Source organism: Mesoplodon bidens (assembly GCF_964165515.1).
Source record: "Mesoplodon bidens genome assembly, chromosome: X".
Lineage (NCBI taxonomy): Eukaryota > Metazoa > Chordata > Mammalia > Artiodactyla > Ziphiidae > Mesoplodon > Mesoplodon bidens.
In genome coordinates this window covers 98,206,115-98,350,293 of record NC_138163.1, presented here as the reverse complement: position 1 = coordinate 98,350,293, position 144,179 = coordinate 98,206,115, and the positions used below count along the sequence as shown (strand labels likewise).

The 144,179-nt window shown below is 45.5% G+C and overlaps 5 protein-coding genes across 12 annotated transcripts in view; 2 read left to right on the top strand and 3 right to left on the bottom strand.

Moving 5' to 3' along the window:
- The first annotated feature begins 73,034 nt into the window (after window positions 1-73,034).
- On the top strand, window positions 73,035-83,392 carry ARAF (A-Raf proto-oncogene, serine/threonine kinase). 6 transcript variants are annotated; one of them, XM_081222339.1, is made up of 16 exons: window positions 73,035-73,125; window positions 74,462-74,616; window positions 74,756-74,859; window positions 75,621-75,723; window positions 75,814-75,968; window positions 76,082-76,180; window positions 77,607-77,763; window positions 77,868-77,895; window positions 77,980-78,125; window positions 78,220-78,422; window positions 80,146-80,322; window positions 80,426-80,472; window positions 81,003-81,121; window positions 81,360-81,491; window positions 82,482-82,616; window positions 82,822-83,392. In XM_081222339.1, the coding sequence occupies exons 2-16, from the start codon at window positions 74,521-74,523 to the stop codon at window positions 82,954-82,956; spliced, it is 1,836 nt and encodes a 611-aa protein (XP_081078465.1). In that variant the 5' UTR covers window positions 73,035-73,125; window positions 74,462-74,520; the 3' UTR covers window positions 82,957-83,392. The 6 variants fall into 6 exon arrangements, with proteins under 6 accessions (XP_081078465.1, XP_081078464.1, XP_081078463.1 ...); XM_081222338.1 differs by having other exon boundaries at window positions 75,811-75,968; XM_081222337.1 differs by lacking the exon at window positions 73,035-73,125 and adding an exon at window positions 73,132-73,269 and having other exon boundaries at window positions 77,622-77,763.
- A 78-nt stretch (window positions 83,393-83,470) lies between these two features.
- Window positions 83,471-127,286, bottom strand: SYN1 (synapsin I). Of its 2 annotated transcripts, none has more exons than XM_081222342.1 (13): window positions 126,804-127,286; window positions 115,771-115,828; window positions 115,576-115,667; window positions 113,798-113,954; window positions 113,536-113,625; window positions 89,965-90,027; window positions 88,502-88,644; window positions 88,330-88,404; window positions 88,000-88,102; window positions 86,546-86,692; window positions 86,104-86,191; window positions 85,414-86,005; window positions 83,471-84,454 (listed from the first exon to the last, which is right to left on the bottom strand). In XM_081222342.1, exons 1-13 carry the CDS (start codon window positions 127,178-127,180, stop codon window positions 84,319-84,321), a joined length of 2,121 nt encoding a protein of 706 aa, XP_081078468.1. In that variant the 5' UTR covers window positions 127,181-127,286; the 3' UTR covers window positions 83,471-84,318. The 2 variants fall into 2 exon arrangements, with proteins under 2 accessions (XP_081078468.1, XP_081078469.1); XM_081222343.1 differs by having other exon boundaries at window positions 83,471-84,416.
- TIMP1 (TIMP metallopeptidase inhibitor 1) lies at window positions 94,351-97,976 on the top strand (the record flags this gene model as incomplete). Its single annotated transcript, XM_081222341.1, is given in 7 exon segments — window positions 94,351-94,390; window positions 94,393-94,492; window positions 95,346-95,482; window positions 96,246-96,325; window positions 96,509-96,635; window positions 96,886-97,010; window positions 97,706-97,976. Coding segments are annotated over 7 exon segments (780 nt in total). The 3' UTR covers window positions 97,877-97,976.
- Window positions 127,287-131,604: 4,318 nt separating the features above from the next.
- CFP (complement factor properdin) lies at window positions 131,605-136,273 on the bottom strand. Its single transcript, XM_081222511.1, has 9 exons — window positions 136,180-136,273; window positions 135,946-136,096; window positions 134,588-134,763; window positions 133,945-134,115; window positions 133,616-133,807; window positions 133,252-133,425; window positions 132,807-132,998; window positions 132,536-132,647; window positions 131,605-131,837 (listed from the first exon to the last, which is right to left on the bottom strand). The coding sequence occupies exons 1-9, from the start codon at window positions 136,253-136,255 to the stop codon at window positions 131,687-131,689; spliced, it is 1,395 nt and encodes a 464-aa protein (XP_081078637.1). The 5' UTR covers window positions 136,256-136,273; the 3' UTR covers window positions 131,605-131,686.
- A 4,705-nt stretch (window positions 136,274-140,978) lies between these two features.
- The window catches only part of ELK1 (ETS transcription factor ELK1), a 14,179-nt gene continuing 10,978 nt past the window's right edge, over window positions 140,979-144,179 (bottom strand). For both annotated transcript variants that reach the window (XM_081221938.1, XM_081221939.1), the window contains 3 exons: window positions 143,258-143,725; window positions 142,468-142,569; window positions 140,979-142,382 (listed from right to left, as the gene is read on the bottom strand). In XM_081221938.1, the coding sequence (XP_081078064.1) occupies window positions 142,284-142,382; window positions 142,468-142,569; window positions 143,258-143,725 (669 nt within the window). In that variant the 3' untranslated portion in view covers window positions 140,979-142,283. The remainder of the gene's footprint in view (window positions 142,383-142,467; window positions 142,570-143,257; window positions 143,726-144,179) is intronic.

Below are 144,179 nucleotides of genomic sequence, written 5' to 3'. Positions count from 1 at the left end.
CCAAGGCGTTGGCAGGGTCATGCTCCCTCTGGAAGCTTTAAGGGAGAATCCATTCCTTGCCTCTTCAAGCTTCTGGTGGCTGCTGGCATTCCTTGGCTTATGGCCCCATCACTCCAATCTCTGACTCCATGGTCATATTTCCTTCTTTTCAAATTGTGTGATCTCCCTTTGCCTCCCTTATAAGATACTTGTCATAGGGCCCACCTGGAGAATACAGGATAATTTCATCTCAAAATCCTGAATCACATCTGCAAAGTCCTTTTTTTTGCCATATGGTAACATTCACAGGTTTCAGGGATTAGGACATGGATTTCTTTTAGGGAGCCATTATTCGGTCTACCTCAATAAGGAAAAAGAATGTCCAGGTAAAAGTAGGGGAATAGAGTCAAGAAATCTCAGAAACAAGTTGCCATAATATTTAGCACTATGCAAAAACAACAGAAGAGGGAGCTCTGACATTTGAGAAGCTACCCTGAACCCCACCTCCTTCCAAAAGTTCAGGAAAACTAATTTCTTATAAAGAAGAGCAACAAAAATGTACAGAAGGCAAATCCCATACAATGTTGCTATAAGGATAAAAGAATAAGCGGTAGAATATCAACCTTAAAGACAATGAAAGCATGATTGAAACTCATGCTTACAGAACACATCAAAGCTATAGCCAGCTTTTTTTTTTTTTTTGCCTCACCTCTTGTGAGCCCCAACCAGGGATTGAACCCAGGCCCTCGGCAGTGAGAGTGCTGAGCCTAAACCACTGGACTGCCAGGGAATTCCTGAGCCAGCTATTTTTTTTTAAATTTTATTTATTTTTGGCTGCATTGGGTCTTTGTTGCTGCGCGCGGGCTTTCTCTAGTTGAGGCGAGCAGGGGTTACTCTTTGTTGCAGTATGTGGGCTTCTCACTGTGGTGGCTTCTCTTGTTGCTGAGCACAGGTTCTAGGCATGTGGGCTCGGTAGTTGCAGCACGCGGGCTCTAGAGTGCAGGCTCCGTAGTTGTGGTGCACAGGCTTAGTTGCTCCGCAGCATGTGGGATCTTCCCAGACCAGGGATTGAACCCGTGTCCCCTGCATTGGCAGCCATATTCTTAACCACTGCACCATGAGGGAAGCCCAAGCCAGCTATTTTTTTTTCTTTGCGGTACGCGGGCCTCTCACCGCTGTGGCCTCTCCCATTGCGGAGCACAGGCTCCGGAAGCGCAGGCCCAGCGGCCATGGCTCACGGGCCCAGCTGCTCCGCGGCATGCGGGATCCTCCCAGACCAGGGCACGAACCCGCGTCCCCTGCATCGGCAGGCGGACCCTCAACCACTGCGCCACCAGGGAAGCCCCAAGCCAGCTATTTTGAACAAGCTAAATGACATTAAGAAAATGGTGCAAGGCAATAAAAGAATAGCATAAATAAATACTAGAAAAATTCAGAAATAACATGATGGATCTCAGGAAATATTTGGAGAAAAAAGAAAAAGTCATTTCAGAATAGAAGATTAAACTATAAGGAACATGAAGCAAATAAACATAACACATGATGGCTTAAGGGAAATAGAAGGCAAAAAGGAGGAAAATATTTCTTTAAAAAAGAAAGAAAGAAAGAAAGAAGAAAGAAGGAAAGAAAAAGATTTGAGAACAAGTGACAAACATTGAAGGTAGAAATAGAAGATCCAATTCATATACCATAGAAGTCCCTGAAAAAGAAAACCAGACCAAGGGAACAAAACAAATACTAAAAACTATAGTTCTGGAAAACATCCTAGAATAATTTTTAAAAAGTAAAAACTGCATATTAAGAGAGAACACCAGACTTCCTTCTGCTTCTGGCCAAGATGGAGTAATAGGGACCAGATTTACCATCCCATCTGAAACAACTAAAATAATGAGAAAAAGTGTATGAAACAATGGTCTTCAAGACATTGGACATCTGGCAATGAAGAACAGTGATCCTTGAGAAAGGGGAAACAAGTGAAGCGAGCTCTACAAATGCCTCAGCCTGGATAGAGTTTCCAGTCATAACACTGACAGGGGGAATTCAGGCAGAGCCCAGTACTCTCCCTGAATTAGGGAGATAGACCTGGGAGTTCAAGGAGACCAAGGAAGCTAGAGTTCACAAGTCAGCTCGCTGGAGAGAAGAGAGCTACATAGAGATGAAAAGAGCTCCAGAGATCTGCAGAGGGTCCCGCTTGAGTTTTCGACTAAGTACTCCTCAGCTCATGGATATGAGGAAATTACACAAGGCTGGGTAAAGAACCACCAGAAGGGATTAGCGAGAATAATCCTTGGAGTTCACAGAGGACTGGGAATAGCTCCTGATCTCACCAGATAGAGTGGAAATCCTCATAATTCACAGGGAATCAAGTAGAGTACTTAGAAGGTCAGTAGTGGGGAAAAAGTTTGCCCTAGACTAGATGTTGCTCTGACCCTGCCTAATAAAGTTTAAAAGCAAGACCTGAAAAAAATCCAACTATTCCCAGATAAATTAACTGTGTCCCAGAATAACCTTAATGATATTTATAAGAATACAAAAATATCCAGCCCCAAGCAAGGTAAAATTCACAATGTCTTTCATCCAGTAAAAAATAACCAGGCATGAGGAATTCCCTGGTGGTCCAGTGGTTAGGGCTCCACACTCCCACTGCAAGGGGCACAGGTTCGATCCCTGGTTTGGGAGCTAAGATCCCACATGCCACATGGCCAAAAGTAAATAAATAAATAAATAAATACAAATTATTTTTAAAAATAACGAGGCATGCAGTGAACCAGGCAAACAGAGGACACATGATTTGGAGAAAAATAAATCAAATTGACACAGAAATGACACAGATTACGAATCAGTAGTGAAGAACATCAAAACAGTCATTATAACTCTATTCCACTGTTCAAAATCCTAGATTATGCATATTAAGTAGAGACATGGAAGTTTTTTTTTCTTTTTTTAATCATGGTCTGGTGGGATTTATTCTAAGAATGCAAGGTCAGTTACACATCCAAAGTCCAATTAATATAATATAATTCACCATATTAACAGAATAAAGAATGAAAACCATGGTCATATCAAAAGATATATTAAAAAAGACTTTACAAAATCACACATTTATGATGCAAAAACACCCAGTAAACTAAAAATGATGAAAGCTCACTCAACTTGCTAATGGGCATCCACAGAAAAATCTATCCATAATGTGATACTAAATGGTGAATGCTTTCCTCCTCAAGCTGGTAAAGAGGCAGGAATGCTCATTCTTACTGATTTTATGGAAGTTTTTTTTTTTTTTTTTTTTCTGTGGTACGCAGGCCTCTCACTGTTGTGGCCTCTCCCGCTGCGGAGCACAGGCTCCGGACGTGCAGGCTCAGTGGCCATGGCTCACAGGCCTAGCCACTCCGCGGCATGTGGGATCCTCCCGGACCAGGGCACGAACCCGCGTCCCCTGCATTGGCAGGCAGATTCCCAACCACTGCGCCACCAGGGAAGCCCTGGAAGGTTTTTTTTTTTAAGGTCCAAATAACACTTCTGGAGATGAAAAACTACAGTATCTGAAATGAAAAATGAATGCCTAGAAGTAACATCAGATTAGACATTGCAGAAGAAAAGATTAGTGAATCTGAAGGCATAGTGATAGAAACTATCCAAACTGAAATGTAGAAGGAAAAAAGACTGAGAAATGAACAGAGTATCAGCTGTGGGATAAAATCAAGCTGCCTAATATATACGTAGTTGGTGCCTCTGGGGGGTGGGAGGTACAGAAAAAATTATTTGAAAGAGTATACCGTGTACCTGAGAATATCCACCCAGAATGACCACCACTAAGTCATATTCTCATAAATTATTTGACTTTAAAGATAAAGATCTTTGGAGCATCTAGACAAAAAGAGCAAGTGACTTATGAGGGAAAGAAAATTAAATAGTCATCAGACTTTGATAGCAACCCTTTCTGCCAGAATAAAGTGGAGTAACATTTAAGATAGAACAAGGAAAGAAAATGTGAGCCAAGGGGCTTCCCTGGTGGCACAGTGGTTAAGAATCTGCCTGCCAATGCAGGGGGGACACGGTTCAAGCCCTAGTCCAGGAGGATCCCACATGCAGTGGAGCAACTCAGCTCGTGCGCCACAACTACCGAGCCTGTGCTCTAGAACCCGCGAGCCACAACTACTGAGCCTGTGAGTCACAACTACTGAGCCCGCGTGCCACAACTACTGAAGCTCGCGCGCCTAGAGCTCATGCTCTGCAACAAGAGAAGCCACCGCAATGTGAAACCTGCACACCGCAACAAAGAGTAGCCCCGGCTTGCCACAACTAGAGAAAGCCTGCATGCAGCAATGAACACCCAATGCAGCCAAAAATAAATAAATTAAATTAATTAATTTAAAAAAAAGAAAATGTGAGCCAAGAATTTTGACCAAGAAAAACCGTCTTTCAACCATAAAGGACATGGACAAAATGTTATCAACATGCGAGAACTCAAGGAATATTGTCCTCATATGTTCTTCCCAAGAAATCTATTAAAGAACAAACTTCAGAAAACCAAAATGATTAGTCTTTGACGTAAGGACAGGCGGTAAACACTGAACTAAGAATTAAGACCAAATAAGGGACCTCCCTGGTGGTCCAGTGGTAAAGAATCTGCCTTGCAGTACTGGGGATTGGGAAACTAAGATCCCATATGCCACGGGGCAACTAAGCCCGCATGCCACAACTACTGAGCTCAAGTGCCTCAACAAGAGAGCCCGTGTGCCGAAAACTACTGAGCCCGTGTGCCCTGGAGCCCACGTGCCATGCACCACAACTAGAGAGAGAAAAAACCCGCATGCCACAACTAGAGAGAAGCCTGCATGCTGCAAGAGCCCGGGCACCGCAAGGAAAGATCCCACGTCCACAACGAAGACAAACACAGCTAAATAAATAAATATTTTTAAAAAAGAATTAAGACCAAGTAACAGTTCAAAGGGAGAGTTTAGAATGCAATGGCTGGACTTCCCTCGTGGTGCAGTGGTTGGGAATCCACCTGCCAATGCAGGGGACACGGGTTCAATCTCTGGTCCAGGAAGATCCCACATGCTGCAGAGCAACTAAGCCCATGCGCCACAGCTACTGAGCCTGCACTCTGGATCCCACGAGCCACAACTACTGAGCCCACACGCCACAACTACTGAAGCTGGTGCACCTAGAGCCCATGCTGTGCAACAAGAGAAGCCACTGCAATGAGAAGCCTGCGCACCGCAATGAAGAGTAGCCCCCGCTCGCCACAACTAGAGAAAGCCCGGGTGCAGCAACAAAACCCAATTCAGACAAAAATTAATTAATTAATTAAAAAATGTAATGGCTCAGGTAATGTAGATATAGTACATCCATGAACAAATTGGGAGAGAATAGTGAGAATATATTCATATTTTTAAACTATCCTGGGGGGGTAAAGGGGGTGGGATGAATGGGGAGATTGGGATTGGCATGTACACTACGTATGAAATAGGTAACTAATGAGAACCTACTGTATAGCACAGGAAACTCTACTCAATGCTCTGTGGTGACCTAAATGGAAGGAAATCCAAAAAAGAAGGGATATGTGTATATGTATAGCTGATTCACTTTGCTGTACAGTAGAAACTAACACAACATTGTAAAGCAACTATACTCCAATAAAATTTTTTTAAATTAAATAAACTGTTCTTGGTAATTATATCAGTGGTGGTGGTATTAGTCTTGTTATTCTGAGACTGAATAACGCCTGTGTGCCCAGAGAGGGGTTAACATCACAGACTTGAGACTGCTCTCCCTCGAAAGACTTGCTCACAAGGTTTTCCCTTAGCTGGAGTCTGGGAACTTGGATTTCAGGAAAGTTTCCACTATTCCCTAACTGAAAAGTGTGGCTCACTATGCCTAGACCGTTTGTACAGTGTGGTTTATGTCAAACGTCTGCTTTCCTTCTGCGGATCTGGAATTTTGGTAAATACTCAGCTGAGGGTGCCTGGTGACTAAGTCCCAGTAAAGATCTTGGGCGGTGAGTCTCTAGTTGGCTTCTCTGGGCGGAACCATCACGCATGCACGTATAGCTTGTTTTTGTTGCTGAGGGAAGAGCAAGATCTGCGTGACCCCTTGTGGGAGAGAGAGAGCATAAGGAAACCTGTGCATGGCATCTTCCTGTGTCTTTTTCCTTTGCTGATTCTACCACATATCTATTTGCTGTTGTAAACCTTAGCTGCAAATACGACTATATCCCCTGTCCTATGAGTTCTTGCAACGAATCATCGGATGTGGTGGCCGTAGTGGGACTCAATTAGAACAACACTGACTCACTGAAATATGGCTACAGCATTACTTAGGAAGAAGAAAGAAAAAGGGATGGGGGGAGGTGACAAAATCCTGGTGACTAGATGGCTATGGGGTTACCTGCAGCAACTGAGCTGCCATCTCTTGTGAGAGGCAAATTCCCTCTGGAATTTGAAGAATGATAAATCCAGCCATAGGAGTTGGCTTGCTCCATCCCCTGGCTGTTCTTGGCTACGCTGGTTAAAAGGAGGAAAAAGAGCAGCTCAGCTGATGGCTTTGGTTTTTGTTCTCTCCTCCGAGTGGGAGGAGAAAGGGCCCTAATATTCTCCCCAAATGAGCTTTGTATGAGCTAAAGACAATAAAAATCAGTTTGTAGTTGCTGTCTCCTTCAGGTAGGAGGGGAAGTGTCCCCAAATTCCTGAAGGCGGGCCTTGGGAGTACCAAAAATGTTAAAAGTTTATGTTGCTCTCTCCTCCAAGTGGAAGGAAAATAGCTAAATCAGGTCCCAGGGCTGAAGCAAGGCTTTAGATAAACCAGGAGAAAAAAAAATAACCGAGTGAAATAAACAATAAAAAGCTACTCTCGTTTTTTCTTCAGCTTAGCAGCTGCCTCAGCTCCACTGCAGCCCCCCCTTAAGTTGCAGCCTGGCCCCCTAGGCAGCTGTAATGTTAACCCCATAAATGCTGATTTTACAGTTTGAAGGAAAAAGGGGATTTTTGTGTGTGTGTGGTCTGATCATTTCCTTTTCCCACTTTTTAAAAAATTGAGGTATAGTTGACTTACAGTATTATATTAGTTTCAGGGGTACAACATAGTGATTCAAAATTTTTATAGATTATTCTCCATTTAAAGTTATTATAAGATATTGGCTATATTTCCCGTGCTGTACAATATATCCTTGTAGCTTATTTATTTTATACATAGTAATTTGTGCCTCTTAATCCCCTACCCCTATCTTGCCCCTCCTTCTCCCCACTGGTAATCATAAGTTTCTTCTTCATATCTGTGCGTCTGCTTCTTTTTTGTTCTATTCACGTTTGTTTTATTCTTTAGATTCCACATATAAGTGATAATATATAGCATTTGTCTTTTTTTGCCTGACTTATTTCACTAAGCATAATACGTTCCAGGTCCAAGAGGGGAATTTTTAAAAGACTTTGTATTTATGGCTATCGCATCCAGGCATATGATAAAAGTTAATATAAAATGTTATATGCTTCAGTTCATCAGTGCTAGACAGATCATCCTGACAGGGAAAGCTGCAAAGGAAAAACAAAAAGTGTTAGTGGATCATAGTTCCCTTGCTTTTTGCGATTGCAATTTAAACTACTTGACTATTGAAAAGAGAACAAGACCCCGTAATGAATGATTTTTACCTATTGGAGCCCCTGGGAAAAGGGAGACAACATGAAAATAGATGCAATCTCCAGATAGGAATGTACTTTTGGAGATTTGAAATCCAGCTTTTAGTTTGCTAGTGTACTCTTGTGGAAATGAACTGTCTGGCCTGTAGAGGCCGCTGGTTTTCCAGCCCAGTATACATATTTTTGAGTGAGTCTGTTTGGACTCTAAAACTGACAAGATAAAAAGGGCTTTTAGAAATAATAGGAATGAATCTATATATAAAACAGAAACAGACTCACAGACATAGAAAACAAACTTATGGTTACCAAAGGGGAAAAGGGGTGGGGGAGGGATAAATTAGGAGTTTGGGATTAATAGGTACATACTACTGTATAGAAAGTAGATAAACAACAAAGATTTACTGTATAGCACAGGGAACTATATTCAATAAATTGTAATAACCTATAATGGAAAATAATCTGAGAAATATGTATATATACTGAATCACTTTGCTGTACACCTGAAACTAACACAATATTGTAAATCAACTATGCTTCAAGTTTTACAAAGGGCTTTTAAGACTCACAAATATAGAGAACAAATTAATGGTTACCAGTGGGGAGAGGGAAGGGGGGAGGGGCAGTACAGAGGTAGGGGAATAAGAGATAAAAACTATTAGGTATAAATAAGCTACAAGGATATACTGTACAACACAGGGAATATAGCCAATATTTTATAATAACTATAAATGGAGTATAACTTTTAAAAATTGTCAATTGCTATACTGTACAACTGTAACATATAATACTGTACATCTACTATACTTCAATTTAAAATTTTTTTAAAACATAATGATGTTCATCCTAACCACTTCTACTAAAAAAAAGGTGTGTGTGTGTGGGGGGGCTGTTTAAGAAAGACTTGCTTGTCACTTAGATTGAGAACAGTTGTCTGGCCCTTCCTCGTCTGGGCTTTGCTGCTACTGAGGAAAAGCCGCTGGCTTCTAAAAAGTCCTGGATTCACAGATCCTAATTCCCTGGGCCTGACTCTAAGCTGAAACCTGAAACTGTCTTCTGCAGCTGTTTCAGCCTCACTGTGAGCTGTGCTGAACTGAAAGCGCATCTCGAAGAACAGAACTCAGATTCTGGAATGATTGTCTATTTCAGACAGCCTCCGTGGGTGTCTACTAAAATATCCTGGATGCTGAGTGAATATGATATTTGATCATCATACAAATGCCGACGGGAAAGGGCTTGTGCTCTGAAACTGAGCTGCCCATATGGGCTCCATATCTCTGGTACAGAGAATAATTGTGGGGCTAACTTGTGGTTACTGTTGAAAGCTGCAAGGACAGCACAGGGAGTGTGACCCCTCCCCCCAACTCCCCACAGATGGGACTCGCGCCCCGGCTTGGCGATGTCTCACTGCTGTTGAGTTGCTGTATTCCACTTTCCAAAAGATTTGCAGTTTGTACCAATGAACCGATAGCCTGACTCTACTTCCTTCATGTCTCTCTTGCTACACACACTTTAGAAGGCATTTGATTATTAAATGCAGCTGTTCCCAACAAGGGATTGCTTTTGATCTAGGTTACCCGCTGGGGAAATGTTCAAGGTTAAAGGAGTGGGAGGTTACCTGAACCCATTTTGAAAAACAATGGAAAGTTAAGGATTCTTCCTGAGGGATTCCTGAAAGTGATGTGTCTTTCTGGTTAAATTGTATAAAAATGTTTCCCTGGGAAAATGGGTTTTCTTCTTGCATAGAACCCCTCCAGACAAAAGGTCTGGAGGAGAGTGATTGGGAAATGTCAGATTATGATTACTGAATGAGACACACTGATGTCGCAACCGTGGAGAAATATAGAAAAAGCCTGGGAGTAGAGAGGGCGTTAATGAGCTTTGTTTTTCTGAACTGCTCCTGGAAGCTTTCCCTTCTTCCTAAAGAAAGATGCCCCATGGTGTTTCCTTTCCAAGCTGCTGTGAGCACTTTCAATGCAAACTGTCTGCTGAGTCTCCTCTTCACACCTGACAGAGCTCAGACTATGGGACCGCAGGGGTGGTCCCAGCCCCTGCACTTTACCTACAGGGCACCTCCAGCTGTAGTCCACAAGAGGGATGAACAGGATAGGCCAAATGATGGAAACCGGCTGCCTTCAGGCAGTCCCTCTAACCAAGGACTAAACTGGATTATCTGGATTGGACTGGGCGGGAGACTCCAAGTTGGGAGTCCACACTGGGGACCCTGTTAGCTCGTTCTGTCTTACTAATGTCTGTCCTGAGACCAAGACCTCAAACGAATTATTCAAATTGGACAGGGAGTTCTAGATGGAAGGTCCCTGGGTGGGAGGCCCCACTGGGACCCTGGGGAGCTGCACTGCCTGCCTGATGTATATCCTGTTCGGAGTGACCTAACAATTGTGAGCTCTTTGTTTCCAGGGGTGCAACGTGTGCCCTCTGGGACTGCAGTTCCTGCGCGAGAGCCCTGAATATCCCTACACAACCTCAGCCTGGAAAACTTTCAGGTCAGCTTCAGCTTATTAAGCACAGGGTGCTGTGCCACGAGCCAGGCCAGAAAATCATTGCCACGAGCCAGGCCAGAAAAAGTTCATATAGAAATTTAAGGACTTCCCTGGTGGCGCAGTGGTTAAGAATCTGCCTGCCAATGCAGGGGACACGGGTTTGATCCCTGGTCTGGGAAGATCCCACATGCCGCAGAGCAACTAATCCCCATGCGCCACAACTACTGAGCCTGTGCTCTAGAGCCAAGAGCCACAACTACTAAGCCCGTGCGCCACAACGACTGAAGCCCGCACGCTCTAGGGCCCACATGCTGCAACTACTGAAGCTCACACGCCTAGAGCCCTTGCTCTCCAACAAGAGAAGCCACTTCACTGAGAAGCCCACGCACTGCAACGAAGAGTAGCCCTTGCTCTCCAACAAGAGAAGCCACTTCACTGAGAAGCCCACGCACTGCAACGAAGAGTAGCCCCTGCTCACCACAACTAGAGAAAGCCCACACACAGCAATGAAGACTCAATGCAGCCAAAAAAAAAAAAAAAAAAAAGGAGAGAGAGAGATTTAAGGAAGCCACTTGGCTTTCTAAGATAGATCTTTTTGGTTAATGGGATTTATTTTAACTGGTGAAATCTAAGACCTCTAGAAGGTATAACTGAGGCTATACCACAGGTTGATCTTATCCTGCTGCCTGCTGTCCTACTGATAATTTTGCTGTGAAGTTGTCTTGGTCAAGGGCCAAAGGGTGCACTAGCCAGAAAGGGGTTAACACAGCAGGCCTGAGACTGCTATCCTTTGAAATGCCTGCTTGCAAAGTTGGCCCTAGGTTGGGAACTTGCATTTGGGGAACATTCCCACAGTTCCTGAACTGATAAGGATGGCTCACTTGCCCAGTCTGTTATGCAAATAGCATGGTTTACATCATCTGCTTTCCTTCTAACAGTCTGGCATTTTGATACATGCTAGGCAGAGAGTGCCTAGCGACAGCCCCCAGTAAAAACCTTGGGCACTGAGTCTCTAATGGCCTCCTGGGCAGAAACATCACACATGTGTTGCTGTGTTTTTGTTGCTAGGGAACAGCGAGCTCTATACGACCCACAGAGGGAAGGAGACAGCATAAGGAAGCCTGTGCATGGCATCCTTCAGACTCTGTCTGTCTTTTCCCCTTGCCCATTTATTCTGTCACATATCCTTTTGCTGTAATAAAACTTAACTGTGAATACAATTATATGCTCAACCCTGTCAGTCCTTCTAGCAAGTCATCAAATGTGAGGTGATCCTGGGAACACAGTGGGATAGAGTACATGAATAACTATGAGATATTCTAATTCTATCATCCTCTTTATCTTTGAGAACTTATATATAGAGGCCCGCGTACCGCAAAAAAAAAAAAAAAATATATATATATATATATATATATTTTTTTTTTTTTTTTGCGGTACGCGGGCCTCTCACTGTTGTGGCCTCTCCCGTTGCGGAGCACAGGCTCTGGACGCGCAGGCTCAGCGGCCATGGCGCACGGGCCCAGCCACTCTGCGACATGTGGGAACTTCCCGGACCGGGGCACGAACCCGCGTCCCCTGAATCGGCAGGCGGACTCTCAACCACTGCGCCACCAGGAAAGCCCGAGAACCTATATTTTTGGTGTGGAAGAAAGGAGAGACAGATACAATAGAAGAGGTTAAGTAAAAACAATCAAAAAGCCAAGAAACCAACCTGTATTCCTGAATTTGAATTGCAAATATCAGTATGATGTCACAAGATGGTTTATTTCAAAAAAAATGTGTGTGTGTGTGTGTACGTGTGTTTGCCCTTTCTAGCATCTGTCTGCTGAAGAGGCCTAGAAACAGTGACCAACTCAGTAGTAATGAGCAACCCTGGCACCCAGATTGTGGCCTTGAAACATTTCTCATGAAAAGAAACCAGCATTTCTTGGAAAAACAGCTGGGACTGGAAATGTGCAAGATGGCCCTGAAATCTTGTCATCATAACAGATGGAGAGGAAGTGTTCAAGGCCTACTATGGTCATGGTCAAAGGACTCGGGAGCCAGCTTCAGGAGTCTCCCACTGGCCACAGAGGAGACAATTTGAGCTTCGAGAAGATAATAATTTCAACTTGACTGAAACCCATCTAATCTGTTTAAATTAGTGAATTCAGAATGATCTTTTTTTTTCCTTCACATCTTTATTGGAGTATAAATGCTTTACAATGTTGTGTTAGTTTCTGCTGTATAACAAAGTGAATTAACTGTATGTATGCATACATCCCCATATCCCCTCCCTCTGCGTCTCCCTCCCTCCCTCCCTATCCCACCCCTCTAGGTGGTCACAAAGCACCGAGCTGATCTCCCTGTGCTATGCGACTGCTTCCCACTAGCTATCTATTTTACATTTGGTAGTGTATATATGTCCATGTCACTCTCTCACTTCGTCCCAGCTTCCCCTTCACCCTCCCCATATCCTCAAGTCCATTCTCTAGGTCTGTGTCTTTATTCCTGCCCTGCCACTAGGTTCATCAGTACCACTTTTTAAAATTTCATATATATGCGTTAGCATACGGTATTTGTTTTTCTCTTTCTGACTTATTTCACTCTGTATGACAGATTCTAGGTCCATCCACCTCACTACAAATAACTTAATTTCATTCCCTTTTATGGCTGAGTAATATTCCATTGTATACATGTGCCACATCTTTTTTAAAAATTTAATTTTATTGTTATACATCAGGTTCTTATTCGTTATCTATTTTATACATATTAGTGTATATATGTCAATCCCAATCTCCCAATTCATCACACCACTACCCCTACCCCGCCACTTTCCTCCCTTGGTGTCAATATGTTTGTTCTCTACATCTGTGTCTCTATTTCTGCCTTGCAAACCGGTTCATCTGTACCATTTTTCTAGATTCCACAAATATGCATTAATATACGATATTTGTTTTTCTCTTTCTGACTTACTTCACTCTGTATGACAGTCTCTAGGTCCATCCATGTCTCCACAAATGACCCAATTTCATTCCTTTTTATGGCTGAGTAATATTCCATTGTATATATGTGCCACATCTTCTTTATCCATTCCTCTGTTGATGGACATTTAGGTTGCTTCCTTGTCCTGGCTATTGTAAATAGTGCTGCAATGAACATTGGGGTGCATGTGTCTTTTTGAATTATGGTTTTCTCAGGGTATATGCCCAGCAGTGGGATTGCTAGGTCATATGGTAGTTTTATTTTTAGATTTTTAAGGAACCTCCATACTGTTCTCCATAGTGGCTGTATCAATTTACATTCCCACCAACAGTGCAAGAGGGTTCCCTTTTCTCCACACCCTCTCCAGCATTTATTGTTTGTAGATTTTTTGTTGATGGCCATTCTGACTCAAGTGAGGTGAAACCTCATTGTAGTTTTGATTTGCATTTCTCTAATGATTAGTGATGTTGAGCATTCTTTCATGTGTTTGTTGCCCATCTGTATGTCTTCTTTTGAGAAATGTCTATTTACGTTTTCTGCCCATTTTTGGATTGGGTTGTTTGTTTTTGTGATATTGAGCTGCATGAGCTGCTTGTATATTTTGGAGATTAATTCTTTGTCCCACCTCCTAGAATAAGGGAAATAAAAACAAAAATAAACAAATGGGACAGAATGATCTTTAATAAAGCAGTAACCTTTTGAGGATGATAGGAAACCAAGTCATTTTCTTGAAAACTGGTAAATAAAAGGAAAAGAATAAGGCATTTGTCCTGCCTTTCCTATATGAACTGTAGCATCAGTAACCAAATGACAGGTGAGTGAAAGCAACTCTATAAAATGTATTGCAACTAATAAATGAAAAAGAATTGTTATAATTTGAATATCACCATTTTGCAACCACCATTGAATGGATCTAGGCTTTGAGCATCTCAGCTGCTAACATCACAAAAAGAATGATAACCAGACATTATGTGCCCCTGATGAGAGGACACGCCGCTACCTGAAGTCTTGCTAAACAGATCAAACTCGAACCAGACTGGCCTCTGCATTCAGCTGTCAGTTTGCAGGTAACAGAATACAGAGAAATATGCTGAACTACATGTGAAATAACAGAAAAAAATATATATTGGTCTCTGTCCCCAGTTCCTGGCACAGAGTTCCAAAAACCCTTGTAATTTCCTATGTGATAAGAGGACTAGGAGCATCTTATGTTCTATTATTTACTCTTTCACCCTGGTTCCTGACACAGGGCTCCTAAATCCTTTGGAATTTCCTCGGTGACAGCTGTATCTTTTGTTCTAATAAGGTGACTCTAAGGAGGCTCCCGGATGGGAGCTGGTCACCAGAAAGACCAAGTCATGATTAGAAGCTTGGAATTTTCAGCCCTACCCTGCATTCCCCAGAGAGGGGAAAGGGACTGGAAATGGAGTTAATGATTACTCATGCCTATGTTATGAAGCCTCCATAAAAATCCCAGAAGTATGGGGTTCAGAGAGCTTCCAGGCTGGTGAACATGTGTAGGTGCTGGGAGAGGGTAGGGAAGCACCCCTTGACACATACTTTGCCCTACACATCTCTTCCATCTGGCTGTTCATCTGTATCTTTTATCATATCCTTTTAAAATAAACTGCTAAGCAGTGAGTAAACTGGTTTCCTGTGAGCTGCTCTAGCAAATTAATTGAATCCGAGGAGGGGGTCACGGGAACTTCCAATCCATAGCTGGTTGGTCAGAAGCACAGCAGCTTGGACATGCGACTGACATCTGAAGTCTCCTGGGACTGAGCCCTTAACCTGTGGGATCTGACACTATCTCCAGGTAGATAGTGTCAGAATTGAGTTAAATTGTGGGACATCTGGCTGGTGTTGCAGAGAATAGCTTGGTGTGGGAAAAACCCCCACATATCTGGGGTCAGAAGTGTGAGTGTGGCAGTAGTGTGAGAGTACAGGAGACATATGTAGGAGGAGTAATGTAGGTTTTCTATACACTGCACCACATGTGTGCAACTACTCAAATCTAGACTGTGGAAAATCCAGACTTGAGTGAGAAACTTGAGAGTAAAAGATTTCAAAAACCTAACAATTTGGGACTTCCCTGGTGGTCCAGTGGGTCTGACTCCATGCTCCCAATGCAGGGGGTCTGGTTTGATCTCTGGTCCGGGAACTAGATCCCACATGCATGCCACAACTAAGAAGCCCACATGCCGCAACTAAGACCCGGCGCGGCCAAAATAAATAAATATTTTTAAAAACCTAACAATTTTTTTAACGGGCAAGACTCAACTACAATGTTTAGGATGTGCACTTGTGTGATATAATGATAAAGAAATGCAAGAAAGTAATTGTTATAAAGTCAGGGTAATGGTTGGTGGGTTGAAATTGGTTGGGGCTTCTAGGATGAGTGACAAAGTTCTTGAATTCAGTAGCAGTTACAAGGGTGTTTGCCTTGTAACCCATTAAGCTATACTTTTGTGTCATATGGCCTTTTGTATCTATATTTTATTTTACTTAAAAAAATATGCAAGCCCTGGGCTATTATTGGTTTTTCTCTTATAGTAGAGAATATTTACCCTGAATGCCCAGTCATCTTCCATTTTATGCTTATGTTGCAAAAGTCATTGCTTGATACTGTTTTCCTCCTATTTTGAGATTTCTATTCTAAGGTTAGAGAACTTTGTTGAATATTTTCCTCAAGTCCAGAACATTGATGGTAAATTCTCTGTACTCTTTGTCTAAAAATATCTTTGATTTACCGAGAAGAATTTTCATACTTATCTTTAAGGTAAGGTAAGTGAAAATGAAATAACTTCTTTCTATTCTCACACATAAAAAGAGGAAGAACTGGAATTGAAATTTATTAATTTTACTCAGAATTTCATGGTATTTCCAGGATTGCATACTGACTAAAATGTAGAATCGATATTCACTGAGTTTTGCATATTTTATCTAGAGTAAAATTAATAAATTTCAATTCTAGGCCTAGATCAAGTGCCCCCACAATATAGTTGCCCAGTAAATCAAAAAAAAATTTTAATTTAATTGTGGTAAAATACACACAACATTTACCATCTTAACCATTTGTAAATGTACAGTTCAGTAGTGTTAAGTATTTTCACATCATTGTGCATCCAATCTCCAGGACATTTTCCATCTTGCAAAACTAACACTCTGTACCCATTAAACACCAATGCCTCAACTCCACCCCCTCCCAACCCCTGGCAACCACCTTGCTACTGTCTGTTTCTAAGAATTTGACTACTCTAGGTATCTCATATAAGTGGAATCACACAGTATTTTTCTTTTTGACTGGGTTATTTCACTTAGCATAATGTCCTCAAGTTTCATCCCAGTAAAATTTTGTAAAATCCTGGTAATTTGGAAAGTATCAAACATATACAAAATAAGAGAGAATGGCATATGAGCACCTATGGACTGTTACACAACTCTAACAATTATCATCAATTTGCCATTTTTGTTTCATATATTCTGTGAACTCTTTTTTGTTTTTGTTTTTTTGTTTTTTGTTTTCTGTACGTGGGCCTCTCACTGTTGTGGCCTCTCCCGTTGCGGGGCACAGGCTCCGGACGCGCAGGCCCAGCGGCCATGGCTCACGGGCCCAGCCGCTCCGCGGCATGTGGGATCCTCCCGGACCAGGGCACGAACCCGTGTCCCCTGCATCGGCAGGCAGACTCTCAACCACTGCGCCACCAGGGAAGCCCTGAGCTCTTTTTTGTTAGAGTTTTTCCCCCAATATTTTATTATGAAAAATTTCAAACATCCAGAAAAGTTCAAAGAAGTGTACAATGAATACCCATGTACCTATTGTCTAGATTCTACAATTAACATTTTGTTATATTTACTTTTCAATAGCTTGCTTTATCTGTATAACATTTTGTTATATTAGTTAACATCTCTCCATCCCTCTATCCACCAATCCATCTTTTTCTTTTGAGAGTGGATGGGAATTTAATACTTGTAAACATTACAAATTGTAAATGTAAGCTGTAAAAGACGCCATGTCATTGGGAATGGGAGAAGAGACCCGAGTCAGATGTCTCAGCAGACAGCAGCAGCAGCAAACACACACTGAAGGCACACCCGGGAATGCCAAGTGCTATGGGGGTTGGCTCATTTCATCCTCGGGGCAGCCCCAGTAGGTAGGTGTGTGATGTCATCTTACACATGGGGAAATAGACCCAGAGACATCAGCACAGCGAGGAGCTCACACAGTGGCCAAGTGGCAGAGCCAGGATTCGAACCCAAGCCCTGCTGTGTGCACTGATCCCCTGGGCCCAGCTCTATTCTGCTCACAGGGTCCTGTGAGGGTGAGGCTCACAGTCGCTGCCCTGGGTTGAGTACCAGAACCACCTGGAGAGCCTGGTAACAGACCCCACCCTCTGCTCAGGATGGAGGCACCCCAAGCACTGAGAGGACAACAGGAAGGTGGCAGGAAGAGCAGGTGGAAGGAGCCAAGAAGCCAGATCATGGGGTCTCCAAGCCACAAGTCCTGAACTTCGCATTCCCACGCCCAGGTGTGGCCTTCAGACCCACACCTGCCAGCATCAGACATCCCCAGATGGCAGGTTTTGATGGTGACATGGGAGAGCGCCTGTGCACCCCCAGGCACAGCCTCACTGAGCCACCCTTCCTGAGCCTGCCCAGTGGCGGGTGGGCTGCTCCTGTTAGGGTCCTTGGTGGGGTGAGTGGAGGCGAAGGCCTGCCCCGCAGACCCCAGCTCCTTGCTCCCTCTTCTCCAGGAGCCTCCCATCCCCGGTCCATTCTTTTTTATTGCTGAGTAGCAATACTCGGCATAGTTTGTATATTCCCTTGTATGAGTGTATCACAGTTTGTTTATACATTCACTCATTGAAGGACATTTGGGCTGTTTCCAGTTTGGGGCAATTATGAATAGAGCTGCTATAAACATTCGTGGACAGACAGGTTTTGCTGTGCACATAAGTTTTCCTTCCTCTATGGCAGAGGCCAGCAAACTACAGCCCATGATCCAAAACCCACCAACTGCCTGTTTTTGTAAATAAAGTTTTATTCAAACCAGCCACACTCGTTTGTTCATGCTCTGGTTGCTTTCCTGCTATAATGGCAGAGTTGGGTAGTTGCGACAGAGACTGTGTGGTATACAAAGTCTAGAATATTTACTGCCTGGCTCTTTCCAGGAAAAGTTTACTGACCCCTGGAGTTCATAAATTATTTTGGGGGGTCGCTTTACCCAGTTCTTTCCTCTAGGGAGGGAGGGAGGCCCCACCCACCTGGGACCACAGCCCCACCTACTGGAGAGAAAGGTTCCCCTCCCTCAGTTTTGGCTCTTCAGAGGTCTTTGGCCACCGCTGATGCCACCGTGAAATTGCTTAGGGGCCTGGACACAGGAGACCAGAGAAAATAAAATGAAAATAAAAATAGTGGGGGATTTCCACACTCTCTGAGCATTAGGCTCAAGCCAAAACTAAGGGACTTCTCCTGCATCTCTCTCTGCTGTGCAGTGCTCACTTCCGGTTTCAACCTGCATTTAATTCAGGCTGGAGAATACTGGAAGAAGAAAAATGGTAAACTCACCACCGTTTCAGCGGTACCTCAGATTCTGGTCTTCTCCCCAGTCCTCCTGCCTCTCTTTTCAGAGCCCTCAAATAGCTGGTCCATGTATTTTGTCCACTTTCTATAGCTGAGCTAAATCTGTAAAGTCTGTCTTCCCCGCAGTTGTGCAGCCACGGATGTCTCTGCTCAGCTTTTTTTTTTTTTAATATAATTAAGACTGGTTTTCTAGGGATCACCCCCTCATGTCTGTACAGCTCAGTATTCAGCAAAAGATTGATCAGAGGTTGTGCAAAAACATGTCAAACCATGTTTGACTTGCTTTGCTGCCAGAGCGTACATTCAAACATCAGGCCTTTTACTAGTCTGCCCTGGCTTTTATTTCTCTCTGGGCTTGCTCGTGTCTCCTCTGTGCATACACAGGCTCAGTAACCTAGAGATAAGTGGATAGGGTTTGGGTCTTTTCTGATCTCTGCTGCACATGTGCAAAGGCTCCAGTCTGCCTAAGACAGTTTTGTCAAGCCCCCTGTAGATGTCTCATCAACCAGATCTTGTTAAATTCCCAGCAGACCAGTCCATTACTTGCCCCAGACAGGCTGTCAGGTCCTACTAATGGCTCTGCTGGCCCCCTAGCTTTGCTTGCTGCTGAGATAGCCACTTAAACTGACCATGCTCCAAATCCTGTTAGCCATCTCCAGCAGCTGCAATGAAGCTTGCTGTTTTCCTGGGCTGCCCTGCCCTGGTTGAACTACTGCACCAACAGTGCCAGAGGAGGGAGCCACAAGGGAAAAAACCACCCAAACTGCACTGTGTTGAGCAGTTTTGATGCATAAAACAATTTACAGCATTGATAGAATTCTAGAGTACTGAAATGGTTGTTTTGACCATTTTTTTCCCCCAGCTTTTAGAGTTGCTTTTGGGGGAGAAGATTTGTCAACCTCCTTACTCCATCCTGCCAGAAGCAAATGTCTGCCTTAAGTTTTGGTTTTTTTTGTTTGTTTGTTTTTTGTGGTACGCGGGCCTCTCACTGTTGTGGCCTCTCCCATTGCGGAGCACAGGTTCCGGATGCGCAGGCTCAGAGGCCATGGCTCACGGGCCCAGCCGCTCCGCGGCATGTGGGATCCTCCCGGACCGGGGCACGAACCTATGTCCCCTGCATCGGCAGGCGGACTCTCAACAACTGCGCCACCAGGGAAGCCCCTGCCTTAAGTTTTATATAAGCAAAAATAATAGAAGAAAGCAGGCTACCTGCCACCAGCCCAAAACCTCCCTGGGGCAGGGATGCTTGTCTCTTCACAGACATCCTCAGAACATCTGCTAAAAGACTCCACTCTTTCCCATCAACCACACATTCATTCTGAATCAACTATGCCCCACAGTTAGCTTCCTCTGTAGTTCAGAACTGAATTCCCATGACCTTTAACCTCTAGAAATCCAGTCACCTCCCCAAATTGGGATGTGCAGGGCAACAGTGAACTGTATAACCAGACCCAGTGTGCTTACAAAACAAACAAACAAACAACCTTCTTGCATTTTTTCTTTTTTTAGAAATTTATTTATTTATTTATTTTAGGCTGTTTTGGGTCTTCATTGCTGCACGCGAGCTTTCTCCAATCGCGGCGAGTGTGGGCTACTCTTCCTTGTGGTGTGCGGGCTTCTCATTGCGGTGGCTTCTCTTGTTGTGGAGCACGGGCTCTAGGCGTGCGGGCTTCAGTAGTTCTGGCACGTGGGCTCAGTAGTAGTGGCTCGTAGGTTCTAGAGCGCAGGCTCAGAAGTTGTGGCGCACGGGCCCAGTTGCTCCGTGGCACGTGGGATCTTCCTGGACCAGGGCTCGAACCCGTGTCCCCTGCATTGGCAGGCGGATTCTTAACCAGCGCGCCACCAAGGAAGTCCCCCATTTTTGTATTTTCAAGCTCTCCATTTCATATTAAGTGTCTCCGCTCTAAATTGGACATAGCTGTATTTTGTTCGTCTATCCAATCTGAGATTCTCTATCGTTATTAGGTGAGTTTAATCATTTATATGCAGTGCCATTCTTTGGCCTTATTTCTAGACCAGTGACTCTCAACAGGGGCAATTTTGCTTCCCCCAACACTACCAAGGGCCATTCGGCAAATGTCTGGAAATACTTTTTGGTTTTTACAATGAGAGAGTGATGGCGCTATTGGCATCTAATGGGTGAGGAGGTCAGGGATTCTGCTAAACACCTACAGTGCACAGTATGGTCCCCCACAGCAGAGAAGTTGTTCTAGATGTTTGGGGGTGTTGGGGAGGGGGAAATTCTCCCCCTATCCCTCTTGAGTTTTTGTGATTGGAGTAATAATAAAATGGACATAAGACAGATTAACAGGAGAAAAAGAAACAACTTTTAATTCACGTACTCAGAGGTCTTATAGAAATAGGACCTAAGAAGTGGCTGAAATAGGCAGCTTTTACACTTTTTGACAAATAAACAAATTTCTCTGAGGAATTTCTGGGATGAATTGACAAGACAAAGAAACTTAGGTTTGGGGTGCTTAATTAGTAAGGAATCTAAATAGAGTCTGGTCTTGTGGTAGTAAACTAAAGAAGTAACGAGGTTTGTTTGTATAGATTTCTTGGCCCAAATTCCCTGTCTCTGGCGATAAGGGGGTTCTTCTACCTCCAGATGCAGGGAGTGTACCTTTCACATGGGAGATTTATTTCCTGCTTTCAGGGAAACAAAAAGGAGGGTCAGAGTATCCCTCTTGCATCAGCCATTTCTCAAGTAACTTTAATTCAGAGTAATCAGCGTGCCATTGAGGCATATCTTGGGGCAGCCTGCCCTGGGCCCTAACAGGGGTTACACATTCTATTTCTCAGTAACTAAATCCTAGGGATGTAATCACTGGCATTGTTGGGCTGTGAATCACTGACTCACTATACACCCAATAAATAACCACCAAAAATGTTCCATCTGCTGATTTCCAAAGGCTCCTGATCACTGCATCACATGCTTAACAATACCAGAAACTGCTGTTGATTAACAAATACTGATCCAGAATTGCCTCCATCTATGTCCCCCAGGAAACCCACTTGCTTGACCCTCAAACCCCTTAATTACCGACAATGAATCACTAAGAGGCGTGAATTTCATAAGACTAAGGCCCCACACAGATCATAGACAGCATAAGTGACCTTGCAGTCACTAAGCATATAGGCCCTAACCATTGACCCCCAGAGCATCCACATCCCAGGCACCACCCCCTAATCCCTACCTTGCAGACAACCACAATCACTGACTTCCGTAGGCCTCCCAATCACTCACCTACACATTTCCCTCAATCAACAACTCTTACAGGCCCTCAGTTGCTTTAAGGGAACTCCATTTTCCTACCCCTTACAGACCCCCCAACCCCTGACATCAACAGATCCCAAATCATTGACCCAGTAGGCACCTAAAACCTGATATCCAAGGACTCCTACCTCTGACCCAACAGACAGCAAATAGCTGCATAGATTCTTGCACAGTGAAGTCTAAAGTCCACTGATCACTGACACCCCCCCAACATATTCCCATCACTGATTCCTCCACAGAACATTAATCACCAAAGGAGATATACAGATGGCAAATACACATATGAAAAAATGCTCAACATCATAGGGAATTACAAATTAAAGCAATAGTGGGATACCATTACATACCAATCAGAAAGGCTAACATCCAAAATATTGACAATACCAAATGCTGGTGAGGATATGGAGCAACAGGAACTCTCATTTGCTGGTGGGAATGCAAAATGGTACAGCCACATTGGAAGAATTTGGCAGTTTCTTGCAAACCTAAATATAATGCTACCATATGGCCCAGGAATTGTGCTCCTAGGTATTAATATTAATCCAAATGAGCTGAAAACTTATGTCCACACTGAAACTTAGACAGGGATGTTTACAATAACTTTATTCATAATTGCTGAAAACTGGAAGCAACCAAGATGTCCTTCCAAAGGTGAATGGATAAATAAACTATGGTACATCCACACAATAGAATATTATTCAGCAATAAAAGGAAACGAGCTATCAAGCCATGAAAATACACGGAGGAACCTTAAATGCATATTGCTTAGTGGGAGAAGCCAGTCTGAAAAGGCTACATACTGTGTGATTACAACTATATGACATTCTGGAAAAGGCAAAACAATAAAAACATGTACACCCGTGTTCAGAGCAGCACTATTCACAACAGCTAAGCAGTAGAAGCAATCCACATGTCCACTGATGGATGAATGGATCAACAAAATGTGCAAAGACAAATACTGCCCGATTCCATTTTTATGAGGTATCTTAACTAGTCAAATTCATAGAAACAGAAAGTAGAAATGTGGTTAACCAGAGGCTGGGGGAGGGGGAAATAGGAAGTTGCTGTTTAATGGGTACAGAGTTTCAAATCTGCAAGATGAAAAAGTTCTTGAGATCTGTTGTACAACCATGTGAATGTACTTGACGCTACTGAGCTGTACACTTAAAATGGTTAAGATGGTAAATTTTATGGGTTTTTATCACAATAGAAAATGTTAAAAATTATAGAGATAGTAAAAAGATCAATGGTTGCCAGAGTTTCATGTGGTGGCGGGAGGCTGAATAGGTGGAGCACAGGGGATTTTTAGGGCTGTAATGCTGGATACGTTATTATACATTTGTCCAAATCCATAGAACTTCACAAAATAAATAAGGAGTGCCAGATGGCACTCAAAGGGCTGCTGCCACCCACTGGGCATGGAGTTCCTCTGTCCTCTCTCATTCATGCCAATACTTGGCATTGACCTAGCTCTCCAGTGTATGATAATCTCGTGGGTATAAATAATATATCAGAGTTGTTTTAACTTGTATTTCTGTAAATATTAATAAGTTCAAATATCTCTTCATATGTTTCTTAGCATCTCGCTTGTGAACTGCCTATCATGTTCCTTGCCTATTTTGCTATTGGAGTTCCCTTATTGAATTTTCCCCCTCTTTACCATTTCAAAGGTTTGCACTAAATATCCTTGGGAATATATCTTAATTTACTTCTTTTGATATTTCTAATGATAAAAATTAATATCCAATCTTTGCAAACAATTAAAATACAGGAAAGACCATTTATATAGAGCTCTATCACAGACTCTATCACTGTTGATGTTATTTGCACATATCTTCCCAGACTACAGTTTTGCCAAAACACCCAATATTTTCCAAAAATATCTAGTATTATGCATTATTTTTTTTGTCTTTATTGGAGTATAATTGCTTTACAATGTTGTGTTAGCTTCTGCTGTACAACAAAGTGAATCAGCTATTATGCATTATCTTCAAACCTACTTTTAAACATGTTTATTATTTTATTAATAAATAAATAAATATTTTTATTATAGAGATTTTCAATCCAATATAAAAGAAAAATACTAGTAAAATGGCCATCATGTTTCTATCACCCAGCTTCAACAATTATCAACATACAACTAAATTTGTTTTGTCTGTAATTCAACTCCCCCAATGGAATATTCAAAAGTAAGTCCCAGACACCGTATCATTTTATAGATAGATACTATATTATGTGTCTTTAAAGCATAAAAACTCTCTTTTAATAACATAACCACAATACCATTATTGTGGTTAAATATTTTAAAATTTACCAAAATCTCTTAATATTATCAATGTTCAAATTTCTATGATTGCCTCATAAGTCTCTTATTTGCAACTGGATTATTCAAATGAGAATCTAACATAGTCCTCATAGCATTTGGTTGATATGACTCTTAAGTATCTTTTCATCAATATCACTTCCCCTCCCTCTTTTTTATTCTTATATTTTACTTTTCAAAGCATCCTTGTCACTTGTCCTAGAATTTCACATTATGGATTTAGCTCACTGTATCTCCATTGTGTCCTACAATATATACCTCTATCCTCTGAATTTCCCGTAAACAGGTATTAGAGGCTTGATCAGATTCCAGTGTGATATTTTGATAAGAATATTTTATCGGAGATGCTGTGCATTTTTAACTGCATCTATTCATACACACATGATATTGCATTGTGTCTCTTTTTGTGATGCTAATATTGGCCAGTGGCCTTGGGTATTGGAACTTTTTTGTTTTGTTTTCCTTATCAATATATTGTACATACCTTTCAATGTCAGAATCTACCAGCTTATCTACTCAGTCTGTAAGGAAGACATACTGGAGTTCTCTTCTGGGTACTCATACAGTACAAACTGCCAGTACAGTTGCAGTTTGTAACAAGAGGCTGCACATTTTTGCAATTGTTCCCTGCCACCCATAAGTTTCACAGTTATATTAATGAACTTTCTCTAATCTCTAAGGTGCAAGTTATCTATATGTTCAAGAATGAACTGTCTGAAATTTATTTTGGAAAGGTCTTATTATGCCTTTTAGACATCTAAGAATAAATATTCAACTGCAATGTTTTTTTGTTTTGTTTTGTTTTGTTTTTTTCGGTACGCAGGCCTCTCACTGTTGTAGCCTCTCCCGTTGCGGAGCACAGGCTCCGGACGCGCAGGCTCAGCGGCCATGGCTCACGGGCCCAGCCGCTCCGCGGCATGTGGGATCTTCCTGGACCGGGGCACGAACCTGTGTCTCCTGCATCGGCAGGCGGACTCTCAACCACTGCGCCACCAGGGAAGCCCAACTGCAATGTTTTGTCTTTAGTTTATTGTTTGGTTCCAAAGTAGTTGGACATTTACTCTGACATCCCAAATGCTTGACAAGCCAGCCTTCTTCTAGGAAAAAAGACAAAGAAAAGGAAGCAAAGAAGATTTCATGCTGATCATATTCATGAGAATATTTTTAAAACATATTTTAAAAATCACTTGTGTTTTAGTCTAGCATTGCTATGATGTTTTTAAAGTTCTTATTGGAGAACAATTTGACAGTACTTATCATTTACCATACCAATGTTCATAGCCTTTAGCATGTTAGCTCCATGTCTCAGAATTTTTCTTTTAAGAATTACTCAATATCAGGACTTCCCTGGTGGTGCAGTGGTTAAGCATCCACCTGCTAATGCAGGGTTCTATCCCTGGTCCAGGAAGATCCCACATGCTGCGGAGCAACTAAGCCCGTGTGCCACAACTACTGAGCCCATGTGCCTACAGCCCGTGCTCCACAACAAGAGAAGCTACCACAATGGCACTGCAACGAAGAGAGCCCCCACTCGCTGCAACTAGAGAAAGCCTGTGTGCAGCAATGAAGACCCAATGTAGCCAAAAAAAAAAAGAATTACTCAATATCACTAAAAACTATAGGCATAAAATTTAATGAAAATATTATTCGCAATAGACCCCTAAGTATAGAAAACTCTGTATATAGAGTTTTGTTTAAGTAATTATGTTATAGCAACATACTCTAATACTGTTTAGCTAAAAGGAACAATATATTTATTTTTTCAAAATTCCTCAAATTTTTATTGAGTGACTACCATAAGTGTTGACTGTACAGGAGTAAAACAACAAACAGACAAAACAAAGACCCTGCCCTCTGGGCCTTACATCCTAGTAGCTAGATGAGGTTAATGTTGCTGTAAAAGCAGCAAAATATTTAAATAACAATATCAAGGAGACTGAAGCTGAGAAAAAAAAGGAATGGGCTGAAAATATAAATCTTGTGATGGCTGGTACAGAGATGCCAATTAAAACATGGAAGCCGATGACGTCACCTCATTTTCATGCTGAAATTCTCAAAGCTAGTCTGAACACAAGAGACCATAATCTTTTTTTTTTTTGGCCATGCCACGTGACATGTGAGATCTTAGTTCCCCAGCCAGGCATTAAATCGGCACCCCCTGGACCACCAGGGAATTCCCAAGAGACCATAATCTTGTGGTTCTCCTATGAGATGTCCTGATACACTGTCTTAAGATGTCAGAGTAGAAGGATGTGAGCTCACCCCTTCCTACGAAAACACCAAAATCACATCTAACTGCTGAACAACCATCGACAAAAAAATGCTGGGACCTACCAAAAAAGATACCTGACATCCGTAGACAAAGAAGAAGCCACAACGAGACAGTAGGAGGGTACAATCAAATCCCATACCCACCGGGTGGGCTACCCAAAAACTGGAAAATAATTATACCACAGGAGTTCTCCCACAGAAGTGAAAGTCCTGAGCCCCACATCAGGCTTCCCAGCCTGGGGGTCCACCAACCGGAAGAGGAGCCCCCAGAGAATCTGGCTTTGAAGGCCAGCGGGGTTTGATTGCAGGAACTCCACAGGACTGGGGGAAACAGAAACTCCTATGAGATGTCCCAGCAAAAGGCCCTCTACTCATGCCAGCTGCTCTCACATGCAGGACTTGGGTACTTCCTCCAAGGCTGAGGCCATGAGGATGGTACTCTCCAGAGCACCTTGGGACAGTACACATCATTGACACAGGGCACACTTTCAGGACACATATGTTAAATAGTGCAGTAGAAAATGTAGAACCTGAAAAAAGAGTTGCATCATGACAACACAATATACTAAAATAGATATGCACGTGCAAAGGGAATGTGAATAAGAAAAACACTTTTACGATATTTCTATCCTGCCAGTCAGGGTCCTGGCAGAACACAGATGGCACCCTCAAACTGGGTACTTCAAGGACTAGCCAATAGCTTATAGTGGGGAGGGGAGAGAGACAGACTGAACCAAGGGCTTCCTGCCAGGAACTTGGAATGTGAACGCATGAAACACAGGTCCCTTCACAGGGACCTGATGTCCCCAGACAGCAAGTGCATGTGGGGATCTCAGGTGCCACTTGCTCCCCAGCCAGACCCAGACTAGCCCAGTCCCTCCCAATGGCCTCTGCAGTGCATCTTCCAGCCTTGCCCCCTCTTCCCATGGGCTGCCCACCCCAGGCTCACCCCATAGCTCTGAGCATCCCCTGCCACTTAATCGAACTCCAAACCTGGTCAAGTCAGAGAAGGGCCGACCACGACACACAGGAAGGCAGTTTCCAGAATCCTCTGGTCTAGATATTTAAATATCTACACACACACAAAAAATCTCTTCAGTTCCATCCCTATATGTACCCTCTCTCTTGGTCTATTTCTCTGTTGTCAGTCTACAAAGTCTGGTGATTTTTATCAGGGTAATGAGAATACAGATGCCTTTTTTTTTGTTTTTGTTTTTGTTTTTTTTTTTTTTGCGGTACGCGGGCCTCTCACTGCTGTGGCCTCTCCCGTTGCGGAGCACAGGCTCCGGACACGCAGGCTCAGCGGCCATGGCTCGTGGGCCCAGCTGCTCCACGGCATGTGGGATCTTCCCGGGCTGGGGCATGAACCCGTGTCCCCTGCATCGGCAGGTGGACTCTCAACCACTGCGCAACCAGGGAAGCCCCAGATGCCTTTTAAAGATGCTTTATGCTGTTCTGTTTACTCTATTTATAATCAATCGACATCAATTTATGAATGAACAGAAAAAGTTATACAGCCATTCACATTTTTAAAAAAATGTTTCAAAAGTCCTGCCAATAAAAATTACTTAAAATTGTTCTATTTAATTTCTGGAGTCATTTGGTCACCAAAGGTTCTGCAATTACGTATTTATCTTCAGTTTTTATATTAAAACCTTGTAAGAAGCCTCTATTGAATGGATCCCAAATGATACGTAACTAATTCCTTAGTTATGTAGCTCATGAGGAGAATTGAGATGAGGGTGTAACATGGGAGTTAAAACCCTGGATTCTGGGTCAGGGTAACAGAGGTTTTAAAACCAATTGCATTGTCTAACATCCTCTATAACCTTGGAAAACCTACCTAATCCTAGTTTCCTCACCTCTCAGATAGAATAATACCTACCTGACGTGGTTGTCATGAGGGCTGAGTAGGATAGTAATAGTAGCAGGTGAACATGTATTGAAGGGCTGCCTGAGTGAGGCAATGGGGTGAGGGCTTGATAAGGATTACCTCATTTAATCCTCACAACGACCATGCAGTGGGCATTATTATTGTCCCCATATTACAAGTGAGAAAACGGAATTAGAGTGGTCTATGTCCTTATTCAAAGTTACACAAGTCAATGATCGAATCGAAATTAATCCACAGTGACAGATGAATAAAGAAGATGTGGCACATATATACAATGGAATATTACTCAGCCATAAAAAAGAATGAAATAATGCTATTTGTATCAACATGGAATTATGGATTATCATACTAAGTGAACTAAGTCAGACAGAGAAAGACAAATATCACATGATATAGCTTATATGTGGAATCTGAAAAAAAAGATACAAATGAACTTATTTACAAAACAGAAACAGACCCACAGACATAGAGAACAAGCTAATGGTTACCAAAGGGGAAAGGGGGGGAGGGATAAATTAGGAGTTTGGGATTAACACACAAACACTACTATATATAAAATAGAAAATCTACAAGGATCTACTGTATAGCACAGGGAAGTATACTCAGTATTTTGTAATAACCTATAAGGGAAAAGAATCTGAAAAAGAATATATATATATATATATATATATATATATATATATATAAAACTGAATCACTTTGCTGTACACTCGAAACTAACACGACATTGTAAATCAACTACACTTCAATAAAAAAAAATTAATCCACAGGCAGTCTGTCTCCAGAGCCACATGTTCTTAACAATGTGCTTCCAGAAGGCCCATAAAACACACATAAGCTGGCATGAGGTGAATGCTTAATAAGCGGTCATTGTTATTAAGATGAGTAATAGGACAATTAGATATAGTCGACATAGTTCATATACAGCAGCTATTCTTTTTGTTTCAAAACACTCTATGAAAGAAAAATTGCGACTATTTTGACTCTATGACTAGACAGGCTTATTCTCCAAGATGACGCAATTGAAAATGATATGCCAGTGCTTCATCTTCCTGTTACATTAATGCAAAATTCCTCACCCTGCCTACGAAAGAATGGGGAATTCATAGACTTGCACGGTCTTATACAGTAGCCACTAGTCACAGGAATTGAGAAGTGTAAAATACACGTGGGATTTCAATGATTTTAGTATGAAGAAAGAATGTACAATATCTCATTAATAACCTCAAATTGTTTATGGGTTGAAATGATATAATTTAGGATATATTGGGTTAAATGAAATGTATTCTTAAAATTAATTTCACTTGTTTCTTTTTACTTTTTATAAAGTGGCTACAGGAAAATTTATTTATGTGGCTTGCAAAATCTTTCTACTGAAGAGTGCTGGTCCTGGCAGAGCCTGGCAATGAGGCCTGAAGCAGGTTAGACATAGTCATGGTTTATAAAATTCTAAATCCAGTTATAAAACCAAATGTCAAAATAAGATTATTATATAAATTTATTATATAGTATATTGATAACTGTATGAACCATAAACCCTACATTATATTAAAAATGATAAGAAACAGAGATGGGAAAAGACATAACAATGATCAGATGTATGTTAGATTCCTTCTCTTAAACAGATGGGCCTCAAAAGTGCCATTTCAATCTTAACTTTAACAATTAGAGAAATGCCATGTGTTCTAGGCTGAGATACATGTTTCACATCCTAATAATATTCTGGATCAGAATTTGGCATGCAGTGGATAGGGTGGGGACAGAGGTCCTGGTGGGGCTGGGACATTGGAACTGAGTGTCAGGTCAGCCTGGGACAGAGGGCAAAAATATCAGCCAAAGAAAGCTGGGGGGAGGAGAAAAAAATGACCGATGCTGATTCTTGACCACTCGGTCTCCTCCTCCCAGCCACCTGTCTAGCAGTTGAAGTCAGGGGTCGAATTTGTAACAGGAAGTGTTAGCGCCAGAGACCCAGCCCCTCCCTTCCAGCTCCTCCGGCACTGCCAGGTCCTGACTCATCCCTCCATTTATGCCAGTCACAGTGACAAGTTAGAAGAGAAGGACGTGTCAGGTGCAGAGAACACAGGAGGAGAGGATCTGACTAGGGAGAAGGGGAGTGAGGGCAATCAAATAGGAATGGCTTCTGTTTCTCACCGCCACTCCCCCAGTTCATTTTGCGGCTGTTTCTGCCCCATCCCCCAGGAAGTGCAGGACCAGGAGGCAAGTGTGCTTTGGGGAAAAAGGCGACTCTTCCAGAAGCTCAGTCAGGAGCTCTGGCTCAGCTTCATTGCAGCCAGAGCTGTAGGTCCTGGGCACAGCAGGAGACCCCTCTTTGCCTGACCCAGTGGTTTAGAAGGGTGAAGACTGAGCACCCCTTCATATTTGGACAGGAGATGCTAAGTTTGTCTTCCTGCACCGGCATGGGGAGCACTGGGTCCGGACTGAATTTGAATTCCTCACCTGCCATCCTAGGCCTGATATACTCAAATGGAATTTACTTTTAGGGGCTATAGCCTGGGCAGTGCCAGAAAATGACTATAATGTGTATTGTACACTTTGAAAATTCGATGTGTATTTTAAAACCTTGCTTGTCAGTTTGCTGATATTTTAACATACTGGTGGCCATTTAATGTGTACTGTGTCGTATTCCACAAAATGTATAGTTGGCTGTCCGTATCTGTGGGTTCTCCCAAACATTGAAAATACTCAAGGGATTTCCCTGGCGGTCCAGTGGTTAGGACTCTGTGCTTCCACTGCAGAAGGCACGGGTTTGATCCCTGGTCAGGGAACGAACATCCTGCATGCTGTGGGGTGTGGCTATATATATATATATATATATATATATATATGTTTGGCAAAATATTCCAGAAAGTTCCAAAAAGCAAAACTTGAATTTGCTACTCTAGCAACTATTTACCTAGCATTTACATCGTATTAGGTGTTACAAGTAATACCTAGACATGATTTAAAGTATGCAGGAGAATATGTGTAGGTTAAATGCAAACATTAAGCAATTTTATACAAGGGACTTGAGCATCTGAGGATTTTGGTATCCATGGAGGTCCTGGAACCAATCCCCTGAAGTTATCCAAGGATGACTGTATTAAACCCCCATGTGTACTCGGCACATTACTGGTGTGTCTTTTTACTTCAATCCCATCTATTACAGAAAGGCCCATCAGGGCTCAGGGCCCAGGGCCCAGGGGCATGGATTGCTGAGCACCATCAACAAGGCGAGGAGGAATTGGGCAATGGAAAGCTGCCCCCTTTGATACATATACAGATGGGGAAGCAGTTAATGGGAAACCCTAAGTCAGGGCCAAAATGTGAGTGCTTCCAAAGCCAGGCATGGATAAATTTCTTCAATTCATTAGATTAATTGAGAAATTCTTAAATATTTTGAGCACAGAAATGTTAACAGGAGACTATTTCAAGAAGCCTGCAAAGTAAGATTTGGGGTTTGGGGTGTGTAGGACCTGGTGGGGATCTTAAGGTAGGGCTACCTGGGCACAGGGGAAGGGGAGCAGAACACGGCGGTTGCAGAGACGGGTAGTGGTAGATCCAAGGACCTGGGGGACCGCTGACAAGGCGTCACTGAGGAGCCCTCTGCCCAACTCAAGCCCTGCCCAGGCTCCCTCTCCTGCCCAGCCACAGAGCCGGATGCAGCTTGCTTCCTTTATTTGTACAAAGAGAAGGCTTCCTTTTCTTTTTGTATGAATTTATACATACTCTACAAATGTGAAAGATCTGGAAAAGCATTACCGTACCTGTAGAAAACCATTATTCATATTTGGGGGGTGGGGAGTTTTGGTTGTCATCCCCTTTCTGTGTATAGTTAACATTTTAACATGGTGATTCATGTGCATCTTGCATTTTTCACTTTACTATTATATGAAAATCATTTTTCCATGATGTTACGTGGTCCTGATAAACAACAGTTTTAAAGGTTTCATAATATTTTTAAAAGAGACTGTCCACCCTTGGTTTCCTTAATTTATTATTCCCCAACTGTGATTTCAAATGTTTCCCTTTTTACAAATAACGCTTGGATAAATATCTACACACACACACACACCTCTATCTATTTATCTATAAATGCATCATCTATATAACAAAAGAAGATAAACATAGAGAAGATGGAAGAGAAGATGGATGGGGTGTGGTGCGGGGGGAGGGGAAGAGGAAGAGAGGAAGGTTATTCCTTCACGTTAAGAACCCTGGTCCGGGGGAGCGGAGGCCGCTCCGTGACTGCGCACGACAGTCACCAGGGCAGCGGCTGCGGATAGGGGCGGAGAGGCCAGGAACTTGAAAGAGGAGGCCAGCCCCCCATACTGCAGAGAACAAGGCGGGCGCTTTGCCGCAGTAGCACTTGGAGAACAAGGCGGGCGCTTTGCCGCAGTAGCACTTGGCCTTGGCCTTGGGCGGTCTCTGGCGCCCCCTGCCGTTCGCGTTGTGAGCCTGCAAAGGGCTGCTGCTCTTGGTTCTCTTGCCCTTCGCCGCTGCCTCCTCCATTTTGCTTCTGCACAGCTTCTCTTTCATCCATCCCTCCCCTGTCCGTCTCCAGTCTTTCGCTTTTTAAGGATCCCGACCCGAAGAGCCCCTTGCGGAACAAGCTGTTGCCTTTAGACCCAAGGGGATGAGCAGGCCGACATGGGGCCCCGGCGGGCTGAGACCGCTGGCGACGGGGCCCAGGCCCCTCCCAGCGCGGGAGAGGATTAATCTTGAGCGGTGGCTGCTTGCCCCAAGGGCTCGGGGCCCTTCCTTGCGGTTCCTGGTCTCTCGCTCTCCGTGGTCCCAGGAGGAAGTGCTGTCAAGGACCGAACCGGGTTGCAGTGGGGACTGCACAGCCCTGGCCTCCACAGTCCCCTCCTGCGGGGGAGGAAGTGGGACACAAGGGTCCGGGGCCTGGGGTCTCTGGGGTGGAGACCTGCCATTGTCAAAGACAGAGCAGAGCTGGACAGTAGTTAAAGTGGTAAAAACAGATTTTATTCAGGACTATTGCAAGAGGAGAAAAGAGACCTCACTATAGAGCCAGGTTGAATTCTGAGTACAGAATGGGCAAGTGAGAAGTTATGGCCAGGAGCAGTGGGGCGGGAGGGGGCGGGGCGGAGTGGAAAATTACTAAGAGGAAATGTCAGGGGTAAGGGGGAATTCTAGCTAAATCCATCCAACAGGATTCTTGCTGAGGGCAGCGAGTGATCAGACATCACCTGGGGAATGGTGGAGGATGAGGAACCGGATCAGCTATCCAGGGTGACCAGATATGGAGAATGGGGAATTCTGGCTAAATTGACTTAGCAGGATTCTTGCTAAAATTGGACAGTGCAGAGAGGAACACAGAAGCCCAGAACTCGAGGGCTAGTTGAAAAGTTCAGGGGCGCCTGAACAGAGTTTGGTCAAGGGGAGAATCTTTGTCACAACTCTGTAGCCCAGAACCCTGGAGATGCCCAATGGTGGCACTTTAAGACAGCAGGACAGCTGTTCAGGAGCCAGTGGAGGGGCTTGTGGAGGACAGAGGCAGCCACCCCCACACACCCTTTGCAGGTCTCTACAGCTCGAGCTGCCAGGAATCAACACTCTCCTTCTTTATGATTCAGAATAACCGCAAATCCGAACCGGGCCCCTGGCCTGAGGGCCTTCTCTTGATCCAGCCCCTAGGCTGAGTCAATCCACGTGGGGCCAGGAGGGACCTCAGCGACCCTCCACAAACCCAGTCTCTAGTTGCCCCAAGTGGGATTCAATGAGCATCCCATCTCACCCAGAATCCCCACTTACATGCCTCTGTGTGCCTCTTGTGCTTGGACCAGGCTATCGCTCCTGCACCTCCAGACCAAGGACCAGATGGTCTGACCCAAGCCAGCTAGGAATGGTCTCCAAGCCGGGGATGACTCCCAGAGACCAGACATGAAGGTTGATTCCAGAACCCACCCAGCTGCTACCCCCAGGGACCCCACAGACCTCCCAAGCAGAGCCAGTTCAACAGGAGGAAGAGGTGGGGAGGAGAGCTGCAAATACTAGAGGCCAGTGATTCCAGTCTGGATACTGATTCATTCACACAGCTTAGATAGCAGAGTTTAGACACGTGACCAGACCTCACAAAGCACACGTTTTCCCATTTATCCTTCTAGCCACACATTCACCAAGTATATGGAGAGCTCCCAGGCAGTTGGGATACAAAGGGGAATAAGAAGGAGGTCAGAGCACGAAGGAGGAAGATGACATTACAGCCAAGTGCAGTCAGAAAGCATGAACAGGGGAAACTGGGAAGAACTGGTCAGGAGGAGGCCAGAAAACATTACTCCCCGGAAGTCACATTAGAACCAAGCTGTGAATGGTGAGCAGGGATTTGCCAAGTTAGACAAAGAGGGGCGGGGTTCTCTTGGTAAAGGAAGCAGGTGTGTAGTGGCCCTAGGTGCCAGGTCACACAGCCCAAATCTGTGTGTCAGGCTTGTGTTGGGGCAGTGTGGAAGGGGCATCTTGGGGGAGCAAGGTTGGAAGCGAGCATTTGGGACTGGTGTTGGGACCTGAACTGAGAAACAGACATAGATGATCTTTCTGCCTTTATTTATTATTTTATTTTTATTTTTTGGCCACGTCGCGCGGCTTGTGGGGATCTTAGTTCCCCAACCAGGGATTGAACCCGCTCCCTTGGCAGTGAAAACGTGGAGTCCTAACCACTGGACCGCCTGGGAATTCCCTCTTTCTGCCTTTAGAGGACAGGTTTTCACCAAGTTTCTCCCCCTCACTGCAACCCAATGACAATTTGTAAATATTTCAATGCTCCGGGAATCTGAGGATGGATGAGTCATTGGTTAGGATTTCTGCAAGGGTATTTGACCCCAGCCATGTGTGAAGCAAGTTGCTCTTCTTTCTTGAATGACTTTTTCCCGCAGAAGAAGCTGGTAACCACCCAGAGTTCCATCTGTTGGTTTGGGCGTCTCATCTGGTCATTGACCCACAGTCTCTCCAGCTTCCCAGTACTGCCAGGTGGAGAGTGTCTTCCTGGCTTTTCCTCTGTCCCAAGACCCAGCCAGGACCTGGGTAACCGTGGTATGTGGATGGAGCAGGCCAAGGGCAGGGAGCAGTTTGTCCTCTCTAATTTCTGCTTTTCTTCAGAGCCTGAAGGTCTTCTTGGTAATGAGGTGGAGCCCAGCCTTCTTGAAGGTGATTTTGTTTCTTGCCTGTGTTTAACCGATGTCAAAAGTGACAGCAAGGTGCAGGGGGAGGAAGGGGCAGGGACTGACAGGCTTTCTTGAGCTCCCTCCCGCCCTTTGACCACAACATTAGCAACCGTGCCTGTCACTTGTTGGTGCTCTTTGTCACCACTGGTGTGTTTGAATAAAGTTTGAAATGCTGTAACTTTATCTATAAAGACAAATAAAACAGAACAAAAGTCTGGAAGCAAAGAGAACAGTTTAGGAAGTAAAAACCGTAATCCAGGTGAGAGGGGATGAAGACTTAAGGCAAGAGGTGTGGGGAGGCATGTACATGCATCCCCTGTAAGCTTCTTGTGAATTTGAAATTAGGCTAGAGAAAAGCAGCCAGCATGGTGCCCAGCATACAGTAGGTGTCAAATAAGTGCTGGGTTGCCACCTTTTCCCTCCCTGGGGTACTCTGTTGGAAAGCAGGCCCATGGGTGCTCTCTGTGGGTGTAGGCCAGGAGGAAGGCCTTGTCCTGGCTCCTGATACTACAGCAGGTTTCCAGAGGGATGCCATGCCCTTTTCAGCTATGGAGAGGGCTTCTGGAGGCAAGGGAGCATGGGAGGTGACCAAGTTAGCCAGACTGACACACCCTTCTGCCATTCAAGGGCTCCCTCCAAGGGTGAGGGTTGCTGTGGGAGCCTCTGCCTGTTCTCTGAGAGGTTCTCAAGACCCTCACCCTCCTGCCCCAGTGGTCCCTCACCCTACCTTGGCAGCCTCCCAACTACCTCCTCTTCCCAGAAAAAGTCTCACTCTGGCATGAGGTTTTACAACACAGGGAGTGAAGTGGATGTTGGGAAACAGGAGGCAGAGACTGCCATATCTCCCAGCTCAAGCTTTGTCCTCCCAACCTGACCGTGCTCTTTCACACAACAACGCAAACTTGAGCTATCCAGCAGGCCTAAGGAGTGCTCATCCCTTCACTTAGGCCAGAAGGAGGGAAGGAAGGAGGATGGATGCATGGATGGGAGGAATGAAGGGATAGAGAAGGAGAAAGAATGGGGTCTAGAGACAAAGGAATGGAGGAGGGGGAGGGAGAGAGAAGAGGGTAAAGAAGAAGGAGGAGGGGACTTCCCTGGTGGTCCAGTGGCTAGGACTCTGCGCTCCCAATGCAGGGGGCCCGGGTTCAATCCCTTGTCAGGGAACTAGATCCCACTTGCCGCAACTAAGTGTTCGCATGCCGCAGCTAAAGATCCCGCACACGGCAACAAAGATCCCGCATGCCGCAACTAAGACCCAACACAGCCAAATAAATAAATGAATAAATAAATAAATAGAAACTGCCACCCAGACCCCTGTCTCTAAAAAAGAAAAAAAAAAAAAGGAGGAGGAGGAGGAGAGAAAAGAGGGAGGGAGGAAAGGAGAGATGCAGAAGGTGAAAGAATAAATGAGGTCTAGAGACAAAGTACAGAAGGAACAAAGAAAGAGGAGAGAGAGAGAGAAGGAGGGGGAGAGAGAGGGAAAGAGAAAGACAGAGGGAGAGGAGGAACCAGAGAAGGAGGAGGGAGGCAGAGAGAGGGGAGATCTTTCCGAAGGTAGTCAGAGGAGATGGAGGCTGACGGGGGTTCTTAGGTCTCTGGCCCAGCTCTTCCTCTGGATTCACCCACGATGCCTCAGTAACCTCAGCATCTCTCTTTTTAAAAATTGTTTATTTTTTATTGAAGTATAGTTGATGTACAATATTATATAAGTTACAGGTGTACAATATAGTGATTCATAATTTTATACTCCACTTACAGTTATTATAAGATAGTGGCCACATTCCCCATGTTGTACAATACACTCTTGTAGTTTATTTTATACCTAATGGTTTGTACCGCTTAATCCTCTACCCCTATCTTGTCCTTCCCCTCGTCCTTCTCCCCCCTGATAATCACTAGCTTGTTCTCTATATCTGTGACTTCTTCTAGAAGCACACTCCAGGAAAAAGAGCAGCTCTCTCCTCGAGGACCTGGAGGTCCAGTAGATCTGTCCTCCTGCTGACAGTCTGAAGGAGTAAGCATCTTGTGCCGAAGACAACCATGGCCCCATCTGGGGAGAACATGGATGAGAAGTGCATGGGAAGAGGCAGGTCTTGTCTGGGGAATTAAGGCCCCCAAGTCAGCACCCGCCCACTCCGAGAGCCCACTCCCAGAAGCCAGGTGTCTCTGCCAGGAGGAGGAATGTGCCCATAAGTTGGTTGCTTCCTTCTCCTATGGTCCAGCAGGTTGTACCAGGTTGATAGGGGAGGAAATCCTGCCTAACTGGAAGCTTCTGACGCTGCTATACCCAGGGTTCAGAGCCCAGTGTGGCTTGGAGAAGATCCAGGTCGGACAACTCCCCCCCCCTTCCAGGAGGGCATAAATTGTAACTGGCTCTGGACCTTCCTGACCCCCTTGTGAGCGACCACGGCCCCCACAGCCCGAGGCCAGGCTGGTACTTGGGACCCCTCCCCAGCTCTCACTAGGGAAGCGGGTTCAGTGTAGCAACATGAGCTGCTGCATCCTGGGCCTCTCTCCTTGGTTCTTCCTTACTCAGCCCCCCACAATCAAAAAGAAAGGTCCTGGGCTTCCCTGGTGGCACAGTGGTTAAGAATCCGCCTGCCAATGCAGGGGACACGGGTTCGAGCCCTGGTCCGGGAAGATCCCACATGCCGTGGAGCAACTAAGCCCGTGCACCACAACTACTGAGACTGCGCTCTAGAGCCCACGAGCCACAACTCCTGAGCCCACGTGCCACAACTAGTGAAGCCCGCACACCTAGAGCCCGTGCTCCGCCAACAAGAGAAGCCACCACAGTGAGAAGCCCACGCACCGCAATGAAGAACAGTCCCCACTCACCACAACTAGAGAAAGCCCGCGGGCAGCAACGAAGACCCAACGCAGCCAAAAATAAATAAATAAGTTCATTAATTTAAATAAATAAATAAATAAATAAAAAGAAAGGTCCCCCTTTCCTACTGTACAGCCCAGGGAACTATAATCAATATCCTGTGATAAACCATAATGGAAAAGAATGTGGAAAAGAAAATATGTATATGTGTATGTATAACTGAGTCATTTTGCTCTACAGTAGAAATTAATACAGCGTTGTAAATCAACTATACTTAAATAAAAATTTTTTAAAAAGAAAACAAAAGAAAGTACCCCCCACACACACACACTCCACATATATTCCCTGACCCACTGGCCAACAGAGAAGGCTGAGTGTCACATTGGTCTAATTATCATTCTAGGTGTTCTCTTCATGGCCTAGCCCAGGGCCAGACTCGGACGTGAACACTGATGAGGCAGTAAAGAGCAGGAGCTAATCACTTTCATCTGGAAAGATTTTCCTGTTTTTTCCATTTTTTCCCTTTAGCTCTATAACCATAGAAGAGGGATTACTAGGCCCAAGGGCATAATCCTCCTTAAGGTTTCTTATTCACCTGTCAAGCAAGTGTTCATTTCTTTCCAAGTGAGTTGTTTTCTACTTCCAACCTGCATTCTACTCCATCTTCAGTGCTGAGTATCATTATTTCTCATTAATGCTACTTCGATATTTGAAAATGATTTTTTCTGATTGTGTTCATTTTAGTTTCTTTGTTCCCAAGTAAGGTGAACATTTTCCCATAGCTTTGAAAAATTAATTAATTAAGTTACTTATTTATTTTTGGCTGCACTGGGTCTTTGTTGCTGCGCGCAGGCTTTATCTAGTTGCGGTGCGCGGGCTTCTCATTGTGGTGGCTTCCCTTGTGGCAGGGCACGGACTCTAGGCACAGGGGCTTCAGTAGTTGTAGCTTGTGGGCTTTAGAGTGCAGGCTCAGTAGTTGTGGTGCACCACAGCATGTGGGATCTTCCTGGACCAGGGCTCGAACTCGAGTCCCCTGCATTGGCAGGCGAATACTTAACCACTGCTCCAACCGGGAAGCCCTTCCCATAGCTTTAAGTCACCTTAATACTTGTTTGTTCAGGCCCTTTGCCACTTTATCTTTGGAGTATCTACTGGGTTTTTTTTTAAGCTCTGTTCAGTTAAGTTTTAATGAGTTTCTACTTGGTATCATGCAGGAATTGTGTGGGGTCCCAACAGTACGGAGATGAAGCTAACACATGCCTTACCCTTCAGATGACACTCTTCATGGGAAAGCAGGGCTCCTAACGAGATCATTTCAATACTATAGTGAGACAGCGGTTTGCATCAGGCACAGGGAAGGGGAGCATTTTCCCCTGAAAGGAAATACCAAGTACTGAAGGAATAAGAATGAACCAACAGAAGGAAACACTGAGGAATTTACAGGCAGAAAGAACCACAGGGATAAAGGCCCAGGGGCAGGAACCAATAGTAGGTGGTGAAGAACCCGAAAAGCAGATGCTTAAGGCTGAGGTGGGGGAGCAAGAGGGCTTGAAAGATGGGGCAGTTGGGGCTAGGAGGGGTCAGAGTATGAATAGCCTTGAACTCCACTTGAAAAAGTTTGGACCACTTTTTGGAGATGAGGAAGAGCTAGTGAATGGCTTTTAGCGGGAGAATGACATGGGAATATTTGTCTCCAGATTTGATTCCTCCCGGCTGCAGTGTTTACAGTGAATAGGACAGAGATCCAAAAGAGAAGGATGTATGAGTTTGCTAGGGCTGCTGTAACAAAGTAACACAAACTTGGTGGCTTGTCAACAGAAATTTTTTGTCTCAGAGGCTAGAAGTCTAAGAGCAAAGTATCAGCAGGGTTGGTTCCTTCTGAGGGCTGTGAGGGAGAATCTGTTCCATGCCTCTTGCCCAGCTTCTGGTAGTTTGCTGGCAATCTTTGGCGTTCCTTAGTTTGTAGAAGCATGACCCTGATCTCTGGCTTTATCTTCACATGGTGTTCTCCCTGTGTACATGTCTCTGTGTTCAAATCTCCCCTTCTTATAAGGACACCTTTTTATAAGAACATGATATTGGATTAGAGCCCACCTTAATGACCTCATTTAAACTTGATTACCTCTGTAAAGACCCTACCTCCAAATAAGATCACATCCTGAGGTACTGGGGCTTAGGACTTCAACATACAAATTTTGCAAGGACACAATTTAGCCCGTAACAAAAGGGGAGAATAGATTAGGAGCCTAGGACTTGAACTGTGGAAGGACAGACAAAATAGAGGGGCTAGGACAGAATTCATTTGTCGATGTAAAATCCACAAGTCTTGCTGTTTCATGAAATGTAGGGGAAGGAGAGTTCAACTTCCAGGTTTGGAGTACTTCCATTTCAGGGTTATTTGGGTATTAGTACCAGAGGAGGAGGATGGGGAAGGGGAGTAGAGGAGATTGGACTGTAAGGTGACAAGATCATGCTAGATACATTAAGCTTGAAAGATCTGTGGGACATTCCCATCAGTCAGGCAGAAGAGAGATCAGAGCTGGAGACGTACATTTGGTAGTGAGAAGCAGGTAGGTGGAAGTTTAAAGTAATGAGCAAGGAAGTGATTGCCCAAGGAAAGCAGAGGAAAGATAGAGGGTCAAGAACAGAAGGCTAGGGAACACCATGTATAAGGGTATAAGGACGGTGCTTAGTATGAGGAGTTCATTAAAAAATTCCAAGGAGATGGGCTTCCCTGGTGGCACATTGGTTGGGAGTCCACCTGCCAATGCAGGGGACACGGGTTTGCACCCAGGTCTGGGAAGATCCCACATGCCGCGGAGCGGCTGGGCCCGTGAGCCATGGCCGCTGAGCCTGCGCATCCAGAGCCGGTGCTCCACAATGGGAGAGGCCACAGCAGTGAGAGGCCTGCGTACCGCAAAAAAACAAAAACAAAAAACCAACACACCAAATAATCCAGTTTTTAAATGGGCAAAGGACTTTAATAGATATTTCTCCAAAGAAGACACACAAATGGCCACCAGACATATATATATATATATATATATATATATATATACATATATATACATATATATGTATATATATATATAAAGTACCTGAAAAGGTGCTCAACATCCCTAATCATCAGGGAAATGCAAATCAAAACCACACTGAGATATCACCTCACACCTGTCAGGATGACTATTATCAAACAAAACAAAAGAAAACAAGTACTAGCAAGGATGTGGAGAAATTGAAACCCTTGTACACTGTTGATGGGAATGTAGAATGGTGCATCCACTAGGGAAAACAGTATGGAGGTTACTCAAAATATTAAAAATAGAACTACCATACTATCCAGCAATCCCACTTCTGGGTATATATCCAAAAGAATGGAAATCAGGATCTCAAAGAGATATCTGCACTCCCATATTCACTGCTGCATTATTCACAATCCTGAAGACACGGAAACAACCCAAACACTCAAGACAGATGAATGGATAAAGAGAATGTGGCATATGCATATAGTGGAATATTATTTAGCCTTAAAAAAGAAGGAAATCCTGCCATTTGCAAGAACATGGATGAACCTAGAGGAATTTATGCTAAGTGAAATAAGCCAGTTGCAGAAGGATAAACACTGCATGGCTCCACTTATATGAGGTATGTAAAGTAGTCAAACTCATAGAAGCAGAGAATAGAATGGTGGTTGCTGGGGGCTGAGAGGAGAGGAAAATGGGGAATTGTTGCTCAGTGGATATAAAGTTTCAGTTATGGAAGATGAATAAATTCTAGAGATCTGTACAACACAGTACCAATATATAGTTAACCATATACACCGTATGTAATTAACAATAAGGCACTGTACACTTTAAACTATACTGAGTCTAGATCTCATATTAAATGTTCCTATCACCAAAAGGAAAAAAAAAAAAAAACACAAAAGAACACAAGGAAACTTTTAGAGGTGATAGGTATGTTTAGTACCTTGCTTGTGGTGATGGCATCACTGGTGTATGCATATATCCAAACTCATCAAGATGTGTACCTTAAATATGTGCATTTTGTATATCAATTATCCTTTAATAAAGCTTAAAAAAAAGAAAAGAAAATGCGGGTAATTACATGAGACTTCATGAGGTATTAAAGGAGCGGACTTGTATCCGCTGCCTACATGGTGGCCGGCACTTAGTAAGCCCTCAGTACTCTCCCGTTTATTAACTAGAGGTTAAGGACTAGCTCAATGTCCCCGCAGCTCCCTGAGGTCCCACAAACCCCGCCCCTGTTGCCGAGGGAACAAGTGCAGAGAAGGCGCCTCCTGGGCTGCGCAGCCAGGCGCGTCCCAGCCTGTCTCTGCGGTTCAAGCAACGCCAATGAGAGGCGCCCGTAGTCTCGAAAGGGCAGGGAATCGGGAAGGGCAGGAGGCGACCTGGAAAGGACTAAAGAGCCGGCGGAGAAGCCGGAGACCGAGAGGCTGGGAGAGAAGGATGGCAGAGGGGCCGAGAGAGGGGAAGATCCTGGAGAGGGTGACAGGGCGCCCACGGCGGGAGCAGGTTCCGGGCCAGCGTTCTTGGCTGCTCCCAGTCAGATCCCTCTGGGCCCAACAGCCGGCAGTGGCTTGACAGGTTGCAAACTCCTGACCTGGCGCAATGCAGCAATCCCTCGAGCAGTCTCCTTGCATATGTAACCTGTCCCCGCCCTCCGCCCTCCGCCACCCCCCAGCAAACTAAGGCGTTCATTGGTTCAGCCTTTAGATCTTTCCCGAACTCTCCAGCTTTGTCTGTAGTTGGCAAAGTGCAAGCTCATCCCCCTAAAGCCAGGCTCATACCTTCTTAGCGACCAAAGCCAGGGTGACTGAGCGCCTGGTGGGGACCTCAGGTGCTGCGAGAGGAGCATTTACTGTGATCAGAGGCACATCTTACCCTGTCCTTCACGCATCTTCGTTCGGGAAAAGCTGAGTGCTGGAGTCCCGGAGGGATGAGGAGAGTGTCTGCTAGCCCCCATCGTTAATGGTTTCTAAATACTACCACTCTCTGCTAAAGGATACAGGGCTCTTCGAAGAAATGGCTTATTCTATGGCTGGAGCAGGGAAAGTACAAGATGTGCTTAGAACATCTTGTGCCAGAAAGTAGTGAATTCCTCAGAGAATAACGGGGACATATCAGAATGATACAGGAGGCAGCTTGAAGGGGCTCTCACTGGGCCACGTTTGGACAGTTTGAGCCCCGAAATAAAAAACGACTTCCAGTTCCGGTCAAGAGGGAGTAGGCCATCCCTCGCAAACCCTCCCTCTTACAACTAAAACCCCCTGTACACAACACAACAAATAAGCATAGGAAGACTCTGGAAGGTGGAAAGAAGGCAGATAGATGGTCTAGGGACCTCAGGACTTGAGGAATAACACAGCAGTGAATTTCCTCAGCTTCCTTATTGCGGCTCATAAATCCTGGACAAGGGGCTCCAGAAGCCTCCAATCTGGAACTGCCAACAAGCACAGACAAAAAAAAAAAAAAAAGCTACAAAGAAAGTCTGTTTCGCCAAAGGTCGGGGCAAAGGGTGGCTTAACAACAGAAAAACCGTTTAGATAATACCAGCCCTACACACCAGCCAAACACCAATGGAAAAATCAACATCCCCCCCCAACACTACCATGTTTCATCAGGAGAGCAGGGAGCTGGTATTCCACCCCACCCCTCAGCGCTGAGCCTCTGCCTCACCCAGCATCCACAGACTAAACAAGGCAGCACTGGTTAGTTCTAATCAGGATTTCCCATTCCCCTCACCTCTGACGTCAGCAGGACCCAGAAGGCAAGTGAGCTTACACCCACACACAGAGGTAAGGAGATGGTGTCAGTCTGTGTCCCACCCACCTACATGGAGGCCTGTAGGTATTTTGAGGCTCTTTTGTTTGAAATGTGCACATTGAGGATTGTCATTTCTTTCTGGTAGATTGATCTGTTTATCATTATGCAATGTCCCTCTTTGTTTCTAATAAGGTTATTTTTTGTCTTTGTTTTTTTTACTCTGAAGTCTACTTGATCTGATATTAATAGAGCCACTGCTGCCTTTTTAAAGATTAATATTCAGTCTACTTATGCCATTGTATTTGAAGTGAGTTTTTTGTAGATAATATCTGATGTGGTCCTCAATTTATGTAGAGGGGATATTTAAGACAATTATATTTTTAAAGTGGAGAGGGTAAAGGAAATAAGGTTTTTGCACTTCATTCAGAGTGGTAAACATTGATACCAATAGATAAGTTACGTATCTACTGGTTACCTAGAGCAATCACTAAGAAATCTATACAGGGCTTCCCTGGTGGCGCAGTGGTTGAGAGCCCGCCTGCCGATGCAGGGGACACGGGTTCGTGCCCCAGTCCGGGAAGATCCCACATGCCGCGGAGCAGCTGGGCCCGTGAGCCATGGCCGTTGAGCCTGCGCGTCCAGAGCCTGTGCTCTGCAACGGGAGAGGCCACAACAGCGTGAGGCCCACATACCACAAAAAAAAAAAAAAGAAATCTATACAAAGAGATATACTCAAAGAAATCTATACAAAGCAGTACACTCAAAACACTATAAATAAATCAAGATGGAACCCAAAACATGCTCAAGTAACCCACAGGCAGGTAAGAAAAGAGAATGAGAAACAGAGGAAACAAGCAGGAAATAAATATTAAAATGGCAAACAAACTCTAACATATGAATAGTTACCTCAAATATAAATGGTCTAAATTCATCCGTTAAAAGAGATTGGCAGAGTGGATTAAAAAACACGATCCAATAATATGCTAGAATAAAGAACTCTTAAAGCTCAGCATTAAAGAAACAAACAATTTCTTTAGAAAAGGGGCAAATTGAGGGACATTCTACAAAATAACTGCCCTGTAATGTTCAAAAGGTTATGAAAGATAAAGAAAGACTGAGGAATTATTCCCGATCACAGAATAATAAAGAGATGTGAAAACTAAAGGCTAAACATAATCTCCAATTGGATTCTTTTGTTATAATGAACACTGTTGGGACAATAGGTGAAACCTGAATGGGGTCTGAGGATTAGATGGTAGGGATGTTAATTTCTTGATTTTGTTGGTTGTCCTATGGTTATGTAGGAGATGGTCCTTGTTTGTAGAAAACACTGAAGTATTTGGGGATGATGGAGTATCAGGTTGGAATATACTTTCAAGCAGTTCAGAAAAAAAGTTACTTTTATTGTACTTGGAACTTTTCTGTATGCTTGAGATAGTTTCACATAAAAACTATTAAAACAAAGCAAAACAAAATTATTCATCTAAACACATATGCAATAAAAGCCATATTTTTATGGCAAGACAAGAGAGATTTAAACAAAAAAATCTTCTCTGCCCTTTGGCCTCCTCACTTCCCCCACTGTGCATTGTGTATCTGCATCTATCAGATCTGCCCCATCAGCAGGAGCACCTGCTCAACCATAAAGAGCAATATTCTCCTAGCACCAACAAGACAACTCCTTAAAGGATAACATTCCTTCTTGATCTTGTAAGGGGTACATGACCCACCACAATGCTGCTTAGATCTGGATTATGTAAACTGTCAGTAATACATCGTTTGATGTACAACCCTCTGTCTCAAAAAACTTATATAACTGTGCCTTGACTTCTAACTGGCGGAACAGTTCTCAGGGCTTTCTGAGATGCTCTTCCTGGGTTATAACCTCAAATTTGGCTCGAATAAAATTCTCCATTTCTTTCTTAGATCGACTGATTAATTTCTCATTGACACACGCCATCAAAAAGTGAAAAGAAAAGACACAGACCAGGAAGATATATTTTCTATGCATATAATGGACAAAGGATTAGTATCCAGAATATAATGTATCATTAAGAAAAAAGATGGACAACTGCATAGAAAAAAGAGTAAGAAATTTAAGCAGGCAATTGAGAAAAGAGGCAAATAATCATATAAAAGATGCTCAGCCTCATGAATAAAACCTCATAAAGAACCAGAGGTGGTATCATTGTGCTATTAATCCAATACTGGAGATTTTCCAATACTGTGAAACCCATTTAATGAGAAAAGGATTGTTTTCCTTATCATACATATAAAAATGATTTGTAACTAGTATATTCAATATCATATGAGTAAATGTAGCTAAAGTGTCTGAGAATACAATCCACAGTTTAATCTTCATAGTGATTCAAACCTGTTCAGCAATATTTTTAAATTTATTTATTTATTTATTTATTTATTTATTTATTTAACCGCTTTATTGAGATGTAATTGTGCAGGCAAAAAATGTTGCCTGGCATTCCAGGAAACAACAAATGTTGCCTGCCATCTAGCCTCAGCCACTGCATCCACCACCACCGGGGCGCCTTGAGGGGAATTCAGGATGGAGAAAAACAAGACAGTGGCCCTAGATAGTTAAGATGCATATCTAAGGAATAATTTCGATGAATCTGGATTCTTGCATCTTCCCATACATAGAAAAACTCTAAAATAATTAATTTGAGATGTCTGTTTTTCTGGTTAATTGTAATCTTTTGATGTTCGATTATATGTTTTTTTCCCCCCTAACAAAAAACTCCTATATATCCTGGCTCCTCCCTTACCCCTTTGGGGCAGTTCCTCTGAGCTATCTGAGGGGCTGCGTCCAAGGCTATAGTCCTCAATAAGGTCCCTGAATAACACATAACTCATAACTTTCAGGTTGTGCTTTTTTCTTCAGTCAGCAACTGGCACATAACATAGTGTTAGGTACCACCTCCATCCTGTTGCATAGTTACGATTTCTTGTTTGTGGTGAGAACATTTAAGATCAGCTTTCTTGGCAACATTCAAGTATATGAAACAGTATCATTAGCTACATTCATCATGCTGTATATTAGAACCCCCAGAACTTGTTCATCTTAAAGCTTGAAGTGTGTGCCCCTTGACCGCTACCTCTCCATTTTCCTACCCCCAACTCTGGATAACCACCACTCTACTCTCTGTTTGTGAGTTTGGCTTTTTTACATTCTACATATAAGCGATATCATTCAGTATTTGTCTTTCTCTGTCTGGCTTATTTCATTTAACATAATGCCCTCAAGGTCCATCCAAGTCATCACAAAAAGTCCTTCTTACTCATGGCTGTTTAAGATTTTAGTATATTTTGGATATTAACCCCTTATCATATAAATGATTTGCAAATATCATCTCCCATTCCATAGGGTGCTTTTTCATTCTGTTGATGGTTTCCTCTCTGTGATATAGTCCCACTTATTTATTTTTACCTTTGTTGCTTATGCTGACATATCCAGGAAATTGCTGCCAAGAACAATGTCGAGGAGATTTTCCCCCATGTTTTCTTCTAGGAGTTTTATGGTTTCAGGTCTTAAATTAAGTCTTTAATCCTTTTTGATTCCATTTTTTGTGAGTGGTGTATGTTCAGCAATATTGTTTTACCCAACAAATGAATAAAGGAAACACATATTTCAGTTAGCTGTCTTACATTCTGTTGGCTCAAAGCCAGAGAGCAAAATTTACTTGTATTATTAATCATTTTAAACAACTCTTCTCTTATAAACTTAAGATGAAGGCAATGAAAACCTTTTCCTTCCCTATCAACTTGGAGATTTTGATGTCAAAATAGCATGTATCATGATTTCCAGGTGCTGTGACTTTTCCCTATTCAAGTAATGTCCTGACAGCGTTCTATTTCTGGTAGTGATTATTTTAATTACCTGTTCTATGGCATTGTCTTTCTCTGTATCTCACTACTTATAAAACTGCAGATTTTTAAATAAAAAATAAATGAAATATTTCCAATACTTCTAGAGTATCTAGTAGTTACTTGGGGAAAAAAGTGAAAACTTGAGATCTGTCTTCTCCTTGTACCAGAAAAGAAATTCCATCTGGTTTGAAGCTTTAAATGTTAAAGAAAAAAAAAGAAAACTAAAGGAAAGAAAAAGCCTTTGAAAATGTTAAATTAAAACAAGGCTGAATATTTTTATAATTGACAAATCAGATGTCATGAAAGAAAAAACATTGATAAATTAAGCCTCCTAAAAATATAATTGTTTGTGTGTGCTTCTGGACATCTTGCTATTCTTATACCAACATATTTTTTTAACAAAAAATGAGATCAGTGAATAATTATTGCTCTGCAACTTATTTTTATTCACCAGGCAATAAAATAAAGGCATCTTTCCAAATCAGAGCCTTTGTTTTAATGAATGTGTATCTCATTATATGGAAATCTATAACGTATTCTCTTTTGTATTCTTCTCTTTTGTTAATATCTTAACTAACTAGGTTATAGGAGGAACAAAGAGTAAGCCTCTACCAACACTTATAACGCCTAGAGATTCTTATCAAAGGGTTTCAAAGCACCTAATCCAATGCTTTCAAGACTTCCTCTTCTCCAGCAAGTGGCTGGAGATAAGTGATTCTGAAAAGAAAACTGCTGAGTCATGGAGCATAGTTTTTTTTTCACCACCCACAGGTGGATATGAAGTTTAATATTTTAAAAAAGTAATTAAGATTCTGAAGACTGTAAAGTTATGGATGTTGAAAATTACATAGTTTTGCTTTTCGGAGTGATGATAAAATGCACCATGTTAGTAGTTAACTTTTAAATGAGGAGGGAGAAGGGTAAGCTGGGACAAAGTGAGAGAGTGGCATGGACACATATACACTACCAAATGTAAAATAGATAGCTAGTGGGAAGCAGCCGCATAGCACAGGGAGATCAGCTTGGTGCTTTGTGACCACCTAGAGGGGTGGGATAGGGAGGGTGGGAGGGAGACGCAAGAGGGAGGAGATATGGGGATATATGTATATGATTCACTTTGTTATAAAGCAAAAATTAACACACCATTGTAAAGCAATTATACTCCAATAAAGATGTTAAAAAATAAATAAATAAACTTAACACACCAATACATCTCAGGTGTTGCTAACAAAAAGGAGAGGAAAAATTAGATTTCTAATTTCATGATCTAAATATTGTGTCTTCCCATCAACTTCCAAATTGTGTACAAAATCAAATGTATACTTAGTTGTTTTCTTTGGTTCTCAGAAAAAATTTTCCCTACCTTCTCCTTGGCTTTTTTCCTTCCAGAAAGTTCCCTGGATGGAATTTTGCACATAGCCCAGCAGAGGGCTCTGTGTTCTGAGCCACAATCAGGCATACATAGAAGACGCTGCAGACACCAGTTAGGGAATCAGGAATGAGGGCTCCTACCTCCCACACGCCACCCACGGGACTATCAGCTTCCAGTTACAGCTGTTCAGCGAACAACAGATGGTGTCTGCACTTACTTATTTAACCAAGGAGGCAGAAGAAATGGTTTCTAAGAATAACTAGCAGCTCAGAAAAGTATCCCTATTACGTGAATTGCCATGCAAGTGTTTTATATTGCAGCTTTTATTCCCCTAAGATTCCTATTTTAATTTAAAAATGTATTTGAAAGATACACAGACATATAACATAAACGCTCAGGGAAAATACATTAAAAAGAAATATGTTACTGTGGTAGACAATGGTTATTAACGAAGAGATTATGGCTGACTTTGCTACATTCTTTTTTCCCCCGGATTTTACAGTTTGTGCAGTTCTTTTGTTTTGAATACTCCATTTCAAAAAGGGAAAATATAGAAGAATGAAAAAGCAAGAGACAGGAAGTAAATAATGTTTATCAAAAAGATTCAAAACATTTGGAGCAACTTTGGGAATTCCCTGGTGGGCCAGTGGTTAGGACTCAGTGCTTTCACTGCAGGGGCCTAGGTTCAGTCCCTGGTTGGGGAACTAAGATCCCACCATGCGGCCAAAAAAACAAAACAAAACAAAACAAAAAAACCCACAGAACAAAACCATCTGGAGCAACTTTAAGCAATCTTTACTGAAAGAGTTTTTAGAACAGTATAAAGTGGTGTACATGAAAATGATTCATTTAGCCTTTATCTAATTGGTCATTTTTATCATTTCAGCGAAAAAAAGTAGAAGAATTCACTTATTTGAAGAAGGAATGGATCTCTTTTCCAGAAACAAAGTTTAAAAACTGCTGTTGTTTTTATCTCAATTTCAAGGAGGGGGGAAAACCCTGTCTGATGACTTTCTGTCATTAAAGTATATTTTGAATTAAAGGATCATTTACTCTTTTATTCCACAAATATTTAGATTCCTTTTATGTGCCAAGCACTTTTCACACCCTGAACGGCTCCCCCATCAAACCCACAAAAAAGGTTTGCCTCCCTAATCTAGATCACAAGCCCTTGTTATCAGGAAACTAGAACTGTTACTATCTTATCCCATCTAGGTAGGTCCCCTATCTCCCCAACTCCAACTGTGACTTAGCTAGGCCTCCTTCATTCTTAAGTTCTCCAACTATTCTTTTTTTTTAAATTGAAGTATAGTTGATTTGCAATATTTTATTAGTTTCAGGTGTACAACATAGTGATTCATAGTGATTCAATATTTTTATAGATTATACTCCATTTAAAGTTATTGTAAAATAATGGCTATATTTCCCGGTGCTGTACAATATATCTTTGTTGCTTCTTTATTTTATACATAGTAGTTTGTACCTCTTAATCCCCTACCCCTATCTTTTCCCTCCCCGCTTCCCTCTGGTTCCCCCACTGGTAACTACTAGTTTGTTCTCTATATCTGTGAGTTTGTTTATCTTTTGCTGTATTCATTTGTTTGTTTTATTTTTTAGATTTCACTCTCTAGCTATTCTTCAGGGAGATCTTCTCCCCCCCACTGCAACTGGCTTCTGCCCTCTGGACATTGGCGTCCTCAGTATTCTTGGATGTGTGCCCTTATCAAACTCCTTGCAGATACTACCAGGTCATTTGCTGAACTGTGGGCACCAGGAAGGAAGGACCAGGAAACCCTTGAGCCAAACCTGCTGACATGGAAGTCCCTTGTAGGTGTAAATGAACTGTACTTATAGAATAAGTAGGTTTGTAAGCATTCTCTAGTTCTGATATGGGGTCTTTCTTCTCTTTCCCACCATATTTTATTTTACTTTTAAAAAATCGAAGTATAGGGCTTCCCTGGTGGCACAGTGGTTGAGAGTCCGCCTGCTGATGCAGGGGACACGGGTTCATGCCCCGGTCTGGGAAGATCCCACGTGCCGCGGAGAGGCTGGGCCCGTGAGCCATGGCCGCTGAGCCTGTGCGTCCGGAGCCTGTGCTCTGCAACGGGAGAGGCCACAACAGTGAGAGGACTGCGTACTGCAAAAAAAAAAAAAAAAAAAATCGAAGTATAGTTGATTTACAACATGTAAATCAGGTGTACAGTAAAATGACTCAGTTATATACATATATATAGATATAGATATTTCAGATTATTTTCCATTATAGGTTATTACAAGGTATTGAATATAGTTCCCTGTGCTATACAGTAAATCCTTCTTGCTTATCTACTTTATGTATTGTAGTTTACAGCCATTAATCCATACCTCCTAATTTATCCCTCCTCCTCTCCCTTTCCCTTTTTGTAACCATAAGTTTGCTTTCTATTTTACATTTTAAAATGTTTATTTTGAAATTATTTCAAACTTAACAGAAAACTTGCAAGAATAGTACAAAGAACTCTTGTATACCCTTCATCCAGATACTTCACTTGTTAACATTTTGTCCCATTTGTTTATCCTTCTCTCTTTCCACCCCCTCCATTTGTACATATAATATTTCGGCATGATTTCCATTTACCCTTAAATACTGTGGGACTGTAAAGAAAATATTTTCATGTTTCTGCATAGTTAGGGTTTTCTGAGAAAAGAAATTTGGGCTAAAAGACAAGCCTTGGAAGCTAAAGGGTAAATAGATAGTAGGAAATCATAGGGAGAAATTTGGCATCCCAAAGGTGTGTGTTTACATTTCAGAGTGAGATGAAACCCAGAGCCAGGTGCTTACATTCCAGAGGATTCGGAAAGGCTGAGACTATGGTGCAATGGGTTCTCTCTGTCTCTCTTAGAAAGGAAGTGGCTGGGCAGCTGTCCTATTCCTATATAAGCTCCAAGATTCCTAATTTTGGTGTGCCTCCCTTAGAGTCCAACCCCTGTGTTGCAGGTCTGTCCATCTGGCTCTGAATGCATTGCCCCAGAAGGGGGAAGGAATGGGGCAAAGGGAAACTGATGTAGTTATTCCTGTAAGTAATAATAACCTGCCTGAAATCTTATATTTACTTTCAATATAATATGAATAAATACAGATATTAAAATTTTATCAAATACTTCAGAGTGTATATCCTATTAACAAGGGCATTTTCTTACAAAATCACAATTCTATTATTAAATTCAGGAAATTTAACATTGATACAAATATTATCTAATCTTCAGTCCTTATTCAAACTTTGCCAATTTTCCTAATAATGCCTTTTAAAGCAATTTTTTCCTGGTCCAGGATACAATCCAGAATCACACATTGCCTTAATTGTCAAATTCTTTTTAGCTACTTTTAATCTGGAACAATATATTTGTTGCAATATTAGCTTTGATCACATGGTAAGGGGATGATTGCCAGGTTTCTCTATTATAAAGTTACTGTTTCTCTCTTCCTAATTAATAAGTATCTTGTAGGGAGACACTTTGCTGATGAATAGGATATTTTGTAGACTCAAACTCCTCCCCTCCCATTTAGTATTCATTGATTACTCTTGCCTAAATCAAGAATGGTTGAAAATGATGATTTTCTAACTCTGTCATTATTTTTCTACGTTTAATAATTGCTTTCTAATGTAAGGAACCTGGTATAGATTGAATGTTTGAATACCCCTAAATTCATATGTTGAAAACCTAACACCCAATGTGATTGTATTAGGAAGTGGAGCCTTTAGGAGGTGATTAAGTCATGAGGGTGGAGCCCTCATGAATGGAAGAAAAGAGACCCCAGAGAGCTCCCTTTTCATTTCCACCGTGAAGACACAGAGACAAGTTGGCAGTCTGTAACTCAGAAGAAGGCCTTCACCAGAACCCAACCATGCTGGCACCCATGCTTGGACTTCCAGTCTCCAGAATGGTGAGAGATAAATTTCTGTTATTTGTAAGCCACCCAGTCTGTGGTATTTTGCTTTAGCAGCCCAAACAGACTAAGATAACATATATATATATATATATATATATATATATATATATATATATATATATATATATATATATATATATATACATATACATATACATATACACACACAAATATATATACATATATATATATAATATATATGTTATATAGTATTGGGGGCTTCCCTGGTGGCGCAGTGGTTGAGAGTCCGCCTGCTGATGCAGGGGACGCGGGTTCATGCCCCGGTCCGGGAAGATCCCACATGCCGCGGAGCGGCTGGGCCCGTGAGCCATGGCCGCTGAGCCTGTGTGTCCGGAGCCTGTGCTCTGCAACGGGAGAGGCCACAACAGTGAGAGGCCCACGTACCGCAAAAAAAGAAAAAAATATTACAAATATGGTAGATATTAGTCCAACTACTTCAATAATCACTTTTAGGTGAATGGTCTAAATATACCAATTAAAAGAATGTCAGAATGGATGAAAAAATCCAAGACTCCACCATATGTTGTCTAAAAGAAACTCATTTTAAATATAAAGATACCTACGAATAAAAGTAAAGGGATGGAGGAAGATAAATCAAGCTAACACTATTCAAAAGAAAGGTGAAGAAGCTATATTAATTTCAGTCAAAACTGACTTCAGAGCACAAAAAATTATCAGGGACAAAGAGGGACATTACATAATGGTAAAGGAGTCAATTCTGTGAGAAGATATCCTTACTGTGAATGCTTCTAAGAACAGAGCATCAAGATACATGAGGTAAAAACTGATAGAACTGCAAGGAGAAATAGACAAATCCACTATTATAGTTGAGACTTTAATACCATTTTACCAGTAATTGATCCAGCAGGCAGAAAATCAGTAAGGACATAGTTGAACATCATTAATCAACTGGATCTAATTGACATCTTAGACTACTTCATCAAGCTACAGGAGAATATACATTCTTCTCAAGCTCACATAGAACATTCACCAAGATAGACCACGTTCTGAGCCACAAAACACACCTGACCAAATTTAAAAGAACAGAAATCATATAAAGTATACTCTCAGGCTACAGCAGATTAAAATAGAAGCCAATAACAGAGATAGCTAGAAAATGACAAAATATTTGCAAATTAAAAAACACACTTCTACATAACACATGGGTCAAAAAAAAAAGAATTCTCAAGAGAAATTTTAAAATATTTTGAATTAAATGAAAATGAAAAAAAACACCTTATCAAAATGCATGGGATGCTGTAAAATCAGTGCTTAAAGGGAAATTTATAACATTAAATGCATATATTAGAGAAGAATAAAGATCTAAAATCAATAATCTAAGCTTCCATCTTAAAAAACTAGAGAAAGAAAAGCAATATAAACCTAAAGCAAGTAAAAGAAAAGGAGTAATAAAAATTAGAGCAGAATTCAATGAGACTGAAAACAGTAAAGCAATAGAGAAAAATGACAAAACCAAAACCTTGTTCTTTAAAAAGATCAATAAAATTGATACATCTCTAGCCAGCCTAACTAAGAAAAAAAGAATAAAAGAAACAAATTACTAATATTCGGAATGAAAGAGGGACCATCACTACCAACCCCATGGACATTAAAAGGGTAATAAAGGAATGTTATGAATCACTCTATGCTCACAAATTTGGTAACTTAGATGAAATGGACAAATGCCTTAAAAAACACAATCTACCAAAACTCACACTAAGTGAGATAATCTGAATAGGCTCTTTCTATTAAAGAAATTGAGTCAATAATTAATAACCCTCCAAAACAGAAAGCACCAGGCCCAAATGGTTTCCCTGGCAAATTCCACCAAATATTTAAAGAAGAAATGACATCAATTCTCTATCATCTCTTCGGGAAAATAGAAGCAGAGGGAATACTTCCTAATTCATTCAGCGAGGTCATCATTACCCTAATACCCAAACCAAATAAAAACATTACAATAAAAGAAAGCTATAGACCAATGTCTCTCATAAACATACATGCTAATATCCTCAACAAAATATTAGCAAATTGAATCCAGGAAAGAATTATACACCATAAATCCTACACCAAGTAGGATTTATGTCAGGTATGTAAGGCTGGTTCAGTATTTGAAAATCAATTAATGTAATTCATCACATCAACAGCCTAAGAGGAAAAATCATATGGCCATATTGCTAGATGCAGAAAAAGCATTTGACAAAACCCAACACTCTTTCATGATAAAAGCTCTCAGCAGGATAGGAACAGAGGGGTATTTCTTCAACTTGATAAAGAACATCTACAAAAACCTACAGATAACATCATACTTAAGAGTGAGAAACTAGAACTTTCCCATTAAGATCAAGAACAAGGCAAGGATGTCCCCTCTCACTACTCCTTTTCAACTTTGTACAGGAAGTCCTAGCTAATGCAGTAAGGAAAGGAAGTAAAAGTTATACTGATTGGGAAAAATGAAATAAACTCTTTGTTCACAGGTGACATGATTGTCTATATAGAAAATCCCAAAGAATCAACAAAAAAACCCTGGAACTCATAAGCAGTTAAACAAGGTCACAGAATATAAAATTAATATATAAAAGTCAATTGCTTTTCTATGTACCAGCAATGAACAATTGGTATTTGAAATTAGAAACACAATACCATTTACATTAACATCAAAAAATACTTAGGCATAAACCTAACAATATACAGACAGAATGTACATGAGGAAAACTACAAAACTCTGATGAAAATATCAAAGAAAATATAAATAGATGAAGAGATATTCTGTGTTCATGGATTGGAACAATCAATGTTGTTAAGATGTCAATTCTCTGCAACTTGATTTATAGATTCAACACAATCTTAATCAAAATCCCTGCAAGTTATTTTGTGGATATTGACAAACTGATTCTAAAGTTTATATGGAGAGGCAAAAGACTCAGAATAGCCAACACAGTACTGAAGAAGAACAAAGTCAAAGACTGACTCCCAAACTTTAAGACTTAATATAAAGCTACATTAATTAAGATAGTGTGGTATCAGTGAAAGCATAGGCAAATTGGTCAATGGAACAGAATAGATAGAGATCCCAGCAATAAACCCATACAAATATAGTCAATTGATCTTTGGAAAAAGAATAAAGGCAATTCAACAGAGAAAGGATAGTCTTTGCAACAAATGGTGCTGGAACAATTGGACATCAATAAGAAAAAAAAAATCTAGATACAGTCCTTATACCTTTCACAAAAATTAACTCAAAATGGATCTTAGACCTAAGGGTAAAACGCAAAACTATAAGACCTCTAGAAGATAACATGGGAGAAAAATCTAAGTGACCTTGGGCCTAGCAGTGAGTTTTAAAATATAATACCGAAAGCACAATCCATGAGAGAAAAAATGGGGGACTTCCCTGGTAGTCCAGTGGGTGAGACTCCACACTCCCAATGCAGGACGCCCGGGTTTGATCCCTGGTCAGGGAACTAGATCCCACATGCATGCCACAACTAAGAAGCCCACATGCCACAACTAAAGATACCATGTGCCACAATGAAGACCGGGCACAGCCAAAAACAAACAAACAAACAAATAAATAAATAAATAATAAAATATTTTAAAAAAGAAAGAAAAAATCGTTGTTGGGCTTCATTAAAATTTAAAACTTCTGCTCTGCAAAAGACACTGTTAAGAGAATGAAGAGACAAGCCACAGACTCAGAGAAAATATTTACAAAACACATATCTGATAAAAGACTTGTATCTAAAATATACTAACAACTCTTTTTTTTTTTTTTTTTTGTGGTACACGGGCCTCTCACTGTTGTGGCCTCTCCCGTTGCAGAGCACAGACTCCGGACGCACAGGCTCAGCGGCCATGGCTCACAGGCCCAGTTGCTCCACGGCATGTGGGATCTTCGCGGACCGGGGCACGAACTCGTGTCCCCTGCATCGGCAGGCAGACTCTCAACCACTGCGCCACCAGGGAAGCCCAATATACTAACAACTCTTAAACCTCAACAATAAGAAAACAAACACCTCAGTTAAAAATGGGCAAATATCTGAGCAGAATAAAGAACAAAGAAAATACATAGTTGACAAATAAGCATATGAGAAGATACTCAACATCATATGTTATCAGGGAACTGCAAATTAAAACAATAGTGAGACACCACTACATACCTATTAGAATGGCTAAAATCCAGAAACTGACACCATCAAATACTGGTGAGAATGCAGAACAACAGGAATGCTCATTCATTGCTAGTGGGAATGCAAAATGGTGCCACTTTGGAAGATAAACATAGATTTACCATACTACCCAATTGAGTTGAAAACTTATGTCCACGCACAAAAAAAACCTGCACGTGGATGTTTTTAGCATCTGTATTCATAACTGCCAAAAACTAAAAGGAATCAAACTGTCTTTCTATAGGTGAATAGGCAAACAAACCGTAGTACATTCATATAATAGAATATGATTCAGTGATAAGAAGAACTGAGCTATTAAGCCATGAAAAGACATAGATGAATTTTAAACACACATTGCCAAGTGAAAGAGGCCAGTCTGAAAGGCTACATACTGTATGATTCCCAGTATGTGATATTTTGGAAAAGGCAAAACTACTATAGAGACAATAAAAGATCAGCGGTTGCCTAGGGTTCGGGGTAAGGGAGGAAAGGGATAAATAGGTGACACATGGGGATTTTTAGGGTGGTGAAATTATCAAGTATGATGCTATAATGCTAGATACATATCAGTATGCGTTTGTCAAAGCCCATAAAGTTATATAATACAAGGAGTGAACCTTAATGTAAGCTATAACTTTTAGTTATACTTATGTGTCAATGTTGATTTATTACTTGTAACAAATGTACCACATTAATGCAAGATGTTAGTAATAGGGGAAACTTGTACCAGTGCCAGGAGGGATGTGGAGGCCATGGGTATATGAAACTCCATGCTCAACTATTCTGTAAATTTAAAACTAATTTTTTAAAAGTAAAAAACCTGTAGTTGGTCATTATGAAGTTTATTTGACAAGATTGGAAGAGACATGTTTATTTAAATTTTTAGTTTGATTTATAACTTTTAAATATATATATATTCATATATATGTATATATATGAATATATATATGTGTGTGTGTATGTATGTGTGTGTGTGTGTGTGTGTGTGTGTGTGTGTGTGTGTGTGTGTGTGTGTATATATATATATATGCATTCTTGCTTTAGGACCTGCTGGAGGTGGGCTTAGATTGTGTAGATGATCTTTTTGAAGAAAAGCAAGTTTGGAAGACTTGTTCCACCAGATGTCAGAATGTATATAAATTAGGGCGATGTGGTAATAGTGCAGGGATAGGCAAGCAAATAAATGAAGTTGAATGGACAGTATAGCAGTATGTCCAATACCGACCCTTGACCTATGATCAAGGTGTTATTACAGAGCAATGCGGAAGGTAGGCCTTTTCAATAAGTGGCTCTGGGCCAATTGTGTATCTACGTGGAAAAAGGCTGAAATTGGTTCCCTATTTCACACTATCCACTAAGCATTAACTAGCAGGGCACTATAGTTAAATAAGAAAGGCAGAACTATAAACCCTTTAATAGATAAGATACGGGGATAGCTTCATGACTTGGTGGTAAGGAATTTCTTTTTAAACAAAAACTTCAATTCACAAAACTTAAATGAAAAGTGTGATTTATTTTACTCTATTAAATTAATAAATTTGTTCATCAAATTATACTATAATTAAAATAAAGAGACAAGCCACAGAATGGGAGAAAGTATTTGTAACATAGCTATGAAAGTTCTCTTATCCAGAAGGTGAAAAGGGTTTTTGCAAATCAATGTAAAAATGGGCAACCCAACAGAAAAGGGTCTATACAAGCAACTCATAATTGAGGAAATTCAGATGGTATATAAACATATGAAAAAGGGTTCTATTTTACTAGTAGTAGGGAAATTGCCAATTAAAACCACAATAAGATGTTACTAAACACCCAACAGATTGTCAAGCATTTTAAAGTGTGATGGAACTGTAAAAGGCGCACATTTATAGGAGACAGCTTGGCATTATCTAATGGCATTAAGGATATGTACTCTCTATGACACAGAGGTGCAAATACATGTCTGTCTGAAGCATCCCTCAGGATAGGCTGCCTGCAGTTTAATCCATGCCAGTGCAGAGATTTCCCTAAATAGTTCAGTTGGTGTATATATCCTGAACCTCAGTAATCTGACCATTGAAAGCACATTTTTAACATTCACAAGCTAATAACAAGCACTAATTTTGCAATTGAAAAGACATTTTAAATGTTCATTACACAAATTAGTGAAGCTTCAAGTGTTGATCAGAGATAATATAGATGACCAACCAGAGTGAGCCCTTTCCGAACAAATGCTAGCTCACTGTCCTTGCTGTGGGAATTCTCAGTTAGAACAACTTGTTGTCTTAGGTGTCAATTAAAATCAACCCACTTATGTTGGTCAAAAGGTACATACTTATAGTTATGAATAAACTCTGAGAATCTAATGAACAGCATGGTGACTATGTTAATAATACTGTATTATATACTTGAAATTTCCTAAGAGAGTAAATCTTAAATATTCTCACTATTTAAAAAAAAATGCCAACTCTGTGAGGTGATACATGTGTTAAATAGCTTAGTTGTGGTAATCATTTTGTAATGTATAGGTATATCGAATCATCAGGTTGTACATCTTAAATACATATAATTTTTATTTTGTCCATTAAGCTAGGGGAGAAAAAACCAACCCACCAATGGTAGACACTCTGATGTGGTACCTAGATCCCCCTTCAAGCAAGGACTTGTGGACCCAGCTGCTGGGAGCACTGGGAGCGCAGTCCTCAGCCATCAGTCCCTTCAGAGAGCCTCTTTGCACAAGGCCATGCCCTCCCAGGGTGGTCCCCACCCAGTCATTGACCAATGTGGGATGGGGATGGGGTTGGGGGCATAAAGGCCTGGCTACCTTCAGCCCAGCTTGGGAAATCTCTGATGGGCCAACCTATCTCCAGAGCTTTCCTGTGTGATCAGCCAAGGCTATCCTAGGGACTGCACGTAACAACTCGACGTGTCCCTCTGTCCAGTCTGGCCTCTCCACCTCCCCTCCACATGCACCGATACCAAGAACATTCCAGAACAAACAGTCTGAACACTAAACTCCAGCGTGGGGTCTGCTTGTTAGAGAGCCCCACCTGCAATACCACCTTCCTATCTTGCTGCCTATGCTGTCAGGGTTTAAAGGAAATGACAAACATTGCAACTACCAGATCACATGGATGAGTCTTTGGCTTCAAGGCATATGGTTTCAACAAACTTCTGTATATAACATAGTTAATATTATATAGCTAGAATACACCTCAAGTTGCAAAGCTTTGGCCTACTGTGAAACGTGTGCATTTTGAAGATATAAATGGAAAAAAATCCTTTAACTCAGCTTAGATTTCAACTAGTTTGTACGAATACTAAGGCACTCAGATTCTTGGATTAAACCTGAAAACCTGCCCATTAATTGGAAAAAAGAAATAGAAGAAGAAGAAGAAAGAAAGAAAAAGAAAAGAAAAAAACTGGTGATCTAGAAATGTAAGAATTCTATCTGAATTAAAACTTCATATTGAGGATGAAATGTTTTTTACCATCTTAGCCTTTTTTGTTTCTTATACTTTAGTGTGACATAAATTTTAAGATTAATCTGAACAGAAATATTTGAACTCAGAGCAAAATATTTGCATCTTTTTACAATCTTGTGTTAGTTTCAGATGTATAGCAAAGTGATTCAGTTATATATATATACATATAAATGTATATATATATACACACATATATTCATATATATATTCTTTTTCAGATTCTTTTCCATTATAGGTTATTACAAGATACAGAATATAGTTCCCTGTGCTATACAGTAGGTCCTTGTTTATTTTATATATAGTAGTGTGTATCTGTTGATCCCAAACCCTTAATTTATACCTCCCCGCCCTGCATCTTTTTGATATAGAAATTTTTAGTGCAGTGTAAATGACTAAGTCCCTGTTGAAATCTTTCAACAGTGCCACTAGAGGGCCTGCACCTTAGGAAACACTTGGTATAGTAGAGGTTGCTAGGTTTAGCAATTGCTCGTTTTAAGAGCCTTAAAAACTTTAAGATAGAAAATAACTTGCGTGAAGAAAATGAGAAAGAGGGAGACAGAGAGAGAGAGGTAGACAGTGACAACAAAGCATTAGGTGTTGATGGGTTACAGGAAGAATCTTAGATGTCCTAGGGCTTAACAGTGCCAATACTGCTCTTCAGAATTAAGAAGTACCATTTCTCATGGGAGCCTGAACTTTTAAAGAAAAAAGGTTAAAAGAAACTCACCCTTCTGTGGCATTCTTAAAAGCTTTGGCACCGTTCTTAGCATCAGTTAAATTTCTTCTAGTATTACAATGCAAAGTACATTGTTTTAGGAGCAAGATTGGGAATAAAGGAGTGGACAGAGGTTTAGAGAGCCAGGCTAGGCCCTGCTGGGAAGGGTGGGTCTAGGCCCCCTCATTCTGTCCCTGGTAATTTTAGCCCCCTCATCCTTAGGACCAGGGAGGGAAGAAAGGGAGTCTGATTCTCCTTACTTATTCCAACTTCATGTTTACCAGCCTCTGCCTAAATTGTCTCAACCTTTGGGCACCTCACTCTACATTAATGCCTTAAGACATCTCTTTTTCCTTTTGCATTGGAAGAGGTTTTGCATGAGACAGAATGACCTTTAGACTGGAAAGTTAGGCATTATCTATAAAATTGTAAAGATTTTCAAGTGAGTGTGCATTTCTGAATGCCAAGAATTGTTATTTTTCAGTGATTTCTCAAGGGAACGCTGATAAGAAGATGTTTTGAATATTTTCCTTCCATGCCCTTTGCTAACATCATCTTTGCTCACATAGTTGTTGAGAATGTGAAACTGAGACAAAAATGTTGTGTAATCTAGAGGAAAGAAATGTTCCCAGATCCTTATCCTTGAACGAGAAATACAGTGTATTTAGCTTCTGGAGTTGCCATAAGAAAATACCACAGACTGGGTGGCTTAAACAACAGAAATTTAATTCTCACAGTTCTGGAGGCTGGAAGTCCAAGATCAAGCTGCTCCCAAAGTAAATTTAATTCTGAGACCTCTTCTCCTGATTTGTAGGTGGCTGCCATCTCACTGTGTGCTCACATGACCTCTTCTTTGTCAAGGGGAGGGGAGTGAGAAGAAGAGAGGGAGGAAGGAAGGGAAAGAGGGAGAGATAAGAGAGAGGGGGGATAGAGAGAAAGAGAGAGAGGGAGATGGAGAGAGGGAGAGAGAAAGCACTTTTTGATGTCTCTTCTTTAAAGGACACTAATCCATCACATCAGGGCTCCACCCTTATGACCTCACTTAACTGTAATTACTTCCTTAGAGCCACATCTCTAAATATAGCCACACATGTGAATTTTGAGGGGACACAACATTCACTCCATAACATATGGTGAAGATGCCTTCATTCTCTTCCATAAATAACAAGCTGAATATACTGGATTTACTTGTTCCCCATAAATATATTGGTAAAATCTCTTTAAATATTAAAGCTAAAGATGGAATTCCACAGCATAGTAAAATTTTTTCAGAAGGCTCAGAGAATATTCTCTCTATGCCTGAAGGTATTTATGTTTCCTATAAAATATCTGATTGACAGAAATATTGTGCTGAAGCATATTGTATACCTAGACTATTTCTATATTAAGCATTTAACTGCTAACCTAGAATTAAACCCAGGAATAACAGACAGGCCTTTTCAAGAGGAAGGATGCTGTGTGTAGCAAAACTTCTCCTGCCACTGTGAAAAAAAACCCCAAACCCAAAAGTTTCAGGGAAACAGCAGCTTTTAAAGAGACTTTAGCCAGAGTTATATCATTATTTTGGAAAAAGCACCCAAGGTCTTGGTTTGGGGGATTGCATGGAGTCATTAAGAAAAGGAGCAGGCACTTCTGCTTCCAGCCAAGATGAAGTAACAGGTAACAGATATAACCTCCCATCTGAAAGAACCAAAATAAATGAATCAATATAAATGACAGTGGACAATATAAATGAAACAATGGTTTTTTAAGACACTGGATATCAGGCAATGAAGGACAATGATCCCTGGGATATGGAACATAAACAAGATGAGACCTGTGATTGCCCCAGCTTACTGCCTTGAGAGAGTTTCCGTGCCCAGCAAAGCGTCAGAGAATGAGATGAAGCCCAGTAGACTCCTTGAGTTGAGAAGATCTCCTGGTTGTGATAGTGTACTACAGTTTTGCAAGATGTTACCATTGGGGGAAATTTGGAAAAGGGTACATGGACTTCTCTGTATTATTTCCTACAGCTGCATGTGAATCTACAATTATGTCAAGATGAAGTTTTAAAAAACCTTAACTTTAAAAATAAGAGAGGGCTTCCCTGGTGGCGCAGTGGTTGGGAGTCCGCCTGCCGATGCAGGGGACACGGGTTCGTGCCCCTGTCCGGGAAGATCCCACGTGCCGCAGAGAGGCTGGGCCCGTGAGCCATGGCCGCTGAGCCTGTGCGTCCGGAGCCTGTGCTCTGCAACGGGAGAGGCCACAACAGTGAGAGGCCTGCGTACCGCAGGAAAAAAAAAGGGTAAAAATAAGAGAAATAAAGGTGCTTTCAGATATAGAAAATCTGAAAGAATTAATCACTAGTAGACCTGCAGCATGAGAAATATTAAAGCATGTCCTTCAGGCAGAAAGCAAATGATAACAGATGGAAATCAGGACCTACGCAAAGGAATGATGAGGGACTTCCCTGGTGGTCCAGTGGTTAAGAGTCTGCCTTCCAATGCAGGGGATGCCGGTTTGATCCCTGGTTGGGGAATTAAGATGCCACATGCCATGGGGCAACTAGGCCCTCATGCCACAACTACTGAGCCCACATGCCATAACTAGAGAGAAGCCTGCACGCAGCAATGAAAGATTCCGCGTGCTGCAACTAAGACCCGACACAGCCAATAAATCAATCAATAAATAGATAAATAAATGAATAAATAAAATATTTTAAAAACCCCAGAGGAATGATGAACACTGGCCTTGGAAACTACATATGTAAATATATAAGATTTTGTATATTCAAATCTCTTTAAAGAAAATTGCCTGTTTAAACAAAAATAATAATAATGCATTATGGGGTTTATAACATGTAAAAATATAATGCATGACAACAATAGTATAAATTTCAGGAGGGTAGAAATGGAAGTATGCTATTGTAGGGCTCTTATACTATATATGAAGTGGTATATTGTAACTTGAATGTAGACTATGATAAGTTAAATATGCTTACTATGAAACCTAAAGCAACCACTAAAATAACAGTTATAGCTCCTAAGTCCACAAAGGAGATAACATGGAATCATCATAAAAATATCAATCCAAAAGATGGTAGAGAAAGAGATAAAAGGGCACAAAGAACAGACGGGACAAACAGAAAATGAATAGCAGGATGATAGGCTCGAACCTAACCATATCAATAATCACACTGAACATAAATGGTCAAACATCCAAATTAAAAGGCACAGATTGTCAGATTGGATAAAAAGGCAAGACACTACTATATGCTTCCTACAAGAAACGCTTTAAATATAAAACCAGAAATAGGTTAAAAGTAAAAGAGTGGGAACAGATACACCGTGCTAATACCAGTGAACACTAGTGGAGTGACTATATACATATCACACAATGTTGATTCCAGAGCAAAGACCATATCACAGAAAAGGTCATTTCATAATGATAAAGTAGCCCATTAATCAAGGGGACATAACAATCCTAAACATTTATGCACCTAATAACAGTGGATCAAGATACATGAAGCAAAAACTGATTGGACTGCAAGAAGAAATAGAGATTTCAATACCCTTCTTTCAAAAGCTGATGGAACAAGTAGGCAGAAAATTAACAGGGATATAATAGATGTGAACAACACTGTATTATTCTGTTCAGGCTGCCACAACAAAAAAGACTGGGTGGCTTAAACAACAGAAATTTATTTTCTTACAGTCCTGGGAGCTGGAAGTCTAAGATCAAGGTGTTGGCAGATTTGGTTTCTCCTGAGGCCTCTCTCCTTGGCTGCAGATGGCCACCTACTCACTGTGTCCTGACATGGTTTTTTCTCTGTGTGTGTGTGTGTGTGCTCCTGGTGACTCTCCCTCTTCTTAAAAGGACATCAGTCATACTGGATTAAGACCAACCCTTATGACCTCATTGAACTTTAATTACCTCTTTAAAGGCCCTGTCACCAGATATAGTCACATTGGGGGTTAGGGCTTCAACATATGATTGTGGGGGAATACAATTCAGTTTATAACAACACTACTAACCAGCTTGACCAGACTGACACTTATAGAACAATCCACCCAATAATAGCAGAATATATTCTTCTCAAGTGCACATGGAACATTTACCAATATAGACCATATTTGGGGCCATAAAACAAGTTTCAGTACATTTATAAAGATTAAAGTCATACAAAGTATGTACTCTGACCAAAATGAAATTGAATTAGAAATCAATAACAGATGAATCCACTATCGTAGTTGGAGTCTTCAACACCTTTCTCTTATAAATGGACAGATGCAGCAGGCAGAAACCAATAACAAAAAGATCCTTGGAAAATCCCCAAGTATTTGGAAACTAAATAACCCATGGATCAAAGAGAAATCAAGAGAAAAAATTTAAAAATCTTAGAATTTGTGGGATGCTGCTAAAGCAGTATTTAGGAGGAAATACCTATATTAGGAAAGAAGATCTCAAATCGCTGGGCTTAGCTTCCACATTAAGGAACTAGAAAAAGAGGGGAAAATTAAATCCAAAGTAAGCAGATGGAAGGAACTAATAAAAATCAAAGCAAAACTCAGTGAAACAGAAAACTGAAAAGCAATAGAGAAAATCAATGAAATCAAAAGCTGTCTTTTTGAGATCAATAAAATTGGTAAACCTCTAGATAGACTGATGAGAAAAAAAAAAAGGCACCCCTTACCAAAATCACGAATGAAAGAGGTGACATGACTACAGATTCTACAGACATTAAGAAAGATAATTAGGAGGGCTTCCCTGGTGGCGCAGTGGTTGAGAGTCCGCCTGCCGATGCAGGGCACACGGGTTCGTGCCCCGGTCCGGGAAGATCCCACATGCCGCGGGGCGGCTGGGCCCGTGAGCCATGGCCGCTGAGCCTGTGCGTCCGGAGCCTGTGCTCCACAACGGGAGAGGCCACAACAGTGAGAGGCCCACGTACCGCAAAAAAAAAAAAAAAGATAATTAGGGAATATTACGAACCACTTTATGGTAATAAATTTGACAACATGGATGAACTGGGCAAATTCCTTGAAAGACACAAATTACCAAGGCTCACTCCAGAAGATAATCTGATTAGCCTTAAAGAAATTGAAATTGTAGTTTAGAATGTTTCTACAGAAAAACAAAAAACAAAAAACTCCAGGCTGTGGCTTTACTGGTGAATCTACCAAATATTAAGGAGGAAATAATAACAATTCTACACAAACTCTTCCCCAAAATTGGAGAGGTGGCAATACCTCCCAACTCATCCTATGAGGCCAGCATTATCCTCATACCAAAATCAGACAATAACATTACCAGAAAAGAAAACTACAGACCAACATCCCTCAGTAATATAGGTAAAAAATTTCTAAACAAAATTTTGGCAAATCGAATTCCATAATATATTAAAATGATAATACATTGTGACCAAGTGGGATTTATCCCAGGAATGCAGAATTGGTTTAACATTTGAAAAGCAATTAATATGATTCACCACAATTACCACAATGACAAAGTAAAAAAGAAAACCATATGATCATCTAAATAGATGCAGAAAAGCATTTCACAAAATCTGATACTCATTTTGACAAAAAACCCCAGAAAATTAGGATAGCAGGGAACTTCATAGGGTATCTGGGAAAAGGAAAGGAAAGGGAAAAAAAAAGAGGAGAGCTCCTCAAGGCCATAGCCCTGGCTGGCGAAGCTGGGTACCTGCAGGCCACCAGGATTGCTAAAACATCTGTCAATGCTGGGAATGAGCCTTCTGAAATGAAGCTAGCCTTCGTATTGGATTCTTTGAGATGTTTAATCTCTCGTAATCCTGTCAGTGTCCTTGAACTTGGATCATACATCAAGTTCTGCCAAGGGACATAGATCTTTGCTTTGATACTTTATTAATATCTGGTGATGATAGTGATAATAGGAATAGCTAACAGTTACTGCACAGCTACTATGCATCAGGCACTGTGTAAAGTTTGATATAGATTAGTTCACAGAATCTTACAACCACCCTATGATGGAAGTATTTAAAAATATATATATTAAAGATAAGGAAACCGAGACACGGAGAAAGGAAACAATTCGTCCAAGGTCACACAGTTACATAGCAGGACATGGGGATACTCACCCACTCTAACTAGACAAAAGGTCAACTCTTAAGACATTCTGGGTAACTTCAGAATTGATTTTCTCATACTACATGATGGTACACAACATGTATATGGGCGACCCAAAAACTATGAGGAATTTTTATATATACAAAGCACTAAATATAATACATATATAATATCAAGAATGATATAGCAAAGACCACATGTGGGTCATTTATCCAGAAATAATGAAAATTTATTTGGGGCATATTTGTCTGAAATCTCATTTACAATGGTTTTACAAATTGAATAAAAATTTATTGAATATGTGTGAAGTAAACCAACAGATATTAAACTTTTTTTTTCACCTTTGATGGACCTGTGGGTCAGTGTACATGTGCTTGGAATAGATATGCTAACCTTGAGAAATTTTTTACCAAATGCGTTTCTGATCAAAACCAAAAGCAAACATTTCAGAATCACTTCCTTTGGGGAAATTGCTTTTTGTTTGTTTAATTAAAAATTTAAAAATAATTGCTGAACATACTGAATTGCAATCCCTACCAAAGGAGCTACCAGGGAGGGCCAGAGGTGTGTGTCGCTGTTCATGGCATTTCAAAGATGGTTCCACTGATCAGTTTGTAGGTTTATATTGATCCCTTTGTTTGACTATTAAATATTTTCATATTCGAGTTTTGCTTTATTTCTTTTTTTTTTTTTTTTTTTTTTTTTTTTTTTTTTTTTTGCGGTATGTGGGCCTCTCACTGTTGTGGCCTCTCCCGTTGCGGAGCACAGGCTCCGGATGCGCAGGCCCAGCGGCCATGGCTCACGGGCCCAGCCGCTCCGCGGCATATGGGATCCTCCCAGACCGGGGCACGAACCCGTATCCCCTGCATCGGCAGGCGGACTCTCAACCACTGCGCCACCAGGGAGGCCCTGCTTTATTTCTAAGAAATAAACATAGCCACCGAAGGATTTCCTCATCAGAGTAAACTTTAATAACAGAATTACAGGACCTGTTATTTGGTTTAATTATTTTTTTCTTTTTTCCCCCAGCTTTATTGAGAAATAGTTGACTTTTTCTTTTTTTTTAACTCATCTGGTCCTTGAGTTTGGAAACTGAAAATCTACAAAACCGCACGTTTTATGAAAACATGGAAGTATCATATTTAACATATAAGGAACTTTTTAAAAAATTAATTTAAAACAAAAGAACCCTGTCTGTTGGTTTAATGGTATGTTTCTCATCCATTTGGATCACAGGGATAGCAAATTCAAATTACCACCCAATGCATCTTGTAGGACAGACTTTTTAATAAGGAATATTAATGTTACAGGTAGTGTTTCGGTTCACTTGCAAATTTCCCACACTTCTGACCCCTGGGTTGTATATTAAAAATGTCTTCAAGAAATATTCAGAAATGGAAACTTCCACACTCTGCTTTAGATGGAACAATTACAGTTGCACTGGCACTCATCTAAGAGCAACATTAAAGCTGGTTTGCAGCAAGTCTCAGGCCCGCACCACCTCTCATTGGCTGGGACGGCCCAAAGACCACCTGGGCTCAGAGTGACTCCCTGCAGACCACTGCAGTGGCCTAGAGGAGCCGATAATTGAGGGCGCTGAGCCAGGACTGTGGGACTCCCGGCTAAGTCTTGGTTTGTCACTCAGCAAAACGTGTATACGCAGTCCCCTCCCACAGTCATCTCTCCTGTAATGGGTTGCTGAGCGGGAGGCAGGGTGATGGGGTTTCAGAGGTGGCGTTAACCTGGCTGCCACAGGGGCGAGCAGTGGCCTTGGGAAATGGGAGTGGCAGGTTTCAGAGGGGAGCCTCAGGCACGCAGGACTGCTGGGGTAGATCCAAGATTCTTTAAGGAGGTGCCCCTGGCTTGCACCCTTGTTCAACATATTTTTGTTAACCAAACGTTTATTCCTGGGGCTCCCTCACCTCTGTCCAGTAAGGGCAGCCTGAACCTCAATTTGCTCAGCTGTAAAATGGGTAGCCTTACAACAGCAGTCGGTGAATACTTCAGGTTTTGAATGTTTCTCAGAATTTAAAATCAACACTAACAAAAATCAACAACGAGTTTAAAATCTTTTAAAAGTTTTAGGTGGATAATTTCGAGGGCGATATCAGAAAACCATAATCAGCTAGTTTGGGTTTTAATTTTTGTTTTAATACATGGTGCTTCTGATGATTTTAATGTGATGATGATTAAAAACCCAAATCCCTTTAATGGCCTTCATGGCTTGTCAGGTATCTGTGAGGTACATGGCTGAAGTCGTGTTAGTTGGGATGGGTTTTGAGTGAGTCTATGAGTCTCTGGAGAGAACGGATTGCCTTTGAGTGAGCCTCGCCCCGCCCAATCCCCCATCCCCCCACCCCATCCTTCCTCTTCCCCACACAGCACTGTGCAGTGAGCTTACCCTGGGATTTTGCTCATCTTTTTATAAACGTTGTGCAAAGGAGTCAGAAATCTGTCTTCAAATACTGCCTAGAAATTAAAGTTTTAAATCAAATTAAATAACATTTAAATGAATTGAAATTTAAAATGCACTCTCCCCATCCATGAAATTATTGTTTCTCCTGGTGAGCATTTTGGAGCCCCTCACTGAGCTCCAGCTGGAGTTGTTCCTTACCCCACGTGGCGCTAAGGTGGCCGCCAGGGCTCCTGCACTGGGAGGCAGGCATGCCTGGTCCAGGGACCCAACTTCAGAACAGAGAATTTGTTTTTAAATCCTCTAATCAATAAGAATTCATAAGAAATCAAATGTTTAGAATTACGTTTGAAGCCATTTTTTGCCATGCATTTTAAAAATCAAGGTATATTTTACATACAATAAAATATGCCCATTTTCAGTATAGAGTTCAATGAATCTTGACAAATGCATAGAGAACGGCCCAATCAACCTCCAAAATTCCTTCATGCTCATCCCAGTCATTCTCCCCCAAGACAACAACTAGTTTGATTTCCTTCACTACAGATTATTTTTCCTGGCTTAGAATTTCATACAAATGGAATAATTACAGTATTTCTATTTTGTGTCTGGCTTCTTTCACTAAACCTTGTGCTTATGAACTTCACAGACATATGAAGTAGTTTGTCCCTTTCATTTGCTAAGTAGTATTCCATGATCCCATTGTTGTGTTTCTTTGTCAATTCTTATGTTGTTGGACTCCTGGGATGTTTCCAGTTTTTTTGCTATCATGAAGAACGCTAATGTGAACATTTGAGCACAAGTTTTTTGTGTGGACATATTGCGGTAACATGCTGTGGCGGGCTCACCAGAGCCAATTTTGCAAATCTCTTCTCAACTCTGGTTCTGTGACGTCATATTAGTACACAGTTTGAAATAAGCCATGATGGGAGTATTTACACCATAGTTGACAATCGCTACAAATTAGAGCTTTTTTCCCCCGGAGAGCTGGTTGGTAAACATTTACCAGCACACCATTGGACATACGTTTTCTTTTCTTTTTTTTTTTTTGGAGTAAATACCTAGGAGTGAGATTGCTGGATTGCATGGTATGTCTGTTTTACTTTATATGAAGCTGCCAAACTGTTTTCAAAGTGGTGTAACATTTTACACTCCCAATAGCAACATATGAAAGTTCCAGTTGCTCCACATTCTCATGAATACGTGGTATTGTCAGTCTTTTTAATTTTAGCCATTGAAAGAAGATCTGAATAGAAGAGGGGTGATGGGAAATGGAGGTTATATGGCAGCCCAGTAAGCTGTACATTTGTCTCTCTCCTTATAGACAGAGAAAGTCCTCAGTAAATCCAAGTTGAAGCATGTTGAGACCCCCTCACATAATGCCCTTTCCCTGATCCTTCCCATTTTATCGCAGAGGAATGCTGAGGCTCCTAATGGGAGAAGGTAGTCACTTCAAACACAACAGGCTGCGTTCATACTGTTGGGGAATAATTAAAAATAAAATCTTGTGCCAACCCAGTGAATTCGCTCCACAAAGGTAAAAAAGAATGAAATAGTTTTATTGTCGAATAAGCATTGAACCAGCTCGTGATGTGCATCACAAGCAATTCCCTGAAGAGATTTCAGAGAAGGAAAGAAACCTCATCCTTTTATATAGCCAGTCAGAAACAACCCATTGCATACATGTTCTTAAGACAGATGATAACTTGCCCTCAAGAGAACTTGACAGCACCTTTTACTACACACAGGTCATCTCAAATTCCCTGGTAATCGGTGTAGCCATCTGCCTTTAGGCAAAGGAAGAATAAAACACATATCTCTTTGACAAGCAGGTGACGACTTGGAGCCAGCCGCCTAGGTCAAATTCCTAGGGTCGTGGAGATAGGGCACTATCTCCGCTGACGTTTACATTTCAAAGAGATGGCTCCCAGGCCCTCAAGAACAACATTCCTGAGTTGTAAAACTGGCAGGAGGCCTATTTAGATTTTTTAAAGAGTTACATATATCTTGAAGGTATGGAGAAAAAAATTACACGTTTTCTGAAGGAAATACTCCAAGAAAAGGGAGGATGGAAAGTCTCTTTCACTTGTGACATCAGGAAAAATTCAACTTTTAAAAACTTTGTGTCTACCCTACGATACTTCCACACTCTTCCCTGCGTTATGGCCTACTCCAGGTCCACAATTTCCCCTGACCTTCTACTATTAGTCTTTCAAAATCCTTATCAACTCCATTCCTAAAGGAAGCCTCCCCAAACAGCAGGCCGCCACTCCTAGAGCCACAGCCACGGCCACACTAGAGACTCGCTGTTATCAAAGGCTATGACTACAGTCTCTTAGAATTGGAAAACTTTGCAGATATTTGGTCTGATTCTAACCCATTTCAAAGACGGTAAAACTGAGACATAGGAAAATCCCAAATGGGTACTTAGGGCGCTGGGTCACACTGGAGCAAAAAGGACGCTTAAGGATCCCCCGCCCAAATTCGGGGATCCCTAAAGTCAGCCCCAGGTGACCAAAAAAAAAAAAAACACCCTGCTTGATTCCACTACGGCACGATTGGGGTTAAAGCCCATGGAACGCAGGTCTCCTCCCGACTGCGCCTGCGTGAGTCAGGACGTGCGAATTTGCCCTGGACCCTGACGTTTCAGGCAGCCCCTCCTAATGCGGAACACGACCCACATTCCGCCGGTCCTGCCTTGACAGGCGTGACCCTAATCCAATAAGAATGGAGGGCTGAGTCCTCCGGAGCCAATAGCCAAAGCCCAAGGGGCGGTGGAGGCGGACTCTGTAAGGAAACAAGAAGACAGGCCCAAGATGGAGGCGGCGGCGGCTGTAGCGGCGTGACAGGTGAGGGCGGGCCCGGCAGGGTTAGGTTTCTGGAGCGACCGCTGGGCTCGGGTAGGGAGCCGGGACCGAAAGCTCAGCTCCAGGATGGCTGCGCCTGGGCCCCAATGCCCCCCGCCCGGAACCGGAGGAGTGGTTTGACCCGGGGTGAGACCATCGTCGACAACGCGGGGGGGGGTAGCCTGGAATAGGGGTGCAAGGCTGCGGGGGATGGTTTCGCCCGTCGCGTGTGGCAGCGCGCCTGCGCAGAGCTGGAAGGCCCTCGGTGGGCGGGGCCGGGCCGAATGGGGCTTGCGTTGTGGTGTCTTGTCATGTGCAGTCCCTCTTAACCTCCTTAAGGTATCTGATGACCCTTGCTTACCGACAACGGGGAATGCGTGAAGACGTAGCTCACTTCTCTCTTTCCTTATTCTGGATCAGTGTCTAGCCCACTAGGAGAATGTTTGAGGATTCCCCCATTCCTCCTCTTTAACCCTCCCCAGCCTCCTTCCATTATCACCAGTAAGATGACTGCAACCCTTTCATTAGTTGTCAGGGAGAATTTTGGAGCGCCCTCCGCCCCACCCGCGCTTTACCCCCATTTATCTCACCTCAACCATGTCTGGTGATGCTCCATTACCCTCCTTTCCCCCATGACAGTGTCTGGTGACACCCGTTATCCACTCTTCTTCCCGTTACAGTCCCTAGTGACCCCTATTACATCTCCCCTCAGCGTAGTGTCTGCTGAGCCTCTATGAACTCCCCATCACAGTCTGGTGACTCCCATTAGCCACCTAACACGGTATCCATGAACCTACCATCATTACAGTTCAGGGCTTTGGGATGCCCACAGTGCCCTTATGAACACTGTTTGGTGCAATTCCCATTTCCCTCAAACTAAGGGCAGTATCTGATGATCCTCTGTTAGTTCCCCATCACCCTGTCTGTGACTCACCCCACACCACAGCATATGAACCGCCTTCTCCATTAGAAAGCCAGGGCAGCCTGTTCATGTCTATTATGTACCTGACAGGCCCCAGTGCAGTGCGTGCTGACTTCCCCGTTAGTCCCTAGCACGGAGACTTATGTGCTCCTGTGCCCTCCGGGACAGTGTGTGTACCTCTCACTATGTCCTACCCCCCACCCCACCCCGCCCTACGCAGTGAATCCGAGACCTTGGCACTTAAGTGTGAGACAGACAACAGGAGTGGCTGAGCAGAGGAGGAACTGGATCCCTTGGGCTGTGTGGAAATTAGGCTACAAGGAGTGACGTGGAGCTGGGAGATTGAATTTTTGACCCCTGCCACTTTGCTTCCAGACCATCATTATGGGACCTCTGAATTTTCCCTCTGTCTTCTAGGAGCCCCATGGCACCTGCTCAGCCCCACCTTAGCCCGTCTTGACAAAGTCCTAGGCTCCATGGAGCCACCACGGGGCCCCCCTGCCAACGGGGCCGAGCCGTCCCGGGCAGTGGGCACCGTCAAAGTGTACCTGCCCAACAAGCAACGCACGGTGGTGAGTCTGACGGGAGCAAAACTGGCAAGGGGTGGGCATGGACCCCGTTTTAAATCTTGGATCAGAAAGGTGACAAGGGCTGGGAGAGTCAGCTGGGGACCCCACTGAGTGCTGACTCCTCACATCTACACACACACAGGTGACTGTCCGGGATGGCATGAGTGTCTATGACTCTCTAGACAAGGCCCTCAAGGTGCGGGGACTCAATCAGGATTGCTGTGTGGTCTACCGGCTCATCAAGGGGTAAGTGTGGCACCGCCACCTCCAACTGGGTGCGCAGCCTTCCAGCCCCTCCTCAGAGTCATGTGACTCTCCACTCTGCTGTGCAGTCTCCGTTAGTCTTCTCTTCATTCAGTGAATCCGTGAGTGCATCCAGCTTTTGTCTTATTACTTCATTAGTTTATTGGCCTGTAAGGGCAGCAACTCATTTCCTTCTTGCACCCCAAATCCTCACCGTGCTCCGTCATGTCCTCCCGGAATTCATCTGTTTCATCTTTCACTGTTTTATCAATTTGTCAGCCCTCTCCTTCCTCCGTTTCCTTGTTCTCTGTCTGCTGTGTGGGCCTCGCTGACCTTCCATTTATTCCTCCGTTTTAGAGTTCCTTAACTTTTTTGTATTCAATTCACACATTGCTTTTTATTTGTTATTTCAGTGCCTCACCAGCTGCTTTGTTGGGGGCTTGCTCAGGACTTCTAAGATTTAGTTGTTTCTTCAGTCTCATTTGCTCCTCGTCTTGTGGCTAAGAGCATGGACTCTTCGCACTGTCCTGCCACTCACAATCCCTTGTGGCTCTGGACAAGTCATTTCATCCCCCTGAGCCTCAGTTTCCCCATACATAAAGTGGGGGCAAGGCTAGTACTAGTTCCTAGAGTTGCTGTACTGAGAATGAAGCATGTCATCTATTATTGCATGGATGGCAGGCTTGGAGGGACTTTTGGGGGGTTCCCTTCTTCCCCATGGCCCCGTCCACCCTCCCACTCACTCCCTTCCGTGCCTTCTGCAGGCGAAAGACAGTCACCGCCTGGGACACAGCCATTGCCCCCCTGGATGGCGAGGAGCTCATTGTGGAGGTCCTCGAAGACGTCCCCCTGACCATGCACAATTTTGTGAGTGCAGGGTAGAAAGTGGGGGCAGACCGTGGGTGTGGCGGGAGGGTCCCTGACCAGGCCTCAATCTTCTCTACTCTGTGACAGCAGGTACGGAAGACGTTCTTCAGCCTGGCCTTTTGTGACTTCTGCCTTAAGTTTCTGTTCCATGGCTTCCGCTGCCAAACCTGTGGATACAAGTTCCACCAGCATTGTTCCTCCAAGGTCCCCACAGTCTGTGTCGACATGAGTACCAACCGCCAACAGTGAGCCTGGCCTGGGGTGGGCAGGGGGATGGGGAGGACAGAGGCCCAGCCACAAGGCTCTTACAGACAGCTGACCCATTGTTCCCTTGCTTTACACCCTGAATGCCCTCAAGGTTCTACCACAGTGTCCAAGATTTGTCCGGAGGCTCCAGACAGCATGAGGCTCCCTCGAACCGCCCCCTGAATGAGCCACTCACCCCTCAGGGTCCCAGGTAGGGAACGCCTTAGCTGAAGCGCCGCTGTCAGAAGAAAAAGATCTGGAGGCCTCCGTAGAGTACAAGCCATACTTAAGTCATTTGTTTACTCCATGAACATTTATTTAGCACCTACAAGTGTGAGTAAGGGCATGGAGCTCTGGGGCCTTGGGTGAGTCCCCTAATCTCTCTGGGCCTTAGTTTTCTCATCTGTAAAGAGCAGATAATGACCATATAGGGTTCTGGTGAGGATTAAATGAGTTAAGACGTGTCCAATGCTTAGAACAAGATCTGGTATAAGATAAGTTCTTATTAATTATAATATATATCTATATATATGCATCTAACTACTTAGTTAATTCTTCCAGTATAACCACGCTCAAGCCTTTCCACTTTGAAATACATATTATTTTATCGTAAATTCCCTTTCACTTCTCCTTTATGTTAAGTATTATAATACTATAGTATTTCAATGTTGAAATATATTATTGCTCTAATATATCGTGTTCATATGATATGCATTTTATATATCTATATTTTATAATGTCAATATTTATATGATATATTTATGCTATTATGTGTTATGTTGATAATATTTTTATATAATGTAGAACATCAAACATTTTTATGTAATGTATGAAATAGTAAAGTTAGAGCATTATGTTATTTTTAATTATGGGTATATGTGAATAAATTATCTATGAATTGCATTTCAGGATAGTGAAGGGACCGTTAAGAAATATTTTTGTAACATTATAATATATTTAGTATATATCATGTATAACAGATGTGTATGTGTAACATATAACATTATTATACGATGTGTAAAGCATCATAATGTTAATATAGATAACATACTGTATGTTATATAATACATAATATATTTGAATAGTACATATAGTTATACAATATTATATATTGCTCTTCCCCCACTATCTGCATGGCTTGCTGTCCTTCCTTTAAGTCTTTGCTCAAATGTCACTTGCTCAGAGAAGCCTTTCCTGACATCACCAGGGACACTTCCTGTCTCCTTATGTTGCTTTAGTTTTTGCTTTATTGCACCTATCACCATTGGACATATTAAATATTCTTTGTTTTTTATTCCTCTTTTTTCCTGCTGCAGTCAGCCCCATGAGGGCAAGAACCTTTATTTGTTTTTTGCTTCTTTGTTTTTTTTTTAATTTTAAAATTTTAGTACAGTTCAAATCAGCATGTGTGTAGAACCTTTATTTGTTTCATTCACAGTTTTATTTCCACTACCTAGAATGGTATCTGGCACATGGCAGGCACTCAGTCAACGCTTCTTGAACAAATGCATAATAGTAATGACAGTGGACGTTTACTCTGTGTGAGCTAAACACACACTTAGGACGGGACGGGGCGGGGCGTGGGCGGTGGTGGCAGCTCTACTGGTTTTCTCATTCACTCGACAGTGATTTCACAGCCTTTCCCCTGCCAGCTCCTGTACCCAGCACCGCGACCCCAAGCACTTCCCCTTCCCTGCCCCGGCCAACGCCCCCCTGCAGCGCATCCGCTCCACATCCACCCCCAACGTCCACATGGTCAGCACCACGGCCCCCATGGACTCCGGCCTCATCCAGGTTGGTGTCGAGGTGGGAGGTCACGGGGGAGCACCGGGCAGAGGGGAGGGCCATTCCTGTTGTCTTCCATGTCCTCTCTCTGACGCCCAGCCCTCTTCTTCCAGCTCCCTGCCCAGAGTTTCAACACTGACGGTGAGCCCCCCGCTACCTGCACCCTGAGTCCCCCACCCCACCCCACCCCACCCGGCTCCACTCACATCCTCTCCGCAACTGCAGCTGCCGGGAATAGAGGTGGTGGCGATGGAACCCCCCGGGGGAGCCCCAGCCCAGCCAGCGTGTCCTCGGGGAGGAAGTCCCCACATTCCAAGTCCCCGTCAGAGCAGCGGGAGCGGAAGTCCTTGGCCGATGACAAGAAGAAAGTGGTGAGCTCCAAGGGGCACCTTTGGTGGGGGCACCGCAGGCCGAGTGATGAGGGGTGTGGGCAGGCCCCTGAGATGCCGCCCTTGTGGCCCGCAGAAGAATCTGGGGTACCGGGACTCGGGCTATTACTGGGAGGTGCCACCCAGTGAGGTGCAGCTGCTGAAGAGGATCGGGACGGGCTCGTTTGGGACCGTGTTTCGTGGGCGGTGGCACGGCGATGTGGCCGTGAAGGTGCTCAAGGTGGCCCAACCCACAGCTGAGCAGGCCCAGGCCTTCAAGAACGAGATGCAGGTGCTCAGGTGAGGTGGCTCGCGCGCAGGGATGGGGGCAGGGGCGGTGGGCACCGCCTTGGTGCCTCTCTGGGGAAAGGCCATACTGAAGGCACTTCCTGCACATCCCCTGTGTTTGTGTGGTGTTACAACCATAATGGTAAGTTTCTTCTCTATCAGAGAAGCCCCTTTCCCCTCTGAGAAAGGGGTATGTTTAGGGGACCTCTGGTCACATTGGTGTTTGCGTTTGTGTAAATACTGATATTACTTAATGGCTCTGCCTCCAAAATGTGGGTCTTTTCATTTGTCTGCTGTGAAATGGGTATCACTAATGTTACTGTGGTACTTACATCAATAGCATAATGTGAGTTCACTGCATCGCCAGGCAGCCTGGCATCCTTCCCTCTCCTCTGCTTGTTCTGCATCATTAGTATATGTTTATTGTGTTGCCTTGTTATTAATTATAACAATACCATACTTTAAAGAACAGTATTAGAACTATAAACAGAACCATAACTTAATCATTGTTTGATTAATGATTGTGGTTGCTCTACCTAATATATCATTCATACTATATTAACTCATTTGTGCTAAGAAACCCTGGCGCTCCGTTTTTGCCACCCTAGTTCCTACCACTCCTGGGGTTGCCAGTGTGGGCTTTCCCCTCTGACAAGTGGGCACAACTGTGTTGCAGAGTTGACATTATCGTAATTCCTTGTGCTATTTTAATACTCATCCTCATAATGGATGCCACAGTAAGGAAATTTTCAGTCTCTGCTCCTCTCTACGAAATGGCAATGAATTGAGCAGGCTGTGAATTTGCATTGTGTTCGTATTGAAACTATAACCTAACTGCTGTGAAGAATACTAATGCGCTGTGAGCAAAATTGCAGAAGCGTTGTTGATGTTCTTTGCGTGTAAGTTACCATTGTAACTGCAGTTAATACTTCTATAAGGAATGAAAGTTTTCTTCTAAATGAGGGTGGCTCCGTTCATATAGGACAGAGTTTCTGTCAGGTAACCTAGGTACCCAGTAGCGATAACAGCAAGGACAGTGATGTTTTCAGAGTGCTTGCTTGTGTTCAGCTGTTCTCATAAGCACCTTACAGGTTATTTACTCACATATTCCTCCCAACACCCCTGTCAGGTAGCTCACAGAATTATCACAGTTTTTCAGTTGAGGAAAATGAGGCACAGAGAAGTTAAGTGTCTTCCCTGAGATTGTACAGTGAGTACCCAGGGAAGCCTGGATTGGAACTTAGGATCTAATTTGAGTCCAAATCCCAAGCTCTTTACCTCTAAGCCTCTCATGGTTAACAGGATATAGTCACACATCACTGATATTTTTACCCAGCATTTATCAATATTATGTTGATATATCACTGATGAAGGTTGGCATTCCACTTTCTCATCTCAAATGGTCACAGGCTCAGGTCATGGTCAGGGTCAGAGGTATGGCAGGTATTGATGATTAAGACACTCCTGGTCAGTAGGGGGTGAGGGGTGATCCCTCCCTCCTGCTTTTGTTGGGAGACTTGGATGAGGAAGCCCAGGACGTAAGCGCCCAGCGTGGAATCATAGCCCAGCAAACATGTCTCACAACTTCATTGAATCTGGCCATAGTCTGGCCCTGAGCCTCCTGAAAGCCAAGGTGGGGATGATGGCAGAAGGCAGCAGTGAACAGCGCCATTCCCAATGCTCAGAAAGTTGCTGTTTACCCTCCCTGCCCTGATACCTTCTGCCCTGCCTGCAGGAAGACACGTCACGTCAACATCTTGCTATTCATGGGCTTCATGACCCGGCCGGGATTTGCTATCATCACACAGTGGTGCGAGGGCTCTAGTCTCTACCGCCACCTGCACGTGGCCGACACACGCTTCGACATGGTCCAGCTCATTGATGTGGCCCGGCAGACTGCCCAGGGCATGGAGTGAGCGTCCTGGCCCGGGGACTAGGGAGGGGCCTGGGGGATCCGGGGGTGGGGAGATGAGGTAGCCCCCAGACAATCTGACACCTGCTTGTACTCCCAACAGCTACCTCCATGCCAAGAACATCATCCACCGAGATCTCAAGTCTAACAGTATCTACATGTTCCTCTAAGGGCTGGGCTGGGGTGGGGGGCATCAAACAGGCTTAGAGGGATGGCTCTTGTGGGAGGCTTTCTGGGGGCAAACAGGGAGGGGCACGTGTGGCATTTCCCTTTGCCAGGTGCCAGAGCTGTGGCTGGTGAGGGGCCTTTAATGGGAGTCTCTTGGTCAGGAGTCAGGATTTTGGCTGGTTCAGGTGCTCTTCTTCGGGACTCTGGTCAGGGTCTGAGGAACGGCAGCTGTGGAGGGCGTTAGGGGGAGCTCCTGACCAGTGTCACAGGCATGGTGAGTGTGGGTGCCATTAGAGGAGCTTCCTAGTCAGGAGTCACAGGAGGGCCAAGTGTAGGGGGCATTAATTGGAGCTCCCCACCCAAGTCAAGGTTGTGGCTAGTTTGTGTGACATTGCGGGGCTTCTGGTCAGGGTTAGAGGCATGACTGGTGTGGAGGTGTCAACGAGAGCCTCCCAGTCAGGGCGAGAAGCCTGGCTACTGGGAGTCCCTGTAGTGGCCCTTGACCCTGGCGGACATCTTCCTACACGAGGGGCTCACGGTGAAGATCGGGGACTTCGGCCTGGCCACAGTGAAGACGCGGTGGAGTGGGGCCCAGCCTTTGGAGCAGCCCTCGGGCTCTGTGCTATGGATGGTGAGTTGGGCCAGGCTGGACTGGGGGCATATAGGGACATGGGCTGCTGGGCTAGGATGTGGGAGGCCAAGTGGGGCCGGGGATGCCTGTACCCCGAGGTGTGGGTGTCTGGACTGCTCATGCTTCACCCCGTGTGGGTGGCTCTGAGTTACACCCAGTGTGGCTGGTGGGCCCTGGGCCTATGGGCCAGTCATTTGCTGACCTCCACATTCCTCCTGCCCGGTCTGGCCTATTGAAGGCAGCTGAGGTGATCCGTATGCAGGACCCGAACCCCTACAGCTTCCAGTCGGATGTCTACGCCTATGGGGTTGTGCTCTACGAGCTCATGACCGGCTCGCTGCCTTATAGCCACATTGGCAGCCGTGACCAGGTGAGCCCCATGCCTTACCTGCTATCTCCCAGGCCAAGGGATCCCCTCAGCCTCCAAACCTCTGATCTCCACCTTTGCACAGACCAGGAACACCACACTTCCCCCAGAAACCCCAAGTTTTCTGAGCTGAGGATTCCCAGATTCCTCTGGGTCTTCCCTACCCAGAATTCCCTCCTTCACCCACATCTACTCCTCTGGGTCCTCAGAGTCCAGAATCTCCTGAATCCCTTATACCCAGAATCCCCCTAGGCCCCCAAAAGCCCAGAAGCCCTCTGGACCCCTGGACACACACAGTCCTCTGGCCTGGGTACTCAAACTCTCCAAAGTCCCCAAAGCCCGGAATCCCATTTCTCCCAGAAACAATCCCTTTGTACTTCTGGAATCCTCACAGATACCTACAACCATTCAGGCCTTAGGTATCTGTCAGACTTCAGGGCCCTTGAATCCACAGTACTCTAGGCCCCAGACATTTCTCCAGGTTCAAGGCCTGGAATCTCCCAGACCCTCAGAAACCCAGGATCCTGTAGGCTTCACGTACCAATAGTCTTTGGGTCTTGAGCACTCACAGTCGTACGGACCACGTGGACCCATAGTCCTGTAGGCCCCAGACCTCTACAGAAATACAAACTACTGAGGGCTAGAATCCTTTAGCTTCCTCCAGACCCAGAACTTCATGTTTCCCCCAGACTCAGTACTTTCTAGGCCTCTAAGCCCCCTAGAAACCTGTGGACCCATAATCATCTGGGCCCCGGATACCTACAGTCCTTGACTTCCCCCAAGCTTAAATCCTTCTGTTCTGTAAGCAGAGAATCCTAAGTCCTCAGAGACCCAGACTCTTTAGATCCACAAGATACCCACAATCCTCTGGGCCCCAATACCCAGAATACCCCAGTTCTCCTAAAAGGAGCCCTCCAGGTCCCTCAAGACTCAGAATTCCCTGGGCTTCCCAGCCCAGACCCCCAGATCACCCTATTCCTGTCCCCCTCCCAGATTATCTTTATGGTGGGCCGTGGCTATCTGTCCCCGGACCTCAGCAAAATCTCCAGCAACTGCCCCAAGGCCATGAGGCGCCTGCTGTCTGACTGCCTCAAGTTCCAGCGGGAGGAGCGGCCCCTCTTCCCCCAGGTGGGCCGAGGAGGAGGGCTGGACACCCTGGGGTGGGAGCCTCTGAGGAGAAGGACTCTGAGGTGTGAATGTGAACTGTGTTGTGTTCAAGGCTCCGAGGTGTACAGTGTGTGTGAGTGTGTGCTTCCCCATTAGGCTGGGGTCTGGGGGTGTCGGGGTGCCCACGCGGCTCTGGACACCCCTCCTCACCCGCCCCTGCCCCCAGATCCTGGCCACGATTGAGCTGCTGCAGCGGTCACTCCCCAAGATTGAGCGGAGTGCCTCCGAACCCTCCTTGCACCGTACCCAGGCTGATGAGTTGCCTGCCTGCCTACTCAGCGCAGCCCGCCTTGTGCCTTAAGCCCTACCCCCAGCCACCAGGGAGCCAATCTCAACCTGCCACGCCAAGGAGCCCTGTCCACCAACCAATCAATGTTCTGTCTCTGCCCCGTTACTGCCTCAGGATCCCCCATCCCTGCCCTGGGAGATGAGGGGGTGCCCATGTACTTTTCAAGTTCTTCTGGAATGGGGGGACCCTCGAAGACCGAGACCCCTGCGTCCTCCATAATTCGGTTTCCTCTTGGCTTTGGCGATACTTCCAAATTCAGGAGCTCCTCCATCTCCAACGGCTGGGATTTGTGGCAGGGATTCCACTCAGAACCTCTCTGGAATTTGTGCCTGATGTGCCTTCCACTGGATTTTGGGGTCCCCAGCACCCCATGTGTGTTTTGGGGGTCCCCTCTGTCTCCCACCATTCAAGGACTCCCCTCTTTCTTCACCAAGAAGCACAGAATTCTGCTGGGCCTTTGCTTGTTTATTTTTCTTCCCGACTCTTCTCATGGGGTTCAGAGCCGCTGAGGGGTGAGGGTGAGTCCAGGCAAGGGTTGGAGGTTGGGGGTAGGTGCGGACCACACAAACAGCGCCACTGCACGCATCACCACAGGCGGCACGATGAACGAGGACCACATATGCCAAGCACGGCACGAGAGGAGGCCACGTCAGTCACAGACACAGACATCACTGCAAAGGTGGGGAAGTGGGGGGACCACTGGCCTGTGTGCAAAGGATTCTGGGAGGATGGGTGGAGTTTGCATATTTAAAGACAGCTGTCAGAGGCAGGAGAGTGGGGTAGGGGTCCCTGGGGAACTGGGGGGTCCTAGCAGTGGGAGGAGCTCCCAGTGCGTTGAGTGGGGTTGGTTGGTGGGGGGGGGGTGAAGGGAAATCCTTGGGGAGCTGGCTGGGGGCAGTTGAAAGGTGGATCTCCAGAGATGGGAGATCCATAGAAAGGGTCTCAAAGGTAGGGGTTTCTTAAGGATTTGGGAAATTTTGATGGGGAACAAGGTGAGCTTGAGAGATCTGGTACCAGGAGTGGGGTTTTCCAGGAATTTCAGGGCTCCGGGAGTTGCCTGGTGTTTGGGAGAGCTTCCAGAAAGGAAAATGCACTCTGAGGGCACCAGGAGTGGAGGTCTTCGGGGATTTGGAGGTTCTAAAACTGAGAAGTAGGTCTCAGTTGTTGAAAGGCCTTGGGAATTCTAAACATGAGAACTGGATTTAGGACCAGGAGTGAGGTTTCCCCAGGGACTTGGGCATTCTGAGGAGTGAGAAGAGGGATCTTGGCGATCCAGGAGAGGGCTTCTCAAGGGATGAGATTCCAAAAGTGAGAAATAGATTCAGGGCCCAGACAGGGGTCGCCCAGGGATTTGGGGGCTCTCAGGGTGGGGTGTCAGTCGGAGAAGAGGCTGGCGAAAGACTTCCTCAGGCTGCGGATGGTCTCAGCTTTCACCTCGTCCTGGCTAAGGCTGGGCCTGGGCGGGGCTGGCTCTGGAAGGTTGAAGGCATTGGTCAGAGACTGGGATTTGCTAGAGAGAAACAAGGTGGAGGCGTGGGAGGAAGGGGGGGAGAGGAAGGGAGGAGGGGGAGAGAAACACAACGTTACCCCAGGCCCGGCCCCAGCCCTGCCCCTCTGGTCCTGGGGCTGTGCCTGTGACCCTCCCACCCCCCAGCAGGGGCCTGGACCCTGAGGGATTCTCAGGACGGATGGAGGAGCCCTGGGCCAGGCTGGGAGGACTTGGATCCAAGGTGAAGAAGCCTGGGGTTGATGGGAAGAGTTCTGGGCTGAATCTTCTCTCATAATTCTAGGCTAGACTGGGAGGAGTGTGATATAAAGGTGACGATGGGCAGGGAGGTTTCCAGTCTAAGGGTGAGGAGTCCAGAAAAGGGGTGGTGGTTCTTGGACCGAGGACAGGCTGGGAGGGGCAAATCTAAGGGGGAGCAGTTGGGTGGGGCAGGGAGGACTTCTGAGCTAAGAGAGGAGGTCTGGAATGGACCAGAAGAGGCAGAGAGGATGGTGTGATTTGGGAGGAGACTGAGATGGGCTAGAAGGGAGCCTAGACTGTAGGAAAAGCATGAGGACGACTGGGAAGAGTGAAGTAACATAGGAGGACTGTGGATTGGGCCAGGAGGAGTTTGCGGGTTCGGCTGGGGGGAGTCAGGTGGGGCACGAGGAGGATGGGTTTGGCAGGGAAGCACTGAAGGAGGGTCAGCAAGGCGCCTGGGGTGGGCCGAGAGGAGCTGGGCTGGGGGGCTTTCCCAGGGCCTACTGGGAGGATTCTGCACTTCAAAGGGGGTTTCTCTAGGATGGAGGGCAGGAGCCTCTGTGAAATGGGAGGCGTCTGGCCCAGACTGGAACTGGAGAGAGAGCTCTCGGGAGCCTTGTACAGGACCTGGGTCTGAGGAACCTGGGAGCTGGGGCTGCCCTCCAGGTGCAGGAGCGCATTCTGTGAGCAGCAAGGCGAGGGCTGCTGTGGGGTCCCCTTACTTGAGCTGGGGGTGTGGGGGTCCCCCGGCAGCGGCGGTGGCAGGTGGTGGCACGTCCTGGCTGGGTTTCTGGGCCAGCTGTGGCTTGGTGGGACGTCCAGCGGGGCCCGAGCCACTGGGTCGCGGCTGCTGCGTGGTGGGTGGCCCAGTGCGGGGCATGGGACCCGCCTGGCTGGCCTGGCGTGTGGGGCCGGCAGGGCCTGGGGGTTTCTGGGGTGGGCCCTGGCGCTGCTGACCACCCGGTGGAGCCCCTGAGGCCTTTGGCGGAGCCTGACCAGCGGCCGATGTCTGACGAGTAGCCTGTGGGGGGCCTGCCTGGCGCTGGGGAGAGGGGGAGGCGGGCGGGCGGGCTGCTGGAGGTGCCCCGGGGCCTCCCGCCACTGGCCGGGATTGGCGGCCTTGACCCTGGGGCAGCGGTGTGGCCTGGGACGCAGGCTGCTGGGGCGCTGATGTGGGACTCGGTAGGCGCTGGGGCAGGGGGCTGCCAGCTGGGGGTCCAAGGCCCGAAAGGTGCTGCTGACCCTGCGGGGTCGGGCGCTGCTGCAACGGGGGTCCCTGGCGTTGGGGGCCTGGGCCCGGCTGTGGAGGGCCGCCTGAGGGGCAGAGAGAAAGTGCACACGTGAGAGCGAGCAAGTGAGAGGTGGGGGGCTGCCGGCAGGGTCCGGGCCCAGGAAGCTGGCCCCTCACTTACCCTGTGGCGGGGGTCGTTGCTGAGCTGGGGGCCCCGCGGGCTGCTGGGAGGTCTGGCGGCCCAAGGGCAGGGCCCCTGGGGATGGAGTCTGCGGCAGAGGAGTGGAGCAGGAGAGGTTAAAAATAGTTACCAGCCGGTGGAGCATCAGCCAATCAGAATGACATGGGTTCCCTGTGTGCTGGGTGTTGCCGCATTTGTGGCTGAGCTGAGAGGATGGCAGGTTGTGGGGTGCGGGACTCACTCCCAGGGGAGGGGTCAGGAGGCACTCAGGGAAGTCAGGGTAGCAGCTACTTATCATTTTTTAAAATAGTTGGTAACTGCTGCAACACGGGTGTGTCATGGCGATGCCCTTAGCCTGCTGATTATCAGCTCTGTGACACAGTATGACCAAGGGCTGGCCTGCCCACCACTAGCCTCCAAGGGCCAGAGCCAGGGGCCTGACCTGGCTGTGGGAGCCCCTGCCGGGAGATGCATCCCGCTGCCGCTGCCGGGGCAGGGCCTGGGCCATCTTGTTGACCACAAGCTCTACGATGAGTTGCTTGTCTTCATCCTGGTGGTCACCGATGAGCGGCATGGAGGAGCCCACCACCTGGGGAGGGAGAAGGGATCCAGTGAGGAGAGAAGCAGGAAGTGCATGGGAGGGTGACGATGACGAAGTGCTGTAACTTGGGAAAAGGCATGACTGGCGGCTGCCCAGGAAACCAACTTCAGTATGGGAAACACCAATTACGCAGTGTGGGGAAGGCTTGTCTTTTACAAGATACCTTACAGCTTAGGACATACTAGCAAGGGTGAGCTAACGAGGGCCTACCGGCCAAACGGGCCCAGCACCTGTTTCTGTGCAGCCCCAGGCCCCGGAGCTAAGGATGGGTTTTACATATTTTAATGATTGAAAAAAACCCCAAAAGATTTCATGACGTGAAAATTATATGAAATTTAAATTTCACTGTCCACAAAGCAAGTTTCATGGGAACACAGCCACCCTTACTTTCTTGCCATATTGTCTGTGGCTGCTCTTGCAGATTGAGGAGCTGCGGTAGAGACTGTATGGCCCACAAAGCCTAAAATACGCACCATCTGGCCTCGACAGAAAACGTTTGCCAATCCCTGCTTTATAGTTTACTAGGTGCTCTGTGTTTTACAAAGAACTCTGTGGTTTACATGGTACTTTACAGTTTACAAAGCTCCTTGCCCTTTACAAAGGACTGTTACATATATGGTGTGTTTAGACTTTGGAAAGTGCTTTGCAAAGGGCACCACTGTTTACAAGATGCTTTACCACGTATAAAGCGCTACCGTTTACCATGCACTCAGAAGTTTCAAGGTATTTTACAGTTTGCAAATTCCTTTACTGTTTACCGGGGACACTGCTGCTGCTTATAAAGAGCTTTAGAATTTTGAAAGTGCTTTGCTTGAATAACGAGGATTTCCCGGTTTACAGAGCTCCTCTTTAAAATAATTTCATAAAGCACTTTGCTGTTCACCAAGCAGTACCTTCCTAAGGTACTTTACAGTTTACAGAATGCTTTAGTATCAGCCACCACTCTCTATAAAGTTCTTCATAGCTTACAAAGTACTTTGCTGTTGGTCCAGTACAAATTCACAGAACACTAAAGGTTACTAAGTGCTTGGTCATTCACCAGAATGTCTCAGTTCACAGAGGACGTTATAGCTTCACAAGTGTTTTGCTCTTCACTAAACATGTCCAAGTTCACAGAGCCGTTTAGAATTTAGTATTTTGCCATTTGCCAGGGATGTCCCGGTTCACAAGGCACTTTACAGTTTTACATCTTGCCATTTGCTGAGGGCTCTCTAGGCCCTGGCGTGCTTCACAGTGTTGCTGCCCTGCACCTGCTCCCCCGTCTGTGCCCCCACCAAATTCTGGGGTGCTCCTACCTCAATGATGTGATCCCTTCCGTCCTTGCCATGAAGCGCTTCCACCGCGCAGATGTCCAGTCCCCCGAAGATCTCTGAGCACGTGTCCACCCACAGCTTGTACCTGCCAAGACACAAGGCAAGGCAGCCCGTCAGTGCCTGGTCTGGGCGGCCACACTTCTACCTCCCACCCCCGAGTTCAGGCTGCGCAGATATCCAGTCCCCCGAAGATCTCTGAGCACGTGTCCACCCACAGCTTGTACCTGCCAAGACACAAGGCAAGGCAGCCCGTCAGTGCCTGGTCTGGGCGGCCACACTTCTACCTCCCACCCCCGAGTTCAGGCCGCCCACCTGTCAGACATGGCGATCTGCTCGAGCATCGCAGAGCCGGTGTTGGTCTTCCAGTTTCCTGACACTGACGTCCTCCTGGAGAGTAAGAAGAGACAGGAGAGAGGCTTGGGGGGCCTGGGCTGCACGAGGCAGGGCAGGGGACCCCTACCCAGGCCTTGGTCTCCTTCCTCACATGTAGGCCTTGTAGTTCTGCCCGATCTTCTGGACGCGCACGTCGTATTTGGCATCAATGAAGGGCTCGGCAGTGGCATATGTCTTGGTCAGTGCCACGACACTTGCGATGTCCTGGAAGTCATGCTGGTTGTCCACCTTGACCTGTGGGAGTGGGGTGGGGAGCAGGGCCCGGTCAGGAGGGGGCGGCAGTCGGGGTGCCTTGGGGCAAATGACACAGGTGAGGTGAGTGCACAGCGATTCGGTGGACACCCCAAGGCACTCAAGCATGCATTAATTCTGGGTCTCCTGGTTTTTCTTTTTTTTTTTTTTTTTTTCTTTTTGCGGTACACGGGCCTCTCACTCCTGTGGCCCCTCCCGTTGCGGAGCACAGGCTCCGGACGCGCAGGCCCAGCGGCCATGGCTCACGGGCCCAGCCGCTCCGCGGCATATGGGATCCTCCCGGACCGGGGCACGAACCCGTATCCCCTGCATCGGCAGGCGGACTCTCAACCACTGCGCCACCAGGGAGGCCCCTCCTGGTTTTTACATGTACACACAGACACTAAATTGGGTGTCTACAACTCTGTGAACACACAAAACCCGATCTTTAGACTTGTTTACTTTAAATGGTTAAGTTGTATGGTATGTGAATTATATCTCAATAAAGCTGTGGGAAAATTGTGTGTATATACAGTACATACATGTGGGCACCCAGACAAAATCAATTGTACACACAATATATAAACATACAGAAGCATGGACACACTCAAACATACAGATTACAAGTCTGCTTTTTATGGACACACAGACAAAATCGGATGGACAGCATACAGGACCCCAAGACCCTCGAATGTAAAAGATGATGTAGTGTGTGTTCAACACAGAGGCCTGCCTATATACAGACACAGTGCTGGATACACTAACAAAATAACAGGACACACAAAACTGGCTGAACGCATGATAGAAAATTGGGCCACCAAAATGTAAGAATATGAGGAAAAATACAAATAGATAAAGGACACACGATTATACAGAATTATTGTGTGCACTGAATACACAATATACTTCTAACAGGCATACCTTCTCGGAGATACTGTGGGTTCAGTTCCGGACCACCGCCATAAAGCGAAGGTCACAATAAAGCAAGTCACACAATTTTTGCACACAATTTTTTTGGTTTCCCAGTGCATATAAAAGTTATGCTTATACTGTAATCTGTTAAGTGTGCAATACATCTAAGTGTCTAAGAAAAACAATGTACATACCTTAATTAAAAAATACTTTATTGCTAAAAGATGCTAACCATCATCTGACAACGCAGGGTTGTCACGAACCTTCAATTTGTAAAAAAAATGTAGTATCTGTGAAGCGCAATAAAGCGAAGTGCAATATAACGAGGTATGCCTGTACTTATATCTGCGTGATGCCAGGAACATGCATCTTTTACAAGCACGCACGTACAAAGCCCACCCGGGGACTTACCTTACCCATCCCAGAGTGTGCGTGCCCCATCTTCACAACCACAGGGTACGTTGTGCTGCTGAGCTGGTAGGGTGGAAAGGGAGAGCATGGTCAGGGCAGGAGGGCTGACAGCCATGGCTGGGGGTGGTGCTGAGGGGAGCCCATCCAGCGGGAGCCACACTGAGAGCGATTTTCCCAGAAGAGGTAGGTCAGAGACAGCCAGCCACCAGCTTGGGGTCACACAGTACCTCGGAGCCCAGAATTGAACCCAGAGCCCTGCCTTCCTGTCCCTCCCTCCACCACCCCCAAGTCCCAGACTTCCCGCCTCTGCTTTCCTGGGCAGAGTCATGGGGTAGGGGTGGGGGATTTTCCGGAAAAGGGAAAGTTTGTTTTTACAGTGAATGGATGATAGAGAAGTGAGTGTGTGCATGTGCATGCGTGGGGGTGTAGTGGCGAGCATGTAGCAACTGGACCCCTCAGCCAGGCCTTGTGTGTGTCTCCTCCACACACATACACAACCCAGAGACACACAACCCCTCAGAACTCAGATCTACACAGCCAAACCCAGAGCTTCCCACACATGCTGAGACCCACGCAGTGGAAAGATCCACCACCAACACTGGTTCCGGAGCATGCCTTACTGTGTGGCTGCACGGAGACCCTCACAGCCAGCCCGCCAGCCCAGCAGCACACACTCAACACTCGTAGACACGCAATCAACACTTTGGGGCAGAGACATACACAACAGCCCTCCTCCTCTCACCCAAATCCATGTAACAGAGGGACACGCAACACGAAGGTTATCCATGCAACACAGAGATGAACAACCCTCAGAGGCACAGCCACAGAATGCAGAGGCACACACAACTCTGACAGGCACACAAAACAGAACTGGGCACATATTCAACACTGACAGATACACATGCAATGCTCCTAGGCATACGCACAACAAACAGAAGGACCCACACCACATGGACAGGTATACACACTTCCAGGTATTCACACTTCTAGGTATTCACAGAACCACCGAGACCCACAACACAGAGACTCATACTCCTGGGCACACGCAAAGTGTATGCAGGGACGCACACACAAAAAACGTGCCTTGCTCTATATACAGATGGAGAGGCATGCACACGACCAGAGACACCCACAGCCTCCTAAGTACATGGACAACACCCTGGGGTGTGTACATGCACAGACACAGTCAGGCGTGGGGATACCTCAAGTCTCCCCCAACCCTGGGTGGGGTAGAGGGGATGAACATGCAGGGCTTCACCCTCCCTCCTCTGTGCGGACAGGGGTGACAGGGTAGAGGATGGCATTCCCAGAGGGGCTGCTGGGGGCGGTGGTGGTTCCCAGTTCCCGACAGGCACAGGAAGCCCGCAGGGTCAGGGTGACCAGTTGGCCTTCAGGCCTCACCCTCCCTCTGCACGCCCCCCCCCAACCTTCCTCATTTCCCAAATGACTGGCGTCAGTATGGGGCGCTGAGAGGCACTGAGTTGTTACTGGGATGCTCTGATTAGCATTCCAAGGAAACCAGGCTGAAATGGCAGGTGACGTAACACAGGCACACACGCAGCTCACAGAGGTGGCAGCACGTCCTCAATTCCATTCGCAACCCAGACCTGTTTTACAGGGGCAGGCACAACTCCAGAAGCAGCGCAAAACATACTGGGCTCGGGACTTCCCCGGTGCCGCAGTGGTTAGTCATCCGCCTGCCAATGCAGAGGACACGGGTTCGAGCCCTGTTCCAGGAAGATCCCACAGGCCATGGAGCAACTAAGCCCCGTGTGCCACAACTACTGAGCCCACGTGCCGCAACTACTGAGCCTGCGTGCCACAACTACTGAAGCCCGTGCGCCTAGAGCCCATGCTCCGCAACGAGACGCTACCACAATGAGAAGCCCCATGCACTGCAACGAAGAGTAGCCCCCGCTCGCCGCAACTAGAGAAAGCCCGCGCACAGCAGCGAAGACCCAATGCAGCCAAAAATAATAAATAAATAATACAATTTAAAAAAAAAACACTAACAAAAAACCATACCGGGCTCAGGTACACTCAAGTACACACACACACACACACACACACACACACAACACAGAGGGGCACACATCATCTAAAGGCACGCCCGCAACCCTCAGAGGCAGAGACACAGCAGGAAACTGTGTGCAAGCACACACGCACACCGCCCCCTGCCCCGAGGTTTTTAGGCTCTTTTCATAAACCTTCCTTGTTTTCTCTGGACCTAAGCCTGAACACAACACTGTGTATATGTGTATGCGTGTGCCCACACATGTGTGCATGCAGGGAGCTCTGAACACTGGGATCCCCTGGCCAACCCAAGGTTTGAATCTTGGCCTCTCCTCTTCCTAAGGCCATGTTCAACCCCAGGCAGGTCACTTAACCCTCTCTGGGCCTCAGTTTCCTGATCTGTATAAAGGGTACAATCAGGCCCAAGCACTTGGTGTGTGTGGGGACTGCCAGGTGTCTGCTGTGCACACCCAGCTGGACCCCATGCCCCCCACACCCATCCAGCTCGCCGGGAGGCCATACAGCCGGGCACCCATCCATGAAACGCCACCAGTTTCAAAACCTGCACAATAACCCGGGTCCACACAACCCCTCACCTGTAGACGGTGGGCAAAACTCTGTGCTGACTCAGGTTTCAAAGTCATGATGCTGCAGCAGGACTTCCCCTGCCCTAAGTTCTCCCTTTGCACCCACCACTGACTTAGCCCCCGTCTCATTCACTCTCATTCCCCACTTTCACCATCAGCTTCTCCAGATTCCTGGTTTACTTCTCTTCCCCCTTACCTGGTCCTGCCCGCCCCCACCCAGCAGAGTCACTTCTTCACTCTCCTTCCTGGGCAGATCACTTGACCCCTTTGTGTATCTCATTTTCCTCATTGGTATAATGAGCACATGAACAGTCTCTAACTCACAGATGTTGTGAGGAACACATTAGTTATTTCGGGCAAAATGCTTAGCACAGTATCTGGCACACAGGAAGCCTCCATCCTCAAAAGGTGTTGGGCACTATTATTATTATTGGTTTAATATCCCTAGGTTAGCCAATATTAATTAACAAGGAGGTAATCGGGATTGACTGATAGATAAAGTACTTCCAAAGATTTTAGAGCCGTGTTTGATACATAGTAATAGTAAGCACTTCGTAGTGCTGGCAGTAGTTTCTGTTGTGGTGGCAGTGTTGGTGGTGATGGTTGTGCTAACCACTCTGAGTTAATCAAGCTTAATTAGCAAGGGGGTAATGGGGATTGGATGAGAGAACTACACAAAGGCTTCAGGGCACAGTACACACAGTAAGCGCTCCATAAGTGGCTCCTATCATCACTACCATCATCATTATTATTATTGGCTGGTCCTCCTTGACCTAACCAAGGATGTTAATCGGCTCTCAGAGCCCTTTCCCAGGACCCCAGGGAAGATTCAGGCAGCATCTGGAAGTTGGTGGACAGAGATTGCCTCACGCTGACCCCCACCAGGGCCGTGGGAGGGTTGGTGGGGAAGGGGCAGGGCAGGATGGGAGGGGATCAGTTTCCTACTGACTCACTGGCCTCTTTCACCACCATTCAATTCCCCCCACCCCAATGCTCATTCATTCACCAGTGACCTCCCCGCTTGCCAGGACTGTGCCCAGCCTGGGTTAAGATCCTGGTGCCAGTTAGCCTAGGTTCAAATCCCAGCCATGCCCTGTGGTCCTGGGAGAGTTCTTCAATTCCTCTATGCCTTGTCTGGGAAATGGGAATAATACTGATAACCATCTCAGAGGCTTATCGTAAGCTTTAAGTGAGATAAATTATGCCGAGTGCTGCCCCGTACACAGTTGGTGCTATATGAATGCTGACTATTTGCCTGTGTTTTTTTTTTTTTTTGAGAAGGGGTAAGACCCAGGCTCTGGTTCCACCCAGGTCTCCTGAGTTCCAATCCCAGTTCTCCCACTTATTAACTGTGACCTTGGATAAATCACTTAACCTCTCCGTGCCTCAGTTTCCCCACTTTGTATCCTTCCTCCATTCACCTGCCCTATCTCCCTCCACTGCTTCTACTTGTTTGCTCTCTGCCGCTCACCGCCCCCCCCCACAACAGTAGGTGCACAAGAAATGCTTATTGAAGGAATGAACTAATTTGGACTTTAGCCATGGGGATTTTCGGGAATGTGGGTGATCGGATAGATTTTGGAGACTTTAGGGAATTGCACTGGGTGGAATCCGGCCTGTAAGGCCTGTAAGCCCTCCATGAGACCGCCTGGAGGGACTGGTGCCTGATGTGGAGATGGGGGAGGGGGATGGTCAGGGCGAGGCTCAGGGGGAGGGAGAGGAGGAGGGTGCATCTCCTTTTCGGCAGCCCAGGGCCCGCCCCTTGGCCTCCACGGATGGTGGGCGGATGAGTAATGCATCCAGGAAGCCTGGAGGCCTGTGGTTTCCTACCAGCTGCCACCCCGCCCCTCGCTTGGATATTTATCCTCCGCTGCTCCGGCCCTGCCGCCATCGCCGAAGACCCAGCGCCCAGAGAGGCTACACCAGAGGTAGGCAGGGGCTTGGGCGGCCCGCAGGGCCTGGAACTGGGCTGGAGCTTTCCTGCCTGATGATACTCGGCTGCTCAGCCTGGCCAGCGGGTACCGGGAGCCTAGGCTGGTCCAGGGGAAGAGGGTGGGGGGCTGGAACTGCTTCCCTCAATCCCGACACTCCAAATTCCTTTGAACCCCTGACATCCATCCTCAGCTCCCCGAAAGCCATGAGCCCCTAATGTCAGATGCCTCCCAAGCTGCCAACTCCTCTAAATTCCCTCCCTGTCCCCCAGCAACCCAAACCCCTGATGCTCCCTAAACTCCCCCAGCCTCCCAATCCCCAGCCTCCCAAATCTCTAAACTCAAAGCTTCCTCTGAAGCCAAACCCCTCAGGCACTCCCACCCCCTTAAGCCCCCAAACTCCATCAACTCCTTAAATCCCCAACCTCCTCCAAATTCCTCAACTTCCCTCAACTCCCCCACCTCTTCCACCTCTCAATATGCGCAACCCCCAAACTCCCAGCCTCCCCGAAAACTCCTCCAGCTCCTCAAAGCCCAAATTCCTCAGCCCCCCACTTTCCGACTTCTTCAACACTCTTAAATTCTCAAACTCCCCAGCCCCCTTATTCCCCAAGTGCTACAGCCCCATAACTCCCCCACTCACCTAGTCCCCTAAATCCCTCAAACTCCACAACTCCTAAACTCTCCTGACTCCCTACCCCCCTAGACTCCCCTGGGCTCTCAAATCCCCAAGCCCCTTAAAATCCCCAAACTCCCCAACCCGGTGTGTGTGCAGGGTAGAATGGGGTGGGAGGCCTGCCCAGGTACATGGATTGGCTGAGCTGGGGGCTCTCTGAACCCTCCTCCCCACCCCCACAGAACGCACCATGGCCCCCTTTGCACCCCTGGCCTCTGGCATCCTGTTGCTGCTGTGGCTGACAGCCCCCAGCCGAGCCTGTACCTGCGTCCCACCCCATCCACAGACGGCCTTCTGCAGCTCCGACCTCGGTGAGTGTATCCGCCCTGCCCACGCACTCTGGGCTTTGGTTTCCCTCTCAGTCCAGTGGGGTTCACGATGATGCCGACCTCTAGAACAATTCCACTCAGCCCCACACTGACTCTGCTTTAGCCGCTCTGCCATCCTCACACTTTCTTGATTACTCAAGGCCCAATCCCACCTCAGGGCCTTTGCACTGTCTACTTCCTCTGCCTGGTATACCCGTCCCCCCAGGTATCCACATGGGGGGACGGGTATACCAAATGTCACCTTCTCAGGGTGGCCTTCCCTGACCACCCTGTTCAAAACTTGAGCCCCTGTCCCCTACTATTCCTGATCCCGCTCACCCAGCTCTGAAGTTCCCCATCACACTTAATACTGTCTAACTTCCTATACACTTAATTATTTTGCTTGTGTTTAGTCTCTCTTCTCCTGGCTAGAATGTGAGCTTCACAAGGAACGGATTTCTGTGTTTTGTTCACTGTTATGTCCCTGACGCCAAGAACAGTGCCTGGCACAGAGAAGGCGCTCCAAAATATTTGTTGAGTGAACGAACACATGATGAATATGTGAAAAAGGCTTGAAGCAGTGCTTGGCTAAGAGTAGGCACCAACATACAGATGAAGCAATTAACAAATGCATAAATCGCTAGGGTGCTGTATGGCATTCAGCAATCCCTATTTAAGTATGTGCTTTGCTAGTATTATTATTGTGATTATTTTTATTGGCTCATGCAGTCCCTTTTACTCGTTTTTTTCCCCTGTTCTCCTGCAGTCATCAGGGCCAAGTTTGTGGGGACTGCAGAAGTCAACCAGACCACCTTTTACCAGCGTTACGAGATCAAGATGACCAAGGTATCCCTCCTGCCCCTTCCCCCAGCAGTTCCTAAAATCTTCCTCCCTGTCGAAACAAAAGCCTTTGGCCACTGGTTTGGCGAGGAAATTAGCTGTGATATCAGAGTGCTATACGACTTCAGGGAAGAATGTGGAGTGGGAGGAATATGTCAGTAAAAGATTCTTCCCCTCATCCGTTGACAGATGTTCAAAGGGTTCAGTGCTTTGGGGGATGCCTCTGACATCCGGTTCATCTACACCGCCGCCATGGAGAGCGTCTGCGGATACTTCCACAGGTCCCAGAACCGCAGTGAGGAGTTTCTCATAGCTGGTGAGGCCCCACCCCATCGCCCTGTGCCACGCCACCCCTCCGCTGCTGCCTGGCAACTGCAAGGGAGGGAGGGGAGGCTCTGTGGGAATGGTCCCAGTTGAAATGGGGACCGCCCCAATTTCAGCCTATCAGAAGGCTGGGGCTTTGCCCAGCGGGGTCTGTGGTCCTGGGATACCAATCTGGCGCCACTCTGTCCCTGGCCCAGCCAATCAGAATCCGCCTGTTGACCCCCCCCCGCCCCCTCCCGCAGGACAACTGTCGAACGGGAACCTGTACATCACCACCTGCAGTTTCGTGGCTCCTTGGAACAGTCTGAGCTCCGCTCAGCGCCGGGGCTTCACCAAGACCTATGCTGCTGGCTGTGAGGAATGCACAGTGAGTGCCTGGACATTGCCCGCCACCTGGGGAGCAGTCCTTGGGCTCTTCCCCAAACCATGGCTTGTTTCTGGTTCCCTCTGACTATTCCTTGTCCCTATGGCTGCTTCCCAAACCCTAGGGATGTCCCTGATCTCTCTTGCTGTTCCCTCAAATCTGAGACTGTTCCCCTGGACATTCTGCTTGTTCCTTTGCCCTGTGTCTGATACCTGGGAATTCACTGTTTCCTGGACTTTCTGGCTGCTTCCTGTCCCTCTGACTCCCCCTTGTGACTGCTCGGCCACTCTGACTGTTCCAAGACTGCTCCCTGATGGCCCTGAATGTCCTCTGACCCCAGTGACTACCTCTGAGCCCCACATCTCCTTATGCTTAAGTTTCCTGCCCACCGGTTGCTCCCTGCTACCGCCAGCTGTTCCCTATCCAATGGGACAGGTCCCCAGGAGACCTGCCTGACTGTCCCCCCATCACCATTCCGGGAAGCTGATCCTTTCCCTGGATTGCTGTCCCCTCCTCAAGCCCAATGACTGTTCCCCACAATGGGAGGGAGTGTTCTTGAGTCTGTACCCAGGTGGGGTGACACCAGGTCTCCCCAGCAGCTGCAAGTTAAAAGCTGAGGAGCAGAAAGTTCTCCTCTGGAGGGGAGGTAGGGGCAGGAGGAGAAGCCCTCAGCGATGTGTTTCCCTCCCCTCCTCCAGGTGTTTCCCTGTTCATCCATCCCCTGCAAACTGCAGAGTGACACTCATTGCTTGTGGACGGACCAGCTCCTCACAGGCTCTGACAAGGGCTTCCAGAGCCGCCACCTTGCCTGCCTGCCCCGGGAGCCAGGGATGTGCACCTGGCAGTCCTTGCGGCCCCAGATGGCCTGAATCCTGCCCCCAGCAGAAGCTGAAGCCTGCACAGTGTTCACCCCCATTCCCACTCCCGCCTTTCTTTCTCCAAGACAATGAAATAAAGAACTACCACTCAGCAGGCAGTGTCCCTGTGTAGTGTCTGGGAACAAACCTATGTCAGACGACTTGGTGGGAGCAACCTGGGACCAACGCTGAGGGGGTGTGGCATGGGGTCCAGCTCCATGGGTAGCCTGGGGGCTGGCCCTACCCTCACCCAACCTTCAGTACTTCTCCCTGAAAAATGGGTCTCACAGTCCCCTACCCAGAATCCTTCCGAGGTCTGTGCTAGGGTTGGAGGATGATTAATGAATGGGTGCATTCATTCATTGGGTATTTTGGGGGGGGGGTCAAAACACATGAAACTCTCATAACAATAACTTCCTGTGTAAGATTACTAACAGTGATTTTAATTTCTAGACTGGCAGTGTAGTGTAGTGGTTAAGAGCCTAAACACTAGAGCCAGGTCATTTGCAGTCAAATCCTGCCCCTTCCATGTACTAGCTCTGAGACCTTGGGGAGATCACATTACCTCTTTATGCCTCAGTTTCCACATCTGTAAAATTCGTATAAAACGAATGCCTAACTCCTAGGGACAATGTAACTTTATGTGTAAAGTGCCTGGAACTGTGTTAGGCACATAGCACTTACAAGTATTAGTTAGTAGTAGTAAGATAAATGTAATTTAATGTATAACTTTAGTAGTGATCATTCTTCTCACTAATGATTATTTACAATATTGAAAATCACATTTAATGTCAGGAATGATAATTTACAATATTGGAAATAATGTATAATATCAGTAGTAATAATTGAATGCACCCTGGAAACTTAGTTTAACTCGTGATCCTGATAATCTCCCCCACAGATGTTACAAATATTTAATATGCCCATTTGTTTTTTCTTATTACTATGATACTTTTACACTGCTTCCCAGTGTGCAAATCACCCCGCTTAAAAGTACCAACATTAAAAAGACTTCTGAGGACAACCCCTCTCCCCACTGATAACGTTCCCCACTATGAAGTCCTCACTGTGGACAAATCACCACATTTATAAATCTCTATTGTTGCCAAAACTACAGGTGACAAATCTCTAAGCCCTTGGTAAATGTTTCCTTTGAAAAGTCCCCTCTCTTCACCGTACAAATACCTCTTTCACAAATAACGCACTAACAAATCTCTCTGCTGAGCTACCCTCTCTATTCATAAATATCCCATTGACATATCTCCATTGAAGACGCCCCCCCCATTGACAAATATCCCCATTCACAAATACCCAGCAGTAATCTATCACCCACTCATGGACCCCAGTGACAAATATCTCTCTTCATAATTACCTAATCCATTGGCATATCTCCTATGACCACTCAGTTGACAAATCTCTCTATTCATAAATACCTTTCTATGACATAATTCTCATTGACAACCTCTACTGACAAATCTTCCCATGTATTCTACTGGCATATCTCCCCATTCAGACATACCCATCAAAATGCTCTCATTGTCAATCTTCCTATTCAGAAATACCCACCATTGATATCTACCTCATTGATAAGCCCACTTTAAAAAATCTTTCCATTCATAAAACCCCATCCATCCATCCATATAGCCCCTCTTGATTGACTCCCCCCATTGACACATTTCCCCATCCTTAGATATCTCTAGTTGGAAAATCTCCCTGCTGGAACAGCTCCCAATATATTACCCTATATGTTGAAACATCTCTCCACACCCCCCAATGACAGATGAAGAGGCAGATTTCTATATGAACAACCCTTCCTTTTTATCAGTACTGACACCTATATCTCACTCTCCAGCCTTGGACACTTCCTATGCCAGTAGTGGTGAAATCTGATGACCAACCCCAGTTATACTGTAGAGCGCCCACCAAAGGAAGTGATTAGGGCACAAGTTCTCTCTGGATGTAGGGGTGAAGGTGGAGTTTAAAAAAGAGGTTAGTTGAAAGTCTGCATGAGAAGCTGTGAGAACCCCAGACAAGCCCCAAATACCAATCCCCACTCCAATAGAAGGCTGTACACATGATCTCTTCTAAGAGTAAAACAGAGGGTTCAAATGCGCAGGAGTGCCCAGGCCGCACCTCCCTGTTGTTGACTATTTATCCACCACTGAGCTTGGGCCTCCTGCTGAACCTCTGTGGAGAGCTACAGCTCTGATGAATGGAGGTGGGGCCGTTGGTACCAGAGGCCCAGTCTCAGTGTCCTTTCCCCCCACCACACCATGGGGGCCTCCCCTGACCCCAGGCCCCTGGAAAGTAGTAGTGTTAATTAAATGTTCCCTGAATCTTCTCTTGATTGGGGGTGAGCTGGGCCAGGGAAAAGTCATGCTTCAACTCCCCCCACCCCCACTGTGTCTGCAGGTCCTTGCCATGAGTACCGACTTCCTGCTGGTCCCTGCTTTGCTCCGGGCTCTGTCCCTGACCACCCTTGGGCTGGCTCTCATACTGTTTATTGTAACTCAGACATGGGTAAGTCTGGGTAGACCTCAGAGAAGCCTCCGATGCAGGGACTCACAGTGAGGTTCCAGAAGGGTGGATAAAGCCCCTTGAGGTGGTTGAACCCGGATGGTAGCTGCTCTGCAAACCCTTTTTTCCCAAGAGTCTTGGGGACGGGGAAAATCTTGAATGTTTGAACCCCAAGGGGTCCCCTGACACATTTCTCCCACCCTTAGTCCTTGTGGCTTAATTCCTGGGTCTTCTCACTGAGATCATGAGTTCAAGTAACCAGGGCACCCTGCTCACCTCTTCCCTGTACCCACCTCCCCACCAAAATACAAGCCCCTACCTTGCTCTGACTGAAGGAATAGGGTGGGTCTTTGAGATCCAAAAGCTAATGATGCGATACTAAGACCCAGCCACTCACCCCACAAATGCTCCTCAGTCCCAGTGTCCCTCTCTCTCCCCCCCCCACCCCGCCACAGACAATCAACGCTCTGAAAGGGGTCCTGAAACTCTGGGTCATGAAAGTACCCAAATATAAAGAGCAATGTGGTTGTATCTATCTACACACCCACCAAGAACAGTGGTGGTGACATCCATGGGGAGAAGTTTTCTTCTATCTCAGGTCAGCCAGCCTGTCCCCACCCTGCATGGACTCCTCATCCTCAGACTTCCGGCTCCGTCCCAGCCCTGGAACAAAGTGCCCCTCCCTGGGGCATTCTTCCACCAAATACTCCCAACCTCAGGATACTGTGCTCCTCATTTCAGCCAACCACAGCAAATTCTGTCCCTGACCCATAATGCCCTGGATCTTTGGGACTGACCACCTGGGGATCACAATCTGTCCCAGCCAAATGACACTTTACTGACCATCAGGACATGGCATCCATCCCCTCTAGGCTCTTTGAGGGTTGGGAACCTGCACTGAGTTGTGTAGCCTTGGAAGGGGCTCGGGGAGGAGTATATCAGGAAGGTATCTTGAATGTCTACATGTAAGGATGCTAGGCCTTGAGTGTGCCCCTCAGGTATGCCTGCAGCCACAGCTCCAGCTCCTCTCTGTTCTTTCTGCTCCCTGTTCCTGTTTGCTCGTCCCTACTTCATCTCCTGATCCCCTGCCCCAGCTCCTTCTCTGTGTTCTATCCCTCCCCCCGCTGCTGCGCCCTCTCCTCGCTCTCTTCTTTCCTCTCTGCTCCCCACTCCTCTTTGTTTCCTCACTGTTTGCTCTTCCCTTTCATGGGTCCCTGGCTCCCCTGCCTATCCTTAGCGTCTGTGGCCCTTCTCTTCCAGGAGCAGAAGCTATGAGGAGAAGCGAGTGGAGGAGTGCCCTGCCCAACCACCCCCAGGTGCCTCCCTGCCACCCCTGCAAAGCCACATACCTGAGTCCCAACCTTGCACAGTGTCCATGGAGGGACCTCTGTTTATCTGAGCACTGGCAAGAAGAACATGGAGCCATGAACTTGGCTGTCTTCCCCGGTGACCTGATATCTTTTATTGAATCTTCCTGTACAACAGCCTCTGGCCTTGGACCCAGACTTCTCTTCAGCCACAGTGGGCTGGGGACACTTCACCTCCTTCAGCATCACAAACGAATCTAAGCCCATCAACCTCCCCCCACCACCCCCTCAAGCCTCCCAAAGACCACCAGCTTCTAACTGTGCTAGGGATCTATCTGGTTTGTGTTGTGTTTCTTGATCTGGGTGCAGAAGACAGGAGTGTGTTCACTTTGTGAAAATTCAATGAGCTGTACACTTATGATATGTCCCCTTTTCCAAACTTGTTATACCTCAGTGAAATTGGCCCCTCAAAACGAAACCCCATAAGCTACAAGAATATACTGTACAGCACAGAGAATATAGCCAATATTTTATAATAACTGTAAATGGAGTATAATCAATAAAAATTGTGAATCACTATGTTGCACACCTGAAACTAATATAACACTTTAAGTCAACTATACTTCAATAAAAAAAATAATAAGTTAAAAAAAAGAAAGGGAAGAAAAAGAAACCCCCACCCTCTTGAAATATCTCCCTCTCTCTTTACTTCAATTGCTCCCTCACTCCTGCTCTCTCTCTTTTCACACAATCCCCACATCCCTGACCCTGTTGATTCCCACCCCAAAGCACCCTCTCTTTCCTCACAGCACAGGGACCATGAATCCTGGGCTCAGAGAGGGGACTGGATCCAGGGAGACCTTGGTGTTGGACTCCACCCGTCACACCATGAACCCTCTGCAAATATTTGCTGAGCCACAAATCACCTGGAGTGCAGGTAGCAAGGGAAGGGAAGTCCTTATTCCCATAGCACCCCACCCTCTATGTCTGCCTGACCAAGTTGATGTAAGTAGATCACCAGGCTAGGGAAGTCGGGGTGAAAAGAAGTCAAACTGTGCTTCACAAGATCTCCCCTGTGCCCCACCCCTGACCGGTGACTATTTAGACACATTGAGTTGAGTATCCCTGAAGATTCCTGGTGGTCTCCAAACTGGATGGGAGTAGATGGGGTAGGGGGGCCAGAGTCCTGATATGTGTCTTCCAGCTTCAAAGTACGGGGTGGTGCAAGACTGCTCCCACAAACCCAGGCCTAGCTTTTGCCCCTCCATTCTGCACAGTAGGGTTGGGGACAACAGAGGAAATAGGGGAGGCAAGCTGGCCTGTGGGAAGTCTAATGCTTCTGCCACCACTCGCCACCATTACCCACCATTAACTTTGTCTTCTTCCTGGCCTCTGAAGTCCTGTTCTTTCTGTCCCTTGACAAAAATAGCCTCTGCACAGCTACAGACAGCCAGGAGGTGCGTCTGCCCTACTAGATATCAGGAATTAATGAGAAAATATAGTTATTAAGACAGTACTGCACTGGAACAGGTATAGAGGAAGTGACTGACGGAGTAGAACAGAGAGTCCCGAGCTTGCCCCACACATATATAGGATTTTAGGATATGACGGAGGTGGCATACCAGATCAGTGGGGAAAAAAGTGTCGCCTATAAGGGAGAAGATGAAACTGGATCCCTACCTATCTCACACTGTATATGAAAATCAATTTCAAGGAACACATGTAATAAAGATGTTTGGAAAAGTGCTACTTGATTGCTACACTGAGAACAGCATAATGTAAGTGAATGGATGTGATGACCCCTCTGTAATGCATGTAGAAAAGCATTAAAGAAAACATGTAATAAAGATGTTTGTAAGAATGCTAAAAAAAACAGAAAAAGAAAATCAACTTCAGATGGATGAAGAACTTAAATGTCAAAAACAAAGCTTGCCACTTTTATCATCTACTAAATTTCCATATGTACATGGATCTAAATCTAGGTTTTTAATTTTTCTTCTTTTAGTCTGTTAATCTATCTATTCATGTGTCAGCATCATATTGTTTAAATTAGAAAAGCTTCATAAAATGTTTGCTGGCAAACGCATTAAACTCCTTGTAGGCTGGTAGGGCTAGTCCCCTCTCATAGCTCTTCTTTTTCAGGGTTTTCCTAGCTATTCTTGCATGTTTGCTTTTCCATATGAACTCTACTATCAACTTGTCCAGCTCCAGATAACAGCTTATAGGTATACTTGGGGGGTCACATTATATTTATAAATTAAAAATAGAGACCTAAGAAGGGGAACTGACATCGCTATGATGTTAATTAATCCTATCCACAAATAAGGAATGCCTTTCCAGTTGTGTAGGTCTACCTTTGAGTCTTGCAGGAGTGTTTTAAACTTCTCCTCATATAAGTTTGCACACCTCTTGCTAAATTTATCCTGAAATATTTTATCTTCTTTGTTGTTACCTTAAATGGGGTTTTCTCTTCTATCTGGTTGTTTGTGTATATGAAAACTACTGATTTCTGTATGTTGATTTTATATTCTGCTATGTTATTAAGTTATTTTATTGTTTGAATTTGTTATTGGTTCTCTGGAGGATTTCCAGATATACTATCATATCATCTATTAATAGAGATATTTTTACATCCTCTTTACCCATTCTTGCATCTATAATTGCTTTGCCTAGTCTAACTGCATTGGTCTAATACCTCTAAGTATTGTACAGTGTTGAAAAGGAATGGAGACAGTGGGCACCTTGCTTTGTTCCTGACCTTAGTGGAAATGCTTTCAATGTTGTCCTATTAAGTTGATAATAACTTTCAGATTGAGGTATACAAGTTTGATTATGTTAAGAAGGCATGAGTTGATTTCTGTTTTTGAATGATTTTATCATAATGGGTGCTGAACTTTGTTAAAGGCTTTTAAGATATCTATGGAAATGATCATATGACTTTATCCTCAGATCTATTAATATGTTATATTATATTAATACGTTACCTATAACAAACCATCCTCACATTCCAAGAAGGAAATTTACTTACACAGTTATGCTATCTTGTTTTCTTAATTTAGTTCTGCGTTTGTTTGCTAATATTTTATTTAGGATTTTTGCATTGATATTTATGATTGAAAATGGTCTATGCTTTTCTTTTTGTGTTATCAATGTTATAATTGCTCTAGAAAAATAATGTGGAAGTTTCTCTTCATTGTCTGTTCTTTGTAACAATTTATGTGGCATTGGGATTAACTGGTCTCTAACAGTTTGGTAGAAGTCCCCTGTGAAACCATCTGGGCCTGATGCTTTTTTAGGGGGTAGTTCCTTAATAACTTTGTTTCTTTTATGGAAATTGGTCTGTTAAGCTCAAATGGGGTCGATTTTGGTAAACTGTGTTTCCCTAGAAAATTATCCATTTCCTGTAGGTTTAAAATTTTATCTGTGTATGCCTTTTTATATTTTAACTTTTGGAATCATGCTTACATATTACATTTAAATGCATAAAATTAAGTCAGTATAGATGGGAAAAAACCTAACATTTGATATAAAGGGAAACAAACTATATTTGAAATAACATGAATAATATAACCATGTTGAATGACAAAATGAACTAGACCATGTAACATTTGAATACAGTACTTTGTATATCCTCATCTAAAGACATTAAAAAGGGCAAACAAATCTCAAGCTATACCTTACTACAGTTGTTTTTCACAGTGGTACGGATGTTGAAATTCTAAAAATACTTTCTGTGTATTGTAGGATTGAGCAAATGAGTAAATATATTGATGATGTTGGAAGCTAGGGTTCTCAATGTTAGAGAAGAGAAATATAAATATAGAAAGGGGGAAGGCTAGAAGGAACCCTATGTTGTGTTGGGATTAGAATTGAAAGTATCGGGGATCCCAGCTCAAAGAGAAGAAACTTCTCCCAATTCCCTGGTCCAACTGATTGCTGATCACCAGGATCCTGTGAGCTTCTGCCCAGAATGAAAAAAAAAACAGTTTTCATCAGATACACCACACTAATACGGGTAGGAATGTTTCCCTCCTGCTGTTCCAGTGACTTGCTGATCTGTACCCTTTCTCCTTCAGTGGAGCCAACCTGCACAGTGAGACAACGTGGTGAGGAACCTCCTGTGGGTAAAAGGCGTGTAAATCCAGACCCTTCTCCCTCCATTTTCCTGCGTGTGATCTTGAACCAGTCAAGGGCGACCCTCTCTCCATGGCCTCTGTTCCTCTCAGGCTCACATCCCCCCTTCTCCCAGAGATGCAGGAAGGAGGGAAGTGTGTGAAGTAAACTCTGAAGAAGGCCCAGATGAAGTGACACAGCCAGGAAATTTCAGACTAACAAAACTCTGGGGGAATTTCATGACATTGAAAACACAAAGGATCCAATGTGGAAGGCTGATCCAAACTTGGCAAGGAGGATGACAATTTACAAAGCATAGAAATAATGTTGGCTCCCTGTAATCAGGTATGCCATGAAAAGAAGGCAGTCACTGCTCACGCTACTGTTGATAAGTTTATTATAAAGAAATAAAACAATTTAATTCTAAAAAAAAAAATACAAAGTATCAGGGGAATTCCCTGGCAGTTCAGTGGTTAGGACTTGGCGCTTTCACTGCTGGGGGCCCAGGTTTGATCCCTGGTTGGGGAACTAAGATCCCACAAGCCGTATGGTATAGCCAAAACAAACCCCCAAAAAGTATCAGTATGAACACATTTCATATAATTTCATATATATGTATATATAAAATTTCATAGGTATATATTTCATATATATATAATGAAATTTCCTAAGCTCTGCACAATGAGAAGTTCTAGAAGCAAGGACATTCCAGTAGCAATGAGTACATCTAGCTCCCAGATCCTGGCTTTGAAATACCATTATCCTAGGGTTGTGAAAGAACAAGATATGCCTGGAGGCGATGTTGACAGAAATGCCAAGTAAGGGCCTATAAAAATCCTCTCCTCCATAAAAGCAATGAGAATATTGGTAAAAATTGTCACAATCAATTTTATCAGAACTCTGGAAACTGACCAGAGGTTTACAATAATTCAGGAAGCATTTATTGAAGAAAAAGGCTGAATCTCACTAAGAACAGTAAGTTTTGTGGCATTTGAACTTTTCCTGTTCCCATTCTCTTCTTCCCACTTCCACAAGAGATTTTAAAATCAACACCCTTGCAATTCTGATGAAAACACAGCAGGCTGGCTAGCAGCCAATGGAGGAAACAGAACAGGGTAGGAGTTCCTCCGAAGCCCCATTCCCAGAAACTATCTTTATTTGACCTGTATGGCACTTCCCCAGAAAATTCCATTCACAGGACGTGTCTATTTGACCTGACTCAGAATTCACCTGGTGTGAACAGTTTTTCTTGGGGGTGCTTTTCAAAAATAATCAGCAGCAATTGTTAAACACAGCAGCTGTTTGAGGCAACGATTACAGTTAAGACGATCAACAAGCTGACCAAAACCTAACAGAAAAATCTGAGTAATAAGACATTCATAGGAGGCTTCGAACGTTCTGACATAGTCCTAGGAATCTAGAAAGCCATAAATATGCATAATGCTGTGTGGATGCCTAGGATCTCTGGCTGACCTTGAGGTTCTGCACAGGCAGGAAGTAAAGGCTAAGGCAAAGTTGTAAATAGCCTGCCTGAACATTGAAGGCATGCCCCCAACATGCCCTCAGAGCTCATCAGCAAAGGCTAGGAGACTTACTATATCCAAGGGTTTAAAGAAATATCTGTCCAATCGTTAGTTGACCACTAAGCTAATAAAGCAGAGACTTCAGTGACCATATATGACAAAGAATACAGACTTTACAGAATTAGTTCAGGAAAGTCCCTAAAAAAACCCCCAAAGAACAACAAAAGCAAACCCTGGGGAGGAGGGGGGATCTGATTTCCAGAGTTGTCACATTATATAATTTAAGATATTCAGTTTTCCACTAAAATTTATAAGACATGCGAAGAAACAATGAAGTATGACCCAAACACAGAAAAATAAAGCAGTCAGTAGACACTGTCCCTGAGGAAGTCCAGATGTTGGAATTAATAGACTATAAATCAACTACTTGGAATATTTTCAAAGAACTAAAGGAAACCATGTCTAAAGAACTAAATGAAAGTATAAGAATGGTGTTTTAACAAATAGAAACTATCAATAAAGAGATAGTAATAGAAATTCTGGAATTGAAAAACACAATAACTGAAATGAAAAATTCATTACAGGGGCTCAACAGTAGATTTGAGCTGTCAGAGGAAAGAATCAGCGAATTTGAAGATAGGTCGACTGAGATTATCCAATCTGAGAAGCAGAAAGAAAGCAATAAACAAAATGACTGGAGCCCCAGAGGCCTGTGAAACACCACAAGCATGTCAACACACACATATTGGGAGTCCTAAAAGGAGAGAGGAAAAAGTGAAATAAAGAATATTTGAAGGAATAATGGCTGAAAACCTCCCAAATCTGATGAAAAAGATTCATCTGTACATCCAAGAAGCTCACTGAACTTCAAATAGGATAAATCATAGAGATCTACATCTAGGCGCATCATAAAGAAACCTATAAAAGTGAGAGACAAAGAGAGAATCTTGAAAGTAGTAAGAGAGAAGTGACTTTTCACGTACAAAGGATCTTCAGTAGGACTGACAGCTGATTTCTCATCAGAAACCTTGGAGGCCAGAAGGCAGTGGTAGAACATATTCAAAGCACTGAAAGAAAAAGACTGTCAACTAAGAATTCTATATCCTTCAAAACTATATTTCAAAAATGAAGGAAAAGTTAAGACATTCACAGATAAGCAAAAACTTAGATAATTTGTCACTAGCACACTTCTCCTACAAGAAATACTAAGAGAATCCTTCAGGCTGAAGTGAAATGACACTAAACAGCCACTCACATTCACATGAAGAAATAAAGAGCACCTGTAAAGGTAACTACATAGATAAATATAAAAGACAGTGTGAATGCATTTTTTATTTGTAATGCTTTTTTCCTCCTGTCTGACTTAAAAGATAACTGCATCAAGCAATAATTATAAGTCTATACTCATGGGCATATGATGTGTAAAGATGTAATTTCTATGACAATAATAGCACAAAGGCAGAGTGAGGGAATAAAGCTATAAAAAGGCAAAGTTTTTTTTTAATACTATTGAAATTAAATTGGTTTTAATTAAAATGAGAGTGGTATAAATTAAAATGTTAATTGTAATCCCCAGGGAAACTACAAAGAAAATAATTTTTTAAAAAACACGGAAAAAGAAACAAGAGAATTAAAATGGCACACAGGAAAAGATTTAACACAAAAGTATGCATTAATGGAGGAATACAGGAACACAAAAGGCATAAGAAATATAGAAAACAAATAGCAAAATTACGAGCATAAATTCTACCTTATCAGTAATTACATTAAATGTAAATTAATTAAACACTCCAACTAAAAGGCAAAATAGGTGAAAAACATGACATAATTATATGCTGTCTATAGGAGACACACTTTAGATTCAAAGATACAATTAACTTGAAGGTAAATGAATGGAAAAAGTTTTACCATGCAAACTGTAACACAAAGAGAGCTGGAATGGCTATACTAACCTCAGATAAAATAGACTTTAAAACAAAAATTGTTACTAGAGATAAAAAGGGACATTTTATACTGATAAAAGGGTCATTCCATCAAGAAGATATAACAATTATCAACATATATGCTAACAACAGAGCCCCAAATACATGAAACAAAAAAACAGGCAGAACTGAAGGGAAGAAATAGACAATTCAATGATAATTGTTGGGACTTCCCTGGTGGCACAGTGGTTAAGAATCTGCCTGCCAATACAGGGAACACAGGTTCAATCCCTGGTCCAGGAAGATCCCACGTGCCACGGAACAACTAAGCTCGTGCACCACAACTACTGAGCCTGTGCTCTAGAGCCCGTGAGCCACAACTACTAAGCACACGCACTGCAACTACTGAAGCCCGTGTGCCTAGAGCCCGTGTTCTGCAACAAGAGAAGCCACTGCAATGAGAAGCCCACGCACCACAATGAAGAGTAACCCCCGCTCGCTGCAACTAGAGAAAGCTCATGCACAGCAACAAAGACCCAATGCAGCCAAAAAATTAAAAAAAAGCAAAAAAACAATAATTGTTGGAGATTTCAATACTTCACTTTAAATAACGGATAAAACAACTAGACAGAGGATAAACAAGGAAAGAGAAGACCCAAACAACACTATAAACCAACTAGACCTAACAGACATCTATAGAACATTCCATCCTACAACAGCAGCATACATATATTCTTCTCAAGTGTACATAGAACATTCTCTAGGACAGACTATATGTTAAGCCACAAAACAAATCTCAATGAACATACAAAGTATGTTCTCTGACCACAACTGAATGAAATTAGAAACCAATAACAGAAGGAAATTTGGGAAATTCACAAGTATGTGGAAAGTAAACAACACACTCCTAAATAACCAATGGGTCAAAGAACTCACCATGAAAATTAGAAGCTACTTTGAGATGAATGAAAATGAAGACAACATACAAAAATTGCTTATATGGAAATTTTAGCTGTAAACTTCTACATTTAAAAAGAAGAAAGATATCAAATCAATAACCTAATCTTCTTAAGAAACTATACAGAAAACAAAAACAAACACCAGAGCAAGCAGAAGGAAAGAAGTAATAAAGATTAGAGTGGAAATAAATGAAGTTGAGGATAGAAAAACAATAGAGAAAATCAGTGAAACCAGAAGTTGGTTCTTTGAGAAGATCAACAAAATAAGCAAACTTTTAGACTAAGATTTTATTTATTTATTTATTTATTTATTTAAACTAAGATTTTAAAAAAGAGAAAACTAATTACTAAAATCAGGAATGAAAGAGACATAACTACTGACCTTAAAGAAATAAAAAGGATTACAAGAGAACACTATGAACAATTCTATGCTAACAAATTAGAAAACCTAGTTGAAATGGACAAATTTCTAGGAAGACACAAACTCCCAAAACTAATTCAAGAAGAAATGGAAAATCTGAATAGACCTACAATAAGTGAAGAGACTGAATTAGTATTTAAAAGAACAAAAAAACTTCCTACAAAGAAATACCCAGGACCAGATGTCTTCACCAGTGAAGTATGCCGAACATTTAAAATAAAATTAACACTAGGGACTTTCCTGGAGGTCCAGTGGTTAAGACTCCATGCTTCCACTGCAGGGGGCGCAGGTTTGATCCCTGGTCGGGGAATTAAGATCCCACATGCCACGTGGCACAGCAAAAAAATTTAAAATTTTTAAAAATTTAAAAATTAAAAATAGGGGGCTGCCCTGGTGGCGCAGTGGTTGAGAGTCCGCCTGCCGATGCAGGGGACACGGGTTCGTGCCCCGGTCCGGGAAGATCCCACATGCCGCGGAGCGGCTGGGCCCGTGAGCCATGGCCGCTGAGCCTGCGCATCCAGAGCCTGTGCTCCGCAAACGGGAGAGACCACAACAGTGAGAGGCCCGCATATCGCAAAAAAAAAAAAAAAAAAAATTAAAATTAAAAATAAAATAAACACTCATCTTTCATTAACTCTTCCTACAAATAGAAGAGGAGGGAACACTGCCCATTTCATTCTATGAGGCTACTATTACCCTGATACCAAAACCAGACAAAGACATCATAAGAAAACTACAGATCAATATCCCTTATGATTATTGATACCATAATTTTCAATAAAATACTAACTGAATCCCATAGCATATAAAAAGGATTATATGTCAGACCAAGTGGGATCTGGCCCAAGAATGCAAGTGTGGCTCAATTTGCATGAAAATCAATTAATGTAATACACCATATTCATAGAATAAAGGACAAAAAGCCGTATCATATCAATAAACATAGAAAAAACATTTGACAGAGTCCAGCATCCTTCCATGATAAAAACACTTCAACAAATAAAGAATAGAAGGGAACTTCATCAGCACTTAGGTAGCAGTTAATAAATGTCAGATGCACCGTTGTAACCACTTTATGTTCATTAAATAATTTAATTCTCACATTAACTCTGTAAGGCAGGAACTATTATTACCCATATTTTACAGATGGGAAAACTGAGGCACAGAGCATTTAACTAACATTTCTTATGTTTGGAAGCTAATAAGTTGTGGAGCTAGGATTACAATACAGAAATTCTGACTACAGGGTCCATGTTCTTAACCATAGCCAGCTATACTGTCTCTCAGTGAATGTAAAATAATAATAATAATAATGATAAACAAACTTGGTTTCCTAAGAACTAATGATTTGATCTTCATCTGTTAGTAAACTTAATTCATAGCACTGTCGACTTATATCAGTGACCATAATTTGTAATACTTGTAAGAATTTTTAATACTAGTACCAATGTTTATTTAAGTTGGTAAAGCTGGGTCAATATTGATATTTAATTGTAATTTAATTCATAAAACTGGTGATCATTTATATAAGTAAACATAATTTGTAACATTGTAAAAAACTTGTCAAATTAGTTATAAAACTTGATGGCATTGGTAATGGTGATTCAATTTCTTTTTTTTTTCCAATTTCTATTTGTAACTAAAACCTGATTCATAACTGTGGTACTCATAATTTATACTAGTAAACATAACTTTAATATTAGTAATTGTTTATGCTATCAATTGGATGTTAACCATATTAATAATGATTTCTGTTAGTAACTGTAGGATAGCTCAAAACATAGGTACTCATAATTTATATTAGTAATCTTAATTTGTAACATTGGCAGTAATTTGTAACAGTACTTTACAATGTTTGTACTAATAGTTTAATTTCTTTTAGTAATTATAACTTAATTCACAACATAGGTACTAATCACTTATATTGATGATCTTAATTTGTAACACTGTAATAAATTGTAATCTTAGTTGTAATATTTGATGACATTAGTAATGATAATACAGTTTTTATTATTAAGTATAATATAATTCAAAACAGGGACTTATAATTTAGATTAGAGCATAATTTATAATATTGATAATAATTTGTAATAATAGTTATAATCTTCAATGATACTAGTAATAATTACTCAGCTTCTATTAGGAACTATAATATAATTTAATTCGTAACATTGGTACTCACAATTTTTTATCAATAACAGTAATTTGTAATACTGGTTATAATTTATAATATTAGTGATTATATTTGTGGTAAAAGTAGCCAACAATCCAATTTTCTATTTGTATGTAATCTAATTTTTAACATTGCTACTGATAATTTTTATTGGCAATCCTAATTTGAAACGCTATTAACATTTCTATCAGGAGGAATATTTGGTAATGTTAGTAACAGTGACTTGATTTGTATATGTAACATAATCTGATGTGCATCATTTTTTTTAAGTCTTTATTGAATTTGTTACAATATTGCTTCCGTTTTATGTTTTGGTATTTTGGCCGTGAGGCATGTGGGATCTTAGAATTATGGAACGCTTCATGAATTTGCATGTCATCCTTGAGCAGGGGCCATGCTAATCTTCTCTGTATCGTTCCAATTTTAGTATATGTGCTGCCGAAGTGAGCACTATAATCTGAATCATTACATTAATTCTGTTAATTTACATTAGAAATCAGTTCTTTAATACTGGTGAGAATAGATACTATAACAGGATCAATGATTTAATCACACTTGTAACTACATAGTAAATTCCTGGTAGTAATAAACCCTATCACGAAGCAACGTCACCCTCTACGTGCATGTGCCGGCTGCACTTTCTGATAGCATACCACTGGTAATACACCCATTGGCAATACTATTGCAATAGGCATGATGCTTTTCCCTCCAGCTCACTCCCTTTCCCCAGACTCACCATCTCTTTGTGATTGGGGTAGAAGGTCTGATCGATTAGAGGGAATTCCTCTGTCCCCAGTTTCTTGTGCAGTCGAACCATCTGAGCGAACTATGAGAGGCAGGAGAGACGGGTCAGCAAGTCCCTTTACCTGGAGGGAGTCTCCAAGCTGGGACTCCAAGCTTCCAAACTTCCTCCGTTCCCCCAGATCACAGTGGTTTCAAGCTCCCACATGCATGTATGAGCTGTTCCCTCTGCCAGTAGCACCCTTCCTGTCACTTACCACCCAGGGCTTGTCACAGAAGTTGTAGACAGAATGCAAAGAGTTAACGCTGGGGATTCCGGCATACTGCAGCCCAATGACCAAACTGCGGTAGTCTCCGTTCCGTGCCATGCTGAAGGCATGCTGGCGGATCAGCACGAAGTCTGGTTTCAGAGACCTGGGGTGGCAAGGGTAGAGTGTAGATGGTCCTCCTAGAAGCTCCCCACCACCTTTAGAATAAAGGTCAAGTCTTGAAATCTCCACAGCTCCTAGAAACTACACAGTGGTTTCTCACCTCAGCCACATACACAAGCTGTTCCCTCCACCACATGTGCCCTTCCTACCCTTTCCTCACCTGGTGGCCCTCTTAAGCCTTTCCTGCCTGCTCCTCTCCTCACCAAGGTGAGCTCGCAACTTGCCCGCTCAGCTCTCACAGCTCCCAGTCACATAGGATGCTGCCCAGAATAAATTCCAGCCTCAGGGCCCCTACATGGGCTATTCCCTCTGCCTGAAACGCTTCCTCCCTGGATTTCTACATGCCCCACTCCTCCACCTCCTTCAGGTCTTTCCTCAAATGTCTCTCACACTACTGGTCTACCCCCAACCAAACTGCAGACCCTTCCCCAATCACTTCACCAATCCCTACATCCCTTTGCTGATATTTTTTTCTTAGCACTTTGACATTTTCTTCTTTATTCGTTTATTGTGTGTATCCCACAGTAGAATGTAAGCTTCATGAGAGCAGAGGGTTTTTGTCTTTTTGGGGGTCTGTTTTGCTCACTGCCAGGACCTCAGCATGTACAACAGCTCCTGGCACACAATAGATACTCAATAAATATTTGTTGAATGTAAAATGCTGAGAGCAGCACCTGGCATGCGGTAGATGCTCAAGAAATGTTTGTTGAATTAATATTTGGTTGGCCAAAAAGTTCGTTTGGATTTTTCTGTAAGACGTTATGGAAGAACACGAATGAACTTTTTGGCCAATCCAATAACTGAAAAGTTTGGCTTGTGGTCTTCTGGGATCCTTGGCTCTTCTCCAGAAGAGAAGCTATCTCCTTACATTCTGTGCCTAAGTTCTTTTTCTAAAAATTGGAATATAATGGGCACGTTATATGTCAATTATTGGATAAGTTTAAGGTGTATAACATGTTGATTTGATACATTTATATATTATAATATGATTGCCATTGTAGCATTAGTTAGTACCTCTACCATGTCACGTAATTATTTCTTTTTTCATGGTGGGAATAATTAAGATCCGGTCTTTTAGCAGGTTTGCTGATTATGATACAATATTGTTGTCTGTATCCACCGTACTGTGGATTAGATCTCTAGGATTTATTTATCTACCAGTTGAAAGTTTGTACTCTTAAACAACATCTCTCCTATTCTTCCACCCCACCCACCAGCCTCTGGCAATCACCTTTCTACTCTCTGTCTCTATTAGTTTGGCTCTTTCAGATTCCACATATAAGTGATAGCATACAGTATTTCTCTTTATCTGTCTGATTTATCTCACTTAGCATAATGTCCTCAAGATCCATCCACGTTGTCACAAATGGCAGGATTTCCTTCTTTCTCATGGCTGAATAACATCCCATTGTGTGTGTGTGTGTACGTGTGTGTGTGTATCACTTCTTTATCCGTTCATCTGTTGATGGATACTTAGGTTGGCTATTGCAATGTGCCTAAGTTCTTGCTCACAGAAGGATGGGAGGGGAGGTGGGGACTCTCCCTCAGCTCTAAGGGAGCCCTATGCCTCCCCCATAACACCAAGGTAACCTTTTTACACTCACCGCACAACCTTCACCCCATTCCGAAGAACTTCCATGTCCACAGAGAATCCGCCATTGGCATGAGCCACGAGGTTGAGATCAGAGAATTCAGCCTGGGAAGAAAAGAAAATCAGGGATTCACTCACATCACACAAAAAAGACCACTCAGTTTGCAGTCTGGACAGTTGACCCCCATGTCCACCTGCCCCAACTAACCTGTTCTACTTTAATGTCAATTTCTCCATGGACCTTTTTCCCTTTGAAGTATTTCGCCCTGAAGAGGAAAAGCAGAGCACATCCGTCAATACTCCAATCTCAGGAAGACAAAACCCAGGCTGGTCCTTTGACCCCGTTGCCCCTCCAGTGCCACTAGAGAAACTATAATGTGATTTATAACTGTTGAAATACTTTGAAAAACCTAACAGTTCTTTGTAACCCTTGTGGAGGTATGTAAATGTCAAAGGACATTGCAAACTATAAAACAAGTTCTTAAAACACAGAGAGCAGGCATTTCCCAAAGTACGGTCTGCTTGTCACACTGCTATCTGAAAGGCTTTGCAAAACAAGGAGTGCTTTGTAAAGTGTAACATACTTTGAAATTGCATGGAGGTTTGTAAATGGCAAAGAACCTTAGGGGGTATATATATATATATATGGAGTGTGCCCAGGTATGTGTCAGCACCTATGTCTGCTTGTGTGGCCTGAAGCATCTCTCTGCTCTCTAGCCCTTTCCCAAGGAAGAACACATTCACCATGTGTGGTTGTGCACTGAGAGGGACACAGCAGCCATGAGTGGGCAGCTGCATTAGAAAGGGAGGAGCAGATTGAGGGGTGCAGGCCGGTGGGGGTTCTACAGAAGCCAGAGTCAGCCATGATGAGGGTGAGGAGGAATGCAGCTGAGGACGAGGGGAAGCCACAGGAGCAGAGAGGCGTAGGAACAGCAGTAGACACATCACGAACTGCTAAGTCACTGTCCCTGGGCCCATTCCCATATGGGCTTCTCCCCCAGGCCCAGGATTCCTTTCTGACAGGCTTCTCCACAGACAGAAGCTCATCCCCAATCAGGTTTCCCGTAGAAGAAGGCTGAGGGGATGAGCCACTCCTGGGATTGCCTACATGCACACAATCAGGGTCTCTGATATACACAGCACAACCAGCCCTAGTGATTTCACTGACATACCCCTAAGACCCCAAGCACAGCTATTTTCTCCTCTCTCTCCCTCTTCCCTCCTACCCCCTACTCCATCACTGACACTGTCCCCTCACAGATGTTGGAAGAGAATCTCTTAGACCTGTGCATTTTTCATTTAGAAAATGATGATGATCGTATGATATCGCTTATATGTGGAATCTAAAAAAATGGTACAAATGAACTTATTTACAAAACAGAAATAGACTCACAGATGTAGAAAACAAACTTATGGTTACCAGGGGGAAAGGGGGGGAGGGATAAATTGGGAATTTGGGATTGACATATACATGCTACTGTATATAAAATAGATAACTAGTAAGGACCTACTGTATAGCACAAGGAGCTCCACTCAGTACTCTGTAATGACCTATATGGGAAAAGAATCTAAAAAAGAGTGGATATATGTATATGTATAACTGATTCACTTTGCTGTACACCTGAAACGAACACAACATTGTAAATCAACTATACTCCAATAAAAATTTTTTTAAAAAATTAGATGAATGGAAAAATAAATAAATAAAAGTTTTATATATATATGTGTATATATATATATATATATATATATATATATATATATATATATACACATACACACACACACTACTTTTTGACCATATATGTAGTGGATACTGTGGTGTATATATATGATATATATCACTTTTTAAAACTTTTTTAAACTTTTTTGACCATAAATGTAGTGGATACTGTGGTGTTCTGCTCAGATCTCTTCAGGGCCAATGCACCCTGAATATCAGCTGAAAGATCAGAATATCAGTTGAAAGATCACAGCTGTGTCCCCTTGGGAATTGTCTTGTGTCACAGAGCACTTCCTTGGCCAAGGTTATACTTACTTACTGGCAGCCCATGGCTGATATCTGGTCTATGAGTGAGTACAAAGGCCAGCCTCTTTGCCTCAATATAGGCTGACTCTGAAGGACCATCCTAGCTCTAGAGCTCCCCCTTAGGATCAGCTGAGGCCTTGGATGCAACCGCACTGGGGACCCACTTCTCCCTCTGCTCAACCTTGCCCTCCTTACAGGTGCTGTTTCCAAAGGGACTCCCCTATAAGCCTGTGCATGCAATTCTCTGCCTCAAAATCTGTTTTCAGAGACCCCAACCTAAAACAGTGGGCCAGAGAATTCAAACTACAAAGAAGACTCTACTGCCTTTCTGGAGCTGGGCCACCCAGCAGCCAGCAGGCAATAATGAAGCCTCATTTGTGGGGGTGGAGCACAACAGTCCCTGACGTGCTGTAGCTACACAAAGCGCCCTGTGACATGTCTGTCTGCGCTGTGGTGCAAGCAGGATGCCACTTGAACCATACGATCTGACAAACCCTATGATACTGGAGATGTCTGTAGTGAGAAAAGATGCAGTGTGGAGTTGATTCTCCTGAGTGGGAGACTTATAGTGCAGGCCTATGGGGTTTTGAAGCAGCAGTAACTTTAACTGATGGTGGACTGTAATGAGATACGAGTGGAAGGGAATGCACTAGCTGGTGAAATATTCCTGGTACTAGAGAGGTGTGAGGGAAATGGTAACCAGACTTGGGTGACTATTCGCTAAACACCCTTGATTAGCTGAAGAAAGATATGGCATGCTCAGGGTGAATAATCACCAATTCAAAGCAAAATGTAAAAGGCAGAAGACCCCCTTGGCTGTACTTAAGGAAACCCCAATCTTCTGCAACCAGAGGGCAGACAGAGGAGAAGATCAGACTTAGGACTTAACTGTAAGTGTAGTACAACTTCAGAGAAGGTTGAATTCTCAGGCCCAGTACATCTCTTATTCCATGCTCAGGGCCCTAAATAAGGACAGGAGTGGAGCTCTGAGATTGTGATGGGGGTATCTGGGAAGATGCATGTAACACCTTGAACTTACAGATTCACCTGAACCCACTGGATCTGCTGGAGTAGCCCATTCCTTGCTAGAATACAGAAACTTCCCTCTGCTTGAAAATAATGCAGAGGCCTAGAACGAAGCATATGTCTTATAAAACAATTCTTACCCCTTTCAGAATCAACTTCCCTTCCCCTCTCGGCAACCAGATCAATAACCAGGGTCAAATCCTAGCACAACCTGACTGGAGAGGTTCTAAGCTTGCAAAGGAAGGAAAGGAATGATACACAGAAGCTGAAGAATCTGGCTAACAGGTATCAGCAGGAGCTGGGAAAGCATGCCTGAGACTGGATGCTGAGGACAGTGGACCAAGGGAGTGAAGCATGAACTTGGAGCACTCTCCCAGGACACAGAACTTAAAACCATGGCAAGGGCTCCAGGAAATGTTGCTGATACAATTTTGGATGACTTGTGGAAGCTTGGAAAAAACAGTGGCCCACACCAAGTGAAGTAGAAATGCCAGACTTCCATGGCAGATTGTGGAGGAAAGGATCAAAGGGCTCAGAGAAGCAGATGTGTTAGAGTAGATACACTACTTAAGTCTGGAAAACCAACCAGCTGACTCTATTCTATGGGAGTGCCCAGAGGATATACCCGACTTACAAAGTGAGGAATATGTTGGTGAGAGCGGCACCAGCCATGTTGAGAAGCACAGTGGACATAAGGTCATAAATGAAGTCCTGGCCCAGGTCCTGTTCACAGTGGGTACATTGGGTCCACAGGTCCACCTAGTGGTCACTTCCCCAGCTCACAAATACATAATTGGAATGGACATATCTGTAGTTTTCAGAACCCCTACACGAGTTCCTTGGCCTGCCAGGGCAGAGCTATGGTAGTGGGGAAGTTCAAATGGATGCCTCGGAAATTACACCCCCCCTCCCCTGATCAAAACTGTAAACCAAAGACAATATTGTATCTATCCTAGGGGTGATGGTGGAAATTAGTGCTCCTCTGAAAGAGCTAAAGGACGCAGGGGTGTTAGTCCCATCATATCTCCACTGAATTAACCAGTTTGGGCTCTGAGGAGGCTGGATGGATCCTAAAGAATGTAGACTACTGCGAGCTCAACCAAGTAGTAGCCTTGATTGAAGCTGCTGTACTGGTCATGCTGTCATTGCTGGAGCAAATGAAAGGATCTCAGGTACAGCAGGTGGGCACTGACTTAGGGAATGACTGCTTTTCTATTCTGATCAGAAGAGAGGATCAGAGACATTTCACGCTCATGTGGGACTGACCACAATACATATTGATGGTCTTGCCATAGGGCTATGTTATCTTTCTCACCCTATGTCATCATATAGTCCAAGAGGACATGGACCATCTGTATATCCCAGAGAATATCACATTGGACTACTATATCGATTACATCATATTGATTGGCCAAGATGAGCAAGAGATGGTTAGCACATTGCCTTGATAAGACACATGCACTCCAGAGGGTGGGAGATAAACCCTGAAAAGACTCAGGGTGCTGCCACATTAGTGCGATTTTTAGGGATTCAGTGGGCCAAGGTATGCCAGGACAGCCCCTCCAAATAATCGCGCAAAGCATCGCGTCTTGCACCTTCCACCATGAGGAAGGCCTCTTCAGGTCCAGAGGAGAGGTCTCTTTAGGTTCCGGAGACAGCGTATTCCACACCTGGAAATACTGTTCCGATCCATATTTCAGGTGACACGTAAGGCTGCCAGCCCTGAGCAGGTCCAGGCTGTGGTGTGAGCAGTCTTGCCAGTCAGGGCATATGATCTGGCAGATCCTACGATACTGGATAGTGGGGAAAATGCAGTGTGGAGCTTATGGGATGCCTGGAGTTCTGGAGCAAGGCCATGCCATCTGCAGCAGAGAATTACACAGCTTTTGAGAAACAAATCCTGGTGCAGTACTGAGCCCTGAGACAGACAGAATGCTTGACCGTGGGGTACCAAGGAACCACGTATCCTGGTGCCTATCATGAGCTGGGTCCTGCCAGGCCCACCAAGTAATGAAGTCAGATGGGCCCAGGAGCCAGGATCGACCCCAGGCAGGACCATGCAAGCTGCCTGAGCAAGTAACCCGGATGCCCGTGTCATCCACACTGTTGTGTTAGTGTCTCCCTCATCTCACTAAGGGAACACCTTACAACCAGCAGATGAAGGAAGAAAAAGCCTAAGCTTGGTTCACAAATGGGTTGGCTTGGTACGTGGGTGGAAGCCAAAAATGGACAGTGACGATGCTATAGCCCCACTCGGAGAGGTCTTGAAAAACAGTGGCAAAGCTCCCAATGGGCAGAGCTTTGGGCTGTGCACCTGGTCATCTATTTTGTGGGGAAAGAGAAGTGACCCAAGATTCGAATACGTATTCACTGATGGGCAGTGGTAAATGGCTTGGCTGATTAGACAGAGGCCTTGAATGAACAATATTGGAAGATCAGGAAGAGGAGGTCTGGGACAGCAAAATGTGGGTGGACATACGGGAGTGGAGATGAAACAGAGTGAGTGTGTTAACACCCACCAGATAGTATCCACCCTGGAAGTGGCACTAAGCAACCAGGTAGACAGAATGACTCAGCCAGATGATGTCAGCCAGCTTCTAGAATCAGCCAGTGCTGGCAGATGGGCACACGTATGAAGTGGCAAGGGTAACAGAGATAGAGGCAGCATGTGAGGCCTGCGGCATTATTGCTGAATGTCCAACCTGCCAGCACCAGAGACCAATATTGAGTCCCTGACACAGCACCATCCCTCAAGAAGACCAACCGGCCACTCCATGGCAAACTGACTACACTGGGCTCCTTCCACTCTGGAAAGAGTAATGACTGATTTCGACTGGAATATTCTATATATGGGTTTGCCTTTCCTGACTACAGGACCTTAGCCAGCAGCCCTGTCCAAGGGCTTACATAATATTTGATCCACCAGTATGGGATCCCGCATAACATTGCATCAAACTGAAGGACACACTTTACAGCAAAGGAAGTGCAAAAGCAAGCCCACGACCATGGAATCAACTGGTGACATTATATACCGCGCCACCCAGAAGCTGCTGGCCTGATAGAGTGAAAGAACCACCTGGTGTAGCCACAGCTAAGACCTAAGCTTGGAGGTGATACTGTGCAGGAATGGGATGCCATCCTCCAAAACACGGTGTACACGCTAAATCTGTTGTTTGTGCTGTGCTCTTCAGAGGTAGAATACACCGGTCTGGGGACTCGGAGGTGAAGGTAGGAGTGGCCCAGCTTACCATCAATTCCAGTGATCCACTTTTGGAACGTGTGCTTCCTGTTCCCTCAGGGTGCTGCAAGGTTAGAGGTCCTGGTTTTCCAAGGGGGAACACTGCTACCAGGGGACACGGCAAGAATCCCATTACCTTCTAAGCTTTGACTGCTACCTGGACACTTCAGGCTTCTCATGCCAACGGAACGGAAGACGAGTCACTGTCTTGGCAGGGGCACGTGACCCTCATCATCACGAGGAGATAGGGCTGTTGTTACACAGTGGGGCCAGGGAGGAATATGTTTGGCCCCCAGGCGATCTGCTTGGGCATCTGTCGGTACTCCTTGCTTAACACTGATGGCAAATGGACGAGTACAGCAGCCACAGCCTGAGGGGATGGGGACCAGGAGCTCAGGGATCCCTCAAGGATGAGGGAATGGATCACTCACCAGATAAGCCACTGAGACCAAGGAGGGGGGTGCTAGCCGAGGGTGAGGGGAATCTAGAACGTGAGGTAGAGGAAGGAAACAATGCATCATTTACTTATGCCACATTTATCAACTATGGCAGTGGAGGCTGTAGTTTGTCCAACTAACTGTGTTCTTTCAAGTGTCTCCCAGAAAGCAAGATCAGTTAGAATCCTGGAAACGCTGTTCCCAGATGGGTGAACTTACTTCTAAAAAGCAAGTGAATCTGAGCAGTCCAGGGGGTAGGCTGTGCGCTCCACCCCGATCTTCACACTCCTCCTTCTTGTCACATCTGTCCCCCAGCTTCTGGGAATACCTGCTGCTGAAGGCCCACAGTGCTGTCCGTCCCTGGGAACTGCCCTCTGCAGCAGGGACTCACCTTCTGCAAGATTATGCCTCCTCCCAGAGGGCAGCCTGCAGCCAATGACTTACTGATGCAGGACTACAAAAGCCTGGCCACCCCATCTCAACTGGGACAACTCTGAAGGGTCATCCCAGCTCCAGAGCTCCCCAGATGATCGGACAACTGTTGTGATGCATCACAGCTCAGCCTTTCCTTCTGCCAAATCCTGCTTCCCCCACTCCTCCCCTGCAACAGGTGTTATTCCCAAGAGCTCTCTCCGATCAATCTGCACACAAATCTCAGAGTCTCAGGGTCTGCTTCCAGGAAAGTCTAAGAAAAGAAGCCACAAGAAGAAATATATAACCCACTATATACACATTTACATAATAACCCATCCTATATATGTAATATATATTATATAAGACATATAATGTTGTACAGAAAATTCAATATAGGATGTCTTATATAACATATTGCATATTATATATTACGTGTTACAGTACCTAGAATGTGTATAAATATGCATATATTAGAATGAAAGTTTCAGTAAATAATTACCTTTAGTATTTGCAATGGAGTCTGGTATTTCCTATTCTACTCCATTTCATGAAGAAAAACATACACATATATATGTATTATATACTATAAACTCATCATATAACAAATGTATTAGAGAATATACATAATATATATGGTATACATTATTGATTACATTTCTTGTTGGAGTAACAGTTTCACTAAATAATAATTCCACTTACTATGTGCAATATACTCTGTTACTATTTTCATGTAACGATATTATTTATCATAGTTCTACTTTCATTTCATGAAGAAAAAGAAATGCTGGTCACAAGCCAAGAGGTGACCCACAGCCTAAAAAACACTGGACTAAATTATCTGTAAAAAGAGGTGACGAGTCTCAACTCTGAGTCTGCAACTTTAAACCACACAGGACTCAAAGACCCAGGAAGGAATGAGAGTGGTGAGGTTTGGTGGGAAAGGCATCAGACTGTACTTAGGTGTACAATCCATGACAGAGTTTGCACAACTCCTCCTTTATTCCAGGCTGAAATCCCTAAGCTTGCGTGGTTCTGAATGTCTGCAAGTTGGTGACTCAGAGGTCTCTGTTCCTCACACTGAACCTGGTGTACACAGGCTCTCCCCCTTTGCCCACCCCACCCCACCTATAGCAGGCGCTAAATAAATGGTTGCTAGGTTGACTGGAAGAAAAGACTGGGGTGGCTGCTGGGATAAAGGAGGGCTTTCGGGATACAGAAGTGGAAGGGAAGAATTGTTCACAGAATTCAGCAGATGCTCAATAAATGCTCGCTAGACAAGTTAGAAGAAAAAAGTGGAAAACACTGGAGTTGTGATTATGGAAAGGGGAAGGGTCTTGTCAGTAGTCGGTAGATAATTAATAAATGCTTGATGGGACGAAGGAAAAGTCAGCAAAGGACCTGCCTGGAGGGTCGAAGTGAAGAAGGGAAGTCTAAAGGAGGGTAGTTACCAATATACAGCAGGGGCTTCATTAAGGTTTGTTGACTTCAATAGATCAAATTTAGCCAGGAAGATGGCATCTGTGTGAGTGGGTGTTAGTGAAGGAATTACAACATGTGTTCAATAAATGCTTTATGGATTGAGGGAGAAGAGAGTGGAGGAGTCTGCTGCAGCGAGGGGAATGTCGTTGTTTGAACAGGACACAGTAAAAGAATGATAAATGCTTTTTGGATTAATTGGGGGAAAAGGGCAGTTGGGAAGATGGCTACTATGTGCGGGAGGGAACCTAGCCAGAAAACAGTAGGTACACATCATGAGCTTTCGATTGTGTCGTGTGAAAGGCAGGATGGAGATTGTTGAAGGGGGAGTTAGGGCTACAGGAGGGGGAGAAGAGGCACTGAATATGGGGCTCTCAGTAGCATACAGCAAGTGTTCATTAAAAGATTGGTGGGGCTGAGTGGAGGAGAAAGTATGGAGAATACAGCTGGTGGTTGGGATTAGAAGGAAAGGGAACTGAGGAGGGTTCATCCTAGTATACAGTAGTGCTTAGTAGATGCCTCCCATACTCTTACACATGGAAAGTGTGCAATAAATATCTGTAGAATGAATAAATAGAGAGAGCTCTGAATAGAGACAAAGGCTTCTGGGTAAGGGCTCCTGGGGAGAGGGGTGACTAGCCAGTAAAGAGCTGGTACTCAATAAATTCAGGCTGAAAGAGACCCCTGGAGAGAGAGCTCTTGAGACAAGGGAAGGAACTTCCAAGCTTGGCAAGAGGAAGTTGCGAATGGCTCTTATATAGTAGGTGCTCAGTAAGTGTTTACTGGCTTAAATAGAAAAAAAGGCCCTTTGGGGTATAGACTTAAGATTGGGAGAGGGAATCCTAGTGATACTGAAGGGAGTGGGAAAAGGGTAACCCTTCTAAATTTGGTTCTAGATTCATTGAAGGAAAGGACCCTGGGGAGAGGCTTTAAGATTGGCACAGGTTATCCTAGGAGTAAAGAAGGGGAATCTACTTCCTACGCACGACAGGTACTGCATACGTGCTCACTGGACCCACTGGGAGAAAGGCACTTTGGGGAGGAGGTGTGACTACAGAACACACAGAAGGCACTCCATCAATGCTCACAGGAGCTATTAGAGGAAAAGGCCTTCGGGGAAGGTGATTTAGAATCGAGCACCTGGCAGACAATGACTAAATGCTCACTGGATCCATTAAAAGAAAAGGTCTTTGGGGAAGGGGGTTGGCTAGAGATGGGCATATCATCACTGGATCCATTGGAGGAAAAGTCTTTGGGGGAAGGGGAATGGGGATACAGTAACTTGATTTATGTAAGCTTGATTCTCCATTCTTGGGAGGAAAGGCTTTTACGGAGAAGGCACAGAATCAGGCACACAGTGGGTGTGCCACAAATGCTCCAGGAGTGATTTTTTAAAAAGGTCTTTGGAAAGAAAGATTGAAACGGTGCACATAGTAAGTGCAGATATATGATCACTATTAATTGAAGGCAAAGGCCTTTATGGAGAAGGTCTAAGGTTGGGTCATGCAGATGGTGCTCAATATACACAGACTGAAGCCACTGGAGGAAAAGGCATTGGGAAAAGGGTCTGGGGCGAGGTAAACAGCAGGCACTCAATAAATGCTTGCTGAATACACTGAAGGAGAGAGCCTTTAGAGAAGGCTCACACCTTTAGATCAGGCAGTTGATAAATGCTAAGTGGGTCCACCAAAGGAAAGGTCTTTGAAGAAGCAGCTTGAGAATAGGGGATAAGGGAGTTACTCAAATGAATGCTTTCTAGATCCGTTGTAGGAAAAGGATTTGGAGCAGAGAGTCTGAAGATGAGCCCCACACAGAAGGTTCAAAAATGCTCATACAACTCATTTGAGGAAAATATGTTTGAGGAAGGGGCTTGGGGGTGGGGCATACACCAGGCACTTAATAAATGCTTCCTAGATCCTTTGGAGAAATAGGTTCTTAGAGAGGGGGACTGAGTTGGGGCACACAGAAGGCATTCAATAAAGGCTCACAGGATCCATTAAAGGCAACGCTTTGGGCGAGGATCTGGGATGGGATACACAGCAGGCACTCAATCAATGTTTAGTGAATAGTTTAAAAGGCTTTTGAGGTGAGGGCTGGGGTGCGGGCACATAGCGCACTCTGGATACATGCTCACAAGATCAGAGAAGGCCTTAGGGCAAGGACCGAGGGGGACAAGACACATATCAAGCTCTCAACGAATGTTCACAAAATTCACGTAAGCCAAAGGCCTTGAGGAAGGGCCCCCAATGAGGCACACTCCAGGTACTTGATAAATGCTCACAAGATCCATTAGAGGACAAGACCTTTGGGCACGGGTTGGGGGTGCAGGGCACATCAGGCTCCTGATTGCTCACAGGATATACTGAAGTCAAGGCTTTTGGGAAGAAGGCACGCAGCAGGCGCCCGATAACTGCTCCCTGTATGGATCTAGAGGGTCTGGGTGGGGGGAGGGGGGAGGCAAGGGCGGGGCACACATGAAGCGCTTCGCATAATAATTTAAAGGAAAAGGGTTTGGGCGAGGGGGCCAGGCACAGGGCACACAAGCGGCGCTCGATAATTGCTCATGATGGAACGATCTGGGGACCCAGAACCGCGGGGGGACGTCCGCAGCAGTGGCTTACCAGTCGGTGTGGGGCTCGTCGATTACCAGCAGCACCCTGGCGGCGGCGCCCCCACGGCCTGCGCCCCCAGAGCCGCCGCCCACTTGCTCGCTGAAGGTGGCGGCCGCGGCCGCCGTGGTCTGCTTGACCGCATTAGACAGCGACGAGAAGAAGCCACCGCCCCCCGAGGACCCGGGGCTAGGGGCAGCCGGAGAGGCCACGGGGGCTGCCGATGAGGCCCTCTCAGCAGTGGCGGTCGCAGGACCGGGCGTGGCTCCCGGGCTGGGGGCAGCGGGCGGCGGCGGGGGCGGCTGCGGGCGCTGCAGGTCTGTCATGTACCCATTTGGCAGATTGGCCATGAAGTTGCTGTCCGACAGGCGGCGCCGCAGGTAGTTCATGGCTGCGACGCGGGGCAGGGGGTCCTAGGAGCAGTCTGGTCAGGACCGCGGGGGCGGACCGCGCGGGGCCCAGGAGCACAGCTGTGCTCTCAGGCACGACGCGACTCTTCCGCTGCCCGCTGCAGACTGAGGCAGCGCTGAGTCGCCGCCGCCGCCGCAGCGCGGATGGTCGCGCCCGTGACCCCCTCTTTCGCGCCCCGCGTGGTGCAGTCCGGCTGGGCCGGTGGCGGCGCGGACGCGACCAAGGCGACTGGGAAGGGGAGTTTGCGGAGGAGCGGTGAGTGACGTCAGCGCGCCTTCAGGGCTGGGGTGGCGGTGGCGCGCGCCGGCAGGCGGGGGCGAAGGCACTGTCCGCGGTGCTGAAGGCGTCATTGCGCAAGCGCCACGCCGCATCCTGTCTCCCCTCCCCCGCCTCCGATTGGGGATGCGCAATTTGGGGAGTGGGGGTGGGGTGGGTGTTTGTCCGGAGGGTCCGGGTGGGTGCGTCAGGCAAGCCCCCCACCCCGCCTCATCCTGGTCTTCCCACGCACTCGCACTCACACGCAGGACCCTCCGCAGATACTCGGATTCCGGTGTTGATAATCACCACAGGAGGCATTTGGGGGGGGGTGGGAACACCCGGAGACTCAAAAGTAGGGAAATAACCCCCTCACGGCGAGGGTTGGGGGTCACACGCACTACTCCACGAGATCAGTTTCCCACGTCCACATAGGCTCAGCTAGGCAGAGAGATGCATGCGTGGGTGGTGTAGACAGCATCAGACAGGGGGACGTGGACACTTGTGGGGAGTACATACCCTTGCGCTGGGGCGGGGGGCTGGAGGCACACAGGGAATGCCACATATGTGGAGAAACATAGACACACACAAAAGTAAGGAAACATACGGAGGCATGTGCAGAGAGAGAACACGCCGATCCAGGTATCTATACAGACACACATAAGCCCAGGGTAACAGTCATGGACATGCATGCATACATAAACGCAAATACGCCTACACACGCACACAGGCACCACTCGGACACACGGAGACCCAGGGAAACTCACATGAGCATGTGCACCCAGACAAAACACACCCACAGACAATCATGGACAAACCTAGATCTCCACACAGACACATTTCCTGAAGCTCTAGCCTTGATGTGTGTTCACTTCCCCACCTCACCTCACCCCCCTACACACACAGTTGGCCTATAGGTCCCCATCCGTTTGCCCTGGACACAGTCAAAAACCACGATAACCATCTGGCATTGTCAGTGCCCAAGGCCATCTTTCCCTGCACCAGAGAACTTTCCACAGACAGAGGCAGACCCATCCTAGGGTATGCAAACTGTAGGTGCCAAATAGTGTTTGCCGCATGAGCAAATGATCCTTGTAGGTTAGGCAGAGGTGGGCTGTGGAAGCTCCTGTAAGATCCTGACTACAATGAAAACACAAATCCATTTAAAAATAATCATTTGTTGACCGATTGTACCCAACCCTCACTACAATACTATGGGGCGGGTAATGTGATTTCCATTTTACAGACGGAATCCACGAACTCCAATTCATTCCCAAAGGGTCATGTTCACTTTCTGATCCATACATCTGTTTTTTTTTTCTTTTACGAATGTGCCAGAAAGAGGTGTCAGTGTGGCTGGAACAAAGTGAGTGAGGGAGATTGTGGCAGGAGATGGGGTCAGAGAGGTTAGCAGGGACCAGGTGGAGCAGGGCCTTGTGGGCCATGGTGAGCGATAATGGTGGACCAAGTGAGGTGGAAGGAGATACGGCAAGAAGTAGGCAGATTTGGAGTCCCTTGTGCCATCAGGATTTTCAAGTGAATCATCCACTTATTCATTTGTACATTCTTCATTCATTAAATCTTTGGCCTGTTTAAACAAGGTCATGGTGTGAGGTCTGGAGTCAGAGAGCCTGGGTTCAAACTGGGCCTCCACTATACTCTTGAGAAAGTAACTTACCGGCCTCTGAAACTTGGCTTCCTCATCTGTAAAAATGATCACCCAACCCGACTCTAAGAGGGTGGGGGTGGGGGAGTGCTGTGACTTCTGCCAGGAATGTCCTTTCCTTCTCTCTCTCTCAAGGATCATCTTTGGCCTAGTTCTCCAGGAAGTCCCCTCTTCCCTTAGGCTCTCGCAGTCCACTATCTCTGTTCCCTCCTCCATCGCAGTCAGCTTCAGTCCACCTGCAGGCCTCTGCTTTGGCCATTCCTTCCCCCTCTCATGGATGCCCTCTCTGGCATCCCATATCCCAGTGTTCCCCAAATGGGGAACTCTCCAGAAATTGGGTATCTCCCAACATTTTTTTTTTTTTTTTTTTTTTTTTTGCGGTACGTGGGGCCTCTCACTGCTGTGGCCTCTCCCGTTGCGGAGCACAGGCTCCGGATGCACAGGCTCAGCGGCCGTGGCTCACGGGCCCAGCCGCTCTGCGGCATGTGGGATCCTCCCAGACCGGGGCACGAACCCGCGTCCCCTGCATCGGCAGGCGGACCCTCAACCACTGCGCCACCAGGGAAGCCCTCTCCCAACACTTTGAAGTATGTGCTCCCCAGTTTTTGCTCAGTAACACAAGCAAACAAGCTCTGCTGGGCCCGTGGTGCCCTCTCTGGGGGATGGGAGCAGCTGCAGGTCTACAGATCTTTCTGGCTCCTCTGAGAGTGAGAAGTTGGGCTCCTTAGGAATCTGTCTCCAGTCTACCTCTTCCCAGTAGCCCCATTGCCAGGTTCCTAGTACTCATGTCCCCCAATGTCATTCCCTTTCTCCAGGTGGCTCATTTTCCAGAAATTAATTTTTTTGTAGACTGTTTTGCAGAAGAACGAAGATTCCCCCGACCCTCACCCCAGGAGTGTCTCAACTCCCTGAGGCAGAGGTAAGGCTCCTCTGTACTGGCTTCATCTTCTCCAACAGGAAGGCACATACAGAAGGGGCTCCAAGAATGTGCTTCTTTGTTGTGCATTGGTGAGCAGTGACTCTGAAACACACACACTTGACATATGTTTGTAATCAGTATTGTACCCATGTTTATAACTCACACATACATATTCATGCCACTTTCATGAGCATGCATACACACCCACACTCCTATAACTTACACATTGTTATGTGCACACGGTTGTAACTTCACACACACTCCACATACACTCAATACATCCTTAATTCCTGCACAGACCCATAGGTCTGCATGTCACACATTCACAGAGATATGTGCCTCATAACGCACACATATTTTTCTCATACCCTGGCAGTAGCACCGGAACCTCTCTCACTTAGGCTCATTCCTTCCAAGATAACCGAATATCCATCGATTTCATCTTCACCCCAATCCATCAATTGACCCATTTTACACAAGGGAAAATTGACCCAGAGAAGTGAGCGCCCTGACCGTCTCCGGGTGCCACAGATTTCCCATCCGAAGCCTCCCACACAGAGGTGCCCCTCCACTCACAGGACAAAGTCCTAAACTCTGCTCCTGACATGGTGTTTCAAAAATGTCCAGCCCACTACCTATCTGTGCCTGTTTCCTCCTTGGTAAAATGAGGATAATAATATTAACCTCATATGTTCACTGTGGATTAAATGAATTCATGCTATGGAAAGTCTTAAAACACTACCAGGCACACAGCCTGGGTTTGTTCCCTTCACTGTGGAGACACATACGGCTCTGACTCTCCTTGCCCATCCCCCATGATGCCCAGCGCTATTGTTAGTATACAGTAGGCGCTGGTAAGTGTTGAATAAAATGTTAGAATGAAAGGATCACCCATTCTAGTCTGTTCCCTTGCTTAGATGTCCTCCCCTTCTACCAGCCCTCCTCCACCCGATGCCCAGACTTAGCTCTAGTATACAGTAGATGCTAATAAGTGTTGAATGAATGAACAAACGCTAAAGGAATGTGTCTGAGTGTCTTGGGGGGCAGATGCTGACTCTAGCTTCTCTTTGCCCCTGTCCCGGCTCAAAGCACCTCGTAGGCACTTCCTCGGTCCGCCCCCCGCCTCGCGGGAGCTATTTGTCGCCGCTAATTGCAGCGTTGGAGCTGGGCTGTTGGGAGTGGGTGGGTGCAGGTGTTCGCTCCGTGCGGCGCCATCCCCTGCCAGGCCTCATTGCCGGATGACGCGGAATCCGCCAGCGGAGGGGGCTTTAGGAGCGGGGAGATGGAAAACAAGCACTCCGACCAATCAGAAAGTGCCTGCCAGGGAGGGTAGCCAATCAGGAAGCCCGTAATTCGTAAATCGGGACTCTGCAGAGGGACGTGCTGGGGGGCCCGGGGCACTGCAGGGGAAGGGGGGCAGACATCAGGGCTACAGCAGGAACGGACACTCGCCTTCACTCCTGTCACACCGTGGCCACGGTGGAAAATACTGTTTTCCACCACAGGCCACTGCGACTTTGCCTGTGCTGCGCTCTTTGGCCTAAAAGATGCCATGGCCCCACTCCTGGGGAAGAGGCTGGTTTATTGAAGTCTGAGAGGTCAGGGGGTCAGAGTGGAAGAGAGAGATGTTAGAGCTTCTCATCCTCAGGGTTCTTCGCAGGGAGGCGCGTGTAGACATGGCCGTTTCTCCTCCACCACCACCTTCTGCCCTTGCAGCACATCGCACAATGCCGACGGTTTCCCCCAAAAGGTCACATTCTTCTCACCCTGACCTTCGACCATGGTAACGGTGGGCCTGGTGCGTTAGGGGCGGGGGATGAAGGCGAGAAGCTCAGGGAAGGCAAGAATGCATTCAACAAACTCTTATTGAGTGCCTACTGTGTGCCCAACACTATTTATTTTTAACCTGTGAGATATTGGGCAATTTCTTTATCTCCCGTGTACCCCAGTTTTCTTCATCTGAAAAATGGGAATACTAGGAATACCCACCTCACTGGGCTGAGTAAGGATAAATGAGTTGATTCAGGTAAAGTGCTCAGAGTCATGTCGGGTACACAATAAGTGCTCAAGAAGTTCTGTGTGTCTGCAACTGTTGTTGCCAAAAAGGCCTTAGAGTGCTTTGGGGCACGGGTGACTGAGGGAATGAGAAGGTGAATGGAGGCATGAGTGACTGAATGAGCAAGTCAAAGCTTGGGTAACTCAGGGGCTAGAGCACATGGACACAGGAAGGACGGAGTGAATGGGAGAATGGCTGAGTGACTGAATGAGTCACTGAAGGGCACGGAGGCTACTGATTCTCCCCTCAACATCCTCTTTCTCAGCTTCTTCTTTAGTTTCTCCCCTCTTCCTACAGCTGGGAGATGGCACTCGGCCAGACAGGCACCTATGGACCCAGTGGTGGAAGCCCTGGTTGGGAGTGGCCAACTCTCCCACCCTGACCGCTGACATATCAGTATCAAGACCCCTTCCAAGGCACACTGCCCCCTCACTCACGAGAATTTGGGGAGCGTGGCCTTGCAGAGGCGCTGGCGGGTGCGGATGGGGTTGGGTCCACACGGAGGCATGCACAGCCCCCAGGTACTCCACTCCGACCAGGAGCCTTTCCCTGCCAGGAGGGGAGGGGTTCCCGAGTCAGAATTAGAGGTCTTGGTGGGGTGATGAGAGAGAGGCTGCAGGGACACGCGGTGTGCGGCAGAGAGTCAGAAAGCCCCTGTCCCTGCACGGGCTGCCGCACCCTCACAGCATGGTCTCTGGGGCCACTTACAGAGGCAGCGCTGGATGTTGTAGCAGTGCCGGATATCCTGTTGTTCCCCGCGACATCGCTGTCCGTCAAACTTGCGGCCCTTGCAGAGCCTGGAGCGGGTCTGCTGGCCTGGGATCTCCTGGCAGCTGATGTGTTTTATGCTCCGGCGGATGCAGATGCTCCACTCCCCCCAGAGCTCCCACTGTCCGTTCACTGCAGAGACAGGGGCAGCTGGGCTTGCACCAAAGAAAGGAGCCAGTAAGGGGCTTCAGAGGGAGGAATGGGGGCTGGCAGACGGGGTGGGAATGATCAGATGTGGGAAAGGGGGATCAGAGTTGGAACCAAGGCATCGGAGCCAGGAATGGAGGAATTAGAGACAGGAACAAGGCATTAACAGAGGAAACTGGGCAGCAGAGATGGGTGGGGGGGGCTTATGCATGGAAATGGTGCATCTTGGGGTACTGACCAGGGCAGTGCACAGCCGTGTTGCAGATGTGGGTCCGGGTGGCATCACCGACACAGAAGGGGCCTCCGTGCTGGGGCACAGGGTGATCACATGTCCGTTGTTCCCGGGTCTGACCCAGGCCGCAGGTCACAGGGCAGGGGCTCACAGAACCCCATGGCCCCCAGCCACCAGCCACTGTTGGGGGAGACAGGAGTGAGGAGAAAGGCCACCTCAATCGCCCCCCTCAGCCCCTAGACCCTTGAGACGGACTGCCCCCAAACGAAGAGCTCCATGGTCACATGGTCTCAGATCGCTGCCCCTTGAAATGGCAGAGCATCTGTGCCTAAATAAAGAGCAGAGTGTTAGAGGTCTCATCCCCGAGTACCTGGGCAGGGTGGCAGGCCGGTGCAGGCCCGCTGCTCAGAGGATGACCCTGGGCAGGGATTCCCGGGAGGCTGCGTGGAGGGCTCAGGTGCAGAGCACGTGCGGCTTCGTCTCTCCTCAGATGCCTTGGGTCCATTGTGGCAGGTGCCTGAGCAGGGGCCCCAGGGGCCCCAAGCAGCCCAGGCCCCGTGTGCTGTGATGGGGTGGGGGTGGGGAGATGCCGAGTGTGGTCATGCATGCTGAAGGCCTCCCGCCCTGGAAGTTCCCTGCTGTAACCCCCAGACCCACCCTCGGTGCCCACATCGTTGCCCTGTGGTTGCCCTCACTCACTGGGGCAGACCTGTTTGGTGTCACAGGCCTCTGACTCCTGTGCCTCTCCTGGGCAGTGGCCCCCACACTTGGGGGTGGGGCGATCACATGCTCGACGACGAATCCGGGTCCCTTTAGAGCAGGTGACAGAGCAAGATGCCCAGGGCCCCCAGTTGGACCAACCGCCCATCCCTGTGGGAGAGAAAAGAGGGGGACAAGATGGAGGTGGTGGTGTCATTCAGGGGTCCAGGCTTCCTCATGTATCCCACATCAGCTAATCCTGTGCCCATTGTTTCTGACACACCTGGCCCACCATCATTGCTCATCTGGGCTAGTGCAGTAGCCTTCACAGTGGTCCCTTTGCTTCACTACTCACCACACACAGTCTGTCGTCCTGACAGCGAGAGGGATCTGTCACAACCCAAGTCAGATCATGTTTTTCCGCCATCACTACATCACTCAGAGTAAAAGCCAACATCCTCACTGTGGCCCACAGGGATCAGTCCCCCTCTGACCTCCCCTGCCACCACTCTCCTCCAGCCACGCCGGCCTCCTCCTCGACCTCACAAACATGAAGCACACTCCCACCCTCAGGGCTTCTGCCCTGATAGTTCCCAGTGCCGGGTAACTGACAGTGCTCGCCCGCCTTGCTGCTCCTCCTCACCAGGACAGCACGGCTTGTCCTCACACGCCTGCAGCTGCCACTGGGGGGTCCCAGGCTCCACCTTCTCGGGGCATTGCCCGCCCCAGCCTATGCAGCGCCGGTGCCGCAGCTGGGAGCCCTCTGTGCAGGTCACTGAGCAGGGGGCCCACTCGGACCACGCTGACCATTGTGGGAGCCTGAAGAGAGAAGCACATGTCCCATCCTGGCACGCTCTGACAAGGATGGTGTATGGGACCACAGAGTGTGGGTAGGCACAGACAGGGGTGCGGGATAAACGTATGTGGAATGGAGTGATGAGAGTATCTACCTCTTAGTGATGTTGGGGAGGAGGTGGGCACACAGCAAATACCTAAATATCATTTACCTTCACGATCAGGAACCTGGAGTTACCCTTTGAAGTCCCCCAAGGACAGTGCCAGGCACGCGGTAACCAAGTGCAAGGACTAGGGGACCAGAACTGCTGTCAGAAGCCTATCAGGCCACAGCCATGCACGGTAGCGGGCAAACAGGAAGTGCATAATAAATAGGAGCCATCATCCCAATGAGCTCAGAGACCCCATCAGAAATACCCCAGATCCAAGCCCCTGCACAGCATAACGCTAAACAGATGGGACCTGTTGAGACTAGGGGCCCAGAGCTGCCTTCAAAAATCCCCAAGCTCCCCATCCCCATGATGTATCTGGGATATATATAGTAAAGAGTTAGAAAATATGTCTGACATACAGAGAGGGCTCAGTACACGTAAGCTGGCATCACGATTAGGAGACTAGAGATACCCTCAGAAATCCTCTGGCTACCCCCAACCTCTGCAATGCATCTGGTATGCTGGAAGTGCTCAGTGAATATGAAGTGCCGTTATAATTAGGGACCTGCAGCTGCCCTCAGAATTGCCCAAACTCTCCCCCTCCAGAAATGTATCTGTATACAGTAAGTGCTCCGTATGAGCTGTCATCAACCATCTGGGGACTTGAGCTACCCTCAGGAATACCTGAGCTGCACCCCACCCACAATGCTTCTGGTATGCAGGAAGCGCTCAATACATGTAAGCCATGGCAGTTCTCAACTCAGGATGATTTTTACCTGTCTGGAGACATTTTAGTTGTTGCAAGTTGCTACTGGCATCTAGTGGGAGGCCAGGGATGCTACAAAACATCCTGCAATGCACAGGTCAGCCCTCACAACAAAGAATTTTCTGGCCCCAAATGTCCACAGAGCCGAGGCTGAGAGACCCGGAGCCATGGTCATGATCAGGGCCTTGGAGCCACGCTTGAGAATCTCAGAGAAGGCCAGAGCCCCAGTTCTGGGTTGCCCCGCAGACAGTCCTTTCTGCCCCCCTCAAGCCCCAGGCTCCCCCTAACCTGCACGCCATACAGAGCTTGCTGCCGGGCTCCTGGAAGGCGTAGTCAGCATTAAGACAGCAGTCTTCCGTGCTGACACCTCCCCCAAGGAGGCCCTTGCACTTGCCCGTGGATTCTTCATACTGGGTGAAGCAGAGTACAGGGTCTGAGCCTGTAACGGGGCGGGGGAGCACGGTCAGGGGTGTGGGGGGGCCCAGTCACCCCTGGGGGCCAGCCGGGCCCCCACCCACTCACCTGTGGCTGGCGGGATGAGCAACAGCAGCGGCAGCGGTAGCAGCAGTAACAGATGGGCCTGCCCTCGGGTGGGCATGTTGGGCACTGTACTGCAGTCCCGCCAGAAAGGAGGCCCGGCTTTATGTGGGCTGATCTGTTCCTAGAGTCAGTGGGAAAGAGGAACCAGGGGCAGGAGGAACTAGGAGGGTGAAGGTTAGCGGGGGTGATAGGGGATGGCGGGGAGGGGAGGGGATCGTGCAGGTCTCTTCAGCTCCGACCTCTCCCTTGCCACCTCTGTCCCTGAGCTTCCTCTTCTCCTCTCCCCTCCCTACTTCCTGCCTCACGGCTGGGTCCTGTTTTGTTTGCCACTGTGTCCCCAGCACCCCAGGCCCCGCCCAGCAGCCCAGTGGCACTCAATCAATGCTCTTTGGACAAATTCTCACTGAGGGGGAAGTGGAGCCTGGAAGTTGGAAGCAAGATTGAACTCCCTCGCTGTGACCTTGAGCAAGTCACTTGAACCTCTGAGCCTCAGTTTCTCCACCTGTGAAATGCACGCCCTCTACCACAATGACAGGGCCAACCTCATGGGGGGGTGTTGAACAAGGGTGAAGTGAGCGTGGCATGCTCAGCGTGTCCCTCATGGGGTGGAGCGGGCATCGAGGTAACTACTTCGTCCTCCATCCTGACTTCACCACCACCCTCCGCTTTCCTAAAAGTGAGGTTCTTTGTGGTCAGCAATGTGGAGGGGAGGTCAGCACAAGGGAAGTGAGAAGGGGAAGTGGCAAGGGTATGGGGAGGAGAATTCAGAAGCACTGAACTGGGTATATCCACTGCCCCAGGGGCCAGCTGGGGACACCCTCAGGGCCCGAAGAAGGGGATAGTTGGCTTGGCCATGTTCCATCAAGTATCTTGGGTAGGTAATACCTGCCACCCCGCCCCACCCCATACACAGCCTACATCGTAGGGCATGTTGCGAAGATTGGGGGTTAAGATTTTTAAAAGTCCTTAGCCCAGTGCCTGGCATACAGCAGGTGCTGTCTGTTAAATACACTGATGCGACATCTACTGAGCAACTATTGGGTGCCAGTTGTTCTGGGCATTTGCCTGGAACAGACAAGACAGCCCTAAATCCTGGCCCTCAAGGGATTTATGCTCTAAAAGAGGCAGACAATGAATGTCACCTCCCTCACAGAGGCCTTCCTCAGCTTTTTGTAGGGCACCTCTCATTCTCTAGCCCAGTGGCTCTCAAACCTGTATGTGTATCAGAATCATCTGGAAGGTTTGTTGAATCCAGATTGCCAGGCCCCACCCCAGATTCTGATTCTGTAGGTCCGGGGTGGGGCTCAAGAATGTGAATTTCTGGGCTTCCCTTGTGGCACAGTGGTTGAGAGTCCGCCTGCCGATGCAGGGGACACGGGTTCGTGCCCCGGTCTGGGAAGATCCCACATGCCGCGGAGCGGCTAGGCCCGTGAGCCATGGCCGCTGAGCCTGCGCGTCCAGAGCCTGTGCTCCGCAACAGGAGAGGCCACAACGGTGAGAGGCCCGTGTACCGCAAAAAAAAAAAAAAAAGAATGTGAATTTCTAACAACGTCCCAGGTGACACTGATCCTGCTGGTCAGGGACCACACTTTAAGATCCATCATTCTAGTTCCTGACCCTTTACTTTTCTTTGTGGATCTCATGTAGAAAAATTTTTCTTCATAATCCTTCTCTTAAGAATTAGTTCCAATGCAGCCCATTTTCCATGCTTCACAGAGCCTTTTTTTAAAAAAGTAAGTCCTAATGAGTGAAACTCCAGAGCCTGCTTTAAAAACAGGAATCTTTTTAATCAACAAAAAGGAGTCTAAGAATTAGGAAGGCAATGTCTCATTTCCCCTGCATCCAAGGAGGAACACCATTCTGCAAATTAAAACAAGGTTGAAGGATTTGATTTGGTCAGGCATTAAAACAGAACTTCCTCAAGAATACTGGTCTTGCTTTACGGAGTGATAAGGTGTGTTGACGTTCGTATCCGTTACAGATGTACTGTTTCCTGATAACATAAGCCTGTCTTTGAAAGTGTGCTTTGAACAGAGGGGTCTTGTTATGCTTCTAGGACTTCAGACATCAGTGCTGTTATCCTATGAAAACAAACTCCCCAAGAAACCTGTAATTCTGGTTGGCTGCTTTATCTAATCACCTGTTGCCCCGGTAATAATGTTATAATCGATACTTCCTTTGTTCCTAAACTGTATACCTACTCACTGGATTCCCTTGGGAAGAGGACTGTCACCACTTTCATCTTCTCCTACACGTTTGGGCAATAAAATGACTGCAGATTTCTTATTTAAACAAAGACTGAGTCTTATCTCATGTAATCACTGCAACGCCACCTAATATGATGTATTTGTCTGTCGTCCTCACTAAAATGCCAGCTCCACAAAGGCAGGGATTTGTGTCTGGTTTATTAACTGCTGTGTCTGGAGGTCCCGGATGGGCACCAGCAAACAGTAGGTGCTCAATAAACCTCTGCTGAATGAGAAAATAAATGCAATAAACAGAGCTTTAAAGATTCTGATAAGCGTGAAGATGAATAATCTGGATTGGAGGTAAAAACGCGAGCATCACGGCAGGGAGAAGTAGTGCCTCAAGTGCCGGGACTGGACCAGACCACCTGGAGAGGGCTTGGCTCATGAGAAGAGGGAAGGGGAGCCCAGGCAAAGCCCCGGCGAACTCCAGCATTTCACGTTTTGGAGAACTGGGCGAAGCCAGCCCAGGGGCCTGAGGAGGAAGAGGACAGATGGAAGAGGGCTTTCCCCTAGGCCTGGCACATTCCATCCATGGGCTCTCACACACGAATTCAGCCTCAGTCATTTTTTCTTTTTTTTACATGTTTACACACACACTTCTGAATTTACAGTCTCTACTATAGTCTCTTACAAACAAGCTTACATACATACTCAAATGCACAGCCTCTCCCAGCCACTCAGGGAGTCGTTTACTGTCATTGGCCCCCAGTCTTACTATGGTCTCCTTCGGCCAAGACCACAGTTACCCTCACGGGTCAGTTTTGCACATCCACACAGTCACGCCTTTTGATAGGATGTTTCCACCGCTCACTCAGGCCGTCATTTTCTCACATACACAAATGGTTAGTGATTTATAGCCACCACTGGTCTCTCTGGAAGTTTCTCGTGCACACACCCACACCCACAATCACTCTTTCTCTCACCTCTTCACACTCACACCCATTCTGCACACCCAGAGTCACTATGCTAAGAGTTTCACATGCATACACAATCCCACAGCGTCTCAGACACCGTCTTAGTCGCCTAGTCTCACATTTCTTCGCAAGCAGCTTCCAACGTGTCCAGTCCTTGCTCTACAGCCTTTAATAAAGTCTCTTGCAGTTTTACACAGACACACAGTTTCTCAGACACTCTGTCACTTGTTTTCTCACTCTCAGTCACCCAATCAGTGTCACGGTCACTTGCCCTCACTCAGCCTCTGACATCCTGTTGTCACTAATTCACCAATGTTACTAGGCTCTCAGTAAGTCTCACACACAGAGCCTCTCATGGCCCATCTTAGTCGTTTACACCATCATCTGCTGCATCCAGCCAGCATATTGTGTACCCTCAGACACAGTTACAGCCTCATCGGTTTCTCACCCACACTGATCGCACGGTCTCTGTGTCTCATTTACTCTGTTCCATTTTCTGTTTTTCACCAGCACGTAGTCTCTGGTTTAGTCTCTCATGAAACGTTTCACACTCTCACATGCTGCTCAGTCATCAGTTTTCTCTCCGGCGGCACTGACTTCCTTCTTTTTTACTCATCGCCTCTCACGGACAGTGAGGTGGTCTCTAGCTCACTTTCACTCACTCAGTCTCACCATCATTTTCTCTTACACTTTCAGAGTCCCTGAACCTGTGGGCTAGACTGGAGTAGTAACTGCAAATCAATCTGCCACTAGGCTCAGGTATACACCCACACACGTACACACACACACACACACACACACACACACACACAATTACAGCCTCTCACACTCTTCCAGTTGCGGCCACATTTCCTCAGTCTCTCACACAGTCTTCACTAGTTTAGTCTCGCAGGAACGGTTTCCATACACACAATTGCGTATTCTGGTATCTTTCGTCTCAGGCACCCATCTGGCCTCACAGCCATTTTCTCTCATACCATCAACCTCTCACACATGCACTCCCATTACTTTAGTTGATCCAACAGCCTTGCGTGAACAGTTTCACGCACAAGCCATCTCCCAAACGCTGAGTCACCTGCTTACTTACAGTGAAGTTCCTTACCTACGCACGGTCCCTGACAATCTCTATGGCACTTTCGTGCTCATACAGGCTCTCACATGTTGTTCTGGTTACTCAGTCTGTTTTGCTCACCATCAGCCTGTTCAACAGTGACTGGTGTGCAGTCCCCACTTGCTTCTCATAAACGTTATTTTTACACACACCACCAGTTTCTCGTATAGTACCTTAATCACTCATTCAGTCTTACAGTGGTTTTCTGCCACCCAGCCACGATTTCTCACATAGGCACAACGTCAAGTATGCGGTTACAACTTCCACTCTCTCAACACATGGCTTCACAAACGAACGTGCACAATCACAGCTTTCCATAGTTTTCTCTTTTTCACACACCTGGTTACCAATCCACAGTCTCTACCACTGTTTCGGACACACACCACTATGCTCTCTCGCTCTCGCGATCAATCTCACACCCTCACCACCTTTCACACAGAGCCACGCCTTTGCACACAGTTACTCCCAATGGCTTTAGGGGGGAAAAAATGCCAGCGGCCTCCAGCATCACCTTTAAAAATATATATTTACAGGAACAATTCCCCATTCTCTGGGACTCTTAGAAAAAAAAGATCCATTTTTGGGGAAGTAAAACAAACAGTTGGAGACAGGTGTAGCACCGTCCCCCAAATCACCAACCCCCAGGTCCCCAGGCCCAGGCTGGGCCGGTGCTGATGGGAGGTGAACCCAGGAGTCCTTTGAACCCGCCCTTCTCCAGCCTGGAATTCACACAGGACAGGCTTTATATCCCTCATTCCTCCCTCCCAACTCCAGGGACACTTAAAGGGTCCTTTGTACCCGCCCGCAGGAAATTGGGGGGCTGGGAGGGAGAGAGCTGAAAATACACGTTTGGTATCAAAAATAAACACTTGGGGGCGGCAGGAAGACCTCCCCCCAAAATCCCTTCCTTCCCACCCACCCTATCTGATATAGGAAGAGATGCCTCCCTCTCCCCTATTGAAAAGCCCTGTTTAAAAATAGATTATACTATCAAAATGGCAGGGGGTGGGGGACAGGGAGACCTGGAGTACTGGTGGGAGGGGCCCCCCAGACGGGGACCACTCCCCAAAAAAACCCTCCATTGGGAGGTAACAGGCAGGACCCCAGGAACTTGGCAGACACAGGAATGGCTTCTCAGGGGAAGAAGAAAAGGGGCAATTCCTCCCCGGCCAAAAAAGGTGGTTGAAAGAGGACAAGCTGTCTGAGAGAAAGGCCGGGGAGGTGGAAATTCCCATTCCCAAGGGTGTGAGTCTTCCTTGGCCGAAACTCCCAAACCTTTAAAACGGCAAAACTTCTTCCTGGACCCTTGGGGAGGGCCAGGAATAATAAACTACAGCAATCTAGCTTTTCTACCCACACCCCAAAATGGAGACAGGGCTCCCTCAGCTCCCCAAGGGCAGCCTGAGAAATAAATAAAGAAAGTTCCTTCTCAAGCCAGACCCCAACTGTCTCATCTTGGGGAAAAAATGTGGAGATGGGGGAGATGCCCTCGCCAATCCCCCCCCCCCCGCAAAGAGTTGGGCCAGGCTCCTCCCAGTGGCCTTCAAAAAATAAATAAATAAACCGTCCCCACCACTGCAGTAGGGACGTGTAAGAGCGGCCACTGGGGGACTGACCAAGAAGAGAGAAGTTGTATGTTTTCTGTGGAAGGGTTACTGAGAGATCCTTTTTCCTAAGAATCCCCACCCAACCACGACCACAGCACGAGTCTGTCAGCTGAACTATGTTTCTCCTTGAGACGGCTGGCTGAAGAGAAGTGCAGGGCATGGATGGAGTGACCCCAGAAAGGGGTGGTGGCGGCGGTGGTGACAGTCATGGCTTCTGGGGCCCTGGGGAGAGCACCACGGGGGTTGAGAGGCCATCCACGCTGATGGAAGGGATGTGCACCTGGGCGCTGCCACTGGACGGAAACTGGGGACAGAAATAGGGAGAGGTCATGGATCAGGACCGTGCTAGGGTCTCTCACCCTTTCCGAGATGGGGGGAGCTGATCCTACCTGGAAGGAGAGCTTGGCCGGGCTACGGGGTGCAATGGGACTCAGGGTGCTCCAGAAGTGAATGCTGGGGGGCAGCGAGCTGGGCGTCAGCAGCACCGGGGTCTGTGGGGAAGGGGTGGTCAGGGCGCAAGTGAGCAAGAGGGCAGGTGTGGGAAAACCAAAGGAACTTGGTTCCAGCCCCGCCGGATTTCCCACTCGTACTTCTGAGATCACTCCTCAAAAGTGCACAGGCCTAGACCATAGCTACTAAGGCCACGCCTGTGACAGCTCTCCAGCTTTACACAGACAACCCCTCCTAACTCCTGAGGGCCCACCCCAGCCTCATTGGGCAAGACCACCTACAAGACCCCACCCACATGCCGCTTTCAAACCTCACCATCCCAGTAGCTCAGGGTCAACTTCCAACTCTTAACCCCCACCTGCATACCTCACAGGAAACCCGCTAAGCAAATCCCGGACCCCAAAGCCCCGCTTAGGTTCCTCAAGCTATGCTCCAACCCAGAAACGGTTCCTGCAGAAAGCCTCTCGGGCCCCTCAGTCCCTGCCCACAGAACTCCCCAGACCTGCCCTTCTTTTGGGGACCCGACCCCTCGGCATTGCAGGCTCGTTCGCCTTGCAGCAATCAAGCCCAGTCTCTCTGCGTAGCCAACCCCACTCGAAGGCTCCACCCTCCCACTCACTCAGAGGTAACCGCATTGGCCCTCGCAGTCAGTCTAACTCCTCCCACCCCCCACCCCGCCCCAATCCCATTCATTCCAGGTGCCAGCCCCGCCCCTTCGAAGGCTCTCACCAATGTGTGCGTAGGTAGCAGGGAAGGCGTCAGCGCTGGGCCGGGCGCCTGCAGACCGGAACCAGTTCCCGATCCTGGAGTCCGTTCGGGTCCCGGCCCACCCAGCAAGCTCGGGCTGAGTGGAAGCTCCAGGTCCCGGGGCTTCCGGCCCTTCTGAGGCTGGGCGATCTCCGTGCTGGAAGTTGTGGAAGCCGCAAGGCCGCCCACCGGCGCCGCAGTTTCCATAACGACCGCAGGCAGCCGGGCTGGCACGCCCTCCGCGGGAGGGGCTTCTGGCTCGGCCTTGGGCTCAAAGGGCTCGGCCTTGACGGCTTCCAGGGCAAACCCCGCCTCCCCAGTGGCTGAGGCTTCTAACTCTTCCTTGGGCTCTTCCACTTTGACCTCTGGGGGCAGTGGCCGGCCCAACCCAGGCTCCATATTTGGCTCTTCGGATTTAAGGTTTGGGGCCTCGGGTGGGGTCAGGATGACCTGGGAGAGGAACAAGTGCAGAGGGGGTGCCTAAAGATTGCTGAGGTAGTGAAGCCAATTATTTCCCTTGGAAAGCGGGACCTGGTAATGGGAGCAGGTCCTCCAACAAGACGTGGGACTTTGCCAAGGAAGTGGGGCTCCTTCTGGAGTAGGTCCTCCTATCTGGGGGCAGGGGAGGGGTGAGACACCTGATAGCGGCACAGCTGCCTTTAGGGGCGGGACACCAGGAGATACCGCCCCCATTCACGAAAGCAGTGGTTCTCAGAAATTTGCTTTATGGACCAGCAGCATACGCCTCATCTGGAAACTTGTTAAAAATGCAAACTCTCTCAGACCCATCCACAGACCCACATAAACAGACATTCTGGGGGGTGGCCCCCCGAAATCCGTGGCTTAAAAAGCCCTCCAGGTGCTTTCTGATGAGTGCTAGAGGTGTGAGAACCAGTGCATTAAG

Excerpts from the sequence above, each read along its gene's own strand:
- CFP (XM_081222511.1), bottom strand. The coding sequence starts at position 136,255 with ATGCCCACCCGAGGGCAGGCCCATCTGTTACTGCTGCTACCGCTGCCG. Across the intron at positions 136,097-136,179 it reads GCTCATCCCGCCAGCCACAG|GCTCAGACCCTGTACTCTGC; the intron begins GTGAGTGGGTGG and ends GCCCCGTTACAG. Across the intron at positions 132,999-133,251 it reads CACGGCTGTGCACTGCCCTG|TGAACGGACAGTGGGAGCTC; the intron begins GTCAGTACCCCA and ends CTGTCTCTGCAG.
- ARAF (XM_081222334.1), top strand. The coding sequence starts at position 73,230 with ATGCCCCCCGCCCGGAACCGGAGGAGTGGTTTGACCCGGG. Across the intron at positions 78,423-80,145 it reads AACGAGATGCAGGTGCTCAG|GAAGACACGTCACGTCAACA; the intron begins GTGAGGTGGCTC and ends CCCTGCCTGCAG. Across the intron at positions 81,492-82,481 it reads ACATTGGCAGCCGTGACCAG|ATTATCTTTATGGTGGGCCG; the intron begins GTGAGCCCCATG and ends TCCCCCTCCCAG.
- SYN1 (XM_081222342.1), bottom strand. The coding sequence starts at position 127,180 with ATGAACTACCTGCGGCGCCGCCTGTCGGACAGCAACTTCATGGCCAAT. Across the intron at positions 88,645-89,964 it reads CACACTCTGGGATGGGTAAG|GTCAAGGTGGACAACCAGCA; the intron begins GTAAGTCCCCGG and ends CCACTCCCACAG. Across the intron at positions 86,192-86,545 it reads GCAGGGGCTCCCACAGCCAG|ACTCCATCCCCAGGGGCCCT; the intron begins GTCAGGCCCCTG and ends CCTCTGCCGCAG.